The sequence below is a fragment of the Salmo trutta genome, chromosome 30 (assembly GCF_901001165.1).
Source record: "Salmo trutta chromosome 30, fSalTru1.1, whole genome shotgun sequence".
NCBI lineage: Eukaryota > Metazoa > Chordata > Actinopteri > Salmoniformes > Salmonidae > Salmo > Salmo trutta.
In genome coordinates, this window is record NC_042986.1 from 20,677,325 (window position 1) to 20,803,688 (window position 126,364).

General features: G+C 43.4%; 8 protein-coding genes across 13 annotated transcripts; 2 read left to right on the top strand and 6 right to left on the bottom strand.

Moving 5' to 3' along the window:
- Nucleotides 1–7,112: 7,112 nt before the first annotated feature.
- ano11 (anoctamin 11) lies at nucleotides 7,113–18,847 on the bottom strand. The gene is made up of 10 exons (XM_029723255.1): nucleotides 18,829–18,847; nucleotides 18,492–18,740; nucleotides 18,272–18,351; nucleotides 17,422–17,518; nucleotides 14,375–14,518; nucleotides 9,442–9,582; nucleotides 8,970–9,066; nucleotides 8,217–8,329; nucleotides 7,885–7,938; nucleotides 7,113–7,294 (listed from the first exon to the last, which is right to left on the bottom strand). Exons 2-10 carry the CDS (start codon nucleotides 18,672–18,674, stop codon nucleotides 7,292–7,294), a joined length of 912 nt encoding a protein of 303 aa, XP_029579115.1. The 5' UTR covers nucleotides 18,675–18,740; nucleotides 18,829–18,847; the 3' UTR covers nucleotides 7,113–7,291.
- A 1,782-nt stretch (nucleotides 18,848–20,629) lies between these two features.
- Nucleotides 20,630–32,771, top strand: LOC115168200 (tripartite motif-containing protein 16). 2 transcript variants are annotated; one of them, XM_029723252.1, is made up of 8 exons: nucleotides 20,630–21,351; nucleotides 26,778–26,873; nucleotides 27,206–27,439; nucleotides 29,512–29,662; nucleotides 29,830–29,889; nucleotides 29,971–30,033; nucleotides 30,148–30,201; nucleotides 30,317–32,771. In XM_029723252.1, the coding sequence occupies exons 1-8, from the start codon at nucleotides 20,737–20,739 to the stop codon at nucleotides 30,868–30,870; spliced, it is 1,827 nt and encodes a 608-aa protein (XP_029579112.1). In that variant the 5' UTR covers nucleotides 20,630–20,736; the 3' UTR covers nucleotides 30,871–32,771. The 2 variants fall into 2 exon arrangements, with proteins under 2 accessions (XP_029579112.1, XP_029579113.1); XM_029723253.1 differs by having other exon boundaries at nucleotides 30,379–30,470.
- Nucleotides 31,393–57,512, bottom strand: plekhm2 (pleckstrin homology domain containing, family M (with RUN domain) member 2). 2 transcript variants are annotated; one of them, XM_029723250.1, is made up of 20 exons: nucleotides 56,835–57,512; nucleotides 55,676–55,782; nucleotides 55,456–55,565; nucleotides 54,911–55,010; nucleotides 54,719–54,806; nucleotides 54,304–54,469; nucleotides 53,787–53,840; nucleotides 50,698–50,971; nucleotides 44,119–44,976; nucleotides 42,858–42,927; nucleotides 42,185–42,275; nucleotides 40,324–40,388; nucleotides 39,461–39,549; nucleotides 39,060–39,192; nucleotides 38,561–38,751; nucleotides 37,576–37,641; nucleotides 37,086–37,245; nucleotides 35,993–36,172; nucleotides 34,939–35,055; nucleotides 31,393–34,776 (listed from the first exon to the last, which is right to left on the bottom strand). In XM_029723250.1, the coding sequence occupies exons 1-20, from the start codon at nucleotides 56,892–56,894 to the stop codon at nucleotides 34,639–34,641; spliced, it is 3,117 nt and encodes a 1,038-aa protein (XP_029579110.1). In that variant the 5' UTR covers nucleotides 56,895–57,512; the 3' UTR covers nucleotides 31,393–34,638. The 2 variants fall into 2 exon arrangements, with proteins under 2 accessions (XP_029579110.1, XP_029579111.1); XM_029723251.1 differs by lacking the exon at nucleotides 53,787–53,840 and having other exon boundaries at nucleotides 34,639–34,776.
- Nucleotides 57,513–57,907: 395 nt separating this feature from the next.
- On the bottom strand, nucleotides 57,908–62,922 carry ddost (dolichyl-diphosphooligosaccharide--protein glycosyltransferase subunit (non-catalytic)). Its single transcript, XM_029723254.1, has 11 exons — nucleotides 62,666–62,922; nucleotides 62,006–62,116; nucleotides 61,810–61,896; nucleotides 61,600–61,703; nucleotides 61,307–61,401; nucleotides 61,100–61,193; nucleotides 60,817–60,965; nucleotides 60,533–60,680; nucleotides 60,230–60,350; nucleotides 58,444–58,550; nucleotides 57,908–58,278 (listed from the first exon to the last, which is right to left on the bottom strand). Exons 1-11 carry the CDS (start codon nucleotides 62,898–62,900, stop codon nucleotides 58,129–58,131), a joined length of 1,401 nt encoding a protein of 466 aa, XP_029579114.1. The 5' UTR covers nucleotides 62,901–62,922; the 3' UTR covers nucleotides 57,908–58,128.
- A 381-nt stretch (nucleotides 62,923–63,303) lies between these two features.
- Nucleotides 63,304–71,882, bottom strand: zbtb17 (zinc finger and BTB domain containing 17). 2 transcript variants are annotated; one of them, XM_029723256.1, is made up of 15 exons: nucleotides 71,573–71,882; nucleotides 69,880–70,109; nucleotides 69,442–69,621; nucleotides 68,929–69,246; nucleotides 68,750–68,839; nucleotides 68,267–68,550; nucleotides 67,958–68,100; nucleotides 67,267–67,567; nucleotides 67,042–67,129; nucleotides 66,615–66,731; nucleotides 66,317–66,437; nucleotides 66,109–66,239; nucleotides 65,416–65,688; nucleotides 65,137–65,226; nucleotides 63,304–64,884 (listed from the first exon to the last, which is right to left on the bottom strand). In XM_029723256.1, the coding sequence occupies exons 2-15, from the start codon at nucleotides 70,082–70,084 to the stop codon at nucleotides 64,508–64,510; spliced, it is 2,718 nt and encodes a 905-aa protein (XP_029579116.1). In that variant the 5' UTR covers nucleotides 70,085–70,109; nucleotides 71,573–71,882; the 3' UTR covers nucleotides 63,304–64,507. The 2 variants fall into 2 exon arrangements, with proteins under 2 accessions (XP_029579116.1, XP_029579117.1); XM_029723257.1 differs by lacking the exon at nucleotides 71,573–71,882 and adding an exon at nucleotides 70,287–70,763.
- A 200-nt stretch (nucleotides 71,883–72,082) lies between these two features.
- hspb7 (heat shock protein family, member 7 (cardiovascular)) lies at nucleotides 72,083–74,392 on the bottom strand. Its single transcript, XM_029723259.1, has 3 exons — nucleotides 73,946–74,392; nucleotides 72,937–73,070; nucleotides 72,083–72,802 (listed from the first exon to the last, which is right to left on the bottom strand). The coding sequence occupies exons 1-3, from the start codon at nucleotides 74,109–74,111 to the stop codon at nucleotides 72,623–72,625; spliced, it is 480 nt and encodes a 159-aa protein (XP_029579119.1). The 5' UTR covers nucleotides 74,112–74,392; the 3' UTR covers nucleotides 72,083–72,622.
- A 4,827-nt stretch (nucleotides 74,393–79,219) lies between these two features.
- clcnk (chloride channel K) lies at nucleotides 79,220–97,705 on the top strand. Of its 3 annotated transcripts, XM_029723260.1 has the most exons (20): nucleotides 79,221–79,311; nucleotides 79,466–79,641; nucleotides 81,151–81,282; nucleotides 81,417–81,545; nucleotides 82,206–82,345; nucleotides 82,496–82,573; nucleotides 82,659–82,734; nucleotides 82,973–83,098; nucleotides 83,666–83,750; nucleotides 86,129–86,230; nucleotides 86,407–86,491; nucleotides 86,670–86,831; nucleotides 87,616–87,685; nucleotides 87,974–88,084; nucleotides 88,461–88,677; nucleotides 89,565–89,698; nucleotides 90,278–90,348; nucleotides 90,479–90,559; nucleotides 90,692–90,778; nucleotides 96,043–97,705. In XM_029723260.1, the coding sequence occupies exons 2-20, from the start codon at nucleotides 79,476–79,478 to the stop codon at nucleotides 96,079–96,081; spliced, it is 2,091 nt and encodes a 696-aa protein (XP_029579120.1). In that variant the 5' UTR covers nucleotides 79,221–79,311; nucleotides 79,466–79,475; the 3' UTR covers nucleotides 96,082–97,705. The 3 variants fall into 3 exon arrangements, 2 of the variants coding, with proteins under 2 accessions (XP_029579121.1, XP_029579120.1); XM_029723261.1 differs by lacking the exon at nucleotides 87,974–88,084 and having other exon boundaries at nucleotides 79,220–79,641; XR_003870634.1 differs by lacking the exons at nucleotides 90,479–90,559; nucleotides 90,692–90,778; nucleotides 96,043–97,705 and having other exon boundaries at nucleotides 79,220–79,641; nucleotides 86,708–86,831.
- On the bottom strand, nucleotides 97,608–101,937 carry fam131c (family with sequence similarity 131 member C). Its single transcript, XM_029723262.1, has 5 exons — nucleotides 101,852–101,937; nucleotides 100,693–100,783; nucleotides 99,570–99,752; nucleotides 98,370–98,468; nucleotides 97,608–98,170 (listed from the first exon to the last, which is right to left on the bottom strand). Exons 1-5 carry the CDS (start codon nucleotides 101,879–101,881, stop codon nucleotides 97,896–97,898), a joined length of 678 nt encoding a protein of 225 aa, XP_029579122.1. The 5' UTR covers nucleotides 101,882–101,937; the 3' UTR covers nucleotides 97,608–97,895.
- Between the last annotated feature and the right edge of the window lie 24,427 nt (nucleotides 101,938–126,364).

Sequence of the window (126,364 nt, forward strand, 5' to 3'; positions counted from 1 at the left end):
GTCGCAGTGTCAGCTCAACTCCTATTGTCTGCTGGGGTTGTGGCCAGCCTGGCCACATTCAGCGGGAGTGTGGCAGATTCCCCCGTCACCAGGGAAACGACGGCGGGTTCGCGCGCAGGGGGCAGCGCGGACCCACCCCCCCCGCCCCCGAACCCACTGCAAGCAAAAGAGGTACCCAGCAGCGCAGACAAGAGGGTGGGGACCTGCTCCCCCAGGGTGTAGCTGCCGCCGTGTTTCCTAGTCCGGTAGTTGTGGTGGGACGTACCACCGTTGGGGACTTCTGTAATGTCATCGTCAAGGTAGAGGGGGTGGAATGTTTGGCCCTGGTCGACACGGGCTCTACAGTAACCCTGGTGAGACCAGACATACTACCTGTTGGGGTGCGGGTGGAGCCGACCCTTGTCCAGCTACGGACTGTCACGGGGGAGCTAGCCCCCATGTTAGGGAAGTGTCAGCTATCTGTGACTGTGGGGGGGAGAACTGTGGGGTGTCCGGCATGGGTAGCAGCGGTGCAGAACCCCTGTATACTGGGAATGGACTTTTTGAAAAACTGTGGGGCTCAGTTGGACTTAGCGTCGGGCACTTTGAGGCTGTCGGGGGGGCCCACAGTGGGAATGTCGACTTCGGGAGGGCCAGCAGGGGGCAGGGCTGTCCCTCCGTCTTCCTCCAAGCTTGCAGAAACTCCACCGGTCATCCCGGCTGCTCCCTTGGTCGTTGTGCCATTCCAGCAGTTGTCTCCGGCGGCGACGGCCTTCACTCCCCATCATGGTGCAAGCACAGGCAGCTCAGTAGCCCAAAACACACTGGCTCCTTCACCCCATCAGCCCGACGGGGGGAAGGAGGAAGCTTTCGACGCCGTCGAGGCTGTGTGGCTGAAGAACTGTCAGGGTCTGGATGAGAGACAACAGAGACAGTTAAAGCAGCTGCTGTTGGACTTTAAAGATAGCTTCGCTTGGGGGGAAGATGAGGTAGGACAAACGCACCTAGTTCAGCACGAAATAGACTCTGGGGACGCCCGACCCATTAAAATTCGGCCCCGTCGTATTCCCCTTGCCAGGAGGGAAGCAGCAGACACAGCTATTGTTGACATGTTGCGGGCTGATTTCATTGAGCCATCAGATAGCCCATGGTCCGCGCCGGTCGTCATGGTGCCTAAGAAAGGGGGTAAACTTAGGTTTTGTGTTGACTACAGGGGCCTAAATTCTGTCACCACTAAAGACTCTTATCCCCTACTGAGGATTGATGAGTCGCTAGACCACGTGAGAGGGTCCTCGTGGTTCTCCTCCCTTGATCTGCGCAGTGGCTACTGGCAGGTGCCCCTCTCGCCAGGGGCACGTGAAATAACGGCCTTCTCCACAGATAGGGGCCATTGGCAGTTCAAGGTGCTGTGCTTTGGGCTCTGTAATGCTCCTGCCACCTTTGAGAGGCTCATGGACAGAGTGCTGGCGGGGGTTCCGAGAGACGAGTGTGTTGTGTACCTAGACGACATATTGGTGCACGGCACATCGTTTGAGGGGGCACTGGGGGCAATTAGGCGAGTGTTGGAGAGGATCTCGGGGGCGGGGCTAAAATTACATCCGGGAAAGTGCCATTTCATGCAAAGGGAGGTGACGTTCCTGGGGCATCAGCTGGGTGGTGAGGGCATCAGCACGATGCCAGACAAAGTAGAGGCTGTGAGGGGGTGGCCAGTTCCAGGGGGGAAAAAAAGAGGTTAAGAGCTTCCTGGGGCTGGCATCCTACTATCGTAGGTTTGTGAAGGGGTTTGCGGGGGTAGCGGCTCCTTTGAACCACCTTCTCAAGGAGGACACTGTTTTTCAGTGGACCGAAGAGCACCAGCGGGCGTTTGAGGCCCTCAAACGTGCCCTGATGGAGGCCCCTGTCCTGGCCTCACCAGACCCGAACTGTCCGTTCATCCTGGACACCGACGCAAGCAATGAGGGTTTGGGGGCTGTGCTGGCTCAGCGTGGTCCTGATGGGGAACACGTAGTAGCTTATTACAGCAGAACTTTTGATAAGGCTGAGAAACGCTACTGCGTGACAACGAGAGAGCTTTTGGCTGTCGTGGCAGCAGTACGCCATTTCAAGTACTACCTGGGGGGCCTGCCGTTTGTGGTCCGGACGGATCACTCCGCCCTGCAGTGGATTCTCTCCTTCAAGGAGCCAGAGGGTCAGATTGCCCGCTGGCTGGAGGAGCTGCAACCCTACGACTTCCAGGTGGAGCACAGAGCCGGCCTTCGCCACAGCAATGCAGACGCCTTGTCCCGCCGCCAATGTGCTGAGGATGGCTGTGGGTACTGCGCCAAACGGGTGGAGCAAGAGAGAGAACTGTGCAGGGAGGAGGGAGTCACCGCCACGGTGAGTCAGCTGAGGGTGACAGAGTGCCGGGAGCTTGAGGCTGTGGACGTTGGGGAGTGGAGGCGTCGCCAGGAGGAGGACGCAGAGCTGCGTCCTGTGCTGCGGTGGGTGGAAGAGAGAAGACGACCGCCGTGGGGGGAAGTAGTCCCTCTATCACCAGTCACCAAGGGACTGTGGGCTAAATTCACAGTCCTTAGAGTGGCTGAGGGAGTGCTCCAGAGGGGGTGGAAAAAGCCAGCGACTGGAGAAATTACGTGGCAGGTAGTGGTGCCCAAAAGGCTGCAGGGGAGCGTGTTACAGCAGCTTCATGGGGGAGTTGGCGCAGGGCATTTTGGGGTCTCCAAAACGTTAAAGCGCGTGCGTAAAGGCTTCTATTGGGCCAGGCACAGGAGGGATGTTGAGGACTTTTTTAAGCAGTGCGACGAGTGTGCTGCTAAAAAAGGACCTCCAGGTCAGTCACACGCCCTCCAACAACAATTCCCAGTAGGGGAGCCCATGGAGAGACTGGGGGTAGACATAGTGGGGCCGTTTCCAACCACAGACAGCGGTAACAGGTGGATTCTAACCGCTATGGACTACTTCACCAAGTGGCCGGAGGCTTACGCTCTCCCAGACCAGGAGGCAGCGACAGTAGCTGATGCGTTGGTGGGGGGAATAATCAGTCGGTTTGGGGTGCCACAGTTTGGGGTGCCACAGCGACCAGGGGAGAAACTTCGAGTCACGGGTGTTCTCAGAGTTGTGTAGACGGTTAGGCGCGGAGAAGACGCGCACTACTCCACTTCACCCCCAGAGTGATGGGCTGGTGGAAAGATTTAACAGAACGTTAGCACAGCAGCTGGCCATCGTTACCTCAAAACACCAGAGAGATTGGGACACCCACTTACCGTTTATTCTTATGGCATGTAGGTCGGCTGTTCAAGAATCGACTGCGTGCTCCCCAGCGCTACTAATGTTAGGTCGTGAGTTGCGCACCCCAGCCGAACTGACGTTTGGTCACCCTCCTGATAATGACAACGGGGTTTTGCCTGGCCCGAACTATGTGTGTCGTCTGCAGAACCGGTTAGAAGCGGCTCACACCTTCACAAGAGAGCAACTCGAGAACGCAGGGGTCCGCCAAAAGCGCCACTACGACTCGCGGGCTAGGGGGAGGCACTTTGGAGCGGGAGAATGTGTGTGGCTTCACAACCCCACGCGCAAGAAGGGGCGGTGCCCAAAGCTGGACAGTGCATGGGTGGGGCCGTGTCTGGTGATAGAGAGAGTGGGGGAGGTGACGTACCGGGTGGAGGTCCCCCCACGGAGCAGGAAGGTGGTGGTCCACCGGGACCGATTGGCACCCTACAGAGGGAGGAAAACGGTAGGAAATGGGAGTGAGGTCTCTGATGTGAGCCCACGGGAACAGTCTAACGAAGAGAGCGCAACCTGAGCCTGGGATGGGGGCTGCTTCTTCAGAGGGCGCTGGAAATGACATTGGGGCAGATGAGTGTTCTGGGGGTTCACCGGTGAGAGCCACGGGGAGGCCCAAGAGACTGATGCGACCACCGGGTCGTTTTAAGGATTTTGTTGTGTAACCCTAGGGGCTAGGGTTTAGAAAGGGGGGGGCTATGTAACGACCCGGTATTGTGTTCTGTGTTTGTGGGTGTGTTATGGTTCTCATGGCTACTAGCAGGGGTTAAATGTGTCAGGACAGAGGGAAAGGGGGGGGGGGGGGGGGGTATGATGGGTAATCCCGCGGGATTTGGAAATGCATAAATAGGGATTACTGTCTCATCTCTCTCTCTCTTTCTGTTCGGGGCCTTGATCTGTCCCTATGGGGGTGACCCTTAACTCGACATGGTGTAATTGTGTACGTTCGGTATTTAGCGGCGTGGGCTGTGGCCACAACAATAGCCCAGTTTAGGAATAAACCTGTGTTCTAACCTGCACACCTGGAGTCCGTCTCTTTTCCTTTTATGACCCAGCCGGGTCATTACAATATGCATATATATATATATATATACACACATACATACATACATACATACATACATATATATATATATATATATATATATATATATTATATAAAAACATCACTAAAATATAAAACCGCCAGTAATGTACATCGTACCAGCTCCTTCCTGGCCTCAAAAGAAAAACAAGCCTTATGCCGGTAATAAAAACCTATTTTCAGCTTGAGCTTCCTTATCAAGTTCTCTACATGCACAGTGAAGCTCAGCTTATCATCAACCCACACACCCAAATATTTGTACACTTTAACTTGCTCTATAGTATGTCCAGCCAATGTAGCAATGACATGATTAGTAATATGCTTGGCATTTGAAAATACCATGCATTTTGTTTTACCTGAATTTAGAACCAGCTTTAAAATCATACAGATTCTGTTGTATGATGTTAAATGATCTTTGGGCATTTTCAAAAGATAAACTACTACCACTTGAATAAAGAACAGTATCATCTGCATAAAAATTAATATCCGCTGTTTCAATAAGATCCCCAATGTTGTTGATATACAAAATGAACAACAGTGGGCCCAAAATAGAACCTTGCGGAACACCTGAGCACACCTCCATGGACTCAGATTTACAACCATCCGCCATTACACATTGTGTACGATTTAATAGGTAATTTATAAACCAATCTAGAGCATGACCAGTAATTCCACATTTTAACCTTTGCACTAACACAGCATGGTCCACGGTGTCAAAAGCCTTCGACAAATCAATAAAGACACACACACACAATGTAAATTATTTTCAAGAGCACAGTGGATGTCATTTAAAACCTTCAATGTTGCTGAAACAGTGCTGTGGCCAGACCTAAAACCTGATTGCATTCTATTTAAGATGTTGTTTTCTTGGAAGTAGGCCTTTAGCTGCCTACTAACTAAAAGACTCCAGTACCATTGACGATACAGACAATTTTGATATGTTGTCAAGTAGCGAAGGATCTCCACCTTTCACGAGAGACAGTACAAAAGCAGATTTCCATAACTTGGGGATTTCCTTAACATCAAGCGTGAGGTTAAAAATACATGTTAAGGGGGAGGGATTAATTCCATTCAATGCTAGATACATCATGTAAAAAACCTTGAATATCAAACCACTTCCAGTTTCTTTTTGTAATAACACGTGGAGATTTCTTAGGAATTTGACCATCTCTCACACAGGCAATAGCACAGTGATCACTTACGTAATTTGAAAAAATACCAGAAGCATTAAAACGATGAGGAGTATTGGTTAAGATCAAACGAATCAAAGAGGACATCAGAGGATATTTTATATCAACCTCATTACACTGTTGACAGTCTGAGTGAGATTATAGGTATTGCATAGAATTTTGAGTTGATCAGAGTTAGACGTTAACCAGTCCTGATTCAGATCACCCATCAGGACAAACTCAGAATTTACATTCTGTAATAATTCGAAAATACAATCCAGAGAGCCAACAGTAGCAGATGGAGGTCTATAACAACAAGATACAACAATATTTAAAGATGAGCCAAGGTTTAGGTTCAAAGACAGATATTGAAATTGCTTAGGTTTAGTAACAGAAGTCAGAACGACCACCGAGAACTTGTCTTTTACGTATACAGCAACACCACCACCCTTAGATTTACAATCTGTACGAAAAACATTGGAAACATTTATGCTAATATTTTTGTCTGTAACAGATTTTTTTAAGCCAGGTTTCAGAAAGCATAAATACATCAGGGTCGGCAGTTTTTATCCATATATTCACAAAAATCAAGCTTCGGCAGAAGACTCCATATGCAAAAACTTCAGGCTACTCTGACTACTTAATTCGGCAGGGGTAAGAATGTCAGGACCTGGGTTAGACTGCACATTTCCAGACAATAGAAGCAGCAAGATAATGGCTTGATAAGTCTAAATCGGGGGTTACAACATTTGGATTGACAGAGCACTTGAACGAGAATCCATAGTCAGAGTCTTTAACGCCACATATTTCAGGAGATGTGTAAAATCCAGAGACATGGTTAATACCAAGAGAACAGTCCTGACATGTAAGCGCAAGAGTCCGATTTCTCCCATATTGTTTAGGAGAAATGCGCATAGTTCTCACGTGCATTTCCGAAGCAAGCGTGGGGTTTTTCACAATACTTGAGGGAGAAACAATCATATATTTCCTCATTCACAGTGTAACGGGCTCGAAAAGTATCGGCAACATTGTAAAAGCCAAGGGTAGACACCAGCAAAATGAACAACAGAATCATGTTTGTTTATTGCCCTAAAAGTCACTAATCAAATAGTCCAACTGCTGATCAATAAAAAGTCAGCGATGTATGCGTATGATGTAGGCGAACAAAGCTCCAGGGAGAGAGAGAGAGAATGGCAAGGGCACCTGTACAAGAATGGGAGAGACTGACCAGGGCAGGCGGGGAGAAGGCAGGCAGACAGGCAGAGAGATCAGTTATCTGGCCAACAGCGCACATGGATCGCATTGTATCGATGTGAAATGGAACCGGTCCAGCAGTTAGCAGTACAGTGATTCTCCCTCAGTCTGGGTCGCACAGAAATGAGGATGAAGAATGATGATGACGGAGAGGTGCGACAAGGCCTCCAGGATGTTGAACCACACGCCGATGTTCTGCGCACGCTCGGCCACGGGCCTCCTGTACTCGCACACAAACTTGTGGGCGTCCAGGCACATCTCGGCCCAGTTGTTGAGCAGGGCAAAGAGCGGCGCCAGGGGGAACGCCGTCCCAAAGATGGTGATGAAGCCAAATTGGAGCACTGTGGGACAGATGGAGAATGTCAGAGGTTAGCAACCCTACCGAGGAAGGTGAAATGAGGGGTACTCCTCAAACAGGCCCTCACACTCCACCAGTTGATAGTCCTCCTCCCACCGCCGAGGCTCCTGGGATGCCTGCGTTCCGCACACCTTATTCAGCGCCCTCTTCTGTTGCCGTGCCTTCACCTTACTGAGGAGAGGAGGACAGGAAGAGAACAGGAGAGAAGAGGGGTGTAAGAACAATCAAATTGAGAGGGATTTCTCAGCACCTACAGCAGACAGCACCACCACTATAGCTGACAGCATTGTTCAGCACCACCACTATAGCTGAGAGCATTGTTCAGCACCACCACTATAGCTATACTAAAGCCACATTGTACCACCCACACAGAGTTCCTATCACTATACAGAGACCGTGCAGACTCTCACACAAGGAAACAAAATCAGAGGCAAACACTACAAGCCAAATGTATATGTCCTTAAGCCCAATCTTCATTGTCATGCTATATGGACAACAGAAGAGTTGGCTAAAGCAAAGCAGATTGTGCTACCAGGCTATTTACACTCATGCCAAAGGAGTGAGATAAAGGATGACAGAATCAGTGAGGGGCGAATCCTACACTTAAGTCTAATTTCACTTAGTAATCTAATGATGTCAATGTTAGGATAAGTGAAAATTCGACCTAAGTGGAAACTAGGATTTGCCCTCAAGTTAATAGTAGGAGAGTCAGGGAGGAAACCTACGGGATGACAAACTCCTGAACATTACTGTTTCCCCACCATGATGATGAAAAGCTGCTCAGCCAGTTCAATGAGACAACCCCCTGGACCACACTGAAACACACAAAGTAGAGAGACAAAAATAAATCCACCCAACATAAATATTCTGGTAACGTGAAAAGGTCTGTATGTGTTCTGTGTTTGCAAATATGGGTTGTCATTTCTGAAAACGAAATCTTCATTTCTCATACCAAGCAAGGTACCACAGTGTCCAGGATAACCCACAAACCTGCCATTGGAATTGATACAACCGGTTGGGCCATTTCAGGAGTGTCAAACCAGCCAGATACCAGTAACATCATCCAATAATAAACAGTACCTTCCATTCTCACCTTCCCTTGGAAGAATGCCACATAGAAGGGAGAGGAGTAGAAGTTGACAAACTGGAACACAAACACCTTGAAGGTAAACGCGTCTTCGTACTGGGTCTGTGTTCTGTGCATCTCTGTCCAAACATCCAAAAACAATCAAATCAATCCATAAAAAATCTTTAAACAAATCTTAATCCACGAGAAAGGTAAAAACATTTGAGGGTAGGAATATACATGAAATGCACAACATTTAACAAAATGTACCTGCTGTACTGTAATGGCATTTGAATCTTGGACAAAACACCTTTACTTTCAATATACTGCTAAGTGTTTAAATAGTCTTCACACTTATTTGATAGGCAATGTTTTCTCTTTGAGGCCACTGTGATAGACGCAGACGCTTATTCAAAACCCAAGGAAGTAGATTCCCTGTAGGTAGATGTATTGATTGGTAGTGCATTGGCTGAGGCAGACAGGGATGTGGCTGAGGTCTGTGTTCTTATCCCATTTAGTGAGCTGCAGTGCCAACGCAGTATAAACCTGCCCCATCAGCAGAATCAGGGCCAGATTCACCAAACTGCTGGAGATATTGGCAATGTTCCCTGCCTGAGGGAATACACACACAGCAAATTTGAGCTAATGTATCAATCTGAGCTAACGTATCTGCTGGCATTAGCTAAATGGAGGATGTCACCCGCTGTCAGGTGTTTTGAAGGGTATTCTGATCCAGTGTCAGCAGTTTTATTCATCAGAGCAAAGTGTATTGTACTGTACCTGAGTGCGCAGCACAACGCTGCCTGTGCGGTACATCATCACTCACTATCCCACGGTACATGATCACTGTCACCAGGAAGATCATCACCACACACAACTGGGGACAGACAAGGGTAGACAGAGGAAAGAGGAGTGAGGTGAAGAAGATTAACATTAGTCCAACTACACCTTATCCACATTCAAATACAGTACACTAAAATGGCATCCTTTCTGTATCACTAGGGTGTAACGTTTTCCCTGACTGTGTGGCCTGGCTAGGAACAACTTCAGGCTTTCTGCATTAGTCTATAAGGAGTGTTTTGAATGTTAACTGGTCAGGTCACATGATAATGAATAACTGCTCAAAATCTGTTTGTGCCATAACACCAACTCCTTTTGTCATTGTCATGTCAGTGGCAGATCTGGAGTCCGGCTACCCCTGGTGTCAAACACAGAGCAAAGGACACGAAGAGAGTAAAACTCAGTGTCTTACCATGATGATGATGACGACCATGGAGCCAGTGAGAATGCGGGACAGCCAGGCCTTCTCTGGGAAGTAGGGCTCTTTCACTCCCGTCACTGGGTTGTGCTCCATAGCCGGAGCCATGGCCGCAAACTCAGGCCGCGGACGCTTCTAGATACAAAAACATGCCATGCACCATACAGTGGCGTTTTAAATGATTGACACCCAAGATAAAGATTAGCAAAAATGACTATATAAAATAAATAATTCAAATACCAAGCTATAATGGATGCACCAAATGTATTTCAAAATGAAATTATTTTATACTCAGAGAAATATATTTTTTTAACAATACCTTTTTCCTCAAAAATGTACAGGTCAAAATTATAGACACCCCTAAAGATTCTTATAAAGTGGTCAAACTTGTTGTATTTGGTCCAACATTCCTAGCATGCAATGTGACTCTCCAAACCTGTTGGAGGCATTTGCAGTACGTTTTGGTTGTATTTGAGATTATTTTGTGCCCAATAGAAATGGTAAATCATGTATTGTGTCATTTTAGAGTCACTTTTGTTGTAAATAAGAATACTTTATGAGCACTACTACATTAATGTGGATGCTAGCATGATTACGGATAATCCTGAATGAATTGTGAATAATGATGAGTGAGAAAGTTTGAGGGTCAAAGATCATACCCCAAAGACATGCTAACCTCTCACTACCAATAACAGGGGAGGTTCTCATCTCTTGGGGGTATGATCTTTTGACCCTCTCATTATTCACAATTTATTCAGGATGATCCATAATCATGGTAGCATCCACATTCTCATTTCCAATAAAAGTTACTCCAAAATGACACGATACACTATTTACCATTAATTTCATTTGAGCACAAAATAATCTGAAAAAACCAAAACGAACTGAAAATGTATCCAACAAGTTTGGAGAGTCACAAGGTTTTTGTAGTCATTGCGTGCTGGGAATATGGGACCAAATACTAAACTTTTGACTAGTTCTATATGAATCTTTAGGGGTGTCAATCATTTGACCCCTTCCTTTTTGAGAAAAAAGTATTACATGTTAAACAAAGTCTATTTCTCTGAGTAGTTGTATTAGTATGAAATCATTTAATTTCCCAAATGATTTTAGCATACAATATACTGAACCTCAGTATTTGAATTATTTATACAGTCATTATTGCTCATCTTTATCAAGAGTGTCAATAATTTGGACCCCACTGTATGGAAGCACAGTAGTCGTTCCATATCTGTGAACTACAGTATACTACAGTAAAACTTAAAAATGTGGCCTTGTTACAGAACTGGATTATACTGTATGTGACCAGTTATTTGAAATGAGGTTCAAATAATTTCACCTTTATTTAACCAGGTAGGCCAGCTGAGAACAAGATCTAATTTACAACTGCGACCTCACAAAGATAAAGCAAAGCAGTGCGACACAAACACAGAGTTACAAATAGAATAAACAAACGTACAGTCAATAACACAATAGGAAAAAAATAATCTATATACAGTGTGTGCAAATGAGGTAAGATTAGGGAGGTAAGGCAATAAATAGGCCGTAGTGGCGAAGTAACTACAATTTAACACTGGAGCGATAAGATGTGCAGAAGATGAATGTGCAAGTAGAGATACTGGGGTACAAAGTAGCAAAAATAAATAACAATATGGGGATGAGGTAGTTGGATGGGCTATTTACAGATGGGCAATGTACAGATGCAGTGATCTGTGAGCTGCTCTGACAGCTGATGCTTAAAGTTAGTAAGGGAGATATGAGTCTCCAGCTTCAGTGATTTTTGCAATTCGTTCCAGTCATTGGCAGCAGAAAACTGGAAGGAAAGGCGGCCAAAGAGGAATAGGTTTTGGGGGTGACTAGTGAACCCTGTCCGGACAACAGGCCCTCCGATTTGACACACTGAACTCAGTCTGAACTCAGTCTGAGAAGTAGTTGGTGAAAGTAGTTTGAGAAACCAAGGCTGTTGAGAAAGCCTTGGCCAGGTCGATGAATACGGCTGCACAGTATTGTCTATTATCTATGGCGGCTATGATATCGTTTAGGACCTTGAGCGTGGCTGAGTTGTACCCATGACCAGCTCGGAAACCAGATTGCATAGCGGAGAAGGTACGGTGGGATTCGAAATGGTCGGTGATCTGTTTGTTAACTTGGCTTTCAAAGACCTTAGAAAGGCAGGGTAAAATAGATATAGGTCTGTAACAGTTTGGGTCTAGAGTGTCTCCCCTTTGAAGAGGGGGATGACCGCGGCAGCTTTCCAATCTTTGGGAATCTCAGACGATACGAAAGAGAGGTTGAACAGGCTAGTAATAGGGGTTGCAACAATTACGGCGGATAATTTTAGAAAGAGAGGGTCCAGGTTGTCTAGCCCAGCTGATTTGTAGGGGTCTAGATTTTGCAACTCTTTCAGAGATCAGCTATCTGGATTTGGGTGACGGAGAAATGGGGGAGGTTTGGGCATGTTGCTGTGGGGGGTGCAGGGCTGTTAACCGGGGTAGGGGTAGCCAGGTGGAAAGCATGGCCAGCCATAGAAAAACGCTTATTGAAATTCTCAATTATCGTGGATTTATCGGTGGTGACAGTGTTTCCTAGCCTCAGTGCAGTGGGCACCTGGGAGGAGGTACTCTTATTCTCCATGGACTTTACAGTGTCCCAGAACCTTTCGGAGTTTGTGCTACAGGATGTAAATTTCTGTTTGAAAAAGCTAGCCTTTGCTTTCTTAACTGCCTGTGTATATTGGTTCCTAACTTCCCTGAAAAGTTGTATATCACGGGGGCTATTCGATGCTAATGCAGTACGCCACAGGATGTTTTGTGCTGGTCAAGGGCAGTCAGTTCTGGAGTGAACCAAGGGCTATATCTGTTCTTGGTTCCACATTTTTTGAATGGGTAATGCTTATTTAAGATGGTGAGGAAAGCACTTTTAAAGAATAACCAGGCATCCTCTACTGACGGAATGAGGTCAATATCCTTCCAAGATACCCGGGCCAGGTCGATTAGAAAGGCCTGCTCGCTGAAGTGTTTTAGGGAGCGTTTGACAGTGATGAGGGGTGGTCGCTTGACCGCAGACCCATTACGGACACAGGCAATGATCACAGATCCTGGTTGAAGACAGCAGAGGTTTATTTAGAGGGCAGGTTGGTCAGGATGATATCTATGAGGGTGCCCGTGCTTACAGATTTGGGGTTGTACCTGGTAGGTTCATTGATAATTTGTGTGAGATTGAGGGCATCAAGCTTAGATTGTAGGACAGCTGGGGTGTTAAGCATATCCCAGTTTAGGTCACCTAACAGTACGAACTCTGAAGATGGATGGGGGGGCAATCAATTCACATATGGTGTCCAGGGCACAGCTGGGGGCAGAAGGTGGTCTATAACAAGCGGCAACGGTGAGAGACTTGTTTCTGGAAAGGTGGATTTATAGAAGTAGAAGCTCGAATTGTTTGGGCACAGACCTGGATAGTATGACAGAACTCTGCAGGCTGTCTCTGCAGTAGATTGCAACACCGCCCCCTTTGGCAGTTCTATCTTGTCGGAAAGTGTTAATAGTTAGGGATGGAAATGTCAGTATTTTTTGTGGCCTTCCTAAGCCAGGATTCAGACACGGCTAGGACATCCGGGTTGGCAGAGTGTGCTAAAGCAGTGAGTAAAACAAACTTAGGGAGGAGGCTTCTAATGTTAACATGCATGAAACCAAGGCTTTTACGGTTACAGAAATCAACAAATGAGAGCGCCTGGGGAATGGGAGTGGAGCTAGAGGCTGCAGGGCCTGGATTAACCTCTACATCACCAGAGGAACAGAGGAGAAGTAGGATAAGGGTACGGCTAAAGGCTATAAGGACTAAAAGGTACAGGTTTCTGGGCGTGGAAGAATAGATTCAAAGCATAATGTACAGACAAGGATATAGTAGGATGTGAATATAGTGAAGGTAAACATAGGCATTGCGTGACGATGAGAGAGGTTTTGTCTCTAGAGACATCATTTAGATCAGGTGAGGTCACCGCATGTGTGGGAGGTGAAACAAAAGGGCTAGCTAAGGTAAAATGGCGCCGGAAGAAATGGCAGTAAAAGGGTCCAGGCCAATTGGCAAAATAGGTATTGTAGCCCAAGAAATTGGCTGATGTTCCTCTTCAGCTCTACCCTAGACAGCTAGCGGGCCGCGGCTAGCAGGCTAGTGGATAGGGCTTCAGGGGACATCGCGACGGAGGAGCCTGTTGACACCCCTTGGGCGGATTACGTCGGCAGACCAGTCGTGTTGGATTGGCAGGGCTCCGTGTAGGCAGTAAATGGGTCCAGGCCAATTGGCAAAATAGGTATTATAGCCCGAGAAATTGGCTAATGGTCCTCTTCAGCTAGCAGTCTGATATGCTCTAGATGGCTAGCGGGCCACGGCTAGCGGATGGGCCTTCAGGGAACGTCGCGACGGAGGAGCCTGTTGACACCCCTCGGGCGGATTATGCCGGTAGACCAGTCATGGTGGAATCGGCAGGGCTCCATGTCGGCAGTAAAAGGGGTCCGGGCCAATTGGCAAAATATGTATTGTAGCCAAAGGAGTGGCTGATGGACCTCTTAAGCTAGCCGGGGGCTGGGCCTAGCATGAGTTTAGTTCCAGGCTCACTAGTGCTTGCTTCGGGACAGAGACGTTAGCCAGGGGGGTAGCCACTCAGATAGCAGCTAGCTAGCTGCAATGATCCAGGTGAAAAGGTTCAGAGCTTGCGGTAGGAAACCGGAGATGGAGAAAGAGCAGTCCGGTAAGCTCTGGGTTGAAAAGTGCTGTGCAGACTGGCAGGAGTTGACCAGGCTAAGGTTAGCTGATGACCACTAGCCGTTGAGCTCTGTTTTTACAGTATGTACGGTAACACATCACAGAATTACAAAAGTATAGAATTGAAATGAATAAAGTCCTTCAATGAATTGGCTCTAATCCAGACCTCCTCCTCTTGGAAGTCCATGCAGTTCCAGTGGTGAGCCAGGGTGGCCATCGTGCGTTTCCAGTACTCCAGGAAGGTGACTGCCCAGAACGACATGAACACACTGAAGAAGAGTGTCCCGGGGTGGTCAAACAGGTAGCCCACCTGCCAACACAGACACACCACATGTATTTACGTTTTATTTTACCAGGTAAGTTGACTGAGAACACATTCTAATTTAAAGCAACGACCTGTGGAATAGTTACAGAGGAGAGGAGGGCGGATGAATGAGCCAATTGGAAGCTGGGGATGATTAGGTGGCCCTGATGGTATGAGGGTCAGATTTGGAATTTAGCCAGGACACCGGGGTTAACACCCCTCCTCTTACGATAAGTGCCATGGGATCTTTAGTGACCAGAGACGGCACCCTACACACAACGACCTGCCATCTATGGATTTATTAGTAGTGGGACAGCTAAGATAATATATCCATAACGATTGTTCATGAATGTGATAAAAGCAACACATTTGGCAGAGGTGAATGTATGTATTCTGAAAAGATTTAGAGAAGCACATCAGACAGTGTCATATCTTGTTACTTCCTATTAAATGTAGCTTGTTTGAGTTGGGTTGATGCATCTGAACATTAGGAGCTTACTTCCTAAACTGGATAACATCAAAATCTGGGCTATGCAGATGAATCCGGACATTTTGGTATTGACTGAAACTTGGATCTCTGGGGACATTCTGACACTCTGATATTTTATATTGAGTGTTTTGTGTTCAGAGCTGACAAACATTTCACTGTCTCTATAGTGAAAACTATTTCCCTTCCCCAAATAGTTTTGCTGCTATATTTAAACCTTTGTCTGGGGAAAAATCAAACTGCTATAGGGGTCTACCATCCTCCCTCCGCTAACCTTTATGCACTCGAGGAGTTAACAAGTTTATTAAATCAGAAGTTATTATCCTGGGTGACCTACATTATGATTGTCTGCCTGAAGCCTGAAAATCCCAATCTAAACCTAACCCAGCTGGTGACTAAGCATACACGGCCCAACCCTAAAGATCCTTCAAAGTCAACTCTGATTGATCTTATCCTAACGAATACACCAGAGAAATATGTTTCTACTGGTGTCTTCACCCAAGACATTAATGATTATTGCCCAGTTGTTTGTGTCAGAGATTTGAGAATACAAAAAAAAAAAAAAAGTCTTGTCACATCAAAAAGAGGAACTTTAAAAATGTAAGTGAACAGGCTTTTTTACATTATCTTTATTCTAGTGACCTTGATTGTCTTTCAGCTATCCCTGAACCTGATTTAGCTTTGAGCCTTTTTTCAGATGTATTCAATACTATTTTTGGATAATCATGCTCCCTTCAAAAAATGAAGGGTTAAAGGTAGATCGAATGACTGGTACACTTCAGAATTATCAGAAGTCATTCATAAAAGAAACAATGCTTGGGTCAAGGTCAGGAACAGAAGCTTAGGCCTGAACTGGCATGCTTTAAGCAACTGAGGAATCATTGTGTAAGACAAATCATAAAGTCTAAATCTGATTAAGTAACCGGTCTTTCGGATTGTAATGGGAACCCTGCTAAATTCTGGAAATCTGTCAAATTCCTGATGGGTTTTACTTCCTCCTCTCTGCCACAACAAATTAGTTGGCATCATTACGGAAAGAATGCAATCAATTGAGGCATTTAATCACCATTTTATTTCAGCGGGATCTATCTTTGTAAGAACTTCTAAGCCTATTCATAATGATAGTAGGTCCCAAAAAGTGGTACACTATCTTCACTATTTAAACACCATTGGTCAATTTGTTAAATATTGTAAACTTAATCTATGCGCGGCTGATACTATTATGTATGCTATTGCCCCGATTGTTGATCGGGATGTGTCAAAACTACAGTCTGTCACGCCTGTCACGCCAGCATTACGCACTCCTGCCACCATTATTTCGCACACCTGCCTTTCCACGTCACTCGCATCAGCGTATTATTGGACTCACCTGGACTCAATCACCTGTTTATTACCTCCCCTATATGTCAGTTCCCCATCTCTGTTCCGCGCTGCTGCATTGATTGTCGAATGTCGTTGTTTTGCCCGTGTGCTGATGCTGTGCCTGTCTTGTTTCATGTCTGTTCTTCATTAAATGTTAACTCCCCGTACCTGCTTCTCGTCTCTGGCGTCGGTCCTTACACAGTCAGATTTTAAAGCTATGCAGGAATCCCTTTTTGATTTAAAACTTGTGCTTAATACAGGCAAAACAAAATACATGTTGTTTTCAAACTCTCGTAAGAATGTTAAAGATTAACTACATTACTACTAGTCATTAGATGGTTCTCCAATCTAACGTGTTTCCGTAAATATAAATACTATAGGCATTTGGATTGATATGAATTTGACATTTATAAAACATAGATGAGCTGGTTAAGAAGCTAAGATTTAAAGTTGTCATTTTTCTACAGAAACAGATTGTGCCTTTCTCTAAGCAGTAGGAAGCAGATTATTCAGTCAACCTTTTTATCTGTTCTTGATTATGGTGATATTATTTATTAAAGTGCAGCTGCTTAAACCTTTGGATGCCATCTACCATAGTGCCCTTGGTTTTGTTGACAGGTGACAGTTTTGATCCTCATCACTGCATCCTGTATCAAAAGGTTGGCTGGACTTCCCTAAAGACCCATATATCTCTACATTACTCCCATTTTGTTTACTAGGCCCTACTTCATAAATTCCGTCTTATCTAACTTTGCTGTTGAAGTATAGACTCCTGAGTTGCGTAACCCGTTCACAGGATTGGATAACTCGAGGTTCCTTGGGTCTCCACCAAGCTAGGTAGATCTGCTTTTAGTTTTAATGCACCGTATTCCTGGAACAAAATTCTAAATACATTACATATTGATGTTCTGGTTCCGTTTGGGTAATTTAAAGTATTGATTGCGGACTTATTTGTGGAGGAATGTAACCGTTTTTCTGGGTGATTTGATGTTTTATATATAGTTAGGGCATATACAGAGCACATTTGTAAAGGAGACCTAGGTCTAAATATAAACAGTACCTTAGCCATGGGGCAGATATCAGACATGTTCCAGGGCTTGTAGGTCTTACATAGAGGACACATCAGGTAGCTGTTCCCACTGCTACAGATCTCCTTGCTGTGGACAGTCAGGCACAGAATCACATACACATAATTCACCACTCAAAAGTAGTGAAATGAGTGCGATTTCAGACACATTTGAATTATTATTATCCCTTGATTGCTTGCTACAGAGTACATCACCAGAGGCTCTCTGGTTTTATACAGTGATTGATATTTCTAATCCACATGAAGAGTTACACTAATGTCTTTGGGCCTGTAAGAGACCAATGCTTTTCTTCCTTCGCTCTGTTATTGGATCTTTAGACTCCCTATCTTTATGGCCTGGTAAATCGACTGAGTCTACACCAAGCCATCAAACACTGGTCCTGAGAAAGTATTCTCTCGTGGACAGATTCTGAGTGTAAACCAATGCCGAGAAAACAAGTGACAAAGTTATGCACACATTTTACTACTGGGTAACGGAGATTACTGAGAAAACAATGGTCAGCAGTTGCCATGGAAACACATTGGAGACACAGGGAACATTGACAAGACATGGTAGCTCAGTTAGAAGTGTGTACGTGTACGTGTGTTGTTGTGTTCCCCTGGCTATCCATAAATAAAAAATACAAAAATTGTGCTGTCCGATTTACTTACTATAAGCAATTTGAAATTATTTATACTTTTACTTTTGATACTTAAGTATATTTAAAACGAAATAATTTTAGACTTTTACTCAAGTAGTATTTTTCTGGGTGACTTTCACTTTTACTTGAGTCATTTTCTATGAAGGTATCTTTACATTTACTCAAGTATGACAATTGGGTACCTTTTCCACCACTGGCCAGCCTCCCTGTCGAACGCTTTAAACACCTTTTGGAGTCCATGCCCCGTTGAATTGAGGCTGTTCTGAGGGAAAAAGGGGGGTTGCAACTCAATATTAGGAAGGTGTTCTTAATGTTTTGTACGCTCTGGGTGTATATCTGGGGTACGTCCATCGTTACACAACACATGTTTAAAGATATAAAAAAGTCAATGGATGCACTCACTATACGGTGTCTCTGTGTGTTAGTGAAGTAGGTGTCATGGTCCTCAAAGCCAAGGAACCTGAGAAGGGACAAACAGAGCCAGGTTAAACCTGTAGTCATTTGCACACATACAGTAACAGATTTTGACTTGCGAAAGGCACAAGTGTAGTAGTCCAGTGGCCTGCTGGGCACGGACTCAGCCATGATGTTGGGAATGCATAGCTTCCGAAGGATCCGGTCAGACGTGTTGAAGTCTGGGTTTGGTTGGGCCTGAGACACAAAAACAATGTTCTTCATAACACACCATAGTATCGGGATTACCGTATTCTATACTACTGTATTTGGCACTAGCACTGACCTGTAGGGGCACTCTTAGAATGAGCTCCTCTGCGTAATAAACCAACACATCCCAGGGGGCGCTAAGTTTCAGATAATGGATGGATTTTTTCCTCTCTCGCTGTCTCCTCTTAATGCCAAAAAATCATTACAAAACAGTCAGAAAATAATGAATTATTTAGTACAGTATGCCACATAAGCATTATTAGACTGACCATAGAACTGTCAGAGCGTTAGCATTATGGAACAATTGTCCTCTCTACGGTAACATGCAAATATAATGTTATTGGGAAAGTAGGAACTAGGTCTACTTCTTGTTGAGCTAGGTGATCTAGTGTACATCAAATGTTACCTTTTCCAGCAGCAGGCCGGCAATCTGCAGGTTTTGGGTTCATTTGTCCCTCCATCGAGCCAGCTGAGCCTTTTCTCCATTCAGACTTGCTTCTCTCCTCCTCTGGCCCCCGACCTCCCTGACTGCTGGTCTCCAATCTCCCCCTCTTTTGGAGCAACACTTTCTCTGTTTCACCTCCCACACTAGAACAAAGTCTGATTCAGGTTCAGCCAGACAAAGCCAAGGGTTACAATTTGATTGGTGGCATTTTCTTTATACTGCCCACCAACTCAGTGGGCTTGTGGTTAGTGTTCACCCTGAGATTGGAAGGTTGGGAGTTTCGAGCCCCGGACGAGTCATACCAAAGACTGCAAAACTGGGATCCAATGCATCTCTGCTTAGCACTCAGCATTAAGGAGATAGATTGGGGTTAATGAAGAGGAAGAATGGATTTGGTATTCCAGCAAGAGATGGAGGAGTGGAGCAGGGAAAGGAAATTATAATACTTCTACCTCCGTGGAGGGGGCTGGGAATGGGAGGGAAGAATGTGTGGATCTACTGTAATCTCTGCATCATTCTCTCCTCCCTCCACAGGGACAGAGCCGAACAGAGTGGTATACCATAATCCTCCCAGCCAAAAAGCAGCAGAGTTTTTGTCCATCCCTTTCAACAGAAGAAACATGCCCTTACACCAGTAAATAATGTAACACCTACTCAGTAAGATTTTAAAGGGTAGGGAGAGGACCAGCATTATCTTAGGGGTGGTGAGTGCTGTAGGGCATATGAGATGGGAGGGGAGTTTTCTGATCTTCCTGTCGTAGTGTACTGCCCCAATCTTCATTAATACACACAATGTGTGTATTGGTTCTCGCACTGGCACATACTCCTGAATAATAAATTATTGCCATTAGAAGAAGCCCAGCCCCTTCAGCTTGGCCACACATCTCTCACAGCCAAGTCACTTATCAGTACTGCCAAATGTGCCAATACACCAGTACATAGATACGGTCTAACCATAAGGGACCAGGGTGGGGCTTTATTAGTTGGATGGGGATAGATTTTTCATGCCCCAAAATTGCAGAGATGTTCTGATTCATCTCTACCCCTCCCCCATTAACGCAGTCACAACATAGGGAGAGAGAGAGGTGGAAGGGGGGTGGGGGTAGTGTGAAATATTAACAAATCGCCAGAGTGGGGTTATAAAGCTTAGCTTCTTGGAAGCTTCTAGATTTGAGAAGGGGATGGGAGGAGAGAGGGAGACAGTGTCAATGCCACTCATGCTGGGACTCCTGCTTTTAGAAAAGAGGAGGAACGACAGATCCTTTGTGCTCATTAAAACATAACACCAACCACGAGCCAAGAATGAGGAAACTAGCCAAAGCTTACACAGTACAACTGCATTCTAAAAGTGATGAGTGCATTCTCATGTGTCAAAAGGAGCTCTTTGTTTCCAGTAAGTTTCAAACTGGTTCATCCCTCAGGAGTTCTGAATGTTACAAGCTGCCACACTTCCTGATAGGTAACATTAGTCACAAAACTTCATGCTGAACCGGTGTTATAAAACAACAGGATTTATTATTTTTTATACACTTGGACAAAATGGCCTCTAAGCTGTGGACAAAGGAGGAAATTAGCTGTGCAGTCTGTTTGGACACCCTAACAGAGCCTACAACTCTTCCATGTGGACACAACTTCTGCCTCGACTGTATCAGAAAATGCTGGGATGAGAGTGGTAGTATCAGCAGCAGAAGCAACGCGGTTTCCTGCTGTCCTTACTGTCAAGAGACATTCAGATTGCGCCCCACACTGACTAAGAACTCAATGCTGGAAAAGATGGTGGAGAAGCTAAAGATTACTTTACTCGATACACCTCCTGGGTATGCGTACGACGGGCCTGAAGACGTGTTGTGTGACGTGTGTACTCTTCTAGGGTCCAGGAGGAAGGCAAAGGCTGTGAGGGCCTGTCAGGAGTGTAAGCTGTCCTACTGCCAGTCTCACCTTAGAGCCCACCTGGATATCCCTCTGTTACAGAAGCACACTCTGGTGGGTGTGGTGGTCAAGGAGCTGCAGCTGGAGAAGCTGTGTCCCCAGCATGACAAACCGCTGGACATGTACTGCAGACTTGAGAGGAGATGTATCTGTTCTCTGTGTGCAGTTGAGGAACACAAAAGCCATGAAACTGTCTCCACTGAGACTGAACGGGCCAAGAAACAGGTGGGTTTTCATAACCAAAGGACATTTGTATGTGGATAACTAAATAAATATTGTAAGTGAGCTTCTAGATTTGAGAAAGGGATAGGATGGGGAGAGGGGTAGACAGTGTCAGTGCCACTCATGCTGGGTCTCATGCTTTTACAAAAGTGGAGGAACGACAGATCCTTTGTGCGCATAAAAACAAAAAACTACGAGGTCATCCTTTATACAGTTACCATGACACCAACCACCAGCCAACAATGAAGAAACTAGCAAAAACGTACACAGTACAACTGCATTCTAAAAGCGTTGCATTCATTCTCGTGTCAGGAGCTCCTTATTTCCAGTAAGTCTCAAACTGGTTCATCCCTCATGAGTCCTGAATGTTATACTTCCTGATAGGTAACATTAGTCACAAAACTTCATGCTGAACCGGCGTTATAAAACAACAGTATCTATATACTGCTCAAAAAAATAAAGGGAACACTTAAACAACACATCCTAGATCTGAATGAAAGAAATAATCTTATTAACCTGTTGGGGGTAGGGGGCAGTATTTACACGGCCGGATAAAAAACGTACCCGATTTAATCTGGTTATTACTACTGCCCAGAAACTAGAATATGCATATAATTATTGGCTTTGCATAGAAAACACCCTAAAGTTTCTAAAACTGTTTGAATGGTGTCTGTGAGTATAACAGAACTCATATGGCAGGCAAAAACCTGAGAAGATTCCTTACAGGAAGTGGCCTGTCTGACCATTCCTTGAGCTTCTTGCCTCTGTTTATTGAAGACTGAGGATCTTTGCTGTAACGTGACACTTCCTACGGCTCCCATAGGCTCTCAGAAGGCGGGAAAAAGCTGAATGATGTAATTCCAGCCCCAGGCTGAAACACATTAGCGCTTTTGGCAAGTGGCCGATCAGAGGACAATGGGCTTAGGCGCGTGCACGAGGCGACCCCATGCTTTATTTTCTTTCGTCTTTTTACCTAAATGCAGATTCCCGGTCTGAATATTATCGCTTTTTTATGAGAAAAATGGCATAAAAATGGATTTTAAACAGCGGTTGACATGCTTCGAAGTACGGTAATGGAATATTTAGAATTTTTTTGTCACGAAATGCGTCGTGCTCGTCACCCTTCTTTACCCTTTCGGATAGTGTCTTGAACGCACGAACAAAACGCCGCTGTTTGGATATAACTATGGATTATGTGGGACCAAACCAACATTTGTTATTGAAGTAGAAGTCCTGGGAGTGCATTCTGACGAAGAACACCAAAGGTAATAACATTTTTCTTATAGTAAATCTGACTTTGGTGAGTGCTAAACTTGCTGGGTGTCTAAATAGCTAGCCCGTGATGACTGGGCTATCTACTTAGAATATTGCAAAATGTGCTTTCACCGAAAAGCTATTTTAAAATCGGACATATCGAGTGCATAGAGGAGTTCTGTATCTATAATTTTTAAAATAATTGTTATGCTTTTTGTGAACGTTTATCGTGAGTAATTTAGTAAATTTTTTGTAAATTCACCAGAAGTTTGCGGGGGGTATGCTAGTTCTGAACGTCACATGCTAATGTAAAAAGCTGTTTTTTGATATAAATATGAACTTGATTGAACAAAACATGCATGTATTGTATAACATAATGTCCTAGGTGTGTCATCTGATGAAGATCAAAGGTTAGTGCTGCATTTAGCTGTCTTCTGGGTTTTTGTGACATTATATGCTAGCTTGAAAAATGGGTGTCTGATTATTTCTGGCTGGGTACTCTGCTGACATAATCTAATGTTTTGCTTTCGTTGTAAAGCCTTTTTGAAATCGGACAGTGTGGTTAGATTAACAAGAGTCTTGTCTTTAAAATGGTGTAAAATAGTCATATGTTTGACAAATTGAAGTAATAGCATTTCTAAGGTATTTGAATAACGCGCCACAGGATTCCACTGGCTGTTACGTAGGTGGGACGATTTCGTCCCGCCGACCCTAGAGAGGTTAAATACTTTTTTCTTTACATAGTTGAATGTGCTGACAACAAAATCACACAAAAATAATCAATGGAAATCCAATTTATCAACCCATGGAAGTCTAGATTTGGAGTCACACTCAAAATTAAAGTGGAAAACCACACTGATCCAACTTTGATGTAATGTCCTTAAAACAAGTCATAATGAAACTCTGTAGTGTGTGTGGCCCCCACGTGCCTGTATGTTCTCCCTACAACGCCTGGGCATGCTCCTGATGAGGTGGCGGATGGTCTCCTGAGGGATCTCCTCCCAGACCTGGACTAAAGCATCCACCAACTCCTGGACAGTCTGTGGTGCAACATGGCGTTGGTGGATGGAGCGAGACATGATGTCCCAGATGTGCTCAATTGGATTCAGGTCTGGGGAACGGGCTGGCCAGTCCATAGCATCAATGCCTTCCTCTTGCAGGAACTGCTGACACACTCCAGCCACATGAGGTCTAGCATTGTCTTGCATTAGGAGGAACCCAGGGCCAACCGCACCAGCATATGGTCTCACAAGGGGTCTGAGGATCTCATCTCGGTACCTAATGGCAGTCAGGCTACCTCTGGCAAGCACATGGCCCCCCAAAGAAATGCCACCCCACACCATGACTGACCCACCGCCAAACCGGTCATGCTGGAGGATGTTGCAGGCAGCAGAATGTTCTCCACGGCGTCTCCAGACTCTGTCACGTCTGTCATGTGCTCAGTGTGAACCTGCTTTCATCTGTGAAGAGCACAGGGCGCCAGTGGCGAATTTGCCAATCTTGGTGTTCTCTGGCAAATGCCAAACTTCCTGCACGGTGTTGGGCTGTAAGCACAACCCCCATCTGTGGACGTCGGGCCCTCATACCACCCTCATGGAGTCTGTTTCTGACCGTTTGAGCAGACACATGCACATTTGTGGCCTGCTGGAGGTCATTTTGCAGGGCTCTGGCAGTGCTCCTCCTTGCACAAAGGCGGAGGTAGCAGTCCTGCTGCTGGGTTGTTGCCCTCCTACGACCTCCTCCACGTCTCCTGATGTACTGGCCTGTCTCCTGGTAGCGCCCCCATGCTCTGGACACTACGCTGACAGACACAGCAAACCTTCTTGCCACAGCTCACATTGATGTGCCATCCTGGATGAGCTGCACTACCTGAGCCACTTGTGTGGGTTGTAGACTCCGTCTCATGCTACCACTAGAGTGAAAGCACCGCCAGCATTCAAAAGTGACCAAAACATCAGCCAGGAAGCAAAGGAACTGAGAAGTGGTCTGTGGTCCCTACCTGCAGAACCACTCCTTTATTGGGGGTGTCTTGCTAATTGCCTATAATTTCCACCTGTTGTCTATTCCATTTGCACAACAGCATGTGAAATTTATTGTCAATCAGTGTTGCTTCGTAAGTGGACAGTTTGATTTCACAAAAGTGTGATTGACTTGGAGTTACATTGTGTTGTTTAAGTGTTCCCTTTATTTTTTTGAGCAGTGTATATATATTTTTTTATACACTGTGACAAAATGGCCTCTAAGCCGTGGACAAGGGAGGACATCAGCTGTCCAGTCTGTTTGAACACCCTGACAGAGCCTACAACTCTTCCATGTCGACACGACTTCTGCCTCGACTGTATCAGAAAATGCTTGGATGAGAGTGGTAGTATCAGCAGCAGCAACAAGGTTTCCTTCTCTCCTTATTGTCGAGAGACATTCTGCAGGCGCCCCACACTAAGAACTCAATGCTGGAAAAGATGGTGGAGAAGCTAAAGTAGATTTCTTTGCTTGACTGAAGACGTGGTGTGTACTCTTGTAGAGGCCGGGAGGAAGGCAAAGGCTGTCAAGGCCTGTCGGGAGTGTAATCTGTCCTACTGCCAGCCTCACCTTAGAGTCCACCTGGATAACCATCTGTTACAGAAGCACCAGGTATGCAAACTGCTGAGGGCTCAAAAAGATCACGGAAACATGCAAAAAAAAAAATCCCTGCTTGGGGGAAATGCAGATTTTAACTAATTAAACAAAAAATAATGATTTACATGATCAGTCTCTGTATAAAATAAAAATGTGAAAAAAACATTTTAAAGTAGAAATAGAATGAAACAAATATGCATTCTATTTTTGCTCTATAATAGTGGCCACTAGACATCGATCAAGTGCACAAGGCTACATGTGTGCAAAAATAACGTTCACTGAGTAAACAAGCAACGCCTCATTTTCACCGAATTCTCTCATTCTGAAAATTGACCACATACTGTAGAGGGAAAGCATTTGTTCACAGTAGTTCGTTCGTTAGCTAACTATAACTAGTTAACATTTCACACAGATTGCCAAGATCCAGTAAGCAACTAACGCTTTAAAACTTGAGGAACGGCAAGGAGTCATAGCGAATTGGTTAGGTTACTAACGTTAGCTCATCTGATGTTGTAACGTTAGCTGTCTGACTTTATTAGCCAGCTAATATTCACAACAAACTCAATTATTTGATCAATTAAGTTGGCTAATGCTCATAATTTCTCTGGCTAGCTATCAGATAAGCATCTTGCTAGCTGGTTCGAATTAACAATGCTAACAATACTTGGTACACCACACTTTCTCCCTCACCGAAAACTTTCCAAATGTCAGTGGTTTTCCGGTTACAGCTCATGAAGTACGCTTCATCACCTTCTCACCCCGGTCAGGCTTCTCACCTACCTCTTCTTTATCGTTCAGATAGACTCGCTGCTATAAGTTAACTGACAAACTGCCTTTTCACTCTCCCGCTGTCTTCCGCATTGATGCTGTAACCAGCAAATTGGTTGTCTCTTCAGTCGCGTGCTGCATTCTGTTGTTTATGTGAACGATTGGCTGAGCCTTGGATACAGCCAGTATTGTTCCCAACGCGCATCACTCGTTCGCATACAGCCAGTAGTCATCCAACACCCTGCTCGCCCAAACTTTTCTCATCGGATCTACACGAATCACGTAGGTCACCTATTTTGGATTCAAAACTGAGAATTTCAGCCGAAAAGTGACTAGTTTGCATCCCCGTAAGCACACTGGTGGGTGTGGTGGTCAAGGAGCTGCAGTTGTAGAAGCTGTGTTCCCAGCATGACAACCCGCTGGACATGTACTGCAGACTTGAGAGGTGTTTCTGTTCTCAAGGAACACAAAAGCCACGAAACTGTCTCCGCTGAGACCGAACGAGTCAAGCAGCAGGTGGGTTTTCATTTGTATGTGGATAATTAGATAAATATTGTCAATGAGTAGCTCCATGAACAAGACCTCTAGATATGCACAAGTGGAACATTTAAAGTAAATTAAAGTATGATCTGTTGGAACTAGAGTGGTAGGTGTGGGACAGTATGCAATGTTTTGAATACAGTTCTAACTCAAACCTACTGTTCTTAGGTCAGTATGGCCTACCATATTGCATGTTGGGGTGAGAATTATTATGACCTTCTTAACTGAAATGTATGAGTTTGTGCCTTAAGGCACTGCTGGCAGTGGAACAGAGAAAATCCAACAGTAAACTCCAGATGAAAGAGGAGCTGCTGACACAACTGGGAGATGCTGCGGGATCTCTTAAAGTGAGTTACAAAAAAGTAGACAACATTATTGAGCCACCATTCAGTTTGCCACCCTTCGGCATGCTGTGCCAGTGGAGGCTTGTCCAGGCAGGAGGATGGTCCTCATTAACATACCCTATGTTCCAAAATAGAGCCTTGATGATGACATGAAATAATTGACTAAACAACTAGGATGCTGTCGACTCAACAGAATATGATATGTAGGTTCCCATTCTCATACTAACATGCCACTTAGAATGCATGCCCGGACCATTGCTAAGTAGTACTATGGTAGAGTGGATATTGGAATAGAGCCCATGTCTGACTGTATACTGTACTCCCACTCCCTGTAGGGATTTGCACAAGCTGCAGTGGAGGTCAGTGACATGATCTTCGTTGAGCTGATCCACTCCCTAGAAAAGAGGAGAGCAGAGGTGAGGGACTCCATCAACAATAGGGAGAAGACTCTGGCTGCTCAGGCAGCAAGAGCAGAGACACGACTGAGACAGGACATAACAACACTGCAAAGGAGAAACAGCGATCTGGAGAAACTCGCCCAAACACAAGACAGCATACTTTTTATCCAGGTAACTTCTCTTTGGGACACACACACTCCATCCCCCAGGTGGTAGTGCCAACCGGGTCTCAATGCTGAGCCAAGTCTTTATAAGCCGACAGGTGCACGCAATTAAGGCTGCATTTAGATGGTACGAGGTAGACAGCAAACAGGATGTCATTGTTCTCAATGAGAATATGACGGTAAATGCCGTTGAGGCTGGCGGTGAATGCCGTCAGCCGCCATGGTAGATCAGCTTGGACTGGCCGACCAAGAGGTCAAGAAGGAGCTGGCCCTGGGCCTAAAGTCTCATGGGCGCATGTACAGTCGTGGCTAAAAGTTTTGAGAATGACACAAATATTAATTTCCAAAGTTTGCTGCTTCAGTGTCTTTAGATATTGTCAGATGTTACTATGGAATACTAAAGTATAATTACAAGCATTTCATAAGTGTCAAAGGCTTTTATTGACAATTACATGAAGTTGATGCAAAGAGTCAATATTTGCAGTGTTGACCCTTCTTTTTCAAGACCTCTGCAATCCGCCCTGGCATGCTGTCAATTAATTTCTTGGCCATATCCTGACTGATGGCAGCCCATTCTTTCATAATCAATGCTTGGAGTTTGTCAGAATTTGTGGGGTTTTGTTTGTCCACCCGCCTCTTGAGGATTGACCACAAGTTCTCATTGGGATTAAGGTCTGGGGATTTTCCTGGCCATGGACCCAAAATATCGATGTTTTGCTCCCCGAGCCACTTAGTTATCACTTTTGCCTTATGGCAAGGTGCTCCATCATGCTGGACAAGGCATTGTTCGTCACCAAACTGTTCCTGGATGGTTGGGAGAAGTTGCTGTCAGAGGATATGTTGGTACCATTCTTTATTCATGGCTGTGTTCTTAGGCAAAATTGTGAGTGAGCCCACTCCCTTGGCTGAGAAGCAACCCCACACATGAATGGTCTCAGGATGCTTTACTGTTGGCATGATACAGGACTGATGGTAGCGCTCACCTTGTCTTCTCCGGCCAAGCTTTTTTTCCGGATGCCCCAATCGGAAAGGGGATTCAGAGAAAATGACTTTACCCCGGTCCTCAGCAGTCCAATCCCTGTACCTTTTGCAGAATATCAGTCTGTCCCTGATGTTTTTCCTGGAGAGAAGTGGCTTCTTTGCTGCCCTTCTTGACACCAGGCCATCCTCCAAAAGTCTTCGCCTCACTATGCGTGCAGATGCACTCACACCTGCCTGCTGCCATTCCTGAGCAAGCTCTGTACTGGTGGTGCCCCGATCCCGCAGCTGAATCAACTTTAGGAGACGGTCCTGGCGCTTGCTGGACTTTCTTGGGTGCCCTGAAGCCTTCTTCACAACAATTGAACCGCTCTCCTTGAAGTTCTTGATGATCTGATAAATGGTTGATTTAGGTGCAATCTTACTGGCAGCAATATCCTTGCCTGTGAAGCCCTTTTTTGTGCAAAGCAATGATGACGGCACGTGTTTCCTTGCAGGTAACCATGGTTGACAGAGGAACAACAATGATTCCAAGCACCACCCTCCTTTTGAAGTTTCCAGTCTGTTATTCGAACTCAATCAGCATGACGGAGTGATCTCCAGCCTTGTCCTCGTCAACACTCACACCGGTGTTAACGAGAGAATCACTGACATGATGTCAGCTGGTCCTTTTGTGGCAGGGCTGAAATGCAGTGGAAATGTTTTTTGGGGGGATTCAGTTAATTTGCATGGCAAAGAGGGACTTTGCAATTAATCTGATCACTCTTCATAAAATTCTGGAGTATATGCAAATTGTCATCATACAAACTGAGGCAGCAGACTTTGTGAAAATGTATATTTGTGTCATTCTCAAAACTTTTGGCCACGACTGTACATTCAACACTTCGTCACATACATTTACTTCTCACATTTATGCACACATCAAATCAGGTTACAGACAGTTAACTAAGACCTCTAGACTTAGTGAGTGCAACAATATTAGCAGGCCCGTTATTGGTTCCGTAAATATACATAATAAGGAAGGTACGAGACCAAAAACTGAAATTATATCAAAAGAAAAAAAACCTAACTTATTGATTAATGCTTCTCTGGTCTCTGTAGAGGTGGCAACCCATCAGCCTGCTGCCGGATCGTGAACCTAGTGTTATCAGTGAAAGACATTCATTTGGACCTGTGATGTCAATTATCACTGAATTCAAGGAGCTGCTTGAGGACATGAATGTTGACTTATTAGAAAAGATTGAACAAGCAGGTTAGTAATGTAACCTAAACGTTTTACTTGTGAAATTGGTGGCAGCGGTGAAATTTTCTTCAGTCTATGAATTTTCAAATGCCGGAGGGTTCTGTTTAAATGGAAAGATAATACAAGAATACAAACTTACAATAACCTATTTGGGCATTTCTTGATCCTCTTCGCAGTTGCAAATGTGGACATTTTGGAATCTCCTGTACCCATGACCAAACCTCAGGGCAGGCAAGGTAAGACATTTGCCTCTAGTCCTTTTTCCTGCACAGCAAAGAATGAAAATAAAATCATGGATTTTCCACTTTTTCTTCAAGTGATGAGAGCCCATTCTGAATGCCAGCGAATGCCACCGGTGTCATTGCAAAGAGCATGGAGCAGTAAGTGTATCCTTATTTTCATTGCAGAATAAGGATCCTTATCGTTATTGAATGTGGACCCTAAAGTAGTCGAATGCCCAATCTTAACTAAAATACTAACACTCGTCTCTCCAGTGAGCAGAGCTATCACATTTGGAATTCCGAAGACCAGACCCGATTTCTTACACTGTGAGTCATTGTGACAGAGTTATGGCTTTGCATGTACAGTAAGGCTAGTTATAACAAGAAGGAATGTGAAAGAGAATAACCTAAACAGTGAAGACTGTTGTCTCTCTTTGTTCAGATGCTTTTCAACTCACTCTAGACACTGATACAGCACACCACAACTTGTGCTTCTCTGACCAGAACCGCAAGGTGACTCTGGTCAAGTCCAGAGGTAAATCCAGGACCAGGTCACGTCTCCCGAAGACCTTTGACTTCTGGGAACAAGTGCTGTGCTGGGAGGGCTTGACCGGTGCCCGTTACTACTGGGAGGCAGATTGGAGAGGCAAAGGAGTGTTCATTGGAGTGACCTATGAGAGCATTCAGAGGGGAGGCAGGGGACTAGAGTGTGGGCTGGGGTACAATGTAAAGTCATGGAGCTTACAGTGCTCTGACACCAATTACTCAGCATGGCACGATAACATTGAAACCAAGATCACTGCCAAGGTCTCATCCCCTAGAATAGGGGTTTATTTAGATCACAAAGCAGGAACTCTGTCTTTTTACAGCATCTCTGACTCCTCCATGATTCTGCTCCATAGTTTTTTGTCAGAGAACTTCTCAGAGCCACTGTATCCTGGTTTTGGTGTTGGGGTACAATCCTCATTGATACTTTGCCAATTGGAGAGACAATGACAATTGAGGACATAGACATGCCAATCACTCTTTGCAACTGACTTGTAAGATTGTTTAACATATTATTAGGCTATTTTGCATTCAGAACTACAATGATCCCAATCTGTTTTGTATCAAGCTGCTCAGTGCCATATTTCTTATTCTTAGCTATCCAATCCTTTCTGATCTACAAGTGCCAAGGGGTTATGGGGGCTTCTGGACATGGTATCCCTCATGGTGTTGATCAAGAGAATGCTTTAGTAGTAACCACAGTTAATAACTGTTACATTCCGGTACATAGATAGCGCTTCCAAAGACGCCTTATATTAATTTCAAAGAAACTAAAATCCAAACAAAAACACAGCAAAATTAAACCGAACCAAAACAGGAAACCAAAAAACGGCTGCTAAGAGAATAGCCTGGTCCTTACTCTCCATAGTCACAGTTAGAAGCCAGGCATCCACAGACGGCAGGGACTTTGTTCAATAACTTAGAACACCTGTGTTAAGGTCATTAAAACAAAGATTAGTTGTTGAAAAGCTATGGTTTGAATTTCTTTATTCATGTTCTATTCACAATTCTTTTTTTGTACAGTCGTTATTAGCAATATAAAAACACCAAATACATGCAGGTTTTAGTGTGATGATCACGGGTTATCATACAATAGAGCAATCCCATTAGTTTTATACATTTAAAAAAAAAAAATTTTTTAAAGACAGCTAAACATAATACAAAGAATATATAGATATAAAAACAAACGTAAAAATTATAAGTAGTCAATCAAAAGAAGTAATTCACCATTGGCCAGCAATGTCCAACATTTCAATTACTGTTCATAAAGACAAACTTCACTTAACTCTGGATATGAATCCAAGATGCTTCATATTTCCTTTCCTCAATCAAATATTGACTTAAATATCGCAATTGTACATTTCTCTAGAACATAATTTAACATTGTTACTTCCAGTGAGCTCTCTAACTCCACTGTTTAGAAAACTAAGGGATAAGTACCAACAAAAAATGGGGATATAAAATGACAGAAGTCAGTTGAAACTAAAATGGAGGACATGGTTTCTCTGGCTTGAGGTGTTGGGTCTTTTCTGCATGGGATCTAGGCTACTACATTTAAATTATTTGTAACATTTCTAACCTGAGATGCAAAATTCTGGGATGTCGGCTTCCCACGCCTACAGAAACAGTAGAATAGAGGCAAGACCACGTGGCACTTAAAATGCTCAAAGCAGAGAATGTTTAGTAATTCCGCCTATTACTATAATGCAAATGGAGGACAGGGAACACACACATTGAGTGTGTATTCACAACCCAGCAAATTAATTTCACTGATTCTTAATCATGTTCGATTAGAAGCCAGCAGCAGTATAAGGCCACATTCAAGAGTAGTGCTTTATTTGGTCAAAACAAGGCCTGAGGCCATTATCGCTAATCAAATTAAGTTAATGAAAAAGGACACATGATTATTAGGAGCAACAGGCAATGAAACTGAAATCCTCCAGAAACCTCCTGATGATTGAGGGAAATTCCACAGTAACAGAGTGATCCTGAGACTGAGTTTTCACATGAGACTGAGTTTTCACATGGGAAATAGTTAAAAGTAGTCCTTGTGCAGAGTTGTATGGTTTAACTTTGCAATCACTGGTTTTTGTTTGGCAAACATTTTAAAGTAACAAATCTGAGTCTTAGCATCACTCTGCCCTTGAGCAATTCCAGGATAGCCATAGCATTGGATAAATTCCCCTCTTGTCAACAGCAACACAAAAATCTTACTTTCACATAACATGTCTACATAAATAATTAGCTACATTGTCAAACAAATGAATGTGAGGATTTGCATTTATACATTGTAAGGGGTAAATTGGATTAATCTGATGACAAGTCATATGAATAAAGTAGTGTCATCTAGTTAAACTGATTTTTCTTCATTTACAAATGCATATGGACTGGTTGTACTATAACTACTGGACTAAAAGCAATGGTCTGTCATTGCGCAACAGAGTTTCCAGAGAAATAAAACTACAGGTTGTGCAATAAAGTAGGGATGCACTGATACCTCCACCTGTTGTAGAACACACTAACATTGACATATCCCACATCTTGACCAGGCCACTTGCAACACATACAGTACAATGACAGATACTCCCCTCATAAAAGATAGGTGTGTGCCAAATGACTAGAACAAACCACACAAAAATAAAAGCAAATATATCCCCTTTATAAATTGCATACAATTACACTCACATAAGTCGTGTTTCAAATGAACAACTATTTGCTCCCATTTGTGCTTAGATTTAAAAGCAGCACTGAACATGAACGTCACACAGAACCACAATGAACTTATCAGTACCCTCAAATAAAACCACCACAGCTGAAACCCAAAAGCAATGTGCAATCTCGCATTCAACAGCAAGTTACTCTCTCCTCTCATCCTTGTTAAAAGTGTATCCATGCTAGGTTAGAACATTCTCCACTCTGATACTTTAATACTAACTTTGACCATCCAACCCGACATAACTAAAAGGTGGAAAACCCAATGGTAAACCAAGATGGCCAACAAAGGCAAGAGATGTGTGCTGTAACTAATAGTGTATGTCACTTCAAGTGACTGAAGAATAACTATCACAACCTTTGCATGGGAGAGAAGGGTTTTGTTTGAGGTATTTGACAACAGACAAACCTATAAGTCGAAATCAATGTAGGTCTGGATTCATGGAGAGATGGGCAATGTACATTTGCGTAAGGACTGATATAAATATAAGTCAATACTATACCGCGCTTTACATATGCACTATACATGTAGTGTGGTGGTTAAGGTTCAAAAGAACCTCATATGTGAGTGAACGTCTTATTCTATAACGAGTGCACCTCCTCCCCTAACGGCCGACTCAACGACAAGAGGAAAGTCAAGCAGAACATACATACATACATACATACATACATACATACATACATACATATAGGGCTGGCACACAACAACTACACAGTATTGTGTAGCTGGCGATTATGGATGAAGACAGTCATGAAAATAAAATAACGCTAAAGAAAATGTATTTTTTACATTGAATGAGCTGACTGAAGACAGGACCACAGGCCTGTGCAGTTGAGTCCGTTTCAGAGGTAACATGGACTCTTTACAACATGATGAAACTTTGTTGCTCCTTGCTGAAACAAGCAAGACGTTTTAGCAACAGTCTTCAGTTGCCTAGGCAATGACCCTCCGCAGCAGCAGCACATGCAGTCAGGAGCGAAGGAGAGAAAATTAGTGTTTTTAAAAAAGTATATAAAAAACATTTTGCTACTCAAACAATTATAACAGTGACCGCAGTCATTTGCCTGACCAATAACCGTCATCCAAAATGCCATGACTGTCACTGCCCTACATACATATTTGTGCAAGGCCAGGAGTGTGAGCGGAGATTCAAACTGCTGTTTGTCTCGCAACATCCCATGAAGACACGTCCTCATATGCTTAACTTACCGTATACTCTTCATAATGTATGCACAACGGAGAGTGTGTTTCCCTCTATCTATATGGCTGTTGTCATAATTATATGTAACAGGTTTGGTGTGAATTCCATTCAAACTCAGTCACCCAGTTGAAATTAAATTTGACAATTGAACAAATCCACATAGAAAGTAATGGTACATTTTCTATACACTTGCAGAATTGATAACATTTGAATGCAACTAACTACGACCCTGATGTGTAGAGTAGGAATAGATAGGACAAAAGGCTTTCACTAATACTCCAATCTGTCCATCCACCTGTGTCTGTCAGCACCAGGGCTCTCTCTGGGCACGTCCCCGGGCCAGGCTGTCACTTCTCTGCCAGGCGCTCCTCATCAGAGCCAAGGCCTCGCCACAACGCTTCTGCACCGACGACTCTGACACCCTCCTACGAGGCAGACACACCTGGATCACATGAAAAGAAAAGAGGGTTAAAAAGAAAGTGCGAGAGACAAAGAGCAAAAGAGGGATAGAGACATAGGGAAATCATGTTATTGAGCTGATCCTTTTTTACTGTGATCCTTGCCTGTCTCAAAACCGTTCCTCTTCGATCCTTCTCTCCCTTACCTGGAAAATGTCTCTCCAGGCACTCTCTAGCGCCCCCAGCAGGCGGTCTCTTTCCTCACATCCGCTGAAGTACAACACCCAGGGAGGCAGGAACTGAGCCCTGTCCACTGCAAACTCCTATACACAGAGATAATAATTATGGCAAGAGAGATACAGAGAGAGAGTAGAGCATAAGAGAGTGTTCAGTTAAACAATTCAAAGGCAGTGCTACCAAATACTAATTGAGTGTATGTAAACTTCCGACCCACTGGGAATGTGATGAAAGAAATGAAAGCTGAAATAAATCACTCTCTACTATTATTCTGACATTTAACATTATTAAAATAAAGTGGTGATCCTAACTGAGCTAAGACAAGGAATTTTTACTAGGATTAAATGTCAGGAATTATGAAAAACGGAGTTTAAATGTATTTGGCTAAGGTGTATGTAAACCTCCGACTTCAACTGTATGCGAGAGTGGATTCTCGGCCCTCACTAGCATGAAAACTAAATACAGGCACAGACTGTGTGTGGAAAATTATTTAAGACAGACTTTCCAATACAACATTGCAAAGTTATGAGCATCCTTTCAAGCACACCCTTCTCATTTACCTGTGGTGAGTTATTCACAATTTTCGATTAACAAATAAGGTTTTACATGTAAGATGGTTAAATAAAGAGCAAAATTATTGATTATTATTATTTGTGCCCTGAGAGCTCTTGTGACTTCCCACGAGCCGGGTTGTGACAAAAACTCACACTCCTCCTTATGTTTAATAAATGTATCGAATAGGTGTGTGTGTTGCAGGCTTACAATTATGGCAAAAAACAACATTTGAAAGTGCGCTGACCCTGGTGCTAGAGGGGGTAGACAGCTGGAGGTTGAATGTTTGAAGGGATACGGGACTACAAACAAAGTTTGGGAACCACTGATCTACAAGATTCTTCATATAATTAAAATGCTTTTATAGTGGTGGCATGTTCAATAGAACAAATTCAATTTTAATTGAGACACAAAGAGAAAAGACTAGAGGGCACAGGCAAGTGAGGACAAGGCAGGCGTGAGGTGACTCACAACAACACAGTACTCTTTGTCATCCTCCAGGCTGACAGCAGTGACGTCAGAGAGATCAGCTCCGCCCAGCGAGCGGAAGAAGCTAGTCTGGCAGTCCTGGTGGCATGTCAGCAGCTTCCTGTCCGTCACCACCAGGCAACAAGGAATACACGGTGTGGGGGCCACGCCCTGGGGGATCACCTGAAGACAGAAGAGAGGTTTAATGGATAAAAACAGCTATGGTGGGGGGTGATATAGGGAAACCAGTCTAATTTATTGATAAAATACAGATATACTTAGCCTATGTAGTTCAGAGCTACTGTTAAAATGACAGGTTTTTTTCTGGACCAAAATCTGGCTTAGGTGGTGGGCGTGGCAGGGTCGTGGCCAATGACGCGGTTTTAGACGCCCTCCTCTTGGCTGCAAAATGTAGCTTTTAAAGCAAATTTCCTGCAATTCTACAGATCTTTCCATGGGGCCGAGAGAAAATGTGCTATTTTAAAGCAAATTTCCTGCAATTCTACACATTTTGCCATGGCTTATGCTATCCGAGTGACTCAAACATAACAAAATCAATGGGGGCCCATGCCATGACAAAAATATTGTTCGTTCTCAAAGATCTTTTTGAAAAAGTATATTAGGTCCATTATGATTTCAACATACTTTATATCTGGTTTAAATCGTTTAAGGTTACACTGAAAACCTTTTTCTATCCCGGAAATGTTTATATAAAAACAATATTTTAAAAAAGTTTGGACATAGACGGTACAAAAAAATAATAATAATAATAAAAAAAAAAATTCTATGCAGAAAAACCCCTGATCTAAATGAAAACAAACATATTTCTGATTTAAAAATCAGAGAAAGATCCATTTTCTGCAGTGAATCTTTGATTGAACCTGGAGGAACTGAACTCAATGTAGGGAGATAGGGAATGACATGGTGTGGGACAGTTCATGCAAAAATATGTTTTTAATCTAGTAGGGTTTTCTTCCCCTCATGGCAATAGCATGGCAAAATCTGCACGGTCGGCCATGTTCACTCTCATTATTCTCACGGTGCAGTGTGTATCTGTGTCAGAGTGTAGCGTGTGTGCGTGTGTGTATGCCCTCACCCCTTTGGAGACGGACTGGCAGAGCACCAGCATCCAGTCGGCCATGTCTCCCTCATTGTCGGCGCTCAGCTCCAGAGGAGGCCGCTCTGTGAGGATCACCTGGAAGGCATGAGGCTGCTCTGTGCTGTTGGAGCGCCGGCAACCTCCGCAGTACTCACCCCTGAGAGAGCGATGAAGACCGAGGAAGGGTGGGAGAGAGCACACAGAAGATGGTCAAACAACAATGAAAATAGGAAAAGTCAATCATAGCCTACTATTTACAAAAATATATATTTTCATAGCGATAGATACCGACCTATTGGTATTGTCAAATTATGACTTTGGAAAATTCAGCAAAATAAGTGCAATCACCTATGTTTGAACCCAGTGCATTTGTCCAAACAACTTTATCCATAAAAGCTCTAGTCACAGATCCATTCCCTTGTGGAAATTATCCCATCATAAACAGACACAACACACATGTTGCAGTAACACAGGATGCATGCCTTACCCCATAGTGATGGACATCAGTGGTGTCCCATCAGTCTTCTCTGTATACTGGTAGAGAACCCCTTTGCTGAACAAGGACAAGAGGAACACATACTGAAATATATTTAAGCAATAAGGCCCAAGGGGGTGTGGTATATGGACAATATACTACGGCTAAGCCGTTAGACCCCCAAACCCGAGGTGCCTTATTGGCATTTTAAAAAGGTTACCAATGTAATTAGAACAGTAAATAAGTAGTTTTGCTTCATACCCGTGGTATATGGCCTCATATACCAAGGCTTTCAGCCATTCAGCATCCAGGGCTTGAACAACCCAGTTTAGAATCTTGCTTTGAGCACAATGAGATGTGCAAATGTATAATTATATTATTACATTGAATATTGCAGCTACATTAAAATAAGAACAGGAATGTGTAACATGTTATATGGGTACTGTAGCTGTGCTTCAACCTGTTCAAGTAAAGTTACACATAACATTCTATAACAAACGTAATAGAAGGCAGATATATCGGTAACACTTCCTGGTAAACGCATCCAGGTATAACGCTTTATTACTTGTTATAAGCAAGTACGATGTCTTATTATAAGGGTTATATTAAAGGTGCAATATGTAGCTTTGTGGGCAACCCAACCAAATTCACACAGAAATGTGAGTTATAGATCCGTCATTGTTATTGAAAGTCTTATATGCGATAGATCTGTTTTATGGGCGTTATTTTTATGCTTACAGTCCTTAACTTTTGTTTTTGCGTCTTTTTTTTTTACTTTCGGTTTTGTACACCAGCTTCAAAACAGCTAAAGATACAATATTTTTGGTTATTGAAAATATATTACACAGAGGTTTAGACGTTACAATAGTTCTCTACACTGCTTGTTTCATCACATAAACAGAAATTAGGCAATCAGTTTAGAACTTTAGCAACCATGCAATGGCAGAGTGATTTCAGCATATTGCTCCTCTAAAAGCCTATGGCTGCCAATACATACCTCAGTACGAGGTAACAGCTCTTCCACAGCTCCTTGCCCAGGTAGGTGGTGCATGCTCTGTAGAGTAGGGGGCCCTCTTTAGTGCTGGACGAGTCCCCAGTGCCCACCAGGGCTGTCTGGGTGGCCAGAGTCACATCCATGGGGTCCTCCCAGTGGACCAAAGAATACAGGCGGATGATCACTTGAGATACCTACACAGACACAACGTGTCATTACACAATTGTATCCCTTGTCTATTACACATTGTTGTACATGTGTTGAGTTGGTGATGTCTGTGGCTAGTCATAGCTATGCCTATAACCACTCCATAAGATCCATAATTGAGAGTTAAGTGTGTATTGTAATGTGATTCCAATCAAAATAAGACTTCACTTCATGAGAGCATAAAATCAGTATACAAGCATTCTTTCAAAATGAAATGTCTTTATTTATATATTTTAGAAATGATGGATGTGTGCAGGCCCAGCTAGGTGAGACAGCAAAAATTGGTGGTCCTCACCTCACAGTGGGACTCCTGGGAGACAAACTTGGTGAGGGCCAGTTTCTCCATGGTGGCGTCGGTCAGCACAGAGGGGTAGGGGGGCTCCCTGCACCCCTTTATCATGGCCGACGTCAGGGCTGCCAAAAAACAGCTGGGGAAGAGAGAGAGAAAAAAAAGAGGATGGTGGGTTCAAAGAGAGAGGGAGGGATAAAGAGTGACTTATTCTGCTTCTCTTCTCCTTCACTCATACTGATAAGGAAACATAAGTGAGAGCATGCCAACTAGGAAGTTGCTTTCCACAGTCCAGTCCTTTAGAATTAGCACAGATGGAGGAAAGGAGATGGTGAGAGGAAGCCACTTTAGACTATGGAGATGCCGCCAGGGAGAAGGAGAGAGAGCAGAGGAGAGGAGGCACTCACACAGTAAGCGATGAGTCGGCCGTGTCAAGGAGGAACTGCCGTCTTCTGTTGGTGCACACCAGCAGGAATGTCTGCTGGTCCAAGCCCACCTGAGAGACAGACAGAGACAATAACACAGCACAACTTAGTGGACTGGACATTGACAGTAACTCTTCCTTCTTGTCGTTTTCCCCTCTTCTGTCTATCAGCTTTTTAGGTGGAGGTCTTGTTGCAGCAATGTGCAATATAAAAGCCATCTTTTCATTTTTTATACCCATAGACTTCCGGTCACTTCCCCAGTCAGTTCATCAGACTCTGGGGAAGTAAATAAAAGGGCCTCATAGCCAAAATCTCAAAGTATCCCTTCAAGGCTTCTTTCATGCACTTCCCTCATACAGTCCAAAGGACTTGATAGCCTAACATTATATGGTGGCATCAACCCTATTTGGAAAATCAAACTCATTACAAGACTCTAGTCCATAAAATAAGCATTGTAATTTTTCTTTTGGTAAATTGCTACCGCTGCACATATGCCTATAAAAGATCTACTACAATTTGCATGTGAACATTTGAATGACAGACAGTTGAATGACAGAAAGTCACAGAGTCAAAGGTTTTCAAATTGGTTGCATGATTGCCGGCCATGTTGGAATTCCCATAAACAATGACTGGGACAACGTGAACCTAGTAAACTCATCATGAACCATCTGACCTCAGGAACGTTGTGACACTGTGACCCTGAAGCTAAACATTGACCAAGACAACCCTAAAGATAAAACTTGAAGAAAAACGATTGTGTCTTTGCAGCCATTCAACATTACAAGAAACCAGTCACAGACAATCCTGACACTAGACAACATATCCCAGCAGTATAGACAACTTACAGAGACAAAGTCCAACTCATTGTATGAGATGGCATCCTCTACTGTATAGGGCTTTTCCGCTGCACCTGAAAGAGCAAGAGAGAGTGAGCGTTTGAGTGTGGGATGAACAAACAGACAGCTACAGTGCATTCGGAAAGTATTCAGACCCCTTGACTTTTTCCACATCTTGTTGCGTTACAGCCTAATTTTAAAATTGATTACAATACCCTATAATGACTAAGCAAAAACAACTGAAATATCACATTTACACAAGTCAGGGCAAAATATTTAATGGCTGGCTGCCTTTTGACTTTGCTTGTCACGCTCTATCCTATCTATCTGCAGTGCATTTGGAAAGTACTCAGTACTTTGTTGAAGCACCTTTGGCAGCAATTACAGCATTGAGTGTTCTTGGGTATGACGCTACAAGCTTGGCACACCTGTATTTGGGGAGTTTCTCCCATCTCTGTAGATCCTCTCAAGGATCCTCGCTGCACAGCTATTTTCAGGTCTCTCCAGAGATGTTAGATCAGGTTCAAGTCTGGGCTCTGGCTGGGCCACTCAAGGACAATAAGAGACACTTGTCCCGAAGCCACTCCTGTGTTGTCTTGGCTGTGTGCTTAGGGTCGTTGTCTTGTTGGAAGGTGAACCTTTGCCCCAGTCTGAGGTCCTGAGCGCTCTGGAACAGGTTTTCATCAAGGATCTCTCTGTATTTGCTCTGTTCATCTTTCCCTCGACACTGACTAGTCTCCCAGTCCCTGCCGCTGAAAAACATCCCCACAGCATGATGCTGCCGTGCAATGCATCACCCTAGGGATGATGCCAGGTTTCCTTCAGACGTGACGCTTGGCATTCAGGCCAAAGAGTTTAATCTTGGTTTCATCAGACCAGAGAATCTTGTTTCTCATGGTCTGAGAGTCTTTTAGGTGCCTTTTGGCAAACTCCAAGTGGGCTGTCATGTGCCTTTTACTGAGGAGTGGCTTCCATCTGGCCACTCTACCATAAAGGCCTGACTGGTGGAGTGCTGCAGATGGTTGTCCTTCTGGAAGGTTCTCCCATCTCCACAGAGGAACTCTGGAGCTCTGTCAGAGTGACCATCGGGTTCTTGCTCACCTCCCTGAACAAGGTCTTTCTCCCCGATTGGTCAGTATGGCTGGGCAGCCAGCTCTAGTCAGTGTCTTGGTGTTTCCAAACTTCTTCAATTTAAGAATGATGGAGGCCACTGTGTTTTTGGAGACCTTCAATCGTGCAGAAATGTTTTGGTACCCTTCCCCAGATCTGTCCCTCGACACAATCCTGTCTTGGAGCTCTACGGACAATTCCTTTGACCTCATGGCTTTGTTTTTGCTCTGACATGCACTGTCAAAAGTGGGAAATTAAATAGACAGGTGCGCCTTTCCAAATCATGTCCAATCAATTAAATTTACCACAGGTGGACTCCAATCAAGTTGTAGAATGGAAACAGGGTGCACCTGAGCTCAATTTTGAGTCTCATAGCAAAGGGTCTGAATACTTATGTAAATAAGGTATTTGTTACTTTTTTTTAAATACATTTTGCAAATTTGATAAAGAACTGTTTTTTCTATGTCATTATGGGGTATTGTGTAGATTGATGAGAAATTTTTATTTATTTAATACATTACAGCCTTATTCTAAAATGTAACAAAATGTGGAAAAGTCAAGTGGTCTGAATACTTTCCAAATGCACTGTAGATAGATAGGATAGAGCATGACAAGCATGACAAGCAAAGTCAAAGGCAGCCATTAAAAATAAATGTAATGACCATCACACAAAGACAGAGACACAGAGAGAGAGAGAGATATAGATAGAAACAGTAAAAAAATAGAGTATCTGAGAGCGTGATGAGCAGTAAACCCTCACCTTTCCTCAGCAGGTAGATGTAACAGTCAGTCAGCAACAGGTAGAGAGGCTGCAAGTCCCCCTCCATGTGACCTGTGCTCATCCTCACCATCTGGGAACAGACAGAACTAAACACTCAGGACTGCACCGCTCCCGAGTCGCACAGCGGTCTAAGGCACTGCATCTCAGTGCTAGAGGCGTCACTACAGACCCTGGTTCGATTCCAGGCTGTATCACAACCGGCCATGATTTGGAGTCCCATAGGGTGGCGCACAATTGGCCCAGCGTCATCCGGGTTAGGGTTTGGCCGTCATTGTAAATAAGAATTTGTTCTTAACTGACTAGCCTAGTTAAATAAAGGTTCAATTTAAAATATACACTGCAAAGCATACTAATAGCACTTGTTTATTCACCAATATATTTTAATCATTTTTTCCCAGATATGTATTCAGAATGGACATGGTTGTGAGGCTGTGGCAGCGTCCCGATTCTCCATGCTTCTCCTAGTGTGCGGTTTCACACTCCCATTCAAGGATTTAAATGCTTTGTATTGGAGGGAAATTCCACTATTGTTAAATCCATGAAAGGGAGTGTTTAAATCCAGAGCACTAGCTCAAATGATCACAATGTATGGCCTTTACACCCCCTCACCCCCCCACCCAACATAATATACCACAGTGAAACAGAGGCCTACCTTGAAGAGCTGCTCCTCGTTCTCTCTGAAGACGTGGATCATGAGCAGCAGCAGGTGATTGTTGTCCACCCTGAAACGGCCACACAGAATCAGCACACCACTGTGGCTAAAGAATTGCCCAAAAAATAGGCTTAAAGGTCCATTGTGTAATTTGGTGTACGACCTGACTGATTTCAGATAAAAATGTGAATTATACATCTTTCATTACGATTGCTTCCCGTCCGTAAGTTTCATTTTACTTTCATTTTGCTCAAAAGGCTTAAGACTTCAAAAAGAATGAAACTCATTTATTTTGAGTCAATTTAAGCATCAGTACGTGAATCAAAGTAAATGAACGTAAAAAATACCCATTAAAATCAATCAGTTTTCAATTAGAGAGATTGAGACGCATCGTATCCATCTCAATCCTCCATAACTGCTTATGTTACACCTCCGCATCTGCAGTGAAAGGTGGTGGAGCTAGAGCGGTGTTTGTCAAACCATGAGACATACTTATAATCGGTCTTCTCACAAAAACATCTGTAGCTTCCGAACCGTTTGACCTACAAAATCGTATGACCCCTCTCTGGAAAGGGGAGACCCACACGAGTGAGGGTACTCGTCTGAAGTCGGAACTGTCTATGTGCCAACTTCTGTTTTTAGAATCCAAAAATATTTAGGCTACAAACTAATGTGACCCCACTTGTCACAATGTTCTCCGTTTTGCCCTACGTTCCCCACAAGTGTCACGGGACTAATCTGAAGGTAACCGGTACTGATTAAAATTATCAATTATTTTTAACCAGGGACCTCTCGCACCCTAAGCCATAATCATACACCTATAGCAACGATCTGTTTGGTCAAAGAATTTTCGCTTTCCACAAAAATGACAGTCAGGATATGAATCGATGTCTCCATGTTGCTAATGAGCTGCTAGTGGTGAGCATAGCTGCCTTCCAAGCAGTTGACCAGGGTTCGATTCCCGAGCCAATGCAGAGCATGAGGTATTCACTAGTTTTATGGGCTGGATGTCATTTCAACTTCATACAGCAATATTATAAACAATATTTTTGGTTATTAAAAATGTTTTTCTAAGTAGTTTAGATGGTACAATGATTCTCTTCACTATACATTGCTTGTTATGTCACAAACTGAAATCAGGCGGACATTAAAACATTTTAGAAACCAGAAATTGGGTGAGCTAAATTCGACATATTGCACCATTAAAAAAAGGTTTCATTCATGGTTCACCTAAAAATGTGTTAAGTAACCCTCAACTCACTTGAATTCTGCAGGATGAGAGTTTTCCGTTGGACTGAACCTGTCCTCTTCCGTCTCCTCTTCAGTTTCTCCAGCAGCCAATCCATTCTCAACCATTACTGCCTCATCCTTTTCCTCCTCATCACTCTCTTCCTCCTCTAGGGAGGGGTCCTGTCCTGGCGGTGCCTCTGCCTCAACTTCATGGCCACCAAGACTAGCCTGCGACTGGCCATGCCCTGCAGTGTCATGGTGGCCACTACGCAGGGCAGCAGCGTCTGGACTGTTGGGGGTAAAGCAGTAAAAGTCTGCAGGAGCCGGGGGGGCCTGCAGGAAGTTGGGACTCGGGGCCAGAGCAGGGCGCAGCAGGGGGGGGACCCTGGCTTCCGGGTCAGGCGGCTCACCCATCGAATTCCCTCGAAAGGGCTGCTGCCCCGGGGGCTGCGGATTGGCTTCAAGGCTGGCGGAGGAGGGCCTTCTGGGGAGGGAACTCTGCTGGGTTTTCTCCCCCTCCTCTTCCTCTCCAGCTGGTCGCCCCCAGGTCTTACCCCCATCCAGAGCACCGTTGAGCCGGTCCATGACGTCACGTAGGGGCTGGCCAACGCTGTCCATTGAGGTGTCGGTCATCTCCGGCAGCCGCAGGAGGCCCTCTGACTCCTCCTCCTCCCCCCTCCTGCTGCTCCTCCTCCTCACCGTCTCGGCCCCTGAGCCCTGCAGCAATCCCACAGAGGGGCTCCAGGTGTCTCCTTCTGGTCCCTCACATCCAGCCGGGGCTCTCTCGTCTGCCTCCGCCTGCTCGAAGGCCACTGTGTTCTGGTCACCGCTCACCGTGGAGCTTTTCACGCTACAGCGCTTCTTGGATGGCTTCCTTCTTCTGGCCATCCTGGTGGAAAAAGAAACAACCACGTCATAATGAGTAGTTCATGTGTACTCTTATTGGGCCCATTGGATAAATTAATCACATTTCCCAAGCCATAGAGTTACAAGGCTTGCTGACCTATATGTGTGTGCTAATAAATCAAATATTTGTCACATGCGCCGAATACAACAGGTGTAGACCTAACAGTGAAATTTGGGATGCACCGATATGACATTTTTGGCCAATACCGATATTTTCCTTGCCAAAAGAAAACCGATACCAATAACAGATATGAAACATTTTTGCGGCCTTTTAAGCAGTCTAGTACAGTTAAAAAGTTCTCTCTTACACAGCGGTCTAAGGCACTGCATCTCAGGGCAAAAAGCGGTCACTACAGTCCCTGGTTCGAATCCAGGCTGTATCACATCCGGACGTGGTTGGGAGTCACGTAGGGCGGTGCACAATTGGCCCAGCATCGTCCGGGTTTGGCCAGGGTAGGCCGTCATTGTAAATAAGAATTTGTTCTTAACTGACTTGCCTAGTTAAATAAAAAAGGTCACACACACACACACACACACACCAAAAACGTATTTTGTTGGCATTTACGTATGTCCCCCGTTTCCATCGTGTCCAGCTGTGTATGTAACATTTCACGGAAACCCTGTTTCTTGTCTGCATCAAAGTAGCTGTCCTTGTACCTAGATCCAAGCATGGTGGCGACACAGTAGAGGCTCAGAGAGAATGCCACCGAATCGCTTGTTCACAGCCTCGAGTAGTTTTGTATGTTTTAACCCGACGGTTGGTGTCGGCAGTTTTGTTGAGCAGGAGTTTCAATGCCATGACAGAGGGTATCACGTCTGCTGCAGACGTAGTTGATCAGCTTATTTCTCCAGTCAGTTGTTGGCGCTAGGAGTACAGTGAGGGAAAAAATTGGATCCCATTCTGATTTTGTACGTTTGCCCACTGACAAAGAAATGATCAGTCTATAATTTTAATGGTAGGTTTATTTGAACAGTGAGAGACAGAATAACAACAAAAAAATCCAGAAAAATGCATGTAAAAAATGTTGATAAATTGATTTGCATTTTAATGAGGGAAATCAGTATTTGACCCCCTCTCAATCAGAAAGATTTCTGGCTCCCAGGTGTCTTTTATACAGGTAACGAGCTGAGATTAGGAGCACACTCTTAAAGGGAGTGCTCCTAATCTCAGTTTGTTACCTGTATAAAAGACACATGTCCACAGAAGCAATCAATCAGATTCCAAACTCTCCACCATGGCCAAGACTAAAGAGCTCTCCGAGGATGTCAGGGACAAGATTGTAGACCTACACAAGGCTGGAATGGGCTACAAGACCATAGCCAAGCAGCTTGGTGAGAAGGTGACAACAGTTGGTGTGATTATTCGCAAATGGAAGAAACACAAAAGAACTGTCAATCTCCCTCGGCCTGGGGCTCCATGCAAGATCTCACCTCGTGGAGTTGCAATGATCATGAGAACGGTGAGGAATCAGCCCAGAACTACACGGGAGGATCTTGTCAATGATCAAGGCAGCTGGGACCATAGTCACCAAGAAAACAATTGGTAACACACTACGACGTGAAGGACTGAAATTCTGCAGCGCCCGCAAGGTCCCCCTGCTCAAGAAAGCACAAATACATGCCCGTCTGAAGTTTGCCAATGAACATCTGAATGACTCAGAGGACAACTGGTGAAAGTGTTGTGGTCAGATGAGACCAAAATGGAGCTCTTTGGCATCAACTCAACTCGCCGTGTTTGGAGGAGGAATGCTGCCTATGACCCCAAGAAACACCATCTCCACCGTCAAACATGGAGGTGGAAACATTATGCTTTGGGGGAGTTTTTCTGCTAAGGGGACAGGACAACTTCACCGCATCAAAGGGACGATGGACGGGGCCATGTACCGTCAAATCTTGGGTGAGAACCTCCTTCCCTCAGCCAGGACATTGAAAATGGGTCGTGGATGGGTATTCCAGCATGACAATGACCCAAAACACACGGCCAAGGCAACAAAGGAGTGGCTCAAGAAGAAGCACATTAAGGTCCTGGAGTGGCCTAGCCAGTCTCCAGACCTTAATCCCATAGAAAATCTGTGGAGGGTGCTGAAGGTTCGAGTTGCCAAACGTCAGCCTTGAAACCTTAATGACTTGGAGAAGATCTGCAAAGAGGAGTGGGACAAAATCCCTCCTGAGATGTGTGCAAACCTGGTGGCCAACTACAAGAAACATCTGACCTCTGTGATTGCCAACAAGGGTTTTGCCACCAAGTACTAAGTCATGTTTTGCAGAGGGGTCAAATACTTATTTCCCTCATTAAAATGCAAATCATTTGATAACATTTTTGACAAGCGTTTTTCTGGATTTTTTTGTTGTTATTCTGTCTCTCACTGTTCAAATAAACCTACCATTAAAATTATAGACCGATCATTTCTTTGTCAGTGGGCAAACGTACAAAATCAGCAGGGGATCAAATACTTTTTTCCCCTCACTAGATGTTCATGTTTCCAAGTTTCAAACATGTTCTCAAATGCCATTGAAATGGCAGCAGCGGTATGAGAACCAGCACATTCTTAAGTATGCAATACGGCTTTTCTCAGTACGAAATCCTCGTCGACCCATTGTGCTGTCAGACTCAGCATGCTCATGGGGCTGACATCGCTGGTCCAAATGTCAGTCGTGAAGATAATAGCAGGGACGCCCATAGCAAGTAGCTCATGGATGTGTTTCAACAATACTGTAGAACTCCGGTAGGGCAACATCTGAAAAATAGCACCTACTTGGTAGTCTGTACCGGTGCTCGACCAGTCGACGAAAGCCAACATCATCCACTACAGAGAACGGTTGATTGTCAAGGGCAATGAATTCCATCATCTGGGTTTCGCCTTTGAGTTGTCTTGCAGAAATGTTCTTACTCTTTCAAATGACTGCTCGACTTGAACTTGTTTAGTTGTTGGAAGTGTGTGCTTAGTATTTTTCTGCTTTTGTTCTGTGTAGCGCTGTGCTTTTCATGGCGTCATTACATCATCTACCTACGTTGTATAGGTATACACGTCAGCTTTGACATCGGTTTTGTACATCGGCGTTAAACTAGATATCGGGTCGATGCTGATGTTGCAATTTTTAGCAAATATCTTCCGATATGCTCACCGATATATCGTGCATCCCTAAGTGAAATGCTTACTTACAAGCCCTTAACCAACAATGCAGTTAAGAAAAATAAGTGTTAAGAAAGTATATACTAAAATAAACTGAAGTAAAAAGAAAATGGAAAAATAAAAAATAATTAAACAGCAACAGTAGCGAGGCTATATACAGGGGGTACCGGTACAGAGTCAATGTGCGGGGGCACAGGTTGTTCGAGGTAATATGTAGGTAAAGTGACTATGCATAGCTAATAAACAGAGAGTAGCAGCAGCATACAAATGGGGGGGACAACAACAATGCAAATAGTCCGGATTGCCATTTGATTAGCTGTTTAGGAGTCTTATGGCTTAGAGGTAGAAGCCTTTTGGACCTAGACTTGGCGCTCTGGTACTGCTTGCCATGCGGTACCTGACAGAACAGTCTATGACTAGGGTGGCTGGAGTCTTTGGCAATTTTTAGGGCCTTCCTCTGACACCGCCTGGTATAGAGGTCCTGGATGACAGGAAGCTTGGCCCGAATGATGCACTGTGCGTATGCATTACCCTCTGCAGTGCCTTCCGGTCAGAGGCCGAGCAGTTGCTATACCAGGCAGTAATGCAACCAGTCAGGATGCTCTCGATGGTGCAGCTGTAGAACTTTTAAGGATCTGAAGACCCATGCCACATCTTTCAGTCTCCTGAGGAGGAATAGGCGTTGTCGTGCCCGCTTCACGACTGTCTTGGTGTGTTTGGACCATGATAGTTTGTTGGTGATGTGGACACCAAGGAACTTGAAGCTCTCAACCTGCTCCACTACAGCCCCGTCGATGAGAATGGGGGCGTGCTCAGTTCTCCTTTTCCTGTAGTCCACAATCATCTCCCTTGTATTGATCACGTTGAGGGAGAGGTTGTTATCCTGGCACTACACTGCCAGGTCTATGACCTCCCTATAGGCTGTCTCATCGTTGTCGGTGATCAGGCCTACCACTGTTATGTCGGCGATGGTGTTGGGAGTCGTGCTTGGCCATGCGATCATGGGTGAACAGGGAGTACAGGAGGACACTGAGCAAGCACCCCTGATGGGCCTCTGCGTTGAGGATCAGCGTGTTGTTACCTACCCTTACCACCTGGGGGTGGCCCGTTAGGAAGTCCAGGATGCAGTTGCAGAGGGAGGTGTTTAGTCCCAGGGTCCTTTGCTTAGTGATGAGCTTTGAGGGCACTATGGTGTTGAGCGCTGAGCTGTAGTCAATCAATAAATAGCATTCTCACATAGGTGTTCCTTTTGTCCAGGTGGGAAAGGGCAGTGTGGAGTGCAATAGAGATGGCATCATCTGTGGATCTGTTGGGGAGGTATGCAAATTGGAGTGGGTCTAGGGTTTCTGGGATAATGGTGTTGATGTGAGCCATGACCATCCTTTCAAAGCACTTCATGGCTACAGACGTGAGTGCTACGGGTCGATAGTCATTTAAGTAGGTTACCTTGGTGTTCTTGGAAACAGGGACTATGGTGGTCTGCTTGAAACATGTTGGTAATACAGACTCGGTCAGGGACAGGTTGAAAATGTCAGTGAAGACAGTTGCCAGTTGGTCAGTGCATGCTTGTAGAACACGTCCTGGAAATATGTCTTGCCCTGCGGCCTTGTGAATGTTGACCTGTTTAAAGGTCTTACTCACATTGGCTACGGAGAGCGTGATCACACAGTTGTCCGGAACAGCTGATGGTCTCATGCATGCTTCAGTTTTGCTTGCCTCAAAGCTAGCGTAGAAGTAATTTAGCTCGTATGGTAGGCTCATGTCACTGGGCAGCTCGCGGCTGTGCTTCCCTTTGTAGTCCGTGATAGTTTGCAAGCCCTGCCACATCCGACGAGCGAGGGAGCCGGTGTAGTACGATTCAGTCTTTGTCCTGTATTGATGCTTTGCCTGTTTGATGGTTCGTCGGAGGGCATAGTGGGATTTCTTATAAGCGCCTGGGTTAAAGTCCTGCTCCTTGAAAGTGGCAGCTCTACCCTTTAACTCAGTGCATATGGTGTCTGTAATCCATGGCTTCTGGTTGGGGTATGTACGTGCGATGCACTTATTGATGAAGCCAGTGACTGATGTGGTGTACTCCTCAATGCCATCGGAAGAATCCCAGAACATATTCCAGTCTGTGCTAGCAAACCAGTCCTGTAGCTTAGCATCTGCGTCATTTGACCACTTCTGTATTGAGCGAGTCACTGGTACGTCTTGTTTTAGTTTTTGCTTGTAAATAGGTATCAGGAGGATAGAATTATGGTCAGATTTGCTAAATGGAGGGCGAGCTTTGTACGCGTCTCTGTGTGTGGAGTAAAGGTGGTCTAGAGTTTTTTTTTTTCTCTCTCTCTGGTTGCACATGTAACATGACGGGGATTTGGGCCTTGTCGGGTGTCTGAGGGCTTTGTTGATCTGATAATCTCGATGTCTGTAAGCTAAAGTTAAGTGATAATGTGCCAATTGGATTCAACAACTCCAAGCTCTGTGTTGAGGCTGAGAAAAGTATGGGTAACAAATTGATAACCACCTAACTAGGCTAATTCCCATGTAGTTTTAGCCACAGAGGCTAATGTTAGGGGTGTGTGCTGTACCTGATAACCTCTAGCTCGTTGCTGGTGCTCTCCATGTCGTCCCTGGTGTCGTGGTGGCAGCTGGCTGTGTGGACGGGTGTAACATCGGCCGAGGTGTTGGTGTCCGAGTACTCATTGAAGGGGTTGTGTCTATAGGTGGGGCTGTGGGGCGGTGGCGTTCCCCTCACTGTGATGACGGCAGCGGCTGCCCGGAGAATCACAGAATCACTGAAGACCGTCTGAGGGTCTGAGGCGTTTGAGCGAGGACAGCTGACTGGGTCGGTGAGGTCACCCTCTGTGGAGGGACACACACAGTCAAATGAATAGCAGAACAGTCACACATACAGTATGCCACAGGCTACTGAACACACTCTGGGTTTAAATGAATGAGAATAGATACTGGTGCTTTGGCTGGGACAGGGGTGAGAAGGACACACAAGCGTAAGAAGGACACACAGGCAGGAAGACAGACATAAGCTTGTCAAGTGACAAAAGCCTTGGCTTAACCATCCTACCATAGCTTACTGTGCAATATAGTTCATAAAGTATACATAAGGGCACAAGTGTTTATTAAATTAATTTAGGATGTTTCATTATCTGTTCAAATTAGGTGCCAATTGATGTTGTTGAAGTCAAGCAATGCAACATACTAGGACTTGCTTTGAGAAATAATACTTAAATTAAACTAGTTAACCTATGTCAAGTGAATGAATGCAGTGCTACACGCTTCAGTTGGTGACAAAAGCTATAAAGGCTGGGTTGAACCTAGACGAAATACATGCATTCCAATGTTTCCACAGAGAGAAAGAGAGACCATTCCACATATATGCCAGTAGACACCAGACAGAGTGAGTAGCATTTGCATCAGGCAATGCAGCTCTCATTAGTAATATTCCACATCAATGCTGCATTAGCTTTAGGATCACATCTTCAAAGACAAACATGTTGCGTGGTTCATTAAAACATGATTGACAACATCTAACAATTCACTAGTGCATAGAAATGTCTGCTTAGAAAATAACTTACCTGGCCATAAATCATATTAAATGTTGACAATAGCGCCACATCATAATGTATTGCATAAAGGTCAGCACAAAATCCCCCTAAAATTATATACTGCTCAAAAAAATAAAGGGAACACTTAAACAACACAATGTAACTCCAAGTCAATCACACTTCTGTGAAATCAAACTGTCCACTTAGGAAGCAACACTGATTGACAATAAATTTCACATGCTGTTGTGCAAATGGAATAGACAACAGGTGGAAATTATAGGCAATTAGCAAGACACCCCCAATAAAGGAGTGGTTCTGCAGGTGGGGACCACAGACCACTTCTCAGTTCCTATGCTTCCTGGCTGATGTTTTGGTCACTTTTGAATGCTGGTGGTGCTTTCACTCTAGTGGTAGCATGAGACGGAGTCTACAACCCACACAAGTGGCTCAGGTAGTGCAGCTCATCCATGATGGCACATCAATGCGAGCTGTGGCAAGAAGGTTTGCTGTGTCTGTCAGCGTAGTGTCCAGAGCATGGAGGCGCTACCAGGAGACAGGCCAGTACATCAGGAGACGTGGAGGAGGCCGTAGGAGGGCAACAACCCAGCAGCAGGACCGCTACCTCCGCCTTTGTGCAAGGAGGAGCAGGAGGAGCACTGCCAAAGCCCTGCAAAATGACCTCCAGCAGGCCACAAATGTGCATGTGTCTGCTCAAACGGTCAGAAACAGACTCCATGAGGGTGGTATGAGGGCCCGACGTCCACAGGTGGGGGTTGTGCTTACAGCCCAACACTGTGCAGGACGTTTGGCATTTGCCAGAGAACACCAAGATTGGCAAATTCGCCACTGGCGCCCTGTGCTCTTCACAGATGAAAGCAGGTTCACACTGAGCACGTGACAGACGTGACAGAGTCTGGAGACGCCGTGGAGAACGTTCTGCTGCCTGCAACATCCTCCAGCATGACCGGTTTGGCGGTGGGTCAGTCATGGTGTGGGGTGGCATTTCTTTGGGGGGGCCGCACAGCCCTCCATGTGCTCGCCAGAAGTAGCCTGACTGCCATTAGGTACCGAGATGAGATCCTCAGACCCCTTGTGAGACCATATGCTGGTGCGGTTGGCCCTGGGTTCCTCCTAATGCAAGACAATGCTAGACCTCATGTGGCTGGAGTGTGTCAGCAGTTCCTGCAAGAGGAAGGCATTGATGCTATGGACTGGCCCGCCCGTTCCCCAGACCTGAATCCAATTGAGCACATCTGGGACATCATGTCTCGCTCCATCCACCAACGCCACGTTGCACCACAGACTGTCCAGGAGTTGGCGGATCAGGAGCATGCCCGCCACCTCATCAGGAGCATGCCCAGGCGTTGTAGGGAGGTCATACAGGCACGTGGAGGCCACACACACTACTGAGCCTCATTTTGACTTGATTTTAAGGACATTACATCAAAGTTGGATCAGCCTGTAGTGTGGTTTTCCACTTTAATTTTGAGTGTGACTCCAAATCCAGACCTCCATGGGTTGATAAATTGGATTTCCATTGATTATTTTTGTGTGATTTTGTTGTCAGCACATTCAACTATGTAAAGAAAAAAGTATTTAATAAGATTATTTCATTCATTCAGATCTAGGATGTGTTATTTTAGTGTTCCCTTTATTTTTTTGAGCAGTGTGTAATATATATATATATATATAAAATGTTTACATCTAGGCATCATTATGCAATTCATCCTGTCGTACTCTACAAATGTAATGATATTGAGGAGTGATGCTTGATTCAGTGGTGTCTTCAAAGACAAGTGTAAAAGCATTACCAATCCATTTTGCCTACTTCCCAAGAAACTAGCAGTACATTAATCAAAAGCCCTTTGATTCCTTTCTCTACCATTCCCTCTTAGCATTAGCTAGTTGCTTGTTCTTTATCAGTATTGATATTGCAATTAAGATACTTCAATTAAACCACTGGCTACACACACACACACACGGAGGACCAGCATGCATTCAGCACATACAGTGGGATGGAGGACATGCATGATGCTGTGAGATGGGGAAGGGGGTGGCAGGAGAGGTGAGGACGGAGACAGAGAGAGGATAGGGGAGGGGTAACCATGTCCCACCTTCCCAGTCTGCACTTGGCTGCAACACGGGGAAGATGTCACCGAAATCATAATCTAAAAAATGAGGGATAAGACTCAACATTAGAACAGGAAGGCCCAAGAGAGAAGAGACAATGGCACAAACTGAAAACATGACATATGAGAGAAATATGATACACATGTTGATAACAGACACAGGTATGGCAAGGCAGACAGAAAACTACAATAAAAAAATGAAGACTCAATGGTTTGTGGAAAGTGATGAGAGATACTGTATGAAAACATTCACACCATACTGTGTTTGGTGCTCAATGAAAATCACTTCAATGTGAGCACTAGACTATTATTTCTACGTAATAACCCATGAGCCACAACGGGTTAACCTGATCGATCCAACTTTAGCATCAACACCCCATTACTTGACACACCGGCCTATGAATTAGGCTAATGCACCGCATAAGACGGAGAGTGGGTGGAGACTGAAACCGAGGTGGAGAAAGAGAAAGCAAGAAAGAAAAAGAAAGGTGGAGCCCCTGACCTTCGCTGGACGGGGCGATGGCGCTGTCATCCCATTCCAGGTTGGTGGAGGTGAAAGAGTGCAGAGACAGGCTGTCCGAGCTTGGGAGACGCTCCTCAAAGTCCAGAAGGTTCTGAGGCTTGTAGTACTCCGGCATGTAGGGGGCCACGTCCAAGTAGGGGACATCCTAACACCCAGAAAACAAAACAATGGAGGTTTGAGAGTGTTGTTGATATTACATTATACATGTCTCTTTTTTGACTGAATTATTTATTGGTTTTACACACCAACCATGTACTCTGTTTACATTATTTGGTTAAGCCTAGTTGTACCTTCTTTTGTTACAATAAAGCCTGAACATTGAACTGTTGGACTTTTGTAAATTAGGGGTATTGATGTGAATTCTAATGGTTTCAAACAACTGTCTAATACTGACCAACTCCAGATCAAAACGAATGAACTCCAGTCCCGACACCAACGTGAGGAAGAGCGTGAGGTGATCATGGCTGCATACCAATGCATTTCTGGGGGAGAGATTCAAAGCAATTGGTGTATTTAAAATAAGGAGACTAGCTACACGCATTAGTCAAAAGGCATAATATGATGCTCTTTAGGTCAGAAGACTCACTTGAAGTAATACTTCTGCAGCAATCCTTGGTTCTCTTGGAAGAGACGGAGGTAGCTTTCTAAGGAGCTCTCACTCAGTGCTAGGTATAACCAGGCACGACCTGCACAGAAAAGATAACAGAAAAAGAATTGCTCAGTACGAGGGACATGGGCATAAATAGATCATTTTTACAAGCACCCTCTATTCTTTCTTTCCTGCCTGAACTTGCAAATAAGTCAAACAAGTAGGCCTACAAAGAAACCTCTCTGTAAAAAGAGAAACAAATATGTGCAAACCACAGTGGTAATTACTGTAATCCTGACCTCAAATAACAGCAGTCTTGTGCAACATTTCTGGCATGTGACACAAGAGGAACTTACATTTGCCAAACCACTAACAATGTCATTCACATTATGACAGTAAATGGAAGAGAATGAATTTACTTACAGAAATGGCATGCATGTGTGTATTAGTGTTTACTGCTATGAAATGTTTGTCTCTTAAGTTGCCCACAAGACTGATGTGAATGTGTGCGTAAGATGTGGTGAAAATTGTTGTGTTCTTACTTCGCCCAAGGTTGGTTGCTATGTGCTGGAGCTCGTCTATCTGCCGGACCGCTTCCCTGCGGGTGAAGTGTAGAACCAGGACCCAATAACCTGAGGATATATCCTGCAGCCTGCAATGCACGAAACAGGAGAGTAGAAGAACATAGTTCAAAATGTACAATCACAGACAATGTCAGAGTTAGGATGTACTGAGAAGATTTGTCTCTCTCAGTCTTCTTACCCATAGAGCAGAGCATGGTCGAGGTGCTCACACAGCCGCTGTAGGACCCGGTCGTGATTCCGGATGGCTGGAGTTTCATCCTCACAGGCAGCAAAGTAACTCTGCAACTGCAGTCAGGGCACAAAACAGGTGGAAGTGATGTGAGTAGGCCCACAGCCAAACGAGAAATATGGTGATTTCTTCCCCAGTCATGAGACCCTGAGCAGAGTACCACATGCATCAAATATTGACAGCTGACAGTATAGGCTTTGATGGGAGTATGGAGCCTGAAATTTGTTAAATGCTACAGTATATCTGATCCCCTAAACGGTATTACCATGACTAACTTAAATCAGACATGTGTTTGTCACCTCAGAAAAGACCAGAAACAGCACTGACTGAATATACAGGAATGTAGAAATGTAATAAATTCCAGTCCCCTGATGGTAATGTGACCACAAGACATACTGGGGACAGGAATGAACCAAATATAGGGAGATGATTTGAATATCATATCAGGCAAGGCCTATAAAGCAGTGGCCGTCTGGCACAGTGCAAATACTTTGGAAGGATGGGACTCAATGTTACCACACTGCACAGGTTTATGCAAAGGATTAATGTCAACATTCAAACAGGGTTCAGCCTAATTTATGAAGACACCCAGAAGTCAAATACTTAATGTCAATGTTTTCACAGTACTCATGTTTATCTTAAGTATATTGAAATGTGTTTAGAAAATTTGCAACAATATGTTGTCCTTCAAATAGACATAGCTAGCTACCTAAGGGTTGCTGAATCGACCATGACAAAGAATTTTAGAAGCAACAGTTTATTACATGACAGTATCGATATGCGCAGTCAGTGCTGCTGTGCTGTTTTCACCAGCCATTCAATGTCTCGACTAACCAATACAATACTAGTGACGTTAGCCAGTAAACAAAACACCCATGTTGATATACTTAATCCATATTTGTTAGCTAACTAAACAATCTTCAAGGACCTTATATTCATCAACTGCTTTTCTTTCATAAACCAGGCCTACTTATCCTAGCATGCGTTTATTTTTACGTCTGCTACGTAACTTAGGGTAATACTCATGTTTACTGTCTTCAAATAAGTTAGTTAGCTAATCATGCTAGCATGATGAATGTGTGCATACAACACTTAATATCAGTCTTACCTTCTTGACAGACAAAGAAATGTTTTCCAATATTCTGTCCTTGACTTTGAGTTGATCCATCACTGGTCTCCTTAGCTGCCTGCAGCTGTCAGCTGATTCCAAGAAGTCTCGATGTGGTCTGTTGATGTTCTCAAAGCTAGACAACTAATAGCTGAGCTAGCTAGACATATATATTTAACGCTGGTACAGTAATTGGCTAGCATACAACATAAAACATCAAGCAATCAGTTGGCTAGGTAACGATAACGTTAAACTAAGACACAAGACAATGGCAAGTGCTAGCTACTAACGTTGACTAGTTTCCTAGCTGACGTTAGCTAGCTACGGTGTCATTACTAGCCTCGGAAACGCTTCGAAAGACAATTCAACTAAACTGGCTAACACGTTAGCTTGCTAGCTATCTAGCCAACGCGTTACCTTAGCGCTAGAGAATTAATCTCCCACTGTCATAGGTTGCTTACACTTTCGGTGTAGCTAGCTACCCAGTATTTTAATCTCCGAATTGTCCTTTAAACGTACTTTTACTGTAGATAAACTTATCATTGTGAAATTGCGAGACCATGAGCAAGTCCAGGCTCAATGTTTAGTCCAGTGGAGGAATAAGTTCTTGACAATGATAAGCTCAGCAGCTAGCCATTTCAAGTTCTACGTCACTAAACGCCTGTCAATGAGCTCGTGACACACCAACGTCACCACCAACAAAATGATGGTAACCAGATGTGGGAACTGATTTACTTTCGTAACAAAATGAATTGTAATATATGCTCTGCTCTGTCCAGCTGCAGGATATGTTATTGACTAATAATGTCATGGCAACATTTTATTGTAGCTTTCAAGGACTTGTTTAACTTCCTAGTAGTTGAAAACATGTTAAGCTTACCATAGAAACAGATTTTATCAGACACAACTAAAATATTCAGTGCACTTCCACATCAAGATGTTTTTATACCTCATACAAGTGGGTGGGGGGGGGGAGAGAAATAATTCATAGAATGTTTCCAAACAAGTGCTCCACCTGATATTGAGATCTTGAAGCAACAATTCCCAACTGAATTTTAGAATGCTCACAGATCATTTGAGTGATTATTTTATACATGAAAGTTTGTTTTTTTTAGTACAAAAGCTGAGTAAGTTAGCCTGCAAAGCCATAATTAAATGCCCCCACAACCAATATAGAAGCAACAATTTTAACTGTCAACTCTTTTTGCAGGCTCTGACAGACAATTTAAGCAAACAAGAACCTCACCCCATTATCTACCAACCCTCCCTCCTAATTTAATACACTTTTATCACCCTAGTCTGACTTCTCCTTTTCTTTCATGTGAAGGAAGACTATGCTGAAGACAAAGAGTCCTCCCATCATAGAGAAGACACTGGCGTAGTAAGGAAACGCGGAGGGGATGAAGCGCTCATACTGGGTGTGCTGCAGGGGTCGCACCGACACCTATGGGAGAGGATGTATACATTAGCAAATGAGCCTCTTACAATTCAGTACTATATTCTGTGTTCTTAGAGTGTGATAGGTACAATGAATTAGCTGGTGTAGCCCTTGACATATTCAAGAGCCTTCCATTACAAAACACATGTTTTAATGTAACAGTTCCCTCACCTGAGTGGAGGAGTACAGGTGTGTGTAGCCTAGCCTGTTATAGTCCACCTTGAACTGGAACACTCCATACACGTCAGGCAACTTAAACTGGACGCTGTATTTATCTCCTGTTAAGGGAAAAATAGCATTTAAAATCTATTTGTATTAGTTACATGATTCGTAAACAGGTGTAGACTAACAGTGAAATGCTTACATGCCCTTCCCCATCAATGCAGAAATAACATGATGAATAAATACACAATGAGTAACGATAACTTGGCACCAGTACCGAGTCAATGCGCAGGGGTATGAGGTAGATATGTACACATAGTTAGGGATAAAGTGACTAGGCAACAGGATCGACAATAAACAGTAACAGCAGCATATGTCAGGAGTTATTGGTTAACTATTTAGTAATCTTATGGCTTGGGGGTATAAGCTGTTCAGGGTCCTGTTGGTTCCAGACTTGATGTATCAGTAGCAGAGAGAACAGTCTGACTAGCGTGGCTGGAGTCAGAATCTTTAGGGCTTTCCTCTGACACCACCAGAGGAAGGCCCTAGAGGTCCTGGAAGGCAGGGAGCTAGGCCCCAGTGATGTACTGGGCCGCTCGCACCACCCTCTGTAGCGCCTTGCAGTCGGATGCCAAGCAATTACCATATCAAGCAATGATGCAGCCAGTCAAGATGCTCTCAATGGTGCAGCTGTAGAACTTTGAGGGTTTAAGGATGCACACTTTTGAATACAATTCTTTGATTTGGGTTATTGGAAAACTATTCTGCGAGAATTACAACAAAAAAATGTAATTATGTTAATAATCATGGATTTTTTTTATTTTTATGTCCAACGTTGCCTCTATTTTTTGCCAGCACTGAGCATATTTCAGGTCTGCTGAGCGGAAACTTGAATGTGAACATTTTGTGCAACGTCCTGCATGCGTTTACACTGAACCTGTACCCACTTTAAGCTACCGTTTTAACAGTGGCAAATTAAGCTACGGTGGCTATTTGATCATAATGTAAGTCTAACAGAATGGCCTACCATCAAAAACAGAGAAAGGCATCCCATAACATTTTCACATGGAAAACAGCTATTCTCTGACAGCCTACAGTAGCCGCCAATGTGTGGTGTTTAATGTAGGCCTACATTCCATGAGACTTTTTAAAAACATTATGCAGAGCTTGACATGAACTTTTTTTTAGCCAAAATGTATTGTATGATGCAAGAAACCACGTATTCATTATTTCCATACCATTATTACAGAGAATCAGACAAAAATGTATGCTACCCTCTGCCCATTAGCTTCTTCAAGCCTGTCTCAAAATACAATACTGTCCCTCTTAACCGGACTTGCTTTTCAAAGATGGCTAGAAATGTACACATTTCGTGCATTTTGTAGGCAGCAATCACTCCATTGCGGACCAAAAACGAGCTATAACTGGGCTAATAACTCAGTAACTAGCCAAGAATATCAACAAATGTGCACACGGGCTCTGCGCCTTGATGTCAAAACAAGCGCATCTAGGCTACTCATGAGTTGCAATCGCTCGTGCCTGCAGAATCCCCATTTCGATGCACTCTGCCTACAACAAAAACAGTATTTTATAGTTTGTTTTATTTCGGTATGTTGCATTGAAAGGGGCTGATATGTTGATTCGATCACAATTCCCACAGTAGAGGGAAACGTTGATCTGAAAGATATTGCAAACTAACAGGGTGAAAATCTAGTCAAGTTCAGAGAAGTTGAATTTTGAGATTTCTTCATGGACTGCTTAAAGAGAACATTGGTCATGTCTGAAATGTTCATACCATTTTTCTTGAGGTAGGTCCTGACGAAGGGGTCGATTCTCACAAACTCCAGCTGGATGTCTTTCCCGTCAAAGGGAACCCAGCTGCCCTTGGACAGCATCTCAATAACAACGCTGTACTCCTGTGTCGGAAGTAAGGGACAGAAACAATGCCATGCCACTTGATTGAGCTAAAAACGAATATCTTCATGCTCACTCATGAGCTCAACGGGCATATTTTAAACTTTTGAATGTTCCGTTAAATGAACATAAAAATTGCTAAATACTGTCATCATAGATTCAATCATGGCCTTAAGTGACTCACCACAAGGTCTGTGATGGTGTAGGCTGCAGGAGGGGTGCTCTCGCCCACAGGATGATGGGTAACAGCTCCCACCCGGAGTACACCGGCCTCCTTGAACACCCATTGGGACAGAGCCTCAGCTAACTCCATGTTCCCAGTCTGAGCGTACCTTCAAGAGGTGCAAGACAGGAATTAAAACAGTTCCGTTTCTAGAAATACAAGGGTGATTATTGGACAATTAAAGTTAAAAAGTAGGGCATGCAATTGCAGAGCAGATGATGAAAAGCACTATGAGAGAGTGTTACCTCTGGGAGCCAGGTGTGGCCTTCTGCACAGCTGAGTTGAAGAAGGCGTCACTGAAAAAGTACAGTGAGCCGCTGAATACCACACGGGCGTTGTTCCTGGCCTGGAGTCCAGCAATCAGAAGAGTGTTCTTTCCAACAGCATGGGGGTACTGTCCAGAAAGAAGGAGAACATAGTGTCAACCAAAATATAATGTTCCAGGGATAAACACCTTATACATGCACATAAGTTATTACATTGTCAAAGGAGAATGTTTGATAAGGAAGGAAACAGTGCTGGTATTACCTGAGAGATGGGTCGGTCAGGGAAGTAGGAGTAGGAGGTGGAGGAGCCAGTCAGGATGTCCAGGACCAGGGGGTTATCTGGGTCTGCCACCATGCTGGGAGAAGAGGACGACAATACTTTACCATGGGAAACAACCCAATACCAGTGTAGTAATAACCCTTGTTTAGAAGAGCCAATAATTGTTCTCCACTGTAATGGTAGACTCACCCAACACCCTTGAAGAGGATGGGTTTGTCACTGGGGTTCCCAACAATAGTGGGAGCCTTCAGCAGATTCTCTGGATCAGCAACAATCAAGGTATGCTAGGGGAAGGAAAAACATTTACATTTTATGATCATAACCCACCTCAAGTGCTCTGTAATTCAAATGGACACTCAATCCACATCTTTTCTTGAGAAGTCTACATTACCAGACAGGTGTGCAAATACATACATAAGCAATTGCAAAAACTTCAGCTTAAAGGTTTACATTAGAATGTTATCTTCAGCTCTTCTGCTTACCTCACCAGGGTCCGACACATCGTAATGGTGATGGTCAATTACAGCAGTCTTCTCCTCATCAAACTCAATCCCACATTCACTGCCCAGCTCTCTAAGGGGGTCACCTAGGGCAAAAGAGAGGACAAGACAATGGCACTAGTTCCAGTGTAAAAGAACCCAAGTGTGTGGTTTTACACACATCATGGAAGAATAATCAATTTTTGAACTTACCAATATCAGAGCCAGCAGCCACCAGGACATTGCCTCCACCATCAATGAATGATGTGATGGTCTCAACATTGATGTTGCCACCAAAGTCTTAAAGGAAAAAAATATGCATTAAATAGTTTAAACTTTGTAACAAGAGTCACTGAGGAAAGTTATGAAATGCCACTAAAATGTTGAACTGCAATGTTAATTAACTAACCTTCCACAGATGGGGAGAAGATGATAAGGTGGTCATAGAGAAATTGGCCATATTTGATCAGGGAAAGTGACGGATCATCTGCAGTCTTGAATGAAAGGTCAAAACCACGATCTACAAATAGAAACAGCTACATCAGCCCGCTGCAAATGTATTTTGCTTTACATATTTGATCCCCTAGGATAGGCTGTTAACCAGTCATTTCTAGTGCATATAAACAATGCACTACTTTGAGGGATGCTTGTATTAAAAATGTGTATTGCCTTGGATGTACATTTGGGAAACGTCATGTAACAGCACATGCGCAGTGGGGTCTGCAAAATGTGCAGGATGTAGCTCAGCAGTACACTACAATCACAATTAGTGCAAAAACCTAACATCGTCAGGTGGACAGATACGCGCTATCTTCGACAATGAGAGCTAGCTAGCTACTATTTGACCAAAAATCAATGCCACACGCCCCAGCAGTGACACCTTTTCCTATGCAACGTTAACAAAACTAGCTAAGATTAGCTAGCTAGTAGTGGACAGAAACGAGCGCTAACTTACATTAATATCTGAACGAAAACCAATTAATGAAAACACGTTATTGAATGTAACATTGTGAAACCACTAGCTACCTAAGTATCAATGATTGAGAAAAGCATGAGTATTCCTTCTCACCTGCCAGACTGCGGAAGAAGATTGAATGGGTGTCTCTGATGTTGAGGTTGTCCAACAAAACGAGTGTCTTTCCGTCAGCCAATGCCATGTGCATCATAGACGATATTGTTAAGAAGAAAATACAATTGTTTCCCAACAGTCTGGATTTTGTTTGAGCCATGCTTACGGTCCGTTTATTGGATAATAACGTAGAACTACCCCGGCTCGTTTGTATGTCTGATGTCCGCGTCGTCATTTTGGGAAATAAGCCGACGTCAGCTTTAGCAGTAGACTAACCTTTGGCCTCAAGATTCAGCCAATCGCACACAAGAACGCGTCCACCGTACATTCAAGTTTGACAATGAACATGATCAGTGCACTTTTATTTTATTATGAGGGAGTGTGATTTTCTGTAATATCTGTGCGAATACTTAATTGTTTGTATTTTTCTGGTCAATAAATGATCTGCAGTACTGTGCATAATCATAATAAAAAGACACAAGTGGGTCAGACATTCTTGTCCCAATATGCAACATATAATGCATTATGCTGGTCAGTTTTAAGTGTTACTGAACTTTTTTTATTCCCCCAAGGAACACGTGTGGTGTTAGGTTCAACCACATACATTTAACAGTGAAGAAAAAGAACGAGCAGCTCAGTTCTGTTTTGATGTAACCGTGTTTATTGATCAGTTGGTAGTTTTATACATTCTCCCCCTCCCCCCATATTTAATCAGTCATTGATTTAATTTAAAACATTAGGTCTATGTCATAATCTGTATTGTTCAACTAAAAAAAGATTTGCATGAACTAGTATCAACCAGGACTGAATATAATCAAAATCTACACACATTGGTATGCAATGTTAGGAGTTCCTGCTGCCATTAAACTAAGCTTCTCAAGGAAACATATTTTATGCTAATATAGGCTAGCATACATAGTCAGTTAATGACTTCTTAATACCTGCCAAGTCAGTGCTACAAATCATTGAGAAAATGACAGTGCAGGGCTGTTTCATGCTTTACACAGGGATCAATTGGAAAATAATCTTGTCAACTTGTGGAATGAATCCACAACTTGTCATTTCTCATATGGATCCCACCAATAGGAAGTGATTTCAGTTTTCTAGTTCTCTCCACAAAGAGTAATTATAATATGTTAGTAGGAAATAGAACAAACGTCAACGTGCACAGCATTTACATTGTTTGCCTGTCGACCATGGACGTGCAATGTGAAAGAGATACAACATTTCTAGCACAGACTTAGCAAGTCCTTCTCACTCAAAATGCTAGTAGCACTACACAAAGTAGTCTATCAATAGTTTATGTACACTTGTGCTTTTAATGAAAATACTTCAATGAAGTACACTAAAATACCTAAACTAAGAGAGGAACATTTACACTATCTCAGTAAAACAAGGCAGGAATCTGTAGGCAATATTTTACTACCTATCTGTTTTTTACTGTCAGGGAGAAGAAAAACAAAAGTGGTGTGATGTATCAACCTACCTTGGGATATACTGCATTTAGGTTTTCTAAATGAATAGCCCATTTCTATATTTCATAATATACATTTTAAACATACAGTGCAAAATTGACTATAGCATGTTACATACTACTGCTACCGTCTAAAGAGATTCTAGAATTAGGGGAACTTATGTCAGATGAGGCTGACAATGCTTTGCTAAATCTCTACAAATGACAGTTTATTAATGATTATGTAAACTCGTGATTAGAAATCTCACTGTCGTTTTCCCACACAGGGCAGGAAATTGTCAAAAATTATGACTACTCACTCAACGCACTGTTACTTAGGGTGTCATTGCACACCAGACATAATCAGTTCTTCAATGTACTTTTCTTCCCTAAGCCTGACTGTCACACTCCATCTCATCTCCCTCTGTCACAGCCTCATCTTTCCCCTCTGGCTGGGTGTCAGCTTGGGCCACCACCTCTCCCTCTCCCCCCTCCTCCTCCTCCTCCTCCTCGGCCTCACGGGTGTGGAAGACAAGCTCCCCTCCCTGGATGACCTGCTCAGAGGTGGGTTGCCAGGTTGTGGTAACAACTTCCCCCACGGCAGTGGCTCCTGCTGCAGCGGTGTACTGCTGGTAGAAGTCAGAGTCAGCCTGGAACATGACCAGGGCCTGGGCAGTGTGGATTCGCACATGTTGGGCCAGCGAACTGGCATCCAGGAACTTGTCACCGCACGAGTCGCACGCATACAGGATCTGAGTGTTGGGGTCTGGGAAGGACAGAAAGACTGATGGTGAGGATGTACAGTATGTGTTTACAAGGAAGTATCATCTATAGTCCCAGACTTTGTGTGTTATCATCATGATTTTATTAATGTGCATGTATGGCTTTTTAAGTTTTATGTGTGCTTGTTTTTTTTAAATGGTCGAATTAATAAACAAAAAAAATACTGATATTACATTCCGTGTTATCCAAGTGATGAATAGTAATAGCTGATCAATGCTGTGTTGGCCAGTCTCACCTGCTTCCTGCACCTTCTCCACAGCTTTGGTGATCTCTGCTTTTAAAGCCTCTGTCTCGTCTGCTGAGACCGATGAAGCCACAGGCACCACTGGAAACAGACAGAATCCATAGAAACGCACAACAGGAGAATTTTCTTAATTATTCCGAGTCCATTTCTTTCTTACTCTCACACAGCCACATTCCTTTCATCTCATTCCTATTACAGTCACATCCATTGCATACCACCATTCTCCTCCCCCTATCTGAACTTCATTACCCAGCATGCTATCAGTCTGACCTGTCAGCTGGGCCACAGCGCTGCCAGCCAGGGCCTCTGTCGCCAGGGTGACGATGTCCTCGGTGGTGACGGTGACGATGTTGATCTCATTGTCGTCCATCTCTGAAGCCGACCCACCGTGAAACCCATCACCCCCGTCGTCGCTGTCGCCCCCGGCAACCACCAGCCGCTTCATCCCGGCCTTACCCTGGTGGACGGTCTTGACGTGGGAGCGCAGGTTGTCAACGCGGTTGAACCCACGGCCGCACTTGTCACACAGGAAGGGCTTCTCTCCTAGGGGATGGTGGAATGAAAAAATGACTTGAAGGGTGAATGTAGACTAATGTTATACCTCAGGGTAAGGAGGTTGGAGGGACACTAAAGACAGAGGCGATATAAAGTACCCACATACCCAACGGCTTTGTTTTCTTCACTGGAAATATACACAAAATATACCTATATTCCAATTTTTTTAATGATATTTAATTATATAATATTTTTGGACTATCCATTAACCTAATGTACAGTAGCAGACATAGAAAGACGCCTGAGCAGAGTCCCAACTTCCATTTTTCAGGGAAAACGGAAGTTAAGTTGAAAATACTGTATCCCTGAAAACCAGAAAAAAAACCAGCTTTCTGGGGTGAATACGCATTAATATCCACTACTCCCAGGGAACCTCACTTTCTGCTCACTCACAATGGTACTTCCTACCTGTGTGAATGATGATATGCTTGGAGAGATCCCCAACGTTGACAAAGGCCTTGTTGCAAATGTGACACTTGTGTGGCCGGATGTTATCATGGTGACGGATGTGATTGGCCAGCTGACTGGACTGGACAAACCTGAAGTCGGAGAGAGGACATAAATGGCTCTATGTTATATCAATAGGATCATACTGTGTGTGTGTGTGTGTGTTTACCGTTTGCCACAGCGGTCACAGACATAGGGCTTCTCTCCGGTGTGCTGGCGGACATGAGCGATGAGTGAACTGGCCTGGGTGAACCCCTTCCCACAGATCAGACACAGACACGGCTTCTCCCCTACAGGAGACACACACACACACTACAGTTACATTACAGTCTCTAACCTATGATGCACTGCACATGCATTTCCTGTTATTTTTGCACCCGTTTATGTTACACACATGTTAAGGCTACACAGTACAAAGTAAGAGGTACATGTGAACAGTCATGTAAATCAATTTCTAGGACTGTTACCTGTGTGTATGCGCTCGTGTCTCTGTAGCGCCCCGGGGTCGGAGAAAGCTCTCTGGCAGTGCATACAGATATAGGGCTTCTCCCCACTGTGAACACGCAGGTGTCTCTTCAAGTTCCCTGGGAAACAAAACTACAGTTATATACCAATATGAAGACCAGAGACTAGTTATATATATATATATAAAAATCAACACAGAGAGAGACCAGGGCCTGTGTTCATAGTGTGTAAAAGTAAGAGTGCTGATCTAGGATCAGATCCCCCCATGTCCAAGTAATCTTATTCATTAGAATCAGTGTTGCCTTTTAGATCATAATTAATAAGATTACATTGACAGTGAGGGCCTGATCCTAGATCAGAACTCCTACTCTCTGAGACGCTTAATGACTACAAGCCCAGAAGTCCACCTCTCGTCTAGTCTGGTGTTACCTGAGGTGGTGAACTGTTTGCCACACTCTTTACACTTCAGAGGGCCGTCTGTGATGTGGATCTTCAGGTGAGCCTTTAGATTCCCAGTCTGTCCAAACAGAGGACTAGCCAGGTTAGAGTACAGTTCAACATTTCAATGCAAGGATAGAGAGAAACTATTTACAGAGTTGTACAAAAACACTACAACATCTATCAGTGTAGTCGTGTTTTAGTAGTGGTCCTAACCTGGTTGAACCGCTTGTCACAGTGTGGACACCTGTGGCCCTTGTCGGCATCATGGGTCTCCAGGTGGCGCATCTTGGCGGTGGGGTCAGAGAAGGCCCGGTCGCAGTAGTCGCAGTGGTATGGCTTCTCGCCGCTGTGCACCAGCATGTGGCGCTTCAGGTTGCCAGACGTGGTGAAGAGCTTGCCGCAGTCCCTGCAACTGTATCGGGCCTCGCCCGTGTGACGCTTCCGGTGCAAGTTGAGCAGGCTGATCTGCCGGTAGCTCTTCCCACATGAGGAGCAGCAGTAAGGTTTCAGGGGGCTACGGAGAGAGAGAGAGACATAAGATATATTTAAGTAAGATATAGCTACTTATATTTACTTATACTTACTCAGGTGCTGAGAGGTTCGAGAGGATGTTGATGTAATGAAACTGTGATTTTTATAACTGTCTTGATTTTAATTCACTATCAATTTGATCATCGTTATTATCAACAAGTTACAAGGGGATGTGTTGCACAAATCGCCTCGGTCATACAAAGTCTTGTTTTTGAACATTAAGAGAGGGTAGATCTCTTCAAGCAAATCTAAAATGAGAAAGTAAACCAATCAGATCTGCAAAGAGAACATCAACAAGGTCCCAGAAATAGGACAAAGCGATTGGTTTGTCATTATGCCCATGAGAATGACAGGCGATGAGCTTGATACGAACCTGTGTGTTTTCTCGTGAGCCTTGCAGGCAGCCGGGTCTGAGAAGGCCTTGTGGCAGTCACGGCAGCTGAAAGGTTTCTCTCCTGTGTGAATGCGAATGTGTCTCTTGAAGTTCCCCGTGTGGGTAAACTTCTTTCCACAGTCCTAGAAAATAAATAGTACGTAAGTTAGAAATGCACAACCCCCAATTACATGAGTGTAAATGCAATATCCTCTATTTGATAGGAAAAAAACATTCAAGCTGATAATTGCCATGTTTAATCACAGTGTGTAAAGTAACCACACACATAAACAAGCACACGGTTCTCACCTCACACTTGTGAGTCACAGAGCCGTAGGACCGTGACTCGGTGCGGTCAGTGACAGCACCCAAACGTAGCTGCTTCCTCTCCTCTCCGCTCTCCGTCCCCTGGCCATCTTCTCCCTCATCACCTTCATCCTCCTGCTCTTCTACTTCTTCTTCACCACCTCCCTCCTCTTCCTCCTCCTCCTCCTCCTCCTCCATCTCGCCCTCCTCCATCTCGCCCTCCTCCTTCTCTTTTTTCTCTTCATTTACTGTCTTTGGTGCGCTACTCTCCTCATTGGAGTCCTTATCTATGAATAGGAATTGCATAACCATCAGACACTGCGGCCCACTGCAGTCAAATATTTAGAAAATATAGCCTTCCATCCTCCCTTGAAGTAGTCACTGATCCGACATGATTGGATAGGAGAAAGCAAGGTAGCTTTAACCTATCCAGTCATGACAGATCTGTAATTACTCCTAGGAAAGTCAGTCAATCTGTTTGTTTACCCTGTGAGAGGTTGCGCCGAGGAGCTCTCCTTGTCCTTCTTCTCCTGGTGCTCATGTAAGACCTACCGGCTGCAGACTTGAATGGCAACTCTGTAAGTAAAAAATAAATCTTCATCAGCACAGCAATATCAAACATACAGATCATCAATGAAAAGTATGAAGACAAATTATTCACATACTGGGCGTGTAGTCCACATCCGAGGGGTCATCCTGAAACTCAGGCACATCTTTGGCGACGCTCTCCACCTCCTCACTTTCAGCTGCAGCTTTTCTCTGTGTGGCGTGGGTGGAGGTTTTGGGGGGTCTTCCTCTCCCTGGGGTCTGTTTGTCTGGGGTCTTTCTGGAAATCAGCACATCGTCAGGGGTGGTCTCCTTCAGGTCCTCCTGAACGCCCTTTGGCCCTTCATCCTCTGCTGAGGGGTTTGGGATCTCCTCGTCATGTGACCTTGTCTCTGACGGCTCCTTCTCCGTGTTTTGCTCTCCTTCCTCAATCTTGTCTTTATGGTTTGGAAGAAATGATGGGTGAGAACAATATTAACCATAAAATGTCAATTTCCTGAAGAAAATCAGTGTGCTTGCTTCAGCTGTCCCCAAAAAATGTACTGATAACATTAGTGGTGTTGTTAAAGCGAACATGCTAATGACTGTGAACTAATAACCACTGTTTGTGAACTGATCTGTACTGTACTCACGGTCAATTAAGTCTTGTGTTATCTGGGATGATGTGGAGACTGCCAGAGACTGGTAGGCAGAACAGGCATTGACTATCTCCTGCATCTGCAGGAACGTGGCCACCGCCACCACATCCTCCACATTCTGAGGACTCAGACTCAGCTTGGCCGTGTACATGAACTCAAGGACTTGGCCCAGACCTGCAGAATACACAGGGATGGATCCATGAGCTCTGCTGTGACTGAGGCAGATAACCTAAGCATGATGTTGAACATCGTCTTGGATATTAAGGTAAAGCAAATAATTATGTGTTTTCCCTCCATATATTTTTGTCTTAGGTGGGGAATACCATAATTTGTAATAGTGTTATCATTTTCGAACAAGACTTTTAGGGGCAACAGCAGACATCCACTTATTGCAGACATCCTAACTCATCAACCTGGGAAAGGCCTATGTACCTGCTGCGTTGCTAATATCCAGGTGCACCACATCCTTCTGGTCCAGGAAGAGGGTGCGGAAGTAGGCGCTGCAGGCAGCCAGCACAGCCTTGTGAGCCTTGAAGTCCTCCCCGTCCACCACGAAGGTACAGTCACATAGTAGGCCCAGCTGACGCTGATGATTGAGCTGTTCCAAAACCTTGCCACTGTGCCAGGGAAAGTCCATCCTGGAGAGTGGGCGCCTTGGGAAGCTATTGACACAGTTGTATTGGACTTAGTCAAGCAGGTGAGGCAACACATTACCACTGTCAAACTAACCTACATGTTTGGAACTTCAAACAAAAACATGTCTGGAGAGGGGATTCGTTATTGCTATTTTATTGTGTTACTATTTTGTTTTTATCTATTTGTTAATTTTCTTACTTTACCTGTATAGTTGGGAAAGGGTTTGTAAGTTAGTATTTCACGGTAAAGTCTACAGTTGTTGTATTTGGCGCATGTGACAAATACAATTTGATTTGATTCTCACTTAAAATGTGACTAATAATTATGATATAATCACTCGCGGTTGGTTTATTCCTCAGTGCATTTATCATATGTAATTTAATCATTTGACATTTCCTGACAACTAAATAATTGGGGGCTCAGAAGATATAGAGCCCCACAGTGGAGGTTTCATAATACCCATAAAACCCAGCAGTCAAACAGGGAAACAGTTCCAATTGTATTTCCACCACTCATTTTTTCCCTGGCGTGATGTTTTGATAACCATGTAAATCTCTCTCGGACAAGGTGACTCTTATCAATATATTCATCTCTATTTACTCTTAGATTCAAAAATGCTAATTGGCATCAAAGTAGACATCATGCAAAACTACACATCATCTCTAGCTGACGCCTTTGCTAACAGGTATTGTGTCCATTTAAAACTTGCACAAGACCATTCAGAATTGTCAAAAAAATGTTTTGCCAATTTATTAATTACTAAATTTAGCTAACATTAGATAGTTAATCCAGAGATTCTTGCCTTGATTTGGTAGTCTCATCCAGATCATCATGGCATTTGTAGTTTTTTATGATAGCCCCATTAGCAGCTAATTGGGATTTATTTTTTGGGTGGTGAATATATTTATAAAAGGCACCTTAGAGAGATTTCCACAGTTATCAAAAAGTCACGCTTGGGTAAGCCTACACAAATCACAGCTCTTATTTGAAATGTTTCTAAAATCCACTATGGGGGAAAATGAATGGTGGGAAAACGATTGGAACCATTTCCCTGTTTGACTGCTAGGTTTTATGGGTATTATGGCTCATACTGTGGTACTCTATGGTGTTGTTGTTTTATAAAAATTATAGCAATGCAATATTAAACTTATCAAAAAAAAGCCAGAGTTGGCCTATATCGACAATTGACTGTTTAAAAGTCCTCGCTTAACCATCGATGCGACAGACTGTTTATACAAATGGTGCGCAAATAATTTGTCATTTAGGTAATATCATGAATTTATTTTTTGACGATGCAGAAGATTGATTACGAATCCTATATCCTTCTACCCTCGCTATCCGGGATTAATTTAGCGTGTCTAGACATGCATGTTTTGGACAAACAAGATGGCGTTTGGCTATAGAGAGGCCTTTCTTTCTGCTAGTCCTTAGAGCCTCGTTCTGTACTTTAAGCATACGCCATCTTTCAAAAGGAGTGCATTAAAATTACCTCTCGAGAATCGCAGAGTTCTCCGCTCCAAACGCTTGTTATGTTGTTTCGTAATATTTTCCCACAATCCGTTGAATTCGTTCAATCGAGTTTTTCGGTGATCGATCTAGCCCCACAGACTCGATTCACCGCCATCTTCCACTCTCTGATCGATTGATAGTGGCCGGGTGTATGGTTTACATAATGCGCACGCGCAGTGGAATGGTGTTAAAAATGGCCATGTGATGGCGCACTAAACCTGATCGTATTCAAGATGGTTCTCACAGTAAGAACTTCTTTCACTAGTACGTTGTGCCTCAACTTGTATATGTTCTTTTAATTCTCGTAATGACATGCTAAAAACAATGGACAGCTTAGGTGTAAATGTTTGAAAGGGGTAAGAAAATATAAATTTAGCGATGGCCATTGTGTGGTGTGCACGTTTTCTTCTTTCTGACACTGGCCAAGGTCTACTGAGCCATGAATAGACAAACATGAAACATCATACATTGATGGACATAAACGTTTATATTCTCTAAATGAAAAATCAATCAACTACTTTATTCACACAACTATTACAATGTGCAATGGTAGCAGTATCTGCAGAGTTCAGTAAAAGAAGCAATACTTAGTTGATGGATAGATGGATGTGTGTGTGCAGGCTCGTGGTAAGGGCTGGAGCAGAATAGGTGGAATGGTCTCAAATACATCAAACACATGGTTTGATGCCATTCCATTCACGCAGCTCCAGCCGTTATTATGAGCCATCCTCCCCCCAGTATTCTCCATTGTGTGTGTGTGTGTGTGTGGAGGTGATGTGTGGTAACTGGGAAAACACAAGAACAAATTAGGCTAACTGTTGTCAATCCAAGGCAGCTATTGGAGGATGTGGTATTTTGAGGATGTGGTATGGCAGAAGAGGAAGACGTTTAAAAAAACGATCCAGCTTAAAGGGCAGAATGAACATATAATGATAAAGACATGAAATGAGGAAAACAGAATATAGTATTACAAAATACAGGCAGTGAGGGAACAGGGGTCATGGCTCATGGGAGAGTCCAGTCTGTCTTCTTAGATCTTGATCTCAGTGCGGAAGGTCTGTGTGAGCTCATGCTTGGATGGGTTTCTACGGGCCTTGACTGTTAGCGTTCCCTCGGTGCCCAATGATGATGTCACAGAGGTGGGGTCCACATCCTCAGGCAGCTGGCACTTGTGGGTGAAAGTGTTCATCACTGTACCGTCCGCCGCCAACTGTTGAAGTGAAGATAGACATGAGAAAATGACCAAGATATTTTTCATATCTCAAATATTTCTCAAGTATTTTAGATTAAAAAAATCTCAAAATCACAGAGAATTTAGTTGTCACTAAAAAGAGATATGCCCACCTTTTCTGCATGTACTTCGATCTGGTTGTTGGAGGTGGTGACAATGACGTCCTCTGGAGAGAAGTCTTGGACGTCCACTGTGAACTGGTAGCTGTCTCCCATTGTCTTGATCTTCCCTGCTGTCCCTGTCCGACCTGGAAACACAACCAAGACATATGGTAATGTGCTTACTGAGAGCTAGTCATTCTTGACTGTTTGAGTGCAGCCCAATCACTCTTATCCTTAGATAATAACTAAGATTATCATTCTTACTTAACCTTAGATGCACCTCAAAAACATTCATATGTAAAATAAATTCACACACAGTCCAAAGGTTTGGCCTGTTTACCGTCTATGCATTAATTATAAAAAAGTGTTGTGTTAGAATGTAAATTAGTTAACGTGTGTCCCCAAATGTGAAATGAGCATTCCGCTGTGTGAGCTGCCTGGGTGCCTCATACTTGTCTGCTTTGGCAACATGATGGCCAGTTTGACAGTGTGTGTGTATGCTGGTTGATATGCACCAGTCTGGCCCGTCCTCTCCTAGGCCTCATCCCAGTCATTCTCTGTGTGTGAGGTCACGGCGCTGGCAGTGTGTCCAACATCCCCCCTCCCATCCAGTCCTGTCTTCCCTCCATCGACAGCCACCTCCTCCTTTTTCCGGAGGCACGGGCATACCAGTCACAGCACTAAAATACCCTGCTCTGCCCTAATGCTACTACCCACCAAACAACCCTCCCATTTGCCCTGTGTTGTCCTGTTGAGAAGCTGTCGGGTCAAACACATGGAAGCACATGCACGCAGAGACTTATAGAGAGTTCAGCAGGCAATCTACACACATGAATACACGTGTGTGGCAAAGAGACACATCTAATAAAGTATGAATTATCCACAGACAAATTCATTCAGTAATGGCATTTGATACTATATGTATGGAATAAGTAGAATATTACAACCTAATATATCATGTATAGCTATATATATATGTTATGCTGGTCCACAATTGGGAATTCATGTAAAATCAACTCACTGGGAAATCCCAAGGCATCCGTTCCAGGACGCATGAAAGAGCCAAAGTCCTCTGCAAAGAGCCCCCTGCTCTTCTCCATGTATGGGTTGTTGGAGGATGAGGAGGAGGAAGAGGTCTGCTGGAAGCTGCGCTCCGATCGGTAGGCAGAGGAGTTGGTCACACTCATTGATGGCTGTCTGCCTGAGAGGTGGGAAAAGGATCCGCTTTTTAAAGGGAGAGCGAGAGAAAGGGAAGATATCCTTGTTGTTCAGTCTTGGCCCAGTCCACTCAGTTTACAACAGAGGGAAAGTGGATAATGGGCAGATCTATGGGTAGTTCGTAAAATGCTATCTTTACTTTCCCACTGTTTAAAAATGTGTGTCTGTCTTTTGGATAAGTGTGTCCACGAGCATAGCCAGTCAGTCACACATACAGGCTCTTATATATTTGGATCCAAGCTATGTTTTTTTTTTCTGTGTGTGGTGGGGGTCACGTGTGCGTTTCTGAAGGATAACAGTGAGCTATATTTATCATGTGAGGGAGAGAGAGAGAGCGGGTCTGGGGTCTGAAAAGTTATGGGCGATGAGGGCTTGAGGTTAAGAGAGAGAGAGGGGCTCTGACAAAGAGAGAGAGAGAGACGGGGAGAGGAAGGCAAGAGAAGGGGATGAGTCAACAGTTGGCATTCCAGACACTCAATACCCCAAATAGTTATCTACTTCTTTCCTCTACTCTCCCTCTATCTGTTTTTTCTCTGTACGCATCAGCTTCCCTTTTTTGTCATGGCATTTTATCATATTGTGGATCAGTGGTTACATAACATGTATTCTTGGCCATAAAACTTCTGTTGCCTGCTATTCGCCCACATATTGGTTACAATTGGTTTTATTATACTTATTTCAAGTAATTACTATTACAAAACTAGTGGTAACTAATTTGAACCAATTAGTACTTGGGGTTCATATCTAAATGAAGTAACTACTGTGTATCAGTTTCTAAATATGCTGTTTCTAATGAATTAATAAAGTGCAACTAACCTGTTGTATTCCTGTCCTTTTTTCTTAGTATGTAGGCTACACTGTTCATCTACCCATTTCAATGGGTTGTTTTTTTTACTTCAGAGAAGAGGCAAGGTGGAAAGAATGTGCCTGAAAACAAAGCTGTTGGTGGAGGACTGATGATTGCACCAGGGATTAGGTGACATTGTTTGGGAGGGCACAGTAGCTATTAATATCTGTAGGGAATTCAGGACATCAATGGAACATTTTCCTGATTGAGTCTCTTTGAGCCACTCGTCAATGTTGATGATGCCTGAAAAATCAACATTGTCCACTGAAATGGTTGTAAATAACAGTCTGCAATGAATTAACTAATTTACTTACTTTTCTCAGCTTCACTGCTCCTTAATCCATGAGGAGAAGCCCAAAATAATGCATGAATCAAGGGCAATAAAAGTTAAGCTCTGTATGGTCTCTTGCTCTGTCCTTTAAGGTCATGTAGAAGTGATTCCAATTATATAATTTACTGCACAGTGACACATCATATTCCATCCTATCAGTGTAAATGCTAAGTCCACTGCTAATCGTCTAAATCCGGCTCAGCAACTCACCACCTCCCCACAGAGACTGACCATGTCACCAGTCAAGAGACCTGTCTGAGTGGGCTTCTATTCTAGACAGATTAGAGAGTTGGAGAGAGAGAAGAGAGGGAGAGGGGAGTGGGGGGAAACAGGGAAAAAGATGGAGGGAGATATTTGGGAAGAGAAACTAACAGAGACAGAAAGAGCAGTTTGCCAGAGAAGGACTGATTGAGAGAAAAATAAAGAGAGACAGGGAGGAAGATAGACAGGGAGAGAGAGAGACAGGGAGGGAGAGAGCAAAAGACAGGGAGGGAGGGAGTGTTATCGTTCTCAGCATGTGCTGTTCTGAGGCATTAAGAGAGGGAACGCTCATTAAAAGTGAACCTTATACACACAGCCCAGTAACTCATGTGTCTCATCAGTGACATTGAGTCACTTCTGGAGAGGTCACTGACGCCATTAGCTATGACCAGCACAAGGCATGTGTTTTAGATAGTGGGAAATGTGCACAGCACAGACACATAGACCCATAGACATTCTAACACACACATATAAACACACACACACACAAATATCATTCCTATTTTTGGGCATGTGGTTGTGTTTTTCTCAGCTGCCATGTATTATATAACGCTCCCATTCTCACTCTCCCACTGTGTGTCTGTCTGACTGACTGACTGCCACTGGTCCCGGAAACAGATTAGAGCACTAGAGTTCCAACCAAGATGGTTTTGTATGGAAGTTACTAACTTGTAATATACATTTTCACATTCACTTCATTGTGTTGTTTCCATGGAAACCAGTATGGAGTTGAGAAATCAGAATAGGGTGTCATTCACATACGTAGCTGTAAAATAATAATGCAACTGCACTTCCTGATTTGGCCTCATTTTAGATTTGGTTCATTAAGAAATGTACCATGGCATTATGATTGGATCACGTGCTGCTGCACTCTAAATTGATGATTACTTGTGTTCTGCCCACATGGCAGGATTGAAACAAACCCAACCTTCATTTAAACAAACCTTCAAAACTCTGTTTTGGATGAGACTGACTTTTCCTATTTACACGTTGTAGTCAATTTTGACAGTAGAATAAATGTTTCTGACTATATTGATGCCACATAGGCTGTTTTCTGAATGAGAAGTAGTTTTTTCGGGGTAGTTGCTTTTTAAGGGAAAGAGGAAGATACAAATTAACTTTGTGTGTGTGGTTGCATATGCATCAGACCAATAATTACCTTCACCTTGAGCGGAGGTGGGTTAGGGAAAAAAATAGTCTGGGAGCCTGAATTAATTCCAGTCACAATTTCAAAGCGGGCTACCAAAAACCAAACCTTTACTTAAAGGCTCCCATATTTCTCATGCACATTATTTCATATTGAAAGTGACTTGTGAGGTCTGAGGGGCTCACAAGTCACCACAGGGACGCTGGCCCGTGTTGATTCCACTGCTTCCCACAGTTGTGTCAAGTTGGCTGGACGTCCTTTCGGTGGTGGAACATTCTTGATACACACGGGAAACTGTTGAGCGTGAAAAATCCAGCAGCGTTGCAGTTTTTGACACACTCAACCTGATGCACCTGGCACCTACTACCATAACCCTTTCAAAGGCACTTAAATCGTTTGTCTTTCCCATTCACCCTCTGAATGGTACACATACACATCCATGTCTCAATTGTCTCAAGGCTTAAAAATCCCTCTTTAACCTGTCTCCTCCCCTTCATCTACACTGATTGACGTGGATTTAACACATCAATCACCTGGTCAGACAATGTCATGGAAAGAACAAATGTTCCTAATGTTTTGTATACTTAGTGTATACAGTAAGGCTCCCATTCTCCTTGTCCCACTGTGTGTCTGACTGACTGACTGACTGACTCTGGTCCCGAAACATAGAAGAGAGCAATAGAGCTCCAACCAAGATGATATATCTTTTTTATTTAACCAGGAAGAGCTCATTGAGATTTGAAATCTCTTTTTCAAGAGCGTCCTGGTCAAGATAGGCATCACCAAGTCATTACACAATTACAAACAGACAACATGAAAAACTAGAGGTAATCTAGTAAAAAAACAGAATTCACAAGAGTATAACAAAATCATAAAACAGCTAATTAAAAACATTGACAGGTCAGGGAATCAGCCTTAAAAACCTTCAGCAATTATTTAAAAACACCAATGTATGAAAGTTACTAACTTGTAATATCAGTTTTCATGTTCACTTCATGGTGGTGTTTCCATGGAGACCAGTATAGAGTTGTTGAGAAATCAGAATGGCGTGTCATTCACATACGTACTGGTAGCTGTAAAATAACACTGACTGCTGAGTATTCATTGAAAACTAAAGGAAAAGGGTGACTGAAGGGAAAGAGGAAGAAAAACCTTGAGTGTGTGTGTCACCTTGGGGGGGGTGGTCACCTTGAGCAGAGGTGAGAGAGAGAAAAGAGAAAGAGACATTGGCAGGTTGCTTGAATAAATTCCAGTAACAATTTCAAAGCAGGTGACCAGAAACCAAACTTTTACACGAAGGCTCCTGTATTTCTCATGCACATTCTTTCATGTTGAAAGTGACTTGTGACATCTGAGGAGCTTTAAAGCAGCAGTCTTTTATATGCACAAACAAGACACATACAGAAGGTCAGCTAAGGTGTTCTGTTTCTATCACCTCTCTCCAGACTCCAACTGTCTCCCATATAACTTCCCGGCTCTACCACTCACAGTCTTACCAGTGGTAACGTGAGGGTCATATTGGATGTAACACTTTCTACGCTATGAGACATCTGCCCCCCCCCCCCCCATTTGTTTTTGCACACTGCTGCTTCTCGCTGTCTATTATCTATGCATAGTCACTTCACCCCTACCTACATGTACAAATTACCTCGACTAACCTGTACCCCCACACATCGACTCGGTACTGTTACCCCCTGCATATAGCCTCGTTATTGTTATTTTATTGTGTTACTTGAAATTTATTTTTACTTTAGTTTATTTGGTAAATATTTTCTTACTCTTCTTGAACTGCACTGTTGGTTAAGGGCTTGTAAGTAAGCGTTTCACGGTAAGGTCTACACTTGTATTCGGCGCATGTGACAAATAAAGTTTGATTTGATAAAGACTGTGGGCTGTTACAAATGCTTATAGCAAGTCATACTGTGAGATGACAGAAGGCATTATATTTCATAAGAAGTGTTACCCATATTAGATGTTGCAAATATGACTTTTTCCAAATACATAATACCCATTGGCCATATTGGTTTCTTTCACACACTGAGACACATTGAGATAGAACATATAAACCAATTTTTTAGGTATAAACCATTTTTTATATTTAGTTAGCGCTGTGAGGCTAGGTCTGTTTTCAACAATCTTTTAGAATAATATAAGCATATGAAACTGAAGTTAATCAAGTACAAAAGTTGCAAATAAAAACTCAGGAAAACTGCCTTTCCCACATAAATACACACCCTGCAGCAATGGCAGGTGAAGGGCATTCCTAATGGCACCCTATTCCCTATATAGTGCAGTACTTTTGGTCAGAGCACTATGGGCCCTGCTCAAAGTAGTGCACTATAAAGGGAATAGGGTGCCATTTGGGACGAGAACATTGAGTTCTTTCAAATTGTTAATATATTCTAAATGGGGCCTTCCACCCATGACCAGTATGGTAATTCATTAGAAGTGGTCTAATTTGTGAATAGAACACACCAATACCACACAGGCATCTTGAAGGCAAGTCCTCTGTACTTTTATTCAATTGATGTGACATACTTGATTTTGGTTATTCTTTTAGTCCACAGAACACTTGTGAATTAGGTAAATGCATTTTATTTCAAATATATATTAATACAGATATAAAATGACATGATAAAATGACAGATACACAGTTTAACCATTGAAATACCCAAGCAACTGTATAAAATAGAAAATTCACAACACCTTTGTGGAACTTAAACAACTCCACAAACAGCTTCAAGCAAATGGACTGCGTCCAACATATTGACTCGGCAAAAGTCAATGAAGGAGACGAAAAGGACGTAGAGCTACAAAATCAAAGGGACAAATCGATAGAAGGACAAAGACTCCTAATCCTCACCGATGAGCAGCCGTGGAAACCATGGAAACGGTCCCGCTCCTGGGTAAAAGGTCAGGCAAAAGGGATTATTACATTTCTTTTTTTTTTTACTGCCGATCGATGCTAAACCCATCTATATAATGTTACAGTTTTTCTCAATTGCGTACAAGCAATTTTTGGATCTCTATTGAAACGTATCTATAGCAGAACAGCAAAGATCAAATCATTTTCTTGTCTTTGTAACTGCTTTGCATATCTCATTTTTTTTAAACCTTTATTTAACTAGGCAAGTCAGTTAAGAACAAATTCTTATTCACAATGACGGCCTACCGGGGAACAATGGGTTAACTGCCTTGTTCAGGGGCAGAACGACAGAGTTTTACCTGGTCAGCCAGGGGATTTGATCCAGCAACCTTTTGGTTACTGGCCCAACACTCTAGCCACTAGGCTACCTGCTGCCCCAAAAGCTCACCTTTTGCAAAATTCAAATGTCATCAGTGAATACAAAATTCACGGTTAAGTATTTAGTTCACAGACTATTAACACATTGTTTTCATCAGAAGAGAAATATGTGTAAATGTGTTCACTGTTTCCGACACTACTTTAATAAATTCTAAATCACCACATTTGAGTAGTGTCATACAATGTACAATATAGGGAAAGATCTAGGCAGTAGGGACTGTCTTATTTTTATGATTCTTTACAATATTGTGGACATACAGAAATGCAGAGAAAGTTGGTTACTTCTAAGTAACTTGACCTACTCCTAAGTCATCATCTCCAACATTGTGACCTTCCATTAAAGAGATTTGCTTTGCTGAGGCCTATAAATTCATATTGGTTGTGTTCCTCCATTGTATTCACCTGTCCTTATTTCTATTGTGGATTGTGTTTCTGTGCGCCAATAGAAAGTCTATAAAACTATTAGCAAACCAGCCTTTGTATTGAATACATGGAATTGGAATGTTATGATACCTATGAATAAATCCTGCACACAATGTGCTTCTTTTTTGTATATTTCTTTTACAAGTAATAATATTTGATTTGATGTGTATGAAATAGTTTGGTGAAATACGCATAAAATGAGAGTAATTGCCCATAATTCTGCAACTTTGGATAGTTGTACTTCCAATTTTGATCATGTTGATTTACTGACTGCAAACTGTTTTTATTGATCTACTGGGATTTTTAAAAGTCAAACTAACTTTCTGGTTTGTCTGCTTGGACTCTGGAGATGCTGTAAGTATGGTTGCATTAATCTTTTTGCAGGCAGTTGTGTTCTTTTGTTGAATGTATTTGCAGTTTTGACAGTATAATACAGTTTTGATTATTTGTGATGTATTTATGTGTTGAGGCAAGTATATTTTGAAACACATTTACTGTTTTGCAAAAAACCACAGAGTTCTATGTCTTGTGGAGTCTGTTTTGAAAATCGACAACATTGTTCCAAAAAATGCTTGTACGGGATTGAGAAATACTGTAAGTGCCTACTTCAAGGGTAATCCGCTCTTATTTCATGTTTTGTTACCATTTTGTCTGTGGTAAGTCTGCTAAGTTAACACATGCTGCTCTTTGTCTAGAGTGTCTGGTGAGGGTCAGATGTGTCATGGGTTCCCTGATGGGTATGGAGTGGTACTGTTTCGCTACTCTCGGGGTTCTGACCGCTTTCCTTAGTTTTCTCATGGACCTGAGTGTGGCAAAGCTGCTTCGAGGTTAGAAACACACACACATATACACAAACATTCAGTATAGAGTATGTAGCTGTGTGAGTGATGCTCCTCCCTCGTTCTCTCTCTCTCTCTCTCTCTCTCTCTCTCTCTCTCTCTCTCTCTCTCTCTCATTGTAGCTCACCAGTGGTTGTATAGTCAGTTGGAGGGCCACTGTCTCCTGCAGTTCCTGTGCTGGACCCTGTACCCAGTCTCACTCTCTGCTCTATCCACATCTTTCTCTCAAAGCATCTGTCCATTCTCAGCAGGTAGGAGTTGAAACATTTGTCCCGCCCTGTTAATGACAACGTAACAAAGTCAAAACATGGTGTTTTTATCCAAGTTACATAAACGTTAACTGACAGGAAAATAAAATAATTTGGGTATTTTCCAAATCCACAGAATGACATTTAGAGCGATGTAGCCAACAAAAAAAGTCAAACATGATCTTATCGATTAACCTACTATGAAATAATTAGTGGCAAACAGAAATGTCAAACACTCTATTCGATGAACCTATGAAACAATACGTCTGGCAGGCAGAAAAAGTCAAACATCATTGAATTGATTAACCTACCCTGAAATAATTAGTGGCATTGTCCTAGGGATTGAGGGATTGACAAGCTATTGGTCATCTCCTATAGGCTATATGAGGACTGCTTAGATTCAAACTAACACTTGAGAATTTGACTGTCATCATTTGTTTGGTATAACATTTTGCTACCATGTCCTAACACAAGTAGAAAACTTTAAAATATCATTGTGCAACAGGCTTTAAAAGAATAATGATATTGCATGTTTGTACAAAATCACAGTAATGTGCAGAGTAGGAAAAAAATGTTGGTTGGAAAAAATGATACCTCACAGGTCCACTGAGGTTAAAGGTCTAAGCCCCTGGTTGGCTCCTGTCTTTGGCTTTCCACCTTTAGGTTCTGGGGTTCCAGAGGTGAGGACCATACTGTCTGGTGTGGACATGCCACATTACCTGTCCCTCACCAACCTATTTGCCAAATACGTGGGTCTCATCTGCACACTGGCAGCCGGCAGCACTGTCTTCCTGGGAAAAGTGGTATGATACTCCGCTTTTTTCTTATTTTTTACTTTCTCTCTCTCTCTTTCTCTCTCTCCTCTCACATGCACACAGACACAAATAATGTTTTTTCCCGCTCTATTCATTTCCTGGGTTTTTCTAAGTTTATTTCCCCATTCCAACTTCCAGGGTCCATTTGTGCATCTCTCCACCATGGTGGGAGCCTATCTGAACCAACTCTGCACTGTTCTCCGTGGTGAGAAGGAGGTAATACTGTGTTACAGAAGAAAAAAATCCACAAATGGGCAATATGTTGTGTACTCACATCCTCTTCTCCATGTTTTTTCTATAGGAGAGAACTGAAGGAGCGATGCTGGTCGTGGCTGCTGCTGTCGGAGTAGCCAGCTGCTTCGGGGCCCCTATCAGTGGTGTGTATAGAAGTCACATTACCATACAGTATCAAGCATAGAGTATTAGAATTCCAGTATCTTTTATTTAAATGTATCTCCTCACATCATCTGTCTCTCTCTGAGGTGTGAAATTGACATGTACATCTCTCCTCTCGATCCTTTCCCATCTCGCTTTCCCCTCTCTCTCATCCTCATTCTCTTTCTGTCCCGTATCCCCCACACCCTCTCCCCTGTCTCTCTCCCTCCTCTTCCCTAGGTGTGTTGTTTAGTGTAGAGGTGATGAGCTCTCACTTCGCCCTTAAAGATTACTGCCCATGCTTCTTTGCGGCAGCCTGTGGAGCGCTCACCTTCCATCTGCTCTCCATGTGGAGCGGCGAGCAAGGTGGGGTGACCAATAGAATTAAATCGAATACATGTTTGGAATGTATCCCTGACCAAGATGGCTTCCATTATCACCATACCTTTGAGCTTTAGACTGATTGGTTGTTTAGTAATCTCCAATATTTATTGAAAACATAAATAAAATTGCACAATTAGCACTTTTTGTTTCTCAAATACATCGTTACTGTTTTGGTTAGTGAGCTAGAATCTTTTTTCCATATTAGCATAGACATGACATCAGTCAAAACCCTTCAAAACAAGACATGGTATCAAGACCAAGATAAAACTAACTGAAACGAGTTACTTACGATTCCCCACATGGCAGTTTCTTGTCATCACTATCTGGCATCCAGAATCACAACAACACACGGCCTTCTGCCCCACTGAAGCATCATTTTCGTGGCGTTCTCAGCTAGCCCGTCTATGAGGGTCAAAGCCTAATGGAATTGTTTTAGTACTGAATCTAGATATGCATTATATAGTGATTTGATTACGAAAAGCCAAGGGAGAGTTGTGTGCAGTAGTATAGAGTGATAGGGTAGCAGATTGTGTTCTATGCCTCCTCCAGAGACTCTTCAGGCCTTGTTTCAAACCAGCTTCTCAGATGATTTGCCATTCTACCCACTGGAGATTCCGGTCTTTGCAATATTGGGGTAAGTCTGTTTTGTCACCATGTTGGTGAATCTTCTGTAGTGGGGTAATATTTGATATGCGTATATATACTGTATACCTCACACGAGACCCATAATACGACTATAAAGTTAATATGACAAAGTATATTCAAAAAATTATCTGACTCCATAAAATGATTTAGCGATATGCAACCAATACTCTTAAAGAGCTACAGGAATAGACTATCAAGAAGGGATTATGAATTGTCTATATCAAAGGCAGATGTTTAAAATCATTGTAAAATTAATAAAATCACATACAAGGCATAAAGCTTAAGTTACAAAGCATTAACAAGCATTACAAAGCATTATTCTAGGCATGACCAGAGAGCGAGAGAGAGAGAGAGAAGTCATAGCCTGAAAGGCCATGCCACCAGAGTCCATGGGGTGGAGAGAGAAAGAGAGAGAGTGTATCTCACCAGCACAGGTCAGGAACGAAAGAGAGGGAGACAATGAAGCTTAGAACTTTTTATAAGCATCTGACTTGTTAAGTGAGTCAACTCCCAATCAGATATCAGTCCTACATGATTGAAAGACAACAAAACCTCTGGATCACAGAAATGTGGCAAAATGGGGGTTGGAGAGATAATGCAGCATTCCTAAGACAACACAAAGGAAACCTTGCATACAGTTGATGAGTCACTTCGGGGGCTGTGCCGCCCTACATGTTCTATATCTATAGTTCATCTACAGGGTTGAAAATCATTGTTATTCATGTGATCGTTGCATCAGAGTAAGTGATGTCGTTCAGCTTTCATTAGATTGCAAATGTTCAACTTTGTCTTGCTTCCATATGTTACCATTATACCTATGAGCTTTTCTCCACCATACCTTTTCTCTGGGTAGACTCCTCCATTTCACTCTTTCCTCTCTCTCAATGACTTCCAACTGCCCATTGCTGCCTGTGCTATGGCTATATAAATACATACAGTACCAGTCAAAAGTTTGGACACACCTACTCATTCAAGGGTTTTTATTTATTTTTACAATTTTCTACATTGTGTAATAATAGTGAAGACATCAAAACTATGAAATAACACATATGGAATCATGTAGTAACCAAAAAAGTGTTAAACAAATCAAAATATATTTTAGATTTTTTTGCCTTGATGACAGCTTTGCACACTCTTGGCATTCTCTCAACCAGTTGAATGAGGAATGCTTTTCCAACAGTCTTGAAGGAGTTCCCACATATGCTGAGCACTTGTTGGCTGCTTTTCCTTCACTCTGCGGTCTAACTCATCCCAAACCATCTCAATTGGGTTGAGGTCGGATGATTGTGGAGGCCAGGTCATCTGATGCAGCACTCCATCACTATCCTTCTTGGTCAACTAGCCCTTACACAGCCTGGAGGTGTGTTGGGTCATTGTCCTGTTGAAAAACAAATGATAGTCCCATTAAGTGAAAACCAGATGGGATGGCCTATCACTGCAGAATGCTGCGGTAGCCATGCTGGTTAAGTGTGCTTTGAATTCTAAATAAATAACTGACAGTGTCACCAGCAAAGCACCCACACACATCACACCTCCTCCAAGCTTTACGGTAAGTTCCACACATGCAGAGATCATCCGTTCACCTAGTCTACCAAAAATCTCACATCTGGACTCATTAGACCAAGGGACAGATTTCCCCCGTCTAATGTCCATTGCTCGTGTTTTTGGCCCAAACAAGTCTCTTCTTCTTACTGGTGTCCTTTAGTTGTGTTTTTTTTTTGCAGCAATTCAACCATGAAGACCTGATTCACGCAGTTTCCTCTGAACAGTTGATGTTACTTGAACTCTGTGAAGCATTTATTTGGGGTGAAATTTCTGAGGCTGGTAACTCTAATGAACTTATCCTCTGCAGCAGAGGTAACTCTGGGTCTTCCTTTCCTGTGGCGGTCCTCATGAGAGCCAGTTTGATCATAGCATTTAATGGTTTTTGCAACTGCACCTGAAGAAACTTTCTGCATTGACTGACCTTCATGTCTTAAAGTAATGATGGACTGTATTTGCTCTTTGCTTATTTGAACTGTTCTTGCCATAATATGGACTTGGTCTTTTACCAAACAGGGCTTTCTTCTGTGTACCAGCCCTACCTTGTCACAACACAACTGATTCGCTCAAACTTATTAAGAAGGAAAGAAATTCCACAAATACATTTTTACCAATGCACACCTGTTAATTGAAATGTATTCCAGGTGACTACCTCATGAAGCTGGTTGAGAGAATGCCAACAGTGTGCAAAGCTGTCATCAAGGCAAAGTGTGGCTACTTTGAAGAATCTCAAATACTAACTATTGAGTAAGTGTGTCCAAACTTGTGACTGGTACTGTATGCTCCTGCAGCTCTAACTGTGTATTTCTTTATCTCCCCAATCAGGCTTCTGTGCGGAGCAGGTAGCTGTATCTACCTATTCTGTCACCGTTGGATACTGCTGTTCATAAAGACAAACAAAATCCTAATCAAAGTCTTGTCGACTGAGTGAGCAACCTGTGTTTAGAAACACTCCATTGTAGATTTTTCTGTGAATCAGCCATTTTATATTACACAAAAACATATAACCGCATGATGATAAGTTGGATGTTGATCTAACTGTTGATCCATTCCATGAAATAATAAGATGCTGTTTGGATGTCTCTCTCTCTCTCTCTCTCTAGGAAGGCCCTATACTCCGCTATGGTGGTGTTCCTTCTGGCATCTGTGACTTTCCCTCTTTCTGCTGGTCAATATATGGCTTCCAAGGTGAGGAGGATTTTTTATGAGACAACATTGACAAGACATGACATTGAAAGTATTGTCGCAGGATTGTTATTTTGAATGGATAAGTTGGAAGGCTCCTACTTCCCAGTCTCCAGCTTCTTCTTTTTCTTCTTCTTCTGTGAACCCTGCTGAAGGAAGGTGCTTTGTTTTTCTACCACAGCTCACCATTAAGCAGCTCCTCTCTTCCCTCCTGGACAGCAGGCAGTGGACCTCTCAATCCCACAATGCCTCTATGGTTTTGCAGCCAAACTTGTGTCCCTGGTCAGAGTGGATTTCTTCAGGGAATCCATACCTCACTCTGGGATTCTTCCTATTCATGAAGGTACATGGGAGGAAAATAATAATGGATAGAATTGAAAGAGGAATCTATATATGAATAATGTGAAAACATTAGCAAAACCTTTATCTTGGATTCACAAGAGATGCTGTTAACAAATTGCAAATATATCAGCCCCAAGGTCCGCCAGAGGGCGCTATTATTCCTTTAGTCATTTTCTCCTCTCTGCCGTCCCAACTTGATCTGCCCAGCTGGTTATACACTCGTGTAGCCCCGCGACAAGCAGCCACATAAAACATTATCTTAAGTGTCTGCATATTTTTCACAGGTTTTTTAGGGCTGCTCGGAATTAAAGATAGTTTAGGAGGAAACTGACACATTTACAGCCTGAATGGAGGATGTTTTATGTGTCTGTTCGTCCCGAGTGTATCACGTCTGGGCAGATCAAGTTGGAACGCCATAGGAGAAAACGACAGAAGACATAATTACGCCCTCTGGCGGACCTTGGGGTTGGCACTATACATTAATTTGACCGTTATGCACTACTCTGGCTTTGTACATGGACTGTGAATCAGTACTTCTGTGTGAAAAAGATTTTATGTGGGGGGAAAAAATTGTGGAAAAGCTCAATTAAATGGTTCAATTGTGGAAAGCTAATTTAAATAGTAAAATTTCAGCTGATTCTCAAGGCAATTTTCACACTCATACAGATTCCTATGACTTATTCATATCATAATAGTTACAGTCATTCTGACAGTTGAAATGCAACACTTGAATATTTGAGCAGAATGTTTGACTTCCACTGTCTTTCATTGTTTCTGTTGTGGAGCTGTGGATGCTGGTGTTGGCTTGCACCTTGCCCCTGCCAGCCGGATACTTTATGCCTGTCTTTATCTATGGTAAGTGAGAGGGGTTAAGTCAGCCTGGCCCCAGATATGTTTGTGCTCTTTTGCTAATGACAACTCCATTGCTGTCATTGTCAAGCCATGTCATTGTCAAGCCATAGTTAAAGTCATGTTATGATAGCACAAACAGACTGGCATTTAGGCTAGGGGAGAATAACCAAACCATGTGGCCAAACATGTGACCAAACTGCCGATGAGTATCGCCACCCAATACTAAAAAATGTGTGTTTATTTACATTTTTGATGTTAACAATTGTCCCTGTATTTGTTGCTGCTGGTCAGGTGCTGCTATAGGACGTTTATTCGGGGAAGGATTGGCATATGTGTCCCTAAATGTTGTCTATTTAGACCAGAACAGGAATCCAATCAACCCTGGAGGCTATGCACTGGCTGGTAAACTAATTGTATACAGACATGTCATTTGAAATTGATAAATATAAACAATGGTATCTTTATTTACATGGTTAGCAGCTGGAAACAGAATGATGAACTAATAATTTCAGAAGGGAAATTCTGTTTGTTCTCTCTTGCCAACTCCTACATGCATCTGTTGTCACTCCAAACATGTTTGCCATGACAATTCCATACGGATTTGGCCAGAGAGGACAAACAGACTGGGCTAAGTTCTAATTTGTTTTTATCTAAATTAAGAATTTGGGGTGTTCAGCATACCTATCAAATAGAGATAGAAACATGGATGACATAAGGTTCAATCCTTTAAAGCATGGGCAATGAGTTATACTGTATTATCCATGCTGTATCATCTAAGGTGCAGCAGCATTCTCAGGGGCGGTCACACACACTCTGTCCCCTGCTCTCCTGGCTCTGGAGCTGACCGGCCAGTCCACTCACGCCGCACCCATTCTCCTCGCCACACTGGTGGCCAATGCCCTAGCACGCTCTGGGCAGCGGCCATCCTTCTACGATGCCCTCTCCATCAGCAAGAAGCTCCCGCACTTACCCTCCCTGCTCAAGGTCTGCCCAAGGTGAGTCACACAGGACACATTATCCAGCTAGCACAGAACATTATCATAACATTCCCTAAAAAGGTTATTTTGGTTATTCAAAGATGACATATTTTTTAACACAACTTTCTGTCAACAAAATGTTTTAGCTCAGTAGTTCAACAACAAGCACTGCAGAAAGTGTATGTGAAAACCAAATATTTGATCAAGGAGACACGTTTTTGATAAGGGAATTATATGCTTAAAGGTAATGACTAAACAAATTCCACCCTGAAAGTAATCATTCGATTCTGTAACATGTATAATGAATTAGAATGGTAAGCTTCAGTGTGACTAAGGAGAGACCGAGAACCATTGAACTATGCATGACCCGACCTGGCTAGAACTCTGAGAAACTTATGATAGGACAGGGAGTCATTTTCAAGGTTCCTCTAATCTCGGGGGAATGGAACGGACAGCGCTGGGTAGTGATAAACAGTGGGGAGAACTCTGGGGAGGGATACATCCCACCTACTGTTCATGTGTATGTATGTGCGTAGGATATCTACTGTTTGTGTATATGTATGTGCGTAAGTAGGGAGTGAACTATAAAATGGATGTCTTTGTATTATGGACTTCAGAACGTTCTCTGAATAAACTGTACGCACCTTTTGCAGAAGCTGAGTCTTTGACTAATTATTATTAACCCAGTGTCTTACAAACCTTGGGGATTAGTCCAAGCTTATTGATTGTTAGTTATTATCATTGGGATTCAAAATTCTCATGACAGTTTTCAAACCACTCAAACATTTTACAGCTACCCACACATGTTACTGGCTCGTCCTTAAATGATTGGACTACAGCATTTCATAAGTAAATCAAACTAAATACCCCAGTTATTGACATGAGAGATCTTTTGTTTCCCCCAGGCTCTCCTCTGTCCCAATAGGGAAGGTCCTGGGTCCTAGAGGTCCAGTGCTGGAGAGGGCAGCTGGGCCAACGGAGGTTCAGCAGGTTCTCAACACCTGCAGCCAGACACAGATCCCTGTGGTTGACACACTGGGTGAGTGTACCCACTTCAAAAACGAGTAGAGGTAATTAGCATAGCGGCAAGCCCCTGTCCACCTGATGGTGATAGAACAGCAGTTTGCCGCATGGGGGATTCTGATGGCAAAACGACAGCTGCCCTCCCTTGCCTTGTTTACTGGGACAGACTTACAACATTTAATTAAACCTAGTTTGAAGGTTTTTTGTCCTACATACAGTCGGGGTCACTGTGACAATATTCCACATTAGTTAATGGCAACCCAACTATCACTTATAAGTCAACTGGCAGTCGCCATGTTGCTATGGGCATGAGATAGAAATTATGAACTATATAAGCTTTTACTGTCTCAGTTTGATATGACAGTGCTGGGATAAGAGATGGGGAAAGAAGAAATAAGTGAGAAAAGGTCCATCAGGTCAGATGAGATGTATGACAGCAATGAAATAAGTTGGAGGCATTTGTATGTATTCATTTGTATTCATTTGAAAGAGTATTGTGTTTCTCATAGCTACACAATACTACAGTTAACAACACTGCAGTATTGTATAACTAATTGTGTTCGTACCTGTCCCATACTTCGCTCTTGGTTTGAAGACTCACAGATTCTGCTGGGATCAATTAACAGATCGGACCTGCAGACATTTCTATGCCACAACCACAATAAGGTCAGTGGATTGATTCAGCCAGGAAACCAAGGAATGCTATGTAAGTCTATCACTCTTATTAGGTGTTTTGAAATTGACAAGATGTCACATTCTGTTTTTAAACATGACATACCATTACTTTATTTTTCAGGTATTGAAGAAACAGTTGGTGGATATGTGTTCTATTCAGCCTGTTTCTGTCCAGCTCTCTCCTGATACCACTGTCCAGGAGGTGAGGAGTTTGAGGAGACACTCACTTGTCATCTGTGTAGGTGTATGGTGTCAATATAAGGCCAGCCTCCGTCTCAGCTGGACGTGTGTCAGTTTCATCTGTCAGTGAAATCTTCTCTCTCACTTGTGTCAGGCTCATGGCATCCTCAGTGTGCTGTGTGGCGAGAGCTTGTTTGTGACTGAAAGGGGGAGGCTATCTGGTGTTGTCACATGGCCAGAGGTGACGAGTGCTTCCCGACACGCACGCACGCATGCACACACACACACATAAACATTACCACTCCTACTTAGAGGAATGGAGACAGGTACACATACTGTACCAGTCAAAAGATTGGACACACCTACTCATTCAAGGATTTTTCTTTATTTTTACTATTTTCTACATCGTAGAATAATAGTGAAGACATCAAAACTATGAAATAACACATATGGAATCATGTAGTAATCAAAAAAGTGTTAAACAAATCAAAATATATTTAGCATTTTAGATTCTTCAAAGTAGCCACCCTTTGCCTTGATTACAGCTTTCCACACTCTTGGCATTCTCTCAACCAGCTTCACCTGGAATGCTTTTCCAACACTCTTGAAGGAGTTCCCGCACATGCTGAGAACTTGTTGGCTGCTTTTCCTTCACTCTGCAGTCCAACTCATCCCAAACCATCTCAATTGGGTTGAGGTCGGGTGATGGTGGAGGCCATGTCATCCGATGCAGCACTCCATCACTCTCCTTCTTTGTCAAATAGCACCTACACAGCCTGGAGGTGTGTTGGTCATTGTCCTTTTGAAGGCCTGATTCACACAGTCTCATCTAAATAGTTGATGTTGGGATGTGTCTGTTACGTGAACTCTTTGAAGCATTTATTTGGCCTGCAATTTCTGAGGCTAGTAACTCTAATGAACTTTTCCTCTGCAGCAGAGGTAACTCTGGGTCTTCCTTTCCTGTGGCTATCACATTTCAGGTAAGACCCAGATGCAGACAGTGTCAAAGTAACAAAAGTTTATTACTAGTGCAGGGGCAGGCAAAACAACAGGTCAAGGGCAGGCAGAGGTCAATAATCCAGGTAGGTTGCAAAAGGTCCAGAATGGAAACAGGAGACAAAGGGCTGTGAAACATGAGTTTAATTCTGGAAACATGAAAAGTGGGATGTATACGGAGGGTATGTTGCAACAGAAGATGAACAGCAGAGGGACTAATGACCTTGTAGATGGGAAAAGGGCAGATAAACCAGGGGGAGAGTTTGCAGGATCCTGGGTGGACAGCCAGGAGGGGAAGATCCTGGGTGGACAGCCATACCTTCTGCCTGAGATGATACCGGGGAGCCGGGTCCGGTGGCGATGCGCTTGTCGTCGATACCTGGAGGTAGTCTTGAGAAGGGCCGACCAGGCTCTTTTCCAGGTACGACAACAGTGGTGGACAAACATCTGGGCCAAAGGTATGCTGACCTCTTCCTCCTGCTCAGGGAAGAGCGGGGACTGATACCACAGGGAACACAAAGGGTGATAGACCCGTGGCAAAGCAAGGAAGGGTGTTGCGGGCGTTTTTGACCCACACTAGTTGCTGGCTCCAGGTGGTGAGGTTGGCAGAGACCAGGCAGCGCAGAGTCCTCTCCAGGTCTTGGTTGGCTTGCTCCGACTGGCCATTGGACTGGGGTTGGAACCTGGAGGACAAGCTGGCTAATGACCCAATGAGTGTGCAGAACACCTTCCAGAACCGGGATGAGAACTGAGGACCCCAGTCGGAGACCATGTCCACTGGCAGTCCATGGATCTGGAAGACGTGCTGCACCATGAGCTGTGACGTCTCTTTGGCAGAGGGTAGCTTGGGCAGAGGAATGAAGTGGGTGGCTTAGGAAAACCGATCCACTACAGTCAGGATGGCGGTGTAGACATCAGATGGGGGGAGACCTGTGACAAAGTCCAGGGATATGTGAGACCAGGGACCGTGAGGGACAGGCAGAGGTTGAAGGAGACCAGCCGGAGCTTGCCGAGGAGTCTTGTTCTGTGCACAGATCGTGCATGCGGCGACGAACGCGGAGACGTCAGGAATCATGGTAGGCCAGGACCTTAATGTGCTTCTTCTTGAGCCACTCCTTTGTTGCCTTGGCCGTGTGTTTTGGGTCATTGTCATGCTGGAATACCCATCCACGACCCATTTTCAATGTCCTGGCTGAGGGAAGGAGGTTCTCACCCAAGATTTGACGGTACATGGCCCCGTCCATCGTCCCTTTGATGTGGTGAAGTTGTCCTGTCCCCTTAGCAGAAAAACACCCCCAAAGCATAATGTTTCCACCTCCATGTTTGACGGTGGGGATGCTGTTCTTGGGGTCATGGGTAGCATTCCTCCTCCTCCAAACACGGCGAGTTGAGTTGATGCCAAAGAGCTCCATTTGACCACAACACTTTCACCCAGTTGTCCTCTGAATCATTCAGATGTTCATTGGCAAACTTCAGACGGGCATGTATATGTGCTTTCTTGAGCAGGGGGACCTTGCGGGCGCTGCAGGATTTCAGTCCTTCACGTCGTAGTGTGTTACCAATTGTTTTCTTGGTGACTATGGTCCCAGCTGCCTTGAGATCATTGACAAGATCCTCCTGTGTAGTTCTGGGCTGATTCCTCACCGTTCTCATGATCATTGCAACTCCACGAGGTGAGATCTTGCATGGAGCCCCAGGCCGAGGGAGATTGACAGTTCTTTTGTGTTTCTTCCATTTGCGAATAATCGCACCAACTGTTGGCACCTTCTCACCAAGCTGCTTGGCGATGGTCTTGTAGCCCATTCCAGCCTTGTGTAGGTCTACAATCTTGTCCCTGACATCCTTGGAGAGCTCTTTAGTCTTGGCCATGGTGGAGAGTTTGGAATCTGATTGATTGATTGCTTCTGTGGACAGGTGTCTTTTGTACAGGTAACAAGCTGAGATTAGGAGCACTCCCTTTAAGAGTGTGCTCCTAATCTCAGCTCGTTACCTGTATAAAAGACACCTGGGAGCCAGAAATGTTTCTGATTGAGAGGGGATTTTGTAGTTTTTTTGTTGTTATTCTGCCTCTCACTGTTCAAATAAACCTACCATTAAAATTATAGACTGATCATTTCTTTGTCAGTGGGCAAACGTAAAAAATCAGCAGGGGATCAAATACTTTTTTCCCTCACTGTATGTCTCCATCGCCTTGGTCTCTGGACCCAACAGAAAGTAAAGTTGTCCCTGGGGCGGAGTGGTGCCTGGGAGAAGGTCAATCCCGCAGTCATATGGTCGGTGTGGGGGAAGCAAAGTGTCCCGTTCCTTACTGAACACCTCCCGGAGGTCCTGGTACTCCACGGGAATGGCGGAGAGGTCCGGTGTAACTTTCGAGTCCTCAGGAAGACGGCCCGGGGCAGGCTGCGCTGACTTCAGACAATGGGCATGGCAGAACGGGCTCCAGCCCATGATGGCACCAGCAGACCAGCTCTCATCGGTCCCAGAGATTTCGACTGGTTCCCCCACAGCAAAATTGCATGAAAAGGGGTGCGAGTAAGGGGAGAGGAAAAGTTCTCCGTATTGCCCACCAGAGTACTCTCTCCTACAGGTGAGCCTGGTCTTTTAGTGGACAGGTGGAGACAAAATGACCAGTAGTCCCGCAATACAGGCAACTCTTAGCCTGTATAGCCATTCAGCTGGAGACAGCCTAGCCCTGCCTATTTGCATCGGCTCAGGAAGAGGTGATTTGGCAGTCTTCGGAGACTCTTGGGGAATTCGGGTAGCCTCTGGTTCCCTCGGAAACGGAGCCGTCGGGGACTTCCAGGATGCCTCGGAGGCAGGGTGGAATCCTTGGACGGGCGAGTGAAATAGAATCTCCTCTTCTTCCTTCATTCCCATAGTCGCCAAATGATCCGAATGGTCAAGGGGATGAGCGAGTCGAGATCCATCGGTAGATCCCGGGCTGCAAGCTCGTCCTTTACTTCCTCCGATACTCCGTGCAGGAACATGTCGAACAGCGCTTCCACGGTTCCAGGCACTCTCAGCTGCCAATGTGCGGAAATCTACAGCATAGTCTGTCACACTGCGGGAGTCTTGCCAGAGCCGGAGTAACTTCCAGGCAGCCACTCTCCCGGACAATGGAGCATCGAACTCCTCTTGTCTGCCGTAGACCACGCAAGAGCCCTTCCGGACATCAGCGTGTCGAGGTACGCTATCTTAGAGCGGTCCGATGGGAAGGAGGAGGGCAGCAGCTTGATGATGAGGGAACACTGAGCGAGAAATGCCCGACAGGTGCCCAACTCTCCATCAAAGCGTTCCGGGGGAGGTAAGCGGGGTTCCCGGGAAACCGGGGTGACCAGGTAGGCGGTGCTGCTAACAGCCAAGTTACTGAGGGGCTGGGAGTTTACCGTCGTGGTAGGTTGCCTAACAGACAACTCGCAGAATTGCTCCAGCAATGTGTTCAACACTTGGTCATGGCGTTCGGCCAAGGTCTGGTGGCTCCTTGGGAGGAGATGGCGTTGCAGAGCTGGTCCGAGTCGGCTGGCTCAGTCATGGCCAGTTCATACTATCACGTTTTAGGTAAGACCCAGATGCAGACAGTGTCGCAGTAACAATTGTTTATTACTAGTACAGGGGCAGGCAAAATGACAGGTCAAGGGCAGGCAGAGGTCAGTAATCCAGATAAGGTGCAAAAGGTCCAGAACGGAAGGCAGTCTCAGGGTCAGAACAGACAGGGGTCAATAATCCAGTATGGAGTGGCAAGATACAGAATGGCGGGCCGGCTCAGGGTCAGGGCAGGCAGAATGATCAAAACTGGGAAAAACTAGAAAACAGGAAATAAAACGATCTGGCAACAGACAAACAGAGAACACAGGTATAAATAGACTGGGGATGATGGGGATGATTGGCAACACCTGGAGGGGGTTGAGACAAGCACAAAGACAGGTGAAACAGATCAGTGTGTGACAGTGGCAGTCCTCATGAGAACCAGTTTCATCATAGCTTTTGATGGTTTCTGCGACTGCACTTGAAGAAACTTTCAAAGTTCTTGAAATGTTCCGGACTGACTGACCTTCATGTCTTAAAGTAATGATGGACTGTCGTTACTCTTTGCTTATTTGAGCTGTTCTTGCCATAATATGGACTTACTTAATATGGACTACCTCATGAAGCTTTTTGAGAGAATGCCAAGTGTACAAAGCTGTCATCAAGGCAAAGTGTGGCTACTTTGAAGAATCTAAAATATATTTTGATTTGTTTAACACTTTTTTGGTTACTACAATATTCCATATGTGTTATTTCATCATTTTGATGTCTTCACTATTATTCTACAATGTAGAAAATAGTTTAAAAAATGATCAAATACCCTTGAATGAGTAGGTGTGTCCAAACATTTGACTGGTACTGTATGTTTTCTCCATACACAGCCATACTAATACATATACAGTACATCTCCATCAGCTCTCATTCTTGTTTTCTCTCCCTCTCTCTCTCTCTTTCTCTTTATCTCTTGTTATATCTTTCTCACAGATGAAGAGAATGATGGCAGATTTGGCTGATGACCTCTAAGCTATTACCTACTCCCAACAAGGACCTATCCCTAACTACGCCAAACAATATTGATTCTCATAATACTAATAATTATACTTTGTCTTAATTTTGTAATGATAAGCTTTTTGCTAATCACCAATGTTATTTTCTGCTGAAGGCTTTTTCATAACAGTTATTAGAGCTTATTGATATGTCGTTAGGAGATGTAACTCCCTTGCTGTTTTGGATTATCTTGTTTACTGACCCAGAGATATCTCTAAGGACACTGTGATATTCAAAGTAATTACACGTCGTGCCCAAGAACATCCCTTAGCCTTAGTGTGTTATTTATCAGAATATAGCATGTGCTCTTATGCCTTATTGTGAGTTAGAGCAATTTCAACCAATAGTGGATTCTGTGATGCCGCAAACAACTTCTCTTCTGCTTCAGGCCATTATTTACTTATCTGTTGCTCACAGGCAATTTTCTCCCTTCTATTCATGTCCTTTTTCGCTTTGAGCAAAAGGACCCATTATTGTTGTACAGGTCTGATTTAGGGCTAGATTCTATGAGATCCATGGTAGCTGACACACACATAGTGGTTGTTTTGGCGGTGTAGCAGATGGAACTGTGTTAGAGCTATCAAATCCACAAGTGGCTTCCGGTGTTATACCTAAAGCGGACATTGCCATTGGCTAAATGGAGTTGCATTAAGAGAAATCCCATGCAGCCTTGTTTACAAGTTCGAACACTGGAATCTACACCTCAATTAGGCTGATAGGAATCCTCATTATTTTGTTTAATGATTTTCAATTTGATATATAGCCTACACTTTCTCGTTCTGAACTTCTAACGCGAGTGGGATGGGTCTGGCTTAGTGACAATGACCCCACAAGCAGCTGCTCAGTGATTTGACAGCTCTAACACAGTTACACCTCTGCCATCTCCGCAATTGTACATTGTAGGGCTGCAACAGGGGAACAAAAGCACAGAGCCAATGTGTAATACAGCATTGTGTAAATGTCCATTGAAAGAACAAGGGGCGAGATAACGGTAATATTCTAGTCTCCCTTTATCTCCCTGTCTCTCTCTCTTTCTTTCTCTCTCATTCTCTCTTTTCCCTGGATCCTTCCTTCTGCTCCCTCTTCCCTCTCTCACTGGCAGACAAATGTGAATAATGGCTAATCATAGATGGGGACTCAGATAATTGGGTACACACATTATTTCTGCCACCCTACTCTCTCTCCCTCTCTCCTGTCTCAGAGAGCTATAGGAAGACCCTGAATGGAGACATTCTGGAGTGTAACGCTAATTCAAGCTTGACATTTCATTGTGGCAAATTTTTCTGATTACCATATCTATCTTTTCAGTCCATCTAATTGAAATTGGATTCAATCAAAAACTGCAATGTGTTTGAGCCACTCCACCATACTTGTCACATAATTGAACGTATTATGGTACAATGTACACAATATATACGCAAAGAAGAATAGTGATTCTTGACTGATGTATTTTCCTATGTACAATTCCATGGTTCACATGATTTGACAATTTACAATGTTGTACATTCAAAAAAGTTTATCGAAGGCTACAGGTGGTTCTACGTACAGTGTATCTGTGTCTAAAAACTACATTTCAACTGAAAATAAAAAGTCTCACTCAGATATGTCTACGTCCCAATTCCTTGCGGTGGGATTATTCCTCTCCTTTCTGAGAACTGTTCATCATTTTGTGTTTTAGATGACATGAATTTTGATCAGTCACCAGTCCAAAATTAGTGCTTCTGTTTTATCTCCCTTTTTAAAGGTGGAGATGGAAGTATCTGCCAAACAGTGTCTTCTCTTCTGTTCTGCTAGTTGTAAAAAACCTCATCATCATATAGGGAGCTGCTGTCTACGTGTTGAACGGTGGTGGCCTCTGAAGCTCCAGTCCTCCCGTCCTCTGGGGGGCACCGCTCACTGTCTGGCTGAGAGGGGGGAGACATGGGGGAAACAGAAAAGACTGGGTGTGGAGGCCCCAGGTAGCCAGCATCGTAGTTGTTGTTGGCCTTTGTGTGGATACTGTACAGCTGCTGAGGGAGCCCAACGCTGCCAACGTCTAACAGAAAGTGAGACACGACGTGGCTGTCTGGGGACAGGAAGTTGACAAAACATAAATTGTCATTCAGGGGTTATTACATGAGAGAACATGACAACATGGGCTAAAACAGTTAGTGAAACAAAGAAGTGGAAAGATGGGTTAGAAATGGTATTTAACTAAATACAAGAAGCCTCCACATTTGACAAGGATTATTTTGATGTGGAACTGGTCAGTGAATGGTCACTACCTTGCAGAGGGTCTAAGCTGGAGGATAGCTGTTCTGGACCTTCGTACATCGACCAAACATTCATGGCCACTTCAGCCAAGGCAAATTGCTCTGCTACTCCTGAGAAACCAAGGGACATAGGGGTAAGAAGACTGTCCGCTGGCTTCCCGGCTCCATCCCTCATCAGTGCAGTGGTGCAACTTTTACTGGGGACGGGGGTAAAACTGTCCCCCCAGTTTTATCATTGGAATGTGATAGGAAAACAAAGCAACGGTGTGCTTTAGGACCATGCGGACACCTCCGAGTGGTCAGATAGCCTGTTTGGAGTGTTTATCCGACAGGATAAAAAAAATCTATATATGCCCCCCCCACTTCTAAAACCAAAGTTGCGCCCCTGCATCAGTGACAAAGTGAACCAGGAACAAGAGACACTGGTCTACCTGTGGTTTTACATTTTACATTTACATTTCAGTCATTTAGCAGGTGCTCTTATCCAGAGCGACATACAGTTAGTGTATTCATCTTAAAAGGATCGGACCCTTTTTTTACATTTTCGCCTAAAATGACATAACCAAATCTAACTGCCTGTAGCTCAGGACCTGAAGCAAGGATATGCATATTCTTGATACCATTTGAAAGGAAACACTTTGAAGTTTGTGGAAATGTGAAATGAATGTAGGAGAATATAACACATTAGATCTGGTAAAAGATAATACAAAGAAAAAACATGCATTTTATTGTTTTTCTTTGATCCATCATCTTTGAAATGCAAGAGAAAGGCCAAAATGTAATATTCCAAGTTAGGCTCAATTTAGATTTTGTCCACTAGATGGCAGCAGTGTATGTGCAAAGATTTAGACTGATTCAATGAACCATTGCATTTCTGTTCAAAATATTGTATCAAGACTGCCCAAATGTGCCTAATTGGTTTATTAATACATTTTCAAGTTCATAACTGTGCACTCTCCTCAAACAATAGCATGGTATTATTGCACTGTAATAGCTACTGTAAATTGGACAGTGCAATTAGATTAACAAGAATTTAAGCTTTCTGCCCATATCAGGTATGTCTATGTCCTGAGTTTCCTAAGGTTAGAGGCAGAAGCTTGAAATGTAAGGGTTGTGGTTCCCTATATAGTGCACTTCATTTGACCAGGGTAGTATATAGGGAGTATGGTGCCATTTGGGACATACCCAAGGCTTTGTTTCCTCTCTGCTAACCTGCGGCGAAGCGGGCCTCCTTGATCTCGTCGGTCAGGTGGGAATAGAGCTGCTCATCTTCCTGAAAGTCGCCCCCTCTTTCACACCTGCCCCCCCAGCTATTCCACTCTATGAGGTGTGAAACACGCCCCTGGGCCATAGCCGTGGGCTTGGTGATGTGCTCCTTGATCATCGCCACCAGTCCTGAGAGAGAGAGAGGGAGAGAGGTGAAAGGGTATTTGGGAAGAAAAAGGAGGGAGAGAACCAGGGAAGGGAATGATGGAAATTACATAAGGGGGAAAGGTGGAAAGGCTTGATGGGATGGAAAAGTGTGAGAGGAAAGATGTCAAAATGGAAAGGGCATGTAGGGGAGAATGGGAGAGCATTTCAAGAAGAGTAATAGATGAAGGTGAAACGAAGACAGAAGCCATGGAGACTGTAAATGTTTTTCACAGTGCAAGACTGAAGCTACTACAATATCCTCACTTTGTAGTATGATTAAGGTTACAAAGGGAGGGAATGTTACCAGTAACCTAAATATGATACAATACGTCTTCAAATTCAACCTGACACTGGTGATCTTACAAAAACTATTTAATGAATTCTTATCAGTTGAGAGAGCCTTTTGGCAAAGCAATTTTCTGCTTTTTCTCAAAGAAGGCAGTCTTCATTAGAGGGAAAATCTATTAACCTTTCAGCAGATACAGTAGCCCCTCAGCACTCTATTTATTGAATATATTAATATATTATGATTATAAAAGATTAAAGGGGGCTCTCTCTGGAGAAAAAGTTCAGAAAGCCAGAACACATTAGCCACAATGATTACCTTCTAGCAGGAGAGTCTGGAGAGGTGAAGCAAAAGTAAACAGTTGAAAGGGTAAAGGAGTTTAGAACAAAGGGAGAAAAGACTAGGAAAGTAGAGTGCGAGAGAGAGAGTGTGTCTGTGAGTGTGTATGTGAGTGTGTGCGTGTGTGTGTGTGCATGCATAGAGATAGAGATATGACACATGGGGCGAGTGAAATTACATTAGCAATCTCCCAGAGAGACTGGCTGGCTTTTCCGTCTCAAATGAACGATTCATAATGAAAACTAAACAGAGCTTGAGAACAGCGTAAACAGACAAGTCAATCTGAGCATGTCTCACCCATCAGAGAGGAAGTGGCCAACTCCCCAATGTCATAACTACTGCTGCTCTTCTTCTCTGACATATTGCCGTTGGATGGAGCGTGGCCGCCCTACACACACACAACACAACACAATACACCAGGGCAACTTTAGGCACTCACACAAATGCATAAGGCACACACACTCATACTAGAACATACACACATATAGAAATACACAAATGCACTCAAATATACTTACAGGTGTAGGAACTTAATTTGACCAGTTTCTTACAGCAGGAAAATAATCCTGCAGCAACAGGAAATGTGAATTATAGTGTGGATTATAATCAATAGAAATTTTTGTAGGGGTGAATACATTTTTTGTTAGGGCAAATCAAGTCTGACATTTTAAAGTGGAAATTACAATTTTATAAGCCTTGAATACACTATAAGTTTGCATTTCCTGCTATGCAGGACATTTCCTGCAACAACAGGGTGGTCAAATTAAGATCCTACATCTGTACACTCAAATAGACACAGACATTGACAAGGACAGACACATGCGTGCACACACACAGGCATACATACAAGTACACCACAGGAGGTTGGTGGCACCTCAATTGGGGAGGATAGGCTCGTGGTAATGGCTGGAGCGGTATAGGTGGAATGGTATCAAATACATCAAACATATGGTTTGATGCCATTCCATTTGCTCCGTTCCAGCCATTATTGTGAGCCGTCCACCCCTCAGCAGCCTCCACTGAAGTACACACACAAACACAAGCGCACATGCACACAGACACCCAAGCTACACAGTTCCCAGAGGAAGAGGTGATAATGAGGAAAACAAGTGACAGTTAAAGATCTTAATCTGCACTCCCGCTAACACGTAAAAGTGAGTGTGATCCAATTAAATTGTTGCAACAAAAACTCAACCAAAATATAAAATGAGGAATAGACACATCAATACTCATGGATATTCAATGACAAGACACGACTAGACAATGGACAGACACTGGGGCTTTGACTAGAGTAAATTCTGAATGCTTTTTTTAAGCAATATTGGGACGTTTTCTATGGTGATATTCTATGTTAGACTGGAACAATCTTTTAACTTTCAGTAGTTAAATAATGGCTATCAGAAAATAGTCTGGGAATAACAATGTTGTTTCGTTAAGCAGTGGTGTGAGAACAGACCTTGACAGGCTGGTATTGCAGTACCTCCATGGGATGCTGGGGACCACTCTTGAACTCTGTAGGGAATCAAAACACACTGGTGTTATGTGTTTGTGTGTGTGCGTCACAGGAGGTTGGTGGCACCTTACTTGGGGAGGACGGTCTTATGTTAATGGCTGGATGAGTGGATTGGTATCCAATACATTAAACATGGTTTCCAGGTGTTTGATGCCATTCCATTTGCTCCGTTCCAGCCATTATTATGAGCCGTCCTCCCCTCAGCAGTTATCTATGGCGTGTGTGCGTGTGTGCGTGTGGAGTACCTGTGAAGAAGATGAGGTAGCCGCGCTGAATCTACATGCAGTCATTTAGCTATAGACACTTGGCACAATGTTAATCTTTAACATGGTCCCTCTGTGTTGGTTAATTAACGTTGATGAGATCTACAAGGGACATGAATTAATACGGTCCAAGTCTTTTCTCTGGGGTCTGTGTAATCAGATGAGGTACACACACACACACACACACACACACACACACACACACACACACACACACACACACACACACACACACACACACACACACACACACACACACACACACACACATTGGGGATCCCCCAGGAGTTGTTGTCAAGACAATTGGCTGTTGCTATGGAAACATGGGAGCAGCAGAAGGAGAGTGATCCCAATCAATTTACTTCAGTCACGAACACACACGCACACACAAACACACACAAACACGCATAAACAAATCGCTCCCAGCTGGATCAAAGATTTACAAATCTATCCCACATCCATCCATACAGGCAGATGGGCTCTATCACACTCTATAAGGAGCTGTTTACACTTTGAAGCCAATAGCAAGTCTGTTGTCCTTGTGGGGTCAAATTGCATCCCCCACTAGTAATGGAAAGTGAAAAGTGTCTGTGGGCAAGTGGGGAGGGCAGCCGGTAGCCAAGCGGTTAGAGTATTGGGCCAGGGTTTGAATACCCGAGCCAACAAGGTCAAAAATCTTTCGATGTTTCCTTGAGCAAGGCACTTAACCCTAATTTGCCCCAGGGGTGACGTACTACTATGACTCATCCTGTATAACAACACGTTTCACTCCACCTATCCGGTGTAAGAGACAATAAAACATTTTGGACAGTAGTTCACAGGAGGTTGGCGGCACCTTAATTGGGGAGAACGGGCTTGTGGTAATGGCTGGAGTGGTATCACTGGAACGGTATCAAATACATATAACACATAGTTTCCATGTGTTTGATGCCATTCCATTTGTTCCATTCCAGGCATTATTATGAGCCTTCCTCCCCTCAGCAGCCTCCACTGCTGTAGATGTCCCCTCAAGATGCCCCCTAGACTACACAAACACACGCATGCACACGCACACATACAGATGCAAACACACACACACATACTGCAAAAAAGACACACAGTCGATAATGACAACCAACCCCCATATTCCATGTGACAATCACCCCCCCCCCCCCAATTAAGATGCTAGTAACTACATGGCTTGACCTAGATTTAGGTTTTAAATCTGTTCATGAATACTACCATAATTCAAATATTTACAAAGAAAATATCAAAAATTTAGTTTTTTACTTTCACCTATGAAAAACACAAATTCCAATTACCTCAAAGAATTGACTAGGTGGATGAATTCTTTTAAAGAATTTACACATTTTAACCTTAAAAATATTACACAGTAATTAGCACTGTGACAATCAACCCGTGAGACAACCAACCTCAGTCTCCCATATATTTTTCTTGAACATTACTTGGAATTGCTGTTTTGCAGTCTTCTGTGAGGGTCTTATATTTGTGCTTGCAGTTCTTTTCCCAAAGTGTGTTGTATTACCGAAGCGGGACTCTTTAATATACCTAAACAATTGGAGGCCTCTTACACTTCAGTGTCGTGATGCAAAAAATTCTAGCAAAATGCTTGGCGCATAGAATGAAAAAGGTATTGTCGGATATTAATCATCCTAATCAGACAGGTTTTTTACATGGACGATACATTGGAGATAATATAAGACAAGTATTGGAAACACAGAACACTATGAAAAATCTGGGAAACCAGGCCTGGTATTCATAGCTGACTTTGAGAAGGCCTTTGATAAAGCATAAAGCATGACTGGAGTTTATATATAAATGTCTGGAATATTTCAATTTTGGAGAATCTCTTATAAAATGGGTTAAAGTTATGTATAGTAACCCTAGTGTAGCGGGGTGTGTAATTGGCGGCAGAGAAGTCAGGCGCAGGAGAGCAGAACTGGGTAGTAACCGGAGATTTATTAAGCAAAACCGGCTTCCAGAACAACAAGATAAATAGGCACACAAAATAACCCGTTGTGCGCTCACGGGGAACGTGCACAAGCGCTACACTAAACAATCCCACACAAAGACATGGGGGGAACAGAGGGTTAAATACACAACACGTAATTGAGGGAATTGAAACCAGGTGTGAGGAAAAACAAGACGAAACACATGGAAAATGAAAAATGGATCGATGATGGCTAGAGGACCGGCGACGCCGACCGCCGACCGCCGACCGCCGACCGCCGACCACCGAGTGCCGCCCGAACAAGGAGAGGACCCGACTTCGGCAGAAGTCGTGCCCCATAGGTGTAAAATGTTAAATAATGGCTACTTCTCGGAAATGTTTTAACTGTCAAGAGGGGTAAAACAAGGTTGTCCACTATCAGCATATCTATTTATTATTGCCATTGAAATGTTGGCTGTTAAAATAAGATCCAACAATAATATTAAGGGGTTATAAATCCAGAGCTTAAAAACAAAACATTTTACGCTGATGTTTCATGTTTTCTTTTAAATTCACAGTTTGGATCCCTCCACAGCCTCATAGAGGATCTAGATACTTTTTCTAACCTCTCTGGATTAAAACCAAATTATGTGCTACAATATATATTGGATCATTAAAAAATAAAACTTTTACATTTCCGTGTAGTTTACCAATAAAATGGTCTGGGATTTAGTTTAGTTTAGTTTATTAATTCGACCATTTAAAAAAAAACACGCACACATAAAACTTAAAAGCCATACATGCTCATGGATAAAATCATCGAGGATAACACACAATAAAGTCTGGGACTTATCTCCATTGTGGTCCTCTTGAGACAAGATGGCTAGACAAGATCAAACACAGTATGGCAGTGAAATAATAAAACAAAAACATAGAAGAAGAACATCTATCTCTCCACTGGGATTCTCTGCCTCTACTCCTATTACAGGGGCTGAGTCACTGGCTTACTGGTGTTCTTCCATGCCGTCCCTGGGAGGGGTGCGTCACTTGAGTGGGTTGAGTCATTGACGTGGTCTTCCTGTCTGGGTTGGCGCCCCCCCCCCTTGGGTTGTGCCGTGGCGAAGATCTTTGTGGGCTATACTCGGCCTTGTCTCGGGATGGTAAGTTGGTGGTTGGAGATATCCCTCCAGTGGTGTGGGGGCTGTGCTTTGGCAAAGTGGGTGGGGTTATATCCTACCTGTTTGGCCCTGTCCAGGGGTTTCATCGGATGGGGCCACAGTGTCTCCTGACCCCTCCTGTCTCAGCCTCCAGTATTTATGCTGCAGTAGTTTATGTGTCGGGGGCTAGGGTCAGTCTGTCACATCTGGAGTATTTCTCTTGTCTTTTCCGGTGTCCTGTGTGAATTTAAATATGCTCTCTCTAATTCTCTCTTTCTCTCTTTCTTTCTTTCTTTCTTTCTTTCTTTCTTTCTTTCTTTCTTTCTCTCTCTCTCTCAGAGGACCTGAGCCCTAGGACCATGCCTCAGGACTACCTGGCTTGATGACTCCTTGCTGTCCCCAGTTCACCTGGCCGTGCTGCTGCTCCAGTTCCAACTGTTCTGCCTGCGGCTATGGAACCCTGACCTGTTCACCTGTTGTGCTACCTGTTCCAGACCTGCTGTCCCAGACCTGCTGGAACCCTGACCTGTTCACCGGACGTGCTACCTGCCCAGACCTGCTGTTTTCAACTCTCTAGAGACAGCAGGAGCGGTAGAGATACTCTCAAAGATTGGCTATGAAAAAGCCAACTGACACTTACTCTTGTGTTACTGACTTGTTGCACCCTCGACAACTACTATGATTATTATCATTTGACCATGCTGGTCATTTATGAACATTTGAACATCTTGGCCATGTGCTGTTATAATCTCCACCCGGCACAGCCAGAAAAGGACTGGCCACCCTTCATAGCCTTGTTCCTCTCTAGGTTTCTTCCTAGGTTTTGGCCTTTCTAGGGAGTTTTTCCTAGCCACCGTGCTTCTACACCTGCATTGCTTGCTGTTTGGGGTTTTAGGCTGGGTTTCTGTACAGCACTTTGAGATATCAGCCGATGTAAGAAGGGCTATATAAATAAATTTGATTTGATTTTGATTTGATCATTCCAGTTACATCATAGGGGTTATTCATATGGGCACAGAAGACATTAAACATATTTTTACTTAATTTTTAAAGCTGCCCAGAGAGGACGTTGTTTTTATAGGCAGAGGCAACTCATTCCATTCTGAGGCTCCAGTACACAAGAAAGTACCTTATCCAGCATTACTCCTGAACCTGTATAAGCACACATCAGCAACACCTGATCTGGTGCTGTGATTGTGTGCATCCCTAACACGAGGAACGTAATCACTCAGATATCTGGGCGCAGGACCATAAATATTCCTGTAAACCAAACCTAGCCTAATTTGGTACACTCTAGCCTCAACAGGCAGCCAGTTTAGTTCCTGAAAGCAGCTCCTGCCTATGTGAGTACGTGGACTCACCTTCAATACTACCCTGATCAGCTTATTCTGGGCTATCTGGAGCTTCCCCTTCATAAGTTTAGATAAGCCCCAAGACCAGGAAGTACTAGCATAGTCAAAATGGCATTGAATGAGGGTAGTAGCTAGCACTTTCATGGAGTCCTTATCAAGCAGCTTGGACTTTCTAGACAAAAACTGGCATTAACCTTCCCTAGCACCTTATTGGCCATGCTCACACCTCCCAAGCTTCCATCAAGGATACATCCCAAGTAGCTAACAGAGATTTTAGTAGTCAGCAGCACCTCACCCCCTAACTCCACTCTGATTTCAGACGACCTAGACGACTTAGGTCTGGATCCAAAAGTAATTGCTTCAGTTTTCCCTAAGTGCAGAGATAGCTTATTATCTCCAAGCCATTTGCTAATGTTAGTAAGCTCTGTGCTAAGTATGCTCTCCAACATAGTTTTACTTTTGTGAGACACCAGAAGTGTAGAGTCATCCGCATAAAGGCCATAAAGGCCTTCCCTGTAGCTCAGTTGGTAGAGCATGGTGTTTGCAACACCAGGGTTGTGGGTTCAATTCCCATGGGGGGCCAGCACAGGAAGAAAAAAAAAATGTTTGAAATGTATGCATTCACTACTGTAAGTCGCTCTGGATAAGAGCGTCTGCTAAATGACTAAATGTAAATGTAAAGAAAAAGACGGCAAGAACAAGCATCTTTCATATTGTTAATATACAATAAAAACAGCAGAGGTCCAAGCACGCTCCCCTGCGGAATGCCACAACTCATTGGTTTTGCCTGAGACAGTGAACCATTAACCTCTACTACTTGCTCCCTTCCTGATAAATAAGACTTTACCCAGCCTAGAGGGATACTGCTTAACCCCAGTGACTCCAGTTTGGAGATTAGGAGACAGTGGTTAACTGTATCAAAGGCCTTCTATATGTCAAGCAGTACCATTCCACACAGATTTCCCTCATCAATCTCTTTCCTGATGAAGTCAGTCAACTAAAGTAGACATGAATCAGTGGAGTATGGTTTTCTAAAACCCGACTGAAAATCATACATTAGACCCTGTTTGTTAACATATTCATACATTTGCTCATGTACAATTCTCTCCAGTATCTTTGATGTTACACAGAGGATAGATACAGGCCTATAATTCCCAGGGTCAGACTTTATCCCCTTCTTATACAGAGGTATACCTTTAGCTTGTTTCATGTCCCTGGGAAAGGTGCCTTGTTCAAGAGAGAGATTAACAATATGCGTAATACAAGGGCCAATTTGCTCAGCAGAATCTATTAGAAAACTTGCAGGAATATTATCCAGGCCTGTGGCTTTGGAGCATTTAAGCTCTGCCAGCATACTGACTATTTTGGCTGAAGAAAAAGAAAAAGAGTTTGGCTGAACCCCTACCTCTACATAATACTTCTTGACTTGGTTGCTTCCATACAAACCAGAACTGGTGGGCAGCTTTCTAACCAGCTTGCTGGCAACAGAAGTAAAAAAAGTGTTGAATTCATTGGCAACCTCTGCTTTTTCATAGACCATCTCCCCTTTGATGTTCAGTCCAATACTGTTTAGTTTGTTTTGGTAGTACTACTACAGCCTACTTCCTTAAATGATTTTCAAAGCTTTTTAGGGTCATTTTTGTTTTCAATGATTTTCTCTGCAAAGTAATCCCTCTTAGCTTCAGCCATCCTGCTCTCTGCTTCATTTCTGTGACGTTTATATAGGACAAAATCATGCTGCTCTTGAGAGTTCTTACATTTTTTAAAGGCCTTATTCCTTGCTTGGCTAGATTCTAGAATCTCATGATTAAACCAAGGGCTAGATCTCTGCTTTACCCTGACCCGTCTAATGGGAACCATCACATTCACCACATCAAGGAATCTACATTTAAAGGCTTCCCAGGCACTGTCTACCCCTACACTATCTAGCACAGGTGACCAGTCAATTTTACCCACTTCCTTCCTTAACTTTTCTACACAGTATTTTTTGAGTCCTCTGATTCTAACGGTTTTGTGACACTCAAATATATCTTTAAAAATCCTCCTTGTGCAAAATGTAATAAAAGGATCACTGATTCCATAGATTATTACTCCACTCTGCGATATTTTAGATTTATCAGACACCAACATTAAGTCAATTGTACTTTGCACTGTTTCACATATCCTGGTGGGATCTTTTATCATTTGGGTCAGAGCAAGTGATCTACAAAAGTGCATAAATACATTGTTGGTTGGGCTATTCTTTTTGCAGACATCAGTATTGAAATCCCCTAACAAAATGATTTCCTTCAACAGGGAATCATTACAGTTTGATAGCACAATTTCAAGACCTTCATAGAAAGCATTCTGCTTGGGCGGCCTATAACACACCCCCAACAAAATCGGCTTGGTTTTGGGAAGGCAGATATCCAGCCAGACAATCTCCAGATCAGCGTTTAAATCCGATCTGACGTTAAAAGCAATGTCTGATCTTACAAACGCACATATTCCCCCACCGTTCTGATTCCGATCCTTCCTGACAACAGAGTAATTACCTATCTCAATTTCTGAGTCACAAACAGATGAATCCAACCATGTCTCAGTAAAACATAAGACACCCACCTCTGATTTGAAAACCAACAGGTGTATCTCATCGATCTTCGGTAGTAGGCTTCGGACGTTTAAGTGCACAAAATGTAAGCCCTTCTTCCCAAAGGCCTCATTGAATTACTGATCCACTTGTAACTCGCCTCCAACTGCGCTGCCATCTTCCCACTGCCCTGCCTCCGGTGGCCTCTCTGTCGCCATGGAGCACCACTCCCCAGGTGCCACTCCATCGTCCTCACCACCGTGTCCCCCGTCACTTGCCTCTGGTTGCCTCCGCTCCACTGTGGAACCCCCCTCCTCCGGTGCACTCTCCACCCTCGGTAAGTCCTCTGGTCCCACTCCACCTTCAATGCTCACATACCCCGCGGGTACAGCACACCGACAGCAACGGTAAGCTTCATTGACCCCATGTCCAAAGCTAGAATCGCTGCATTTTAGATGAATCCACTGCGCGAATTCCAAACAATTCAGTTTTTCACAATTCCTGACATTTAATCCTAGTAAAAATTCCCTGTCTTAGGTCAGTTAGGATCACCACTTTATTTTAAGAATGTGAAATGTCAGAATAATAGTAGAGAGAATGATTGATTTCAGCTTTTATTTCTTTCATCACATTCCCAGTGGGTCAGAAGTTTACATACACTCAATTAGTATTTGGTAGCATTGCCTTTAAATTGTTTAACTTAGGTCAAACGTTTCTAGTAGCCTTCCACAAGCTTTTTTGAATTTGGCCCATTCCTCCTGATAGAGCTGGTGTAACTGAGTCAAGTTTGTAGGCCTCCTTGCTCGCACACACTTTTTCAGTTCTGACCACAAATTTTCTATAGGATTGAGGTCAGGGCTTTGTGATGGCCACTCCAATACCTTGACTTTGTTGTCGTTCAGCCATTTTGCCATAACATTGGAAGTATGCTTGGGGTCATTGTCCATTTAGAAGACCCATTTGCGACCAAGCTTTAACTTCCTGACTGATGTTTTGAGATGTTGCTTTAATATATCCACATAATTTTTTTCCCTCATGATGCCATCTATTTTGTGTAGTGCACCGGTCCCTCCTGCAGCAAAGCACCCCCACAAAATGAGGCGTTTGGAAATTGCTCCCAAGGATGAACCAGACTTGTGGAGGTCTACAATTTAAGGTCTTGGCTGATTTCTTTAGATTTTCCCATGATGTCAAGCAAAGAGGCACTGAGTTTGAAGGTAGGCCTTAAAATACATCCACATATACACCTCCAATTGACTCAAATGATGTCAATTAGCCTATCAGAAGCTTCCAAAGCCATGACATCATTTTCTGGAATTTCCCAAGCTGTTTAAAGTAAAGTATTCTGACCCTTTGACTTTTTCCACATTTTCTTACGTTACAGCCTTATTCTAAACTAGATTACATTGTTTTTCCCCTTCATCCGTCTACACACAATACCCCATAATGACAAAGCAAAAACAGGTTTTTAGATTTTTTGCTAATAAAAAAAAAATTCAACTGAAATATCACATTTACATAAGTATTCAGACCCTTTACTCAGTACTATGTTGAAGCACCTTTGGCAGCGATTACAGCATCGAGTCTTCTTGGCTATGACACTACAAGCTTGGCACACCTGTATTTGGGGAGTGTCTCCCATTCTTCTCTGCAGATCCTCTCAAGCTCTGTCAGGTTGGATGGGGAGCGTTGCTGCACAGCTATTTTCAGGTCTCTCCAGAGATGTTCGATTGGGTTCATGTCCGGGCACTGGCTGGGCCACTCGAGGACATTCAGAGACTTGTCCTGAAGCCACTACTGAATTGTCTTAGCTCTGTGCTTAGGGTCGTTGTCCTGTTGGAAGGTAAACCTTCGCTCCAGTCTGAGGTCCTGAGAGCTCTGGAGCAGGTTTTCATCAAGGATCTCTCTGTACTTTGCTCTGTTCATCTTTGCCTCGATCCTGACTAGTCTCCCAGTTCTTGTTGCTGAAAAACATTGCCACAGCATGATTCTGTCACCACCATGCTTCACCATAGCGATGGTGCCAGGTTTCCTCCAGACGTGACACTTGGCATTCAGGCCAAAGAGTTCAATCTTGGTTTCATCAGACCAGAGAATCTTGTTTCTCATGGTCTGAGAGGCTTTAGGTACCTTTTGGCAAACTCCCAGATGGCTGTCATGTGCCTTTTACTGAGGAGTGTTTTATGTCTGGCCACTCTAACATAAACGCCTGATTGGTGGAGTACTGCAGAGATGGTTGTCCTTCTGGAAGGTTCTCCTATCTCCACAGAGGAACTCTAGAGCTCTGTCAGAGTGACCATTGGGTTCTTGGTCACCTCCCTGACCAAGGTCCTTCTCCCCCGATTTCTCAGTTTGGCTGGACAACCAGCTCTAGGAAGAATGTTGGTTTTCCCAATTTTCTTCCATTTAAGAATGATGGAGGCCACTGTGTTCTTGGGGACCTTCAATGCAGCAGACATTTTTTGATACCCTTCCCCAGATCTGTGCCTCCACAGAATCTTGTCTCTGAGCTCTACGGATAATTCCTTCGACCTCATGGCTTGGATTTTGCTCTGACATGCACTGTCAACTGTGGGAACTTATATAGACAGGTGTGTGCATTTCCAAATCATGTCCAATCATTTTAATTTACTAGAGGTGGACTCCAATCAAGTTTTAGAAACATCTCAAGGATGATCAATGGAAACAGGATACACCTGAGCTCAATTTTGAGTCTCATAGCAAAGGGTCTGAGTACTTACGTAAATAAGTTATTTCTGTTTTTATTTGTAATAATTTTGCTAACATTTCTAAAAACATGTTTTCGCTTTGTCAATATGAGTTATTGTGTATAGATTGCTGAATAAGTCTGTAACGGAACAAAATGTGGAGAAAGTCAAGGGGTCTGAATACTTTCCGAAGGCACTGTACAGTGGGGGAAAAAAGTATTTGATCCCCTGCTGATTTTGTACGTTTGCCCACTGACAAAGAAAGGATCAGTCTATAATTTTAATGGTAGGTTTATTTGAACAGTGAGAGACAGAATAACAACAAAAATATCCAGAAAAACGCATGTCAAAAATGTTATAAATTGATTTGCATTTTAATGAGGGAAATAAGTATTTGACCCCCTCTCAATCAGAAAGATTTCTGGCTCCCAGGTGTCTTTTATACAGGTAACAAGCTGAGATTAGGAGCACACTCTTAAAGGGAGTGCTCCTAACCACAGCTTGTTACCTGTAAAAAAGACACCTGTCCACAGAAGCAATCAATCAATCAGATTCCAAACTCTCCACCATGGCCAAGACCAAAGAGCTCTCCAAGGATGTCAGGGACAAGATTGTAGACCTACACAAGGCTGGAATGGGCTACAAGACCATCGCCAAGCAGCTTGGTGAAGGTGACAACATTTGGTGCGATTATTCGCAAATGGAAGAAACACAAAAGAACTGTCAATCTCCCTCGGCCTGGGGCTCCATGCAAGATCTCACCTCGTGGAGTTGCAATGATCATGAGAACGGTGAGGAATCAGCCCAGAACTACACGGGAGGATCTTGTCAATGATCTCAAGGCAGCTGGGACCATAGTCACCAAGAAAACAATTGGTAACACACTACGCCGTGAAGGACTGAAATCCTGCAGCGCCCGCAAGGTCCTCCTGCTCAAGAAAGCACATATACAGGCCCGTCTGAAATTTGCCAATGAACATCTGAATGATTCAGAGGACAACTGGGTGAAAGTGTTGTGGTCAGATGAGACCAAAATGGAGCTCTTTGGCATCAACTCAACTCGCCATGTTTGGAGGAGGAGGAATGCTGCCTATGACCCCAAGAACACCATCTCCACCGTCAAACATGGAGGTGGAAACATTATGCTTTGGGGGTGTTTTTCTGCTAAGGGGACAGGACAACGACACCGCATCAAAAGGAAAGATGGACGGGGCCATGTACCGTCAAATCATGGGTGAGAACCTCCTTCCCTCAGCCAGGGCATTGAAAATGGGTCGTGGATGGGTATTCCAGCATGACAATGACCCAAAACACACAGCCATGGCAACAAAGGAGTGGCTCAAGAAGAAGCACATTAAGGTCCTGGAGTGGCCTAGCCAGTCTCCAGAGCTTAATCCCATAGAAAATCTGTGGAGGGTGCTGAAGGTTCGAGTTGCCAAACGTCAGCCTCGAAACCTTAATGACTTGGAGAAGATCTGCAAAGAGGAGTGGGACAAAATCCCTCCTGAGATGTGTGCAAACCTGGTGGCCAACTACAAGAAACATCTGACCTCTGTGATTGCCAACAAGGGTTTTGCCACCAAGTACTAAGTCATGTTTTGCAGAGGGGTCAAATACTTATTTCCCTCATTAAAATGCAAATAAATTTATAACATTTTTGACATGCGTTTTTCTGGATTTTTTGTTTTGTTTTTCTGTCTCTCACTGTTCAAATAATCCTACTATTAAAATTATAGACTGGTCATTTCTTTGTAAGTGGGCGAACGTACAAAATCAGCAGGGGATCAAATACTTTTTCCCCCCACTGTATATGTATGTATATGTGTTTTTATATATATATATATATATATATAACCATACCTAGTTGCTACAGTATTAAATCTGTATTTCCTTTTGAAAGTGCCGTTGATCTCCGAAAAAGCTAAATTTGTACTGTGACGTTCCCAACAAAGGTTAGGTATCAGAGGGGTTGGGTTAAATGCGGAAGACACATTTCAGTTGAATACATTCAGTTGTACAACTGACGAGGTATCCCCCTTTCCCTTATATCAAGTCAGCACAGATAAGTCAACACAGATCACTGGACAGAGAGGATAAACAGAAGGAGGGACTGACGGACACACAGAGGGACAGACATACAGAGGCACTGACCGAGACGGCCGGTCAGTTATCGGTTTACCATCATGTCAGAGAGATGTGGGGAGAGAGAGAGAGAGAGAGAGAGAGAGAGAGAGAGAGAGAGAGAGAGAGAGAGAGAGAGAGAGAGAGAGAGAGAGAGAGAGAGAAACAAACCAACCAAATATGACGACTGGTCCAGGAAGAAGCTGAGGGGCAGCGAGAACAAAGTAAACTAAAGAGGGATGATATGCCAGGTCTATTTCTTGCAGTATGCCAAAGCATTGCCTGTCATCTCTCGTACTGGAGAGGAGGGAGAACGAGACAGTGAGAAAGAGAGAGAGAGAGCGAGAGAGGAGAGTGTGAAATGAGGGAAAGCCTGAATGCCCGTTTGCTGCCGCCTTGGTGCCCCTCCCCTCCACTCCTCTCCTCCCCCTCTCTTTATTCTCTATGCACCCTTTGGCTGCTGAGGCACCTGAGTGTATCCTGAAATATTCTTTCACACTCACACTTCCACCTCTGACTTATGGAGAGAGGAGACATATAGAGATAGAGCTATGCTCACAACACTACTGTGGTGTGGTGATATGATTAGACTAGTATCTAGCCACAGACAATATGCTTGATAGGTCTATGTTGTTGTCTTAGGTCTCTCTTTATGTAGTGTTGTGCTGTCTCTCTTGTCGTGATGTGTGTTTTGTCCTATATTTTAATTTTATTTTTTATTTTTTATTCCCAGCCCCTGTCCCTGCAGGAGGCCTTTTGTCTTCTGGTAGGCTGTCATTGTAAATAACAATTTGTTCTTAACTGATTTGCCTAGTTAAATAAAGGTTCAATAAAAAATTAAGAAAAAAATAATAAAGTTCAGACACATTGACCATGAGCGTACATTGGATTTGAGTGCCAAATGTATCAGTAATGTATCATACACATGCAACCATGACGGTAGCCGCGATTGCCAATTGAGATTCTAGAGTTTTATGGTGTCTGTCTACACAATACTAAACTCCTAGATCCAAGTGTTGCATAGCTGTAAAATCTAGTGAGCGAAATTAACACAAGACCAACATGTTATATTCCTTTTGTCTACTTTGTCTCAACCCATCAAAGTGCCAACAAACCCTTACAATGTTCTAACTGGGTCTCCATGTGGTGACATCATCCCCTGCAATGGTTGAATCCTCCTCATTGGGAAAATCCTGTTCCCATGACAACCCCCTACTCTATGTGTTCCAGCTTTCCTGTGCTAGTTGGGTAAGAAGGGGAGGTGAGTGTGTGATGACATGTATTTGAAGATGGAGAACTAGATTAGTTGTGATAAATTGAGTAATTACTGACAATCTCCTGCATTCCTAGGATCAGCTAACTGAAAAGAGCCTGCAAAGATATCCTTTAAAGTAGCAATATTAAAGCAGCAAAGCTTTGAAGGCGATATGGCTAAGTTATATTATCTGAGTGGAAGAGGAGGAAGAATAGTATGTAGGAGGAGCCTGACCTCTGCTGGTATTCAGATAAAAGTGCAGCATTTCCAACACTGAATAAATTAAATAACCACACGCTCACACGCACGCACACACACACACAAACACACACACGTCACCAAACTTTATGCCAAGGATTCTACTTGAAACATACACTAGAAGAATATGTTTTCTGGAGAAATCCCAGAAGTGTCAATCATTGCCTTCCCTGGAGTGCACTAGCCTGGCCCTCAACTCTCCTCATGTCCTCTCCCCTCTATCCCATAACCTGTCTCAACCCCACGCCTTTTGTAAACCTCTTTCTATGGAGCGTAGATAAATAACTATTCTCAAATCCAGTGCCTAAATCAACAACTTTCTATTGTCAGAGTGTGTTATTACTGAGAAGCTTGAATTGACTCTCCATGTTCCTCTCTGTCGCCAGTGTGTTGACATGCTTCTGATGCCAAAAACAACACAAATGAATGGACACAAATTAATCAGTAAGTTAATTAAAAGAGACTTTGTGGTTTTGACTCTGGAGAGTCAGAGATAAACATAGACATCTGCAGAGTAGCACCATGCCTTTGTGAAGTACTGATGTGAATCGCAAATATGCTTTTTTTAATTAGGTGTCTGATGTGGAGCTTGTTCAAACACTTCATGATACTATAAAACTGTGTTAACTATGAAACACAAAGAGGTGATAGGCTATACTTATACTGTAAACATGGGACTTACAATGTAAGTTAATTTATTTAACCTTTATTTAACAAGGCAAGTCAGTTAAGAACAAATTCTCATTTACAATGATGGCCTACCGGGAACAGTGGGTTAACTGCCTTGTTCAGGAGCAGAAAGACAGATTTTTACCTTGTCAGCTCGGGGATACGATCCAGCAACCTTTTAGTTACTGGCCCAACGCTTCAGGCTACCTGTTGCACCAAAATGAGATAGTACAAACTGTTTTCAGTTTCTAATGATACTTTTTGTTGATGATAATAGAACTTGCATAGAGCATAGACTTTGATTTGTGTATAGACGGGTTGGCGGACAACGTCAGATAGTTAGCAACAATGACAAGAAACTGCCATGTGGGGAATTGTAGGTGGCTCATTTCAGATCATTGTATCTTGTTATTTATACCATGTCTTGTTTTGAAGTGTCTTTGCTAATATGGCTAAAATTCGCTAGCTAGCGAACCAACAACCGTAACCATGTATTTTAGAGACAAGTGCTCATTGTGCAAAGGTATTTGTGTTTCAATAAATATTTAGAGACTAAATACAGTTTACTTGTTATCAACAGTCTAAGCCAACCCCATCTGTTTTGCCCCATAGTTGCACACACTTTGGTTTTGTTGCTAAACAACCAACCCGTCTATGTGTCCCAGGTAGTCTATTGGTAAGGTTTTTTATTATTTGTGTAGCTACTAGGGGCAGTTTCTTTTTTTGGAGAAAAATCCATGATCACAAAAGATATTAAGGACTTCAAAATCCATGAAACCTATGAACCAGGCTGATGGAATACAAAAGCAATCTTTATCTGAGAGAATGCAATTGAAATTTGATATCAGACTGAGCACTGGTAATTTGCAGAGTAATGTGGACCCAATAATTGCATTTTGATGGATTTGACCCATTTTCAGATTTGGAAGTGAAAGGTCCTATACTGGGAAATCTTTCTGTAAATAAGCAATTTTACTTTCAATTGATTACAAGATTTTAAATCAAATCAAATGTTATTGGTCACATACAGTACACATGGTTAGCAGATGTTAATGCGAGTGTAGCAAAATGTGCTTCTAGTTCAGACAGTGCAGTAATATCTAACAAGTAATCTAACAATTCCACAACAACTACCTTATATACACAAATGTAAAGGAATGGAATAAAAATATGTACATATAAACATATGGATGAGCGATGGCCGAGCGGCATAGGCAAGATGCAATAGATGGTATAAAATACAGTATATACTGTACATATGAGATGAGTAATGTAAGATATGTAAACATTATTAAAGTGGCATTATTTAAAGTGACTAGTGATCAATTTATTAAAGTGACCAATGATTTGAGTCTGTATGTAGGTAGCAGCCTCTCTGTGTTAGTAATGGCTGTCTAACAGTCTGATGGCCTTGAGATAGAAGGGTTTTTTCAGTCTCTCGGTCCCAGCTTTGATGCACCTGTACTGACCTCGTCTTCTGGATGGTAGCGGGGTGAACAGGCAGTGGCTCGAGTGGTTGTTGTCCTTGATTATCTTTTTGGCCTTCCTGTACATCGGGTGCTGTAGGTGTCCTGGAGGGCAGGCAGTTTACCCCCGGTGATGCGTTGTGCAGACCGCACCACCCTCTGGGGAGCCTTGCAGTTGAGGACGGTGCAGTTGCCGTACCAGGCGGTGATACAGCCCAACAGGATGCTCTCAACTGTGCATGTGTAAAAGTTTGTGAGGGTTTTAGGTGTTAAGACAAATATCTTCAGCCTCCTGTTGCGCCTTCTTCACCACACTGTCTGTGTGGGTGGACCATTTCAGTTTGTCCGGGATGTGTATGCCGAGGAACTTAAAGCTTTCCACCTTCTCCACTGCTGTCCCGTCGATGTGGATAGGGGGGTGCTCCCTCTGCTGTTTCCTGAAGTCCACGATCATCTCTTTTTTATTGATGTTGAGAGGTTTTTTCCTGACCACACACTCTGAGTACCCTCACCTCCTCCCTGTTGGCTGTCTTGTCATTGTTGGCAACCAAGCCCATGACTGTTGTGTCATCTGCAAACTTGATGATTGAGTTGGAGGTGTGCATGGCCACACAGTCATGGGTGAACAGGGAGTACAGGAGGGGGCTGAGCACGCATCCTTGTGGGGCCCCAGTGTTGAGGATCAGCGAAGTGGAGATGTTGTTTCCTACCTTCACCACCTGGGGGCGGCCCGTCAGCAAGCCCAGGACCCAATTGCACAGGGTGAGGTTGAGACCCAGGGCCTCAAGCTTAATGATGAGCTTGGAGGGTACTATGGTGTTGAATGCTGAGCTGTAGTCAATGAACAGCTTTCTTACATAGGTATTCCTCTTGTCCAGATGGGATAGGGCAGTGTGCAGTGTGATGGACCTGTTGCGGCAGTATGCAAACTGAAGTGGGTCTAGGGTAGCAGGTAAGGTGGAGGTGATATGATCCTTAACTAGTCTCTCAAAGCACTTCATGATGACAAAAGTGAGTGCTACGGGGTGGTAGTCATTTAGTTCAGTTATCTTTGCCTTCTTCGGTACAGGAACAATGGTTGCCATCTTGAAGCATGTGGGGACAGCAGACTGGGATAGGGAGCGATTGAATATGTCCGTAAACACACCAGCCAGCTAGTCTGCGCATGCTCTGAGGACGCGGCTAGGGTTGCCTTCTGGGCCAGCAGCCTTGTGAGGGTTAACACGTTTAAATGTCTTACTCACATCGGCCACGGAGAAGGAGGAGGTCCCGCAGTCCTTGGTAGTGGGCCGCATCAGTGGCACTGTATTATACTCAAAGCGGGCAAAGAAGGTGTTTAGTTTGTCTGGAAGCAAGACGTCGGTGTCCGTGATGTGGCTGGTTTTCTTTTTGTTGTCCGTCATTGCCTGTAGACCCTGCCACATATGTCTCGTGTCTGAGCCGTTAAATTGCAACTCCACTTTGTCCCTATACCGACATTTCGCTTTTTTGATTGCCTTGCGGTGGGAATATTGACACTGTTTATATTCGGCTATATTCCCAGACATCTTTCAATGATTACATGCAGTGGTTCGTGCTTTCAGTTTTGCGCGAATGCCGGCTTCTATCCATGGTTTCTGGTTAGGTTAGGCTTTAACCTGTCTGGGCTAGGGGGCAGTATTTTCACGGCCGGATGAAAAACGTACCTAATTTAAACAGGTTACTACTCTGGCCCAGAAACTAGAATATGCATATTATTAGTAGATTTGGATAGAAAACACTCTGAAGTTTCTAAAACGGTTTGAATGGTGTCTGTCAGTATAACAGAACTCATATGGCAGGCAAAAACCTGAGAAAAAGTCAACCAGGAAGTGGAGGATCTGAGAATTGTAGTTCTTCTTTCTAGTCCCTTTCGAAACTACAGTATCTGTGGGGTTACGTTGCACTTTCTAAGGCTTCCATTGGCTGTCAAAAGACTTCAGAAAGTTGTTTCAGCCTTCGCCTGTTACTGGGCAGATAATAGGAGCCCAGTTACCGAGTGGACTGCCTGGCAACAAAGGGATTGGATATGCTCGGTCCCGCGAGCGCACCGTTCCTTCTTTTTTTCCTTGAATGAATACGCTATTGTCCGGTTGGAATATTATTGCAATTTTACGTTAAAAATACCATAAAGATTGATTTTAAACAGCGTTTGACATGCTTCTAAGTATGGTAATGGAACATTTTGACTTTTCGTCTCTGGTACCGCGCTCGCGCGTTATGCCTTTGCATAGTGCTCTGAAAGCACGAACAAAATGGAGGTATTTGGACATAAATATGTATTATTTAGTTTTAAACAAAACTTCTTGTGGAAGTAGCAGTCCTGGGAGTGCATTCTGACGAAGATTAGCAAAGGTAAGAGAATATTTCTAATACTAATTCTGAGTTTAGGTTGCCCCGAACTTGGCGGGTGTTTGTATAGCTCGCTGTGATGGCTGAGCTATGTACTCAGAATATTGAAAAATGTGCTTTCTCCGTAAAGCTATTTTAAAATCTGACAAAGCAGTTGCATCCAGGAGTAGTCTATCTATAATTCTTTAAATAATTGTTATATATTTTCTCAGCATTAATGATGAGTATTTTTGTAAATTGATGTGCACATTCACCGGAAGTTTTGGTGGGAATAAATTTTCTGAACATCATGTGCCAATGTAAAATGCTGTTTTTGGATATAAATATGAACTTCATTGAACAAAACATACATGTATTGTGTAACATAATGTCCTAGGAGTGTCATCTGATGAAGATCGTCAAAGGTTAGTGCTTCATTTAGCTGTGTTTTGGGTTTTATTGACACATGTCCTTGCTTGGAAAATGGCTGTGTGATTATTTTTGTCTATGTACTCTCCTAACATAATCTAATGTTTTGCTTTCGCTGTAAAGTCTTTTTGAAATCGGACAATGTGGTTACATCAAGGAGAAGTGTATCTTTAAAATGGTGTAAAATAGTTGTATGCTTGAGAAAGTTGAATTATAACATTTTGTTGTTTTTGAATTTGCCGCCCTGATATTTCACTGGCTGTGTCCCGCAGCCCATGTAGCCCATAGAAGTTAATAGTCACAGTGGGTACAACATCTCCAATGCACTTCCTTATAAACTCGCTCACAGAGTCAGCGTATAAATCAATGTTATTCTCTGAGGCTTCCCGGAACATTTCCCAGTCCGCGTGATCAAAACAATCTTGAAGCCTGGATTCCGATCGATTAGACCAGCGTTGAATGGTTCTAGTCACGGGTACATCCTGTTTAAGTTTCTCCCTATAGGACGGTAGGCGGAATATAGAGTCGTGGTCGGATTTCCTGAGGGAGGGCGGAGGAGGGACTTGTATGCATCGTGGAAGTTAGAGTAGCAGTGGTCCAGTGTATTGCCCACGCGAGTGCTACAGTCAATTTGCTGGTAGAATTTATGTAGCCTTGTTCTCAAATTAGCTTTGTTAATATCCCCAGCTACAATAAATGCAGCCTCAGGAATTCTAGGTCAGGTGAACAGAAGGACTTGAGTTCCTGTATGTTGTTATGATTACACCATGAGTCATTAATCATGAAGCATACACCCCCACACTTCTTCTTACCAGAGAGATGTTTGTTTCTGTCTCCTGTTTTCTTTTCTAGCGCAACGCATGAAGAAACCCGGTGGCTGTACCGACTCCGACAACTTATCCCGAGAGAGCCATGTTTCCGTGAAACAGAGAATGTTATTTACATTTTACATTTTATTCATTTAGCAGACGCTCTTATCCAGAGCGACTTACAGTAGTTATAATCTCTGATGTCTCTATGGAAGGCAACCCTTGCCCTAATTTCGTCCACCTTGTCCGCTCCGTCTACCTCTCCTGCGGCGATGTTGTTTTGGGTCGGCCTCTGGGATTAGGTCCAATGTCCTGTGTGGTGGTCCGAACAAAGGATCCGCTTCGGGAAAGTTGTATTCCTGGTCGTAATGTTGGTAAGTTGACATCGCTCTTATATCCAATAGTTCTTCCCGGCTGTATGTAATAATTGGGCTGTATGTTTTCTGGGCTAACAATGTAAGAAATAATACATAAAAAAACAAAATACTGCATAGTTTCCTAAGGACTCGAAACCTCGAAGCGAGGCGACCATCTCTGTCGGTGCCATCTACTAGTTGTATTTAAAAAGTTCTATAATTCAAAACATTGTCCATGAAGACCGTTATTTGCTCAATCTGCTAACATCACAACTGCACTCTTTTCAGAGTTCACCGACACATAGGCCAAGCACAACAATATGACCACTGGGAAACATTTGACTGAAACAACGAAGGGTACAGATACGTGTCCAACATACAGTAGCGACGCACCCCACATTTTTTGCAATTTTTTTAAAATAAAAATAAATAAAAGTAAGTAAGGCAGCTCCAAAATGCATGTGTTTCAGCCTAGCTCAGTGCTTTCTGTGGTGGTGGGGCAAGCCAGTAGAAAATACTGAGCATTGCGCCGTGATTGGCTCAGTGTTCTGTCACCCATGGGGACACAATGTCACCGCCAAGTCTAAGTGGAGACATTGAAATTCTCGCCCCATGGGTGCTGCCATAGACTTACATTAGAAGTGCCCATCCAAGAAGGTTCAAGGTCATTGGCCACAGATAAAATTACGTCAAATCACTTTATATGTACAGTAGCTTTGATTGGACTGACAACATCATACATGTCAACATCATACTTTCAAAATCTTAGCTAGCAGTCATCATCATGAATAAAGTCGGCAAATCCTTTTTAATCCATGTCACATGAAGAGAAATTATAGATAAAACGTATCGGTGCTCATCATCCATAGGACATAAACATTACACAACAAGTTGGAAATTGCAAATTCAACAATGAGTGGTTTGGAAGGAATCAATGACAGTGGCTGTTTGGTCCCAAATCTGGGATTACGGGGCTATTTTCCGTGTTTAAAATTATAAACATTCAACATTGACCATGCTGTCAAGGAAGCATGATTTGTGCCGCTCTCAAAACAACTGTTAACTCTGAACTGAGAAAACTTGACTTTAGTGAGTTCAAGACAACTGGGAAGTCGGGAATAAATTAGCTCTGACTGGGAAAATACATTTTGAACGGTCATCCAACTCTAAATTTTAAACCCGGCCTCTTTCAAGAGCTACGACCTGAAGATCAATGACGTCATTATGATTGAACCTTGCTTTTTTCAGAGTTCCCAGTTGTTTTGAAAGTACCATAAATCCAGAGAATGCCAGACTATGATGATAAAGTTTGCCCACGAAGGACCGCAGCGCCACCTTCCTGTTCAAATGAGCACAGCACAACAAGGTGAATACAAAAATATATTGTATACTGCTGCATAAATAATGTTAATATGCCAGGGATATATGTATACTGTAGTCAAGAGAGTAATACTAAGTGTATGTTGTGTAGTAAGATGTTAGTAGCCCATGTGCCTCAGCCTAATAATTTAGTCTATTTACCCCTCTTAATTTCGCCTACTGTTCTGACTTGGTGATGCACATGTAGCCTATAACCCGTTTTAGAGAAATGTAATGATCGAATATTGTAAGAGCTTTCATTGTCTGCTTATGTGCCCCCTTTATTTATCCTACAGTTCTGAGTTGGTGTACAGGGAGAACACTGTAAGAATGGCCCATGTTTTGAATTCTGTCACTGTACATTTCAAAAGTCCTATACAAATAGTTATATTGACTATGTCCGCCCTAGCTCACTCATTAATGTCTTAATCTAAATTACGTATTGCCTCTTATCTGCTTGTCGTCCCCTTATGCCATAGCTTGTACATCTCAATTGTCATTAGAAACCACATTTGTTTAAGCAAGTCAGTCATATCAGCTATGTTTTTTTTAAATGCAGTAAATGAGGCTGAATTAACTGTTTCGCTGCCATACAAAGCTCCTATGTTAGCCAGGTGTAGCAGCGATAAGATGTTGGGACTGCTGTTGGGACAGCTTTATGTAGGCCCTAACCGTTTGTGGGCACCGTTCATCACCGTTATAGTGCAATTTATGTATTGTTTAGTGTTGTGTTGTGTACTGGCTTCGCTGGCATGCATCCCACTTCTTTTTTTTTTGCCCCACTAAGATTTACAGGGAGGTGTCTGTGGCTGTCCCAACATGTGGATTGCTACTGGAGAGTTTTACCCCATTTGACTCGCTCATGGCTTAGAACCTTGTTTCCTAAACATGCATAATGCTCCTACTGTTCCTAGCACAATGAAACCAAAACATTGACTCAACGATTGCAGGATGGAATTGAAAACCACTGGAAAGATTATCTATTATATTGACAAGATATTCAAGTGACCGCTTGAATACATGTCCTCAATGATGGAAGGCAGGCGAGATCAGGTGGGACCATTCTAGCCAATGAGAGGGCAGATGCGAGTGTGAACAACAGACACAACTAAGTTGTTTTTCTCAAAGTTGCTGGAATTCAACGTGCATCCACTTATATCAGTACATTTGTAACAGCTTAAACATTATGAAACTTCTATTCGATCAAATAAGCCTCACGTAATTAGAAACTCTCTCATATACCGCCATAAAAAAGGGGCTTATCTCACGTGGACAGAATTGACTGCTCTCTTTTTCCCCCTTCTCCTGTCTTTCCTAATCTACTTCTCCCTTTTTTCCCTTTCTCTCCAAAACTACGGGTAGCACTTTTAGCTCCGCACGACACGTTTCGATGACACAAGCCTAAATGGCCGTTTTGTCCTCAAAAGCGTGGGCTTTTGGGCTATGATGCCTTGCCTGCAGCTAAATTGGCAAGGTCTTTGGCTGCACTGTCAGGAAATTGCATTAATCCAAAACTGGGCTGCAGTAATTTCCCTTGGTTCTTAAAGCGATTCCAGAGCCGAGGCTCAGTCCTGGATAACAGGGATAGGAGGCCTCAGGGCCAGACGAAGCCTCCTCCTCCATCTGCCTCCTAATTGGTTTAATGACTGTAATTATCTGGTGGAGTTCACATTGTGCACCAACGATTAATGGCCCCCAAAATATATGTAGACAGGAGGAAATTGGGGGGGGGGGGCTGCGCAAGACTATGGACCAAGAGAAATGGAAGAATGGTTTTATAATTTTTGTGTTTCTTTGTTTTCTGTGAAATGTGCTAAACCCTGAAGGTTCCTATGTCCAGAGGTAGCAACACTGGAGAGAGTGAATAATATTGAGGCTTAATTCTTAAAAGTCTAAACTGTTGGGGGAGGGGTGGGGGGTTCTAAGCTGACATATGGAATTGTTTTAAGATGGTCATACTATGGATCATTTAGCTATTTGATTTTGAATTTTAGGACCCCTTTAGGCATAAAATATATATATATAAAACATGTATTTGACAGAATATTGAATTAGGCCTTTACTACTATAGTTTAGAGAAATGCACTGAATAACACATTCATAAATGGCAAAAAAGACAGTCAAAATATAAATCATAAGAAACAAAGTTTTGAAGTGTCTGTCCTATATCTAGGCGATATGAGAAAGCTCAGGAAATATATTTTTATTTCTTTACATATATTTTACCCCTTTTTTGGGTAGGCTCAAAACTATCTTCATACTTCCTTTCATTTTTTTTTACCGGAACCGGTTACCTTCAGACGAGTCCCGTGACACTTGTGGTGGTCGCAGAGCGAAACGGAGAACTCCGTCATGTTTGGGAGAGTCTCTCTCCCCTTTCCATAGAGTGGTGATCATAATAGTTTGTAGGTCAAAGCGTTCGGACGCTACAGACGTTTTCGTGAGAAGACAGATTTTGATGGGGATTTTTTTAGTGGGTTACTTACTTAGATGGTGCGTCAATCAACTCCAGGGGGTTAAATGGCTAATCCAAATTGGAAATCATTTAGACCGAACCTGGACCTCATATGTACAACTATTTAAGACTATACCACCCAGGCTGAGTGTTGTTAAAATCTAAAAGCTTTTGCAGAGCAAAATCCTCCTTCGATGAAGCACCAATTAGACTCCACAGACATATAAAGGGCATTTAAACGGTATTCTGTAAAATAGGTAAAAGAAGTTCTTGAGTGAAGACTTTTTCAGAAGCACAGACTGACACCTTTTGTTTCTGTTTTCTGGTATCGCGCCCGGTATGGAAAGGTGTCTCTGGGGCACGAGCCTAGTACTAGAAAACAGAGACGAAAAGTAGCTTTTACCTTCAGTATTCAGACATCCATTTAAATCATTAATTGTGCTAGCAATCAGAAACACTAGCCTCCCGAGTGGCGCAGCGGTCTCAGGCACTGCATTGCAGTGCTTGAAGTGTCACTACAGACCCAGGTTTGATCCCAGGCTGTGTCACAGCTGGCCGTGACCGGGCGACCCATGAGGCGGCGCACAACTGGCCCAACCTCATCCGGGTTAAGGGAGGGTTTAGCCAGCTGGGATTTACTTGTCCCATCGCTCCTTGTGGTGGGCCTGGGCACCTGAAAGCTGACTTCAGTTGCCTGGATGGTGTTTCCTGCAACACATTGGTGCGGCTGGCTTCCGGGTTAAGTGAGCGGTGCGGCTTGGCTGGGTTGTGTTTTGGAGGATGCATGCCTCTCCTGAGTCCGTAGGGGAGTTGCAGCGATTGGACATGACTAACTACCAATTGGGGAGAAAAAGGGGTAAAAGTACCGCAAAAAATGTATGCAATCGGAAACAATGCAATAATCTTAAATGACTTTTTAGATGAGAATGCAAAGAAAACTGGAAAATTGGG

Coding starts and splice junctions, on each gene's coding strand:
- ddost (XM_029723254.1), bottom strand. CDS start 62,900: ATGACGACGCGGACATCAGACATACAAACGAGCCGGGGTAGTTCTACG. Junction 62,117..62,665: donor CTTCTTCCGCAGTCTGGCAG/GTGAGAAGGAAT, acceptor TTCTATTTGTAG/ATCGTGGTTTTGACCTTTCA. Junction 61,194..61,306: donor ATCCTCTTCAAGGGTGTTGG/GTGAGTCTACCA, acceptor CTCTTCTCCCAG/CATGGTGGCAGACCCAGATA.
- LOC115168200 (XM_029723252.1), top strand. CDS start 20,737: ATGGCCTCTAAGCTGTGGACAAAGGAGGAAATTAGCTGTGCAGTCTGT. Junction 26,874..27,205: donor ATGCTGCGGGATCTCTTAAA/GTGAGTTACAAA, acceptor CACTCCCTGTAG/GGATTTGCACAAGCTGCAGT. Junction 30,034..30,147: donor ATTGCAAAGAGCATGGAGCA/GTAAGTGTATCC, acceptor TCGTCTCTCCAG/TGAGCAGAGCTATCACATTT.
- plekhm2 (XM_029723250.1), bottom strand. CDS start 56,894: ATGGATCAACTCAAAGTCAAGGACAGAATATTGGAAAACATTTCTTTG. Junction 54,807..54,910: donor CTGCAGAAGTATTACTTCAA/GTGAGTCTTCTG, acceptor TCTCTCCCCCAG/AAATGCATTGGTATGCAGCC. Junction 34,777..34,938: donor CCTGGAGAGACATTTTCCAG/GTAAGGGAGAGA, acceptor CATGTGATCCAG/GTGTGTCTGCCTCGTAGGAG.
- ano11 (XM_029723255.1), bottom strand. CDS start 18,674: ATGGCTGAGTCCGTGCCCAGCAGGCCACTGGACTACTACACTTGTGCC. Junction 14,519..17,421: donor ATATCTGCCCCATGGCTAAG/GTACTGTTTATA, acceptor CTGTGTTGGCAG/GTGGGCTACCTGTTTGACCA. Junction 9,583..14,374: donor TGGACTTCCAAGAGGAGGAG/GTCTGGATTAGA, acceptor TTTTGTATCTAG/AAGCGTCCGCGGCCTGAGTT.
- fam131c (XM_029723262.1), bottom strand. CDS start 101,881: ATGGAGGTACTGCAATACCAGCCTGTCAAG. Junction 99,753..100,692: donor GGCCACTTCCTCTCTGATGG/GTGAGACATGCT, acceptor TCTCTCTCTCAG/GACTGGTGGCGATGATCAAG. Junction 98,469..99,569: donor GGAGGCCCGCTTCGCCGCAG/GTTAGCAGAGAG, acceptor TTGGTTTCTCAG/GAGTAGCAGAGCAATTTGCC.
- zbtb17 (XM_029723256.1), bottom strand. CDS start 70,084: ATGGACTTTCCCTGGCACAGTGGCAAGGTTTTGGAACAGCTCAATCAT. Junction 67,130..67,266: donor GTGACAAGCGGTTCAACCAG/GTTAGGACCACT, acceptor CTGTTTGGACAG/ACTGGGAATCTAAAGGCTCA. Junction 64,885..65,136: donor GGAGAAGGTGCAGGAAGCAG/GTGAGACTGGCC, acceptor TGTCCTTCCCAG/ACCCCAACACTCAGATCCTG.
- clcnk (XM_029723260.1), top strand. CDS start 79,476: ATGGACTGCGTCCAACATATTGACTCGGCAAAAGTCAATGAAGGAGAC. Junction 83,099..83,665: donor CATGTGGAGCGGCGAGCAAG/GTGGGGTGACCA, acceptor TGCCTCCTCCAG/AGACTCTTCAGGCCTTGTTT. Junction 83,751..86,128: donor CCGGTCTTTGCAATATTGGG/GTAAGTCTGTTT, acceptor CTCCCCAATCAG/GCTTCTGTGCGGAGCAGGTA.
- hspb7 (XM_029723259.1), bottom strand. CDS start 74,111: ATGAGTGTGACCAACTCCTCTGCCTACCGATCGGAGCGCAGCTTCCAG. Junction 73,071..73,945: donor GGATGCCTTGGGATTTCCCA/GTGAGTTGATTT, acceptor TTGTGTTTCCAG/GTCGGACAGGGACAGCAGGG. Junction 72,803..72,936: donor TCGAAGTACATGCAGAAAAG/GTGGGCATATCT, acceptor TCACTTCAACAG/TTGGCGGCGGACGGTACAGT.